The 144179-nt window shown below is 40.6% G+C and overlaps 1 protein-coding gene across 1 annotated transcript; it reads right to left on the bottom strand.

Annotated features, from left to right (window-relative positions):
* Positions 1-31810: 31810 nt before the first annotated feature.
* On the bottom strand, positions 31811-117377 carry SPTLC3 (serine palmitoyltransferase long chain base subunit 3; the record flags this gene model as incomplete). Its single annotated transcript, XM_082307727.1, has 12 exons — positions 31811-31924; positions 34320-34449; positions 35436-35571; positions 50087-50213; positions 52367-52586; positions 60109-60214; positions 70115-70208; positions 72373-72497; positions 83421-83569; positions 84503-84657; positions 86212-86403; positions 117264-117377. The coding sequence occupies 12 exons, from the start codon at positions 117375-117377 to the stop codon at positions 31811-31813; spliced, it is 1662 nt and encodes a 553-aa protein (XP_082163853.1).
* Positions 117378-144179: the final 26802 nt, after the last annotated feature.

Below are 144179 nucleotides of genomic sequence, written 5' to 3'. Positions count from 1 at the left end.
CAGTCTGAGACCAACGTCCTCAGCAGGGTTCCCGCGACGTAAAGGTGAGGCGTGCTTCCAGTGCGCGGTGGCAGCAGGGCCCGAGGCGCATCGTGGGAGCCTCTGCCCGGCTCGGGAAGCTGGCAGATTCGGGGCGCAAAAGAGTCAGAGCTCGTGGGAGGTTTCTTGCAGGTCTTGGTGCATCTGAAGGCTGCGGTCACAAATGAGTTGGAATGATGTCTCGTACCCTTCCAGTCAGATAAGTTTCCCTTCCAGTGATAACCGCTGTAAATGATTAACCATCAGGCAAGGAACATGGTTAAAATAATTGCACTGGAGTATCCTTAAAGATGTGACCAAAAGCCACAAAACCCAAAACCTTCAGATTTAAGGATTTTTAATCTGCAAACGTGTTCCATATTAGCACTGCAGTAGGAACGATTGGCGCAGATGATTGTGCAGGGTAGGGACTTCTGCTGGGCTGCCCTGAGTGCGTTAGAGTGAGGTATAACTCCTCCGTCTCATGAAATCACTCGTTGATAAATACCTGATATCGCACCGATGCTCTTGGTTACGCGGCAGATCGTACAGAGCTATTCAATATTACATAAAGCCATAACAGCCTGTGGGACCGTCACGTGGTTTTTAAAAAATGTGTTGGTTTTTTTTTTTTTTTTAACCCAAACATTCCTTGGGCTAATCAAAATATTGAGAAGATAAAAACACTGATGTACTTCAGCTGTCATCGCTTGGCCTGGGCTCTCCTCCTGATGCCATTGCTGTGATCTTGGCCAGCGGCTGCGCCCCCGAGCCGGCACGCCAGCGGCAGCAAGCACGAACCGGGGCAGTGAAGGAGGCGAGCTCGGGGAGGTGGGCAGCGAAGAGGCAGGAGAACTGTCCTCCAGGTTTGCCAAAGTCTGACCCTACCTAGTGGCTGTCAGTGGATCCCGGCTGTTGAAGAAAAGTGGAAACTTGGCACGTGAGTTCTGTATTTCAGAGCTTAATAGTACAAATCGACAGCCAGAGCGAGACTGAAGGCTCGTAATGCGAAACAGTCCAAGTGACAGCCTGGTGAAAAACACACACATGGATCTGCCGCCGAGCTCTGGGTAATGTAAGTTCTCCCTCGCCTTATGAAAGAGACTGAACCAAAAGACATCTTTAATCCAGATGAGATGGGCCCATACTGGTGCGTGTTTCCTCGTGGGACGTTAAGTTTTATGCATTAAGCTGTTGTGCAAAGTCAGTGAGGGACAGAGCAATGCTACTATTAGCAGCGAGCGGATGGCAGTGAGAAACCAAAGCGTCTTCCCACTTGAAAAAGTCAGCGTAAAAGTGGCGCTGGGGTACGGCGATACTGCCTACGTGGCTGCACTGGGGACAACCGGAGAGGAGAGTGCGCGCACGCGTGCGCCGCGGATGCCAATTTAAATTCACAAACACTGTTAAATCAGCAGATGACTCCATCGATGAATCCAGACGGCTGAATTGCAACCTGTAGGGGAGATGGACTTAAAAGCAAAGGGAAAAGCTCTCTTTTCCTGGCTGGGCGAACACTTGCTCCAGCAGCTACCATCTAGTCCCTGGAAAATGAAGCCAGGGTTCGCTTGGGGAAGGAGGTCCATCGGGAGCCTGAAGGGGATGCTGCTCCTGGGATGTGGTTATGGGCAGCCAGCAGGGAGGTAAATCAGCAAGTGGGTCTGACAGTTGTGCTGGGGCAGGGAGGTGTGGTCCTTTGATAGCTCCTTCCCTGTGAAGGTTCACAGCTTACACCTCGCCCCTCCACCCCCAGCTTTTACCTTCTATTTCTCTTCCCTCTGACGATAAAGGCTCCTGTGCACTCCCAGCCCCTCAGCAGTGCCGGGGGAAACGCGCTGAGCCAAAGCTCTTCAAAAGAGGGTTGAATTCACATAGTTCATGCTGCATTTGTGATAGGACAAGCACAGTACACGGTCAGGTAGTGTAGCTCAGCTGATGTACGAGGAGTCAGCAAGCCATGGCAGCTCATCGTCTGATGTCCTGCCTCTCTCGAGTCCCGCAGATCCCGCTTTCTGCATTGCACAGCTTCAAAGGGCGGTCGCAGCTGTCCATGTCGCAGCCTCCGTCGGGTGGTGAGGACCCTCTCCTGGGGAGGTGTTTCAGGGATCTGTTGGCTCCAGTCGCGGTGCTGCCAGGTGAAAGGCCCATGGTGGTGTTCCTGTCTCCTGCTGTGGCCATCTCGGTTGACCGCATCGCATACCGACCCCACCGCCTTGCCATGCATGCACCTACACTTGGCGTTATGAGTCCTGAAAAACAAAGCATTGCCTAAGACACAGCACTTGGCAGAGTCTGGGTGTTCCTAGTGACTGAAATGAATAGTACGTCAATTGTACCTGCTCAAGTGTGAAAGATCCTCATCTCGGAGGAGTGCTGCCAGGTGACATCCTTCAAGGCCAGCGTGAGAATTGCTGGAGAGGGAGGGGTAGAGAAAAAAACACAGTATGATATAATATAACACCACGTAAGCCACTTTACATGCTTTATCTCAGAAGTGAGGACATAGAGGTGGGAGCAATAGATTAACTGGTGTGAATGCCACTGGGTTTTGTGTCAGAGCACCATGGCTCACTTGGGTCCTGCACCCCAGTTGTCCCAGCAGTTAGAAGCTGTTGGTGCTTACCTGCTTGTCCGCTTTACCCCTTTATTGTCAACCCTGGTATTGCCCCAGGACTGTGGCGGCGTCCTGTCTGTAAGATTGATAGCTTTTCAGAGAAGCATGGCTGGTAGAGCCCCGTCCGCCCTCCTCAGCTCGCTCCTGCCTGCGCCCACTCCCAGGATGCCGTTGTTTTATCTTTAAGCCTGGGGGTTGCTTTAACATTATCTGGGATGAAAACCTGGCTCCACTGAAGTCGTTGGCAAAGCTCCCATTGACTTCAGAGGAGCCAGGATTTCACCCTAAGTCGCTTTGTAGATTATTGGTGAATGGAAAGCATACGTCTGGCTTCTTGAGGGTTATTATTGTTGGTGGTGACCTCTGCTCTGCCGAGCATTGAGCAAGGCTGGGTTAAGACAGATGGCTAAAGCTTTCCCTGCCTCTTCCCCTGCTTCCTCACAGGGGCTTTGCTTTACGGCTCATCATCTTGGATGCTGCTTATCAAGGAATACCTTCCCGTCGCCTGCCGGTGGAATTTAATGCCTGTTTGCCCACATTCCCCTTCCCCCAACGCCAGCAGATCAACAGATAGGAGACAGAATGGCTGATTAGCTTCTAGCTCCAACCTCTTAGCTATAAGCTGCAAATGCACACACAAGGGTCTTCTCTAAAAAAAAAAAAAAAAAAGGAAAGAAAAAAGAAAAAAAGAATAACCTTCCCCTGCAGGAAATCTAAGTCTTTCTGTGATGCATGGTTCCTTTATCTCAATAAATTACAACTTGAATAGTAACCGCCCTCTTTTTAAAAGAACCGATTAGCTTAGACTTCTCCATTTTCCTGCTTCTCCTAGACCAGTGCTTTCCTTCCCGTCTACATATTTTGCCACCAGCTGGGCCTAACGGCTGGGTCAAGATTTCTGAATTCTGCAGCGCCTTGTGTGACAGACTGGAAATTCAGCGGCCACTTTATTAAAAATTGAAGGAAAAGCAGAAATGTATAATGAGTAGTCTGAATTATGGAATATGGAAATGGAGAAAACAGCCCAGCCCAGTTTCCCGCCTGTTATTTATTTTTTTTTAATACCAAGTTCTGTTTATTTTACACTCAGCCACATTTTCACTTTTCAATATGCTGCATATTTTTGTACTGATGATGTGCAACTGCACTGTAGCACTTGCCAAGATGCGGCAGTACGGGACTGTGGGAATCAGCACGCCGGACAACATTTTTCAAAAGTGCCCAAAGAGCCTAAATTCTGCTGACTTTCATAAGAGCTTGCCACAAGGCAATTTTTGCCTCTTTAGAGAAATACAGCAAAACCAGCAAACCCCTTTCCTCTGAACACAGTTCTATCACTGCAGAAGTGCCCGGGTTGGATTAGCTGAGAGGAGTGCTACAAATGGAGTAAAGGCTCAGACACCTGATTGAGTTACCTTGGTTCAGCGAGTCGCGGCACATCAGCTGAGGCGAGCGCTTCCCTGGTGGTTTTTCTGGCTGCGGTGCCAGCCATGCGGCAGAGCTGGTCCCCTGGCCCGGAGCAGGGAGGCAGCCCCGTGTTTTGGCAGCAGTGAGCCATTAAATTAGCTCATCCATTAAACTGGCTCAGCCAAATTTATCATTAAATTTAAATTATTGCAAATAATAATGAATAATGGGGCAGCTCACCCTGTGCGTACTTACGCAGGCCGACTGTGGGTGCGTGGCGGTGGGTACTGCAGAGAAGGAGCTTTACAAACACGCGTCGGGTGGGAGCTAAGAGCAGAGTGAGGAGGTGGCCCTGGCCCAGCTGATGGGTAAAAACGTTGTAAATCACCGTAAGGGGTTGTGTGACTGAGGCTTGAGTTGGCTGATCACTTCTGACAAGTCTTGTTCTATGTTCAACGGTGTAGCAAATGAGCAGCCTTTCTGATAGTTAAAAAAATAAATAAACAGAGCAATTCACACCTTCCACACCTATGGTTTTCAACCCTTCACTTCCCCAGGGAAAATACCACATTACTGGCTTGCAATTGGTTTTTTTTCAAGACTATTTTTGTGACTCTGGAGATCGGGAACTTAATTAAAGAAAAAAAAAGAATCAGAAAGCCAGCTGAGTGGCTGAAGGACAGCTCTGCAGTAGGGAAGGGCAAGGAGGATTTCACAGCAAATGCTGTGATAGTGGGTGAGATGAAGGGCTGTCTCCTAAAAAAAGAGTTTAGCTGTCTCCATTGCAGGGAGGCTTTCATTCCCACAGCAAAGGTAAAGAAAATATAGCTGATTTCTTGATGGCTTCAGGTGGTAAGTGTCACCTGCCTTCACTTAGGTGATTTAACATGGCTGGAGCACAGCCTGTGCAAGGCGACTCAGACTCCTGCTAGCATGTTGCTGCACTGGCACAGGTAAGGATCTCCCTAGTCTAGTTATGCCTCCTGGGTAGGGGCTTCAGGGGTTTTATTTTATTGTCCTTACTAAATCAGTTCCTCTACTCGATAGCCGATGCTCTGGATTTCCTAATATCTTTGTGTAGTGCTTTGTCAAGTCAAAATTATGCCACATCAGTGAAACATTTGGTTTTGAAACCTGCGTATTCTAATGCCTGTAACGCTAGAGTATTGCTTTCACACTGAGGTTTCTCAGCTCAGTTTTGAGCCAGTGCTTTAGGAGCTAAATAGCGTTAGTGATAAATATCCCCCTCTTTTCCATAACGGAGTCTCCAGCGAATGTTTCCAGGTAAATACTCCACACCACGTACCGAAGCAAGTGGAAAAATGCCACAGTCCTGTCGTTCCAGGGAGACTTTGTTCAACAAAGGTGACAGAAACATGGAGAGCAAGGTCAGGCTTTTTCCCTGCCATTCACCTCTTTCTCTGAGGCCCGTCAGGTACCCCAAATCTGAGCCGGATGACAAATGCTGTATTCCCGGCAGAGATGTCTGAATGATCTGCAACAGTCTTTTAAAACATATATGTTTGCCAAGATGCAGGAAAAAAGCTCTTATGGGAAGTAAATCTTCTGTAGGGATTGTGACAACGTGCTCAGTGAAGGCCTATCTGTTACGCAGCCATTTGGCATGCTGTAAGGGAACAGCAGGAATAGGCTCATAGTTATTACTGCAGGTGAAGAAATCATTTAAACTAGCACATGCGTCCCTTAATGGTTTTTATTATGTTGCTGAGGTCTCAAATTCATTTGTGCTGGGCTAAGGATGGGCAGGTGGATTAGATGTTCCTTCCACCAGTGTTCAAGTGCAGGATGGTTTTTGTGTCCTCCCGTAGTGCAGCTTTTAAGATAGCAGTGCCCATGTTTGCGATACCCCAGCACCTACAATGATAATCGTAATAGCAAATAGTGATTGAGTCCCTGGGGAATGTCCCAGGCAGTAGTGGATGGGAATCATTTGACATGTGCCTTTAAAGGAGGATGATATTATATCAAAGAAAGTAATGGAGAAAAAACCCAGAGAACCTGGGGCCTCTCGTCTAAAGTATTTAATTCTAAGAAAAACGTTCTCTGCTACCCAACTTCAAGCATGCTGTCTGGCAAACAAATGTGTGCATCGCTGGTGCTCTCAAGCGCGGTTTGGATAGCAACAGCTTCACCTGCTGTCCACAGTCGGATGGTAAAAGTCGCGGTGGATCTGCGGGAGATGGTCAGAGCACAGGGCGAAGCTGGAGGAAGGTGCTGAGGGAGCCTCTGACGCCTGGTGCGTGCCAGTGAAGAGGGGGGAGAGAGCACCCACCAGTGCCTGGGGAAAAGACATGGATGTCTTTCCTCGGCCTGCCAGAGGCAGAAGTTTTGGAGAAATTGCTCTGGTCGGCTGGAGACACAGGGCTGGGCTGGCTGCAGGCTCCCCTTCACACGGCTACAGTGGATTTACAGCAGTGCTCAGCACTTGCGAGAGAGGGAGGGAGGCAGAAGAGTTTGAACGTGCAACACTGGTACACACGACCGAGGAAATCACTAAAGATCAAAGTACGTGTTTATTCAAGGCAGCTGACCTGGCTGTAGGAGATTTTCGCTTCTCCAGTACCTTGAAGACAACAGCAAGTGTGAAACAAAATGGCATGGAAAAAGCAATACCTGGAGCTCCACCTTGCTGCCCGAGACAGTTATTTGCTGCTAATCAGCAACTGAGATTTTTCTTCTCTGTCTATCAGTAACATCCCAGCGCAGTGAGAGTAGTCTTCGGGAGGTGGTGCGACCCCACGCAAAACCTCATGGGAAGCTTTAGAAAGACCAGTACAAAAAAAGGGCAAGCGCCACCGAGTAACAACTCAGCCCCATCTGATCAAACTCAGACTTTATCTTTCCATTATGCCGGCTATAACCGTTGTTCATTTTATGCAGTTGTATCACGTAACAGTTTATACATTTCCAGTGCATTTTCTTATATGTAATGTCATTCCCTTAAAACGTGGGATGTGTGGGCTTATTGCTGCTATTGAAGCTGCTGGTGGTGTTTTTTTTCTGGATAGTCCATCCGTCTGACCAAATGGCAGGGCATTCGGGCCAGCCTCTTGCAGTTTTAGTTCCAGAGTCGCCTCTTCACACGGTTAAAAACTCTGAGGTTGTTTCTAGCGCTAGATCCACAAAGCAGGTGGTTGATAAGATTATTGGCTCAAGAAAATAGGAAATTTGTGGCTGGGCCCACTATAAAAGGAAATTATTTTCAATGATTTACAAATAAATGAACTTCAGCGCAGGCAGGATCCGACCCTTGTGTATGAAGAGTCTTTTTACTGTATATGGAGACACTAGAGAGATCTTTTTTAAACAAGAAATAACTTGAAACAGAATGAGAAAAGGGGGGGGACACGACCAAATTAACCCTTTTTTGACTTCTGGCACTTAACCTCAAGTAGCTTTTCAGTAGAACCCTGGGGGAGTTCGTCTGTAAAATACTACAATTTACAAGTGGGTTTAACTACAACATGTTCCTTTTCAACCACAGACAGACAGGAAAAGATCCAATTGACACCTGCTTCAGACAACAAACGGGACACAAAAGATGAAACTCATTTCAAAGGGTCTATTTGTTTGTCTCTTGTCATGGATTAAACCAGGGGGCCACTATTTCAGTATGGATTCTGCTCCCATTCTAGTCAATGGGAAAAAAGTCTATTTGTGTGAATAATGCAGGACTGGCCCTTGGCGAGGCAACGAGTTGGTTGTTGCTGAAGTTTTACTGACAATTCTGTAGTAAGCGAGGATACAGTACTTCTGAAATGCTCGATTTGCAAGCCAGATGTTTGAAATATGAATATTCACACTTGCAGAACTTTAAACAGATCGATGAAAGTTTACTGAAAAACAATTGGGAATACAAGAATTTTTTTAAGAATGCAAAGTACCACAGTGCTTCTTAAAAACGGGTTTTCATTTATTTGATTCAAGTCTAACTCAATTTAGAAAATTCTTCCTGTCTAAAGCAATTTCTGTGTGTGAGAGAAGAGAGAAAAATTGCTGAAATTATGCTTTTTAGAAATTCAAACCAAACGAAAAAGATTACTACCTCATTGCCAGTAGTTTCATTAAAGGACATAACGAGATGCTGAAGCAAACACTTCAAATCATCAATCTATTTCAACACCCCCCCTGCACACAAACTGTTACAGGGCTCCCCTAAACACGTGCATGCCTAATAAACTCTTTGCACTTTCTGTGTTGGGCCCAGCAGTCCTGCTCCCTGGGCATGGGTGAGGCCGCGAGCAGCTCAGCCGCAACCCAGCTCTGCCTGCCCAAAGGAGAAAAAAAAAAAAAAAAAAAAAGCCTGACATGAACATTTTGGCAGCTCTTTGTTTCGAAGAGAACAGAACTTTGTCTACTGCTTGCTGTCCTTTGATTTTTCATGGATGCAGTGGTGGATGGGGTTTCCAAATCCCTGTCCCTGCCAAACAGCAAGCCAGATTTTGTCCTCAGATACCTGTCTCTAATCCCCTGGAGTTGCACTGAGTTTGGTCCACACATAAGCTTTAGTTTGTGTATTTAATCACTGGAGGGTTGTGGTAGTTAGAGCCTGGGCTGTTATCCACTGTTCTGCTCTTATGATTAATCTCGCAATCACTTTTTTTTTTTCTTAAAGCCTTCAAACTTCAAGCTACAGAGTATGTTAAATTAGTGGGATATTTTTTAAGCTTGCTTTTCTAACGCTGACATATATAGAGGAAATGATGAAGTCAAAGAGGCTCCAAAGCAGAAGACAAACCCCAGTAGCTGCAGATTTTAGCTCCCAGCTCCTTCGCTCTGAGCACTTGCAGCCAGCAGTGCTGGCGAGCCTGCCTTGAAGAGGCCTAACACCTCCGTTTGAGAGTCTTGCCCACGGTGGTGTTTGCCGCTGCCGAGCACCCATAGCTGGGAGGCCGCGACCATCAGATGGGGCTGCAGAAAGCAGATTGCGCAGACAACCTGTGCGCGGCCAAAACCCGCAATACAAATATACTGCGTGTAACAGGGCACCAGTTCCAACGCACACCCGCGAAGGAGGCGATGGTGCACAGGGGAGTGCTAACTCGGAATTTCCTGCCTGTTGTAACCAGTACCGCACCCCCTCCAAGAATGTTAAAATTCCATTAACAAATAATTTTGTGTTCAATGCTAGTTTTTAGCATGCATTGACCGAAATGCTTTAAATCTGATTTCTGCCCTTTTAACGGTGGTTCCTTGAGGCTAAAGGACGCAGGGTTTTTTTTATCAGTTTAACTCTTCTGATTTGAAACTGGGATACTGAAATACTGTGGTGCAACTGCCCCCTCTCTGCAGGTAGAGACGATGCAAACACAAAGTATGTTCCAATCTGCAGGAATAAACTATACCAATATAAAGCACGTTTTGCTGTTAACCTTACCTTCATTAGGGCTTTCACTAATTTAACAGTTTCAATTAAAAAAAATCATACCCCCTAACTGAAACAGATAGAAAAATCTATGTGTAAAACGGGTATGGGATATAAAAGGGCTGGAAGGTACAGTCATTCCTGGCTAATAATAGAATTTGGTGTATCAGATCTTAAATAGATCAATTGGATGTGTATGGAACTAAAAGCTGCTGATTGTTGGTGCATTAGATGACAAAAATGTTAGCAATGGTTAAGGGCGCTGAACCTGAACCCGCCCCAGGAGTCCCAAACAAACTTATATGATTGCCCGATAAACTAATTTAAACTGGACAGCATTTAGCATCTTGGGGGAAAATGAATGTGTAAATGTTCAAATTGCTCTGTTTTGTCTCCTTCTTGTGATCATCAAAGCTGCAATATCTTTTCAAATGAGTTAAGTATGGCAGCTTTAATTCTGTCTCTAGAAAACACATGGCAATCGTCTTGGAAGCAGTTAGACTACAAACAGTTCTGGTTCATGTAGTGCAGCGGTTATATCTATAATGGCATCTACTTATTGTAGACATCAGTACCAACTAAAATAGTTGATATGACCGTTAAAGAAATAGAGGACTTGTAAGCATAACATGAAAAGAGATATGATACCTCTCCAGTCCACTAGCATTCTTTGACGGTGTCAGCAAAATAACAGACAAAGCCTACTTGGCCTTGCAGAAAGACTCTAACTAGAGATTATTAAATGAACTGAACAATCATGGTTGAAAGGACAAAATTCTATCACGGACTGAAAATTATTTAAACAGTAAAAATTAAAAAAAAAAAAGAATAATACACACAAATGTATGTGCATGTACATTAATATAACATAATAATATAAATATATATTATATATAGATTACTCTTCAGTTTGGAGCAAGGCTCTGGATTGCCACACCTATTAATGATTTGGGGAAGAAAGTGAGAAGTGATGTGCTAAATTTGGCAGATAACGCAAAACTAATAAACCTAAACAAAGCTGAAGGAAAATAGAAACAAACTCAATTTCAAATAGACAATGCAACAATGAAGAAATTCAAAGTCGAAAAATGAAGCAGAAATGATGTTGCAAAAATACTCTCGTGCATTGCTTGATGGTAAGGGAACCCTACTAACCTGGGTGCCGGTGTGGGCGATCCACAGCTGCTTGGGGAGAAGCGCTCAGAAGAAAAAGCTGTGAAGGGTGGGGAGAAAATAATGCTGAAAATATTCTCTTGCTGTCATTTCAGTTAGTGTTTTAAGTGATAACTCTACCTCAAAACCAGAAACCAATAGACAAGAAATTCCATGTGACAATCAGGGTCAGGGGAACTTTCCCATGTGAGAAGGGACCCAGAAGAACCAAAGGGAAGGAAGGGAGCAGACATACCAGCAGACAGAATGCTGTCTAGTTAAAATAGCAACTGGTTTACACAAAGGGAAACGACCTCTTCTGTACTATTGGACAGAGAGAATGCAGCATCATTAAATGACATGACTTCTGAAAGCAAAAAGGAGTATGCTTTTTAATAAATAATGCCTAGCACTGTAGAAATGAGTAGTGGGATTCAGACAGAAAAGTGTTGAAACCAGAAAAACAAAGAATTTCTCCACAAATCTAAGCATTTTTATGAGACAAAAATCTCTTCCACAGATAGCATAACATTAGCAAAATCAGTGGTCTTCCATCTAGTTTTTAATGTGGACTGCTGCATTTTTTTCAGTAGACATATGGATGTGCAGTTCCTGAGCCTACTGTCAATACGTTTGCTTTTCTTAGCTGCCTGTTGCTGCCCCACAGATTCAGAAGCTACAGGCTGAAAATCTCCTTTCTAAAGGATTTCAACCCTTGGAGCTCAGGACACTGTCATCTCAAGACCAATTAGAAAAAACAACTAGTGATGGGAATGGAAAGATTCTCCATTAGACTTAATTATCTAGGGCAAGGAGAAAACATCCCTTTCATCCAGGGATTGTGTAATTGTCTATTATGGGCTACAGTCTTGGCTTTAAAATGAGTGACAAAACTCATATTGAATTAAACGGAAGAAGGATTTGACCCATGAGGGTTCAGACATTTTGAAGCATCTGATCTGCTGATCGCTGACAAAAAGAACCTGGGAAAAATAGTTCAGTACTTAGACAATATACTTGCAATGTCTGATAAGCTTCTCTCAAAAAATAAAAAAAACAACAAAGCAATAAAACCCCCAAACCAAACAAGAAACCTGGTCTGATTCTGCCTGTCTCCACAGCATGGACATGCATTTATGAGAGAAAGGAAGTTTGCTTGTTGCCCAAGTGGAAGTCCAGGCCATACAGAGAAAACAAATTTTGTGTGTAATTTGGGGGTTTCCTTAGGCTCAGGAATGTGTGTGTGTGTGTATATATTATTAAATAGAAGTAGAGTATAGGAAATCCAGAAATAATCAGCACTCAAAAGACTGGTCAAGGCTATTGTTACAAATAAAGAAACCAGGCTAAGAGACCAGTTATAGTCTGTGTTAGGCTGACAAACTGGATTTTAAATTAAGTTTTAGCTGGAATGAGTTTCTAAAGTTATTCTTAGCCTCAACCATGTGAGAAGCACATGGCTCCATAAATACATTCCCCTCAAGAATAAGTTAATGGGGGTGGGGTGTGTGGAAGGAAACAACCTAAACAATTCATTTAAAGTTAATAACTAAATTAAGAATTTTATAGCTTTGTTTTTAAAACATCTGTCATAAAAGTGTGATTCACTTTTGCAATAACATGCATGTATATACCAACAGTGGATGGGGCAGTAGACTGATGGGAGGATTCAAATGGGCCTCTCTTAGCGTCCCCGGGTCCCCCCTGGAGCTAAGTGAGAGGGGGAATTACTCACCAGAGCATTTTGGTGCAGCTGTGGTAGACTCTGGCTCTGAAACGCCCCACAAAGGAACCTGCCTTTTCCTCTGCTCTTTCAGAGAGGGCTTTGGGAGAGTCAGCCTGCACGAAACCCTCCAGGAATCGTTTTGGAAAACTGTGCACAAGAAAAAAAGTAAAGAAAAGAACAGTCATGCAATAATGCTCATACATTTTCACAAAATATAAAGGGAGGGACCCACTGAATGCACTAAACACATTTGGCCTTCCAGTGGAAGAGGGACCTGAGAAAGGACTTGTGCAACAGAAATCTAGTCTGTTTTCCCAGCTACGTCAGCAGATCTTACACAAAGGCGATAGTTCCTCTCCAAACCTCCTCTCTCCTCTGGGTAGAGATAAAGATGACAAAGGGCTTGTGCAATTTAACAGTGTCATTATGTCCTCAGTCTGCAAGCATTTCAGTTAGGAGATGCTCCTTAGCTTTAGGGGGAAAAAAAAAAAAAGGAAAAAAAAAAAGGGGGGTGGGGGTGGGGGGGGAGAGATAAATGGTGCTATGGGGCTTGTTTATTCTGGTTCATTCCCTGACCCAAGAGGTCACAGGCCAGCCGCTTGGGTGCTGCAGCTCCCTAGGTCTGCAGGTTGATGAGCAAATTCAATCCCGGTAGAAGAGCAGACACACAGGGCTTTGCTGCTTCTGCAAGACAGAGGCATTTTGGTCATTCTGTTAAGTTGACATAGGCACCAAATTGCTGTTGCAATGGTGAACTTGGCTCCCAGTCTGGAGGGGACACTCTGAGGGGTCTCCAGGACCATCTGTGGCCAACAGGGCCATGGAGCAAGTGCAGCTGGACCTCCGTGCTGATGAAGGGCCTGGAGGACTTAGCTGGCCCTTCCAGTTTGGGAGCTTTATTATTTATTTTTGTCATGCTGGATGGGAGGTGTAAAGGTTTTTCCCTCATTTTACATGACTGCTTTGTTACATTGGATTTCCTCTAGTAGGTGATCCACATAAAGGTTAAAATAAATGCAGTCACTATGAAATCCAGAAAAGGGCATTCATTAGCTGAAGTGGCAATGAAGTGTATTTTTTGGCATGCTGGAGTCTGGGTTTCACGTCCCTGCTGTATATGTCCATGTGTGTACGTCTGACTACGGACTTGATTTTCTTAAACTCTACAGAGAAGTTTGGTTACTTCTACTGTGGACTACTGGCTTTGCCTCTTTTCAACCTACGGATCAAAGACGTTATGTAAAAACAGTGCAATTATGACTAAAATAAACACTTTAAACTCTGTTACTGTGATTTCATCCAGATTTTTTTTCTAGGTTTGTATTAACACTCATGTGACTCAATCAGCATTGGTAGCAATAAAATACACATGATAATCCCCTGCTGATCCATCATTTGTATGCAGAAGACTTAAGTGGTACAGCTTGTTTTTTATTTCCTTTTTCTAGCTGTCAAAAGTACATGCCCTTATGAAATGTACATGTGATACTTAGAAATCAAAAGAACAGCTAATTAATTACATCCCACCTCCTCATATGGAAAATGGATCTAAACTAGCATCTAAAACACAATGTGTTTGCTTTAAATAGCCAAATGCGGAGGGACCAGAGAGATCTGTGGGGAATTTTTGGCACCATATGAAGATTCTTTCAGCCCTCGAATCCCCCACCCTTGAATTCTGTGGTGGGTTAGTAGGGAAAGGATATAAAATTGCGGAATTTTTTTTAAAAGGCTTTTCTCTTTGTTTTCTATTCTCCTTGGCTGTGCTCTTATATTTTAATACCGTATAATAGTAAGGAACAAGGAGGGTCATTCAAAAATATTTTTTAATCTTTATTAAAAACAGAACTGCCTTTTGCTGCCGCTGGACCACATTTACCTACAAAGTCCTAAAATGGCTGAAAGGACTGCAACCATAGCTTCTACTTAGGGGTTTTGAGGGGTGCCCACACAAGTCTGAACGACTGCTGGCAGTGGAGGATACCAGTCCCTCGCTAAGTTTTTACATGGTGCTGACCACTTCAGTATCAAGGCATTTCCCAGGGGTCCAAAATTAGATACCAGCATTGCTCTTTTGCTTCTGAACATAAAAGATGCTTTGCTTAGGCCTTATTCCACTTAGCCCCCCTTTCATTAAGGCATATTTAACTTTAATTCACCATGATGGGACAGTAGGATGAATGTGAGGGTTTTGGTGAATGAGGAGGGGATTGCTCATGTATTAATAGCTATGAAGTGCCACAACAGCAAGAGATGGAGTGAATACTTGGTCTCAGCTGTGATGTGATTTAGTTCTTTTGCTTCCAGGAGTACATGTACATTTGAGCTTTTTTATATGGCCATATACATACTTGTACTTTCAGACTTTAAATTAACTGTCTGCACCAGAAAAAGGAACTCTAAAAGCCTGAAGGAGGTTCTGGAAGGAATAAGAAGGGTATAGGGAATATGAAGGTTTAGAACAGAAGGTTTAATAGTTCAGAAGTATTAAGGCTGGCCCAGCCTATTCCAATACGGGGGATGAAGTGCCTGTCTATATTTGCTTTTCCTTCCTCCGGCATACCGTACAATCCCAGCATCTATTGCCATTTGCACAAATCAACAATAAAGCCTCAAATCACTGGAATTAATGGATTTCTTCCACTGGCAGGGATTTCTTTTTCTTGCCCAGTTTTTAAAGGATGCTAAAGGGTGTTCCCCCCAGCTTCCATGCCATGGGCAAGATCTCAAACTTCTATATAAAAGAAGTCAAACTTACTGCTAATACTTATAGAGACTGATCAGATAATCCATGTGCTGTGCTTACTCACACAGGCACAGCTACTGGGTATTGAATTGCTGACATGATCTCACATACTATGTAGAATGTAACATGGACCTATTAGGAACACTAGTATCATTAGCAGTCATACTTAAAAACAAGTAAACAAGAATTAAACAAATAAAAATGTCAGAAACAGGTAATTTTAAAAGGAGAATTTAAATTTGTTTCCACACAAAAGGAAGAGCAACATAAAAAGAATGGCAATTTGGCTTGTATAATGCATGAAGATGTCTGGGCTTCTCCACTATTACCTTTGATCTTGAAAAAAAATCAGTCACAGAAGATTAGAGAAAAAAATCATTCAAAAGAGTAAAATGCCATGTTAAAAATCACATGAAACATTCTCATTAGGGCATTCACATCCTACCTCACACTCTTAGATGTAGTTACAATGGAATATTTTTTTTTTTCTCATAAAGAATGGGGGAAAGACAACTTCAGTAAATCTTGTGTACCTACCAAAATAAATGGATCAACAGCATCTCATCTTGAATTATCTTGGTAAAAACACCCAGCAAAAATTACAACAACATCACAGATATGCAGACCAAGTATCTTAGACCAGTCAAAGTATCTATTATTGCTTGTTTTTATCTTTCTCTAAAGGGAAGCTATGTTTGACCTCTAAGGAAGGTCAACAACTTAATTATTGTACTCAAGACAAAGCTACTCTGTGCACAGGAAATGAAAGCTAAAGAGAAGCACTTTGAAAAGAAAGGCGTTTTACTCTCTTAAATAAATGAGACCTGCAAAATTCAATATTGTTTTCATCCTGACCAAGTCTTCTGGCTGGACGCTAAGTGATGTTCATTGGGTAAAGACAGGAAATCCAGGAGCCTTCCTGCCTTTGCAACACAAGAGTTGCAGCAGGGCAAAGCAGCTTGGGAGACAGCAAAAGAAAAAAAAGCTTGTATGGGGAGGGCTCTCACAGCCATACTTTGTTAGAAAGCCAAATCCGCTTGCTTGAGAAAACCAGCACCTTGAGACATTTTGATTAAAAAACCCCAATCGCTTCTTATGCTAGGACACTGATTAGAAGAGGATAGCTCAGATCTTCTAGAAAGTTGCAATTTGAAGAACAAGGAAGAGGCAAGAGCAGTCAGGCTCTGTGACATGCTGCCTTCCGAAAGGACACCTAACATTACAGGTCGTCCAAAAAGTCCAAAACAGAAAAAAGAAAAAAGCTGCTTTGCCAGTTTGTACCTCAGTTTTTGCTTTACTGCCATACGTAGGAGCTAGGAGAGGTTTGATTAATCCTTGAGGTCTTTTCAGTAAAAATGCTGTGCTGTTATTTGGGTTTGAGCTAACTGGTGCTAATCAGGCCGGCAGGAAGGACAGGCTATTGCTCACGGAAAGCAAGGAAGGGTACAGCAGGAATGTGGAGCATTACAGTGACAGAGGGAATCCAGCTTCACCAAAAAGTGCAGAAAAGGGATGCTATTCACTGGCGTTGGAAAGGCATGAAACTTTAACTAGGGTGGTCTGGCAAACCGTGTAAATCACCAGCCACAGGCCTTTTCCAGAGAGGAAAAAATGCCGCTTCCAGTGAATAACGCAAAGGCTGCAGCCCTGCTCTGAGAGAGGGAGTGACCACTTTACCATCAATCAGATGAATGTCCAGGTTACGTGAGCTTGCAGTGTTCCTAGTCAGATGAATACGGGCAAGTGTGTATGTGTGTGCTACCTCTTTCTAGAGCTTAACAATACATTTTTCCAATATTTGTACTAGAGTTTGTGCCCACGGGTCACAAGTTAGCACCATAGAAATGGCCTGGTTGTTACCAGTGCAGAGTGTTGCAGCTTCTCCTATAGTTAACGAGAACGGTCAGCAAAGGGCACTGTAACAGCCAGGCTGCTTCTGCTGAGCCCTCTGCTTATGGACTGAAGACCAAACCTCCCACCACCCATCATTGTAGTGTGGCCTACTCCCACCCTGCAGCACAGCCAAGAAGCTCTGCTCATCATCACCGCTAGTCCTCTCTCTTTCCATTCCATCCTACTCAGGCTTTGAAATACCTCCATGGTGGGTGGGAAATCCAAGAGGGTAAGGAAATCCCTTCTGGCTCCCTACCTGTGGTATATCCCCACCTGTGGGGCTGATGCTCATTTTTGGCAGCTTACCTGCTCAGTGATGACTCAATGGGATGATGTTTTCCAGGAGAACCCCAGTGATTCACAGCTCACATTGCATTTTCAGAAGTCAGATAGAACTCAGGAGCCTGTATTAAAAATAAGATAAATGCCAAATCAATAAGGTAGGGGACCTGTGGAAAAATCAATAGCAGTCATGCAATGAGAAGCTATCTTAATCCCTACTCACAAGGAAAATTACTTTAGTTTGCACAGATAACCTTAATCCTGGCATTTCTTACCATCTGAACATTTGACAAATTCTTTCTTACATAAAAAGAAGAACAATCTGAACTGCTCAATCTTGAAGCGTTTATGAGCTCCAGGAACGCAGAGTGATCTTCCCAATCCAACATCACCATTTATCCAACAGATCTTTAGTGATGTTTTGAACTCTCTGATTTCCACAGGGCCTTGTTTCTTCACTTACAATTGGCAGAGCTGCCCTAAAAGTAGACCCCTTGTCAGGTAATTGGTGTGATAACTGGCAATGTTCACAATTGCAGGATATTCGCTGCAGATGATAAGGCATTTCAGAGGGAGAAGAACCAACTAAGTTTCAAGTTCAAAATCAGGTACTCTCTGCCTTTTTCCAACTACTGGGAATATGGGGAAAAATTGTCCCAAGCAGGCAAGCTTTCACCAAAGTCTGCACAGTGGCCGAGAACTGAATGGTCTGGCTACTGAGAATGATCGATTATATAGATTTAACACAAGCAGATTTTATAATGGTTGGGATTGGATTTAATCTGTCCGCATGTATGTAGTGACAAAGCCCACAGCCTGTATCTGGGCCAAGGCTTTCACAGTCCCTGCTTCCAGGATGTAAACTGTCATCTGTAGTCTTTGTTCTCAAATGTATGACCTTGCGTTTTGCTGTTTTAAAACGTGTTCAGAGGAATCTAGTTTACCAAGTGTTGCAGTTTGCCTCGCAGACTTGACCTGTCTTGTTTATTTACCACTATGGCGTATCTGCAACTTTTCCAGCAGCTAATTTATTTATTTTTTTCTTTCAAATCCTTGATAACAATAATGAATAGCCTGGGGGCAAGAACAAATCATTGCAGAACCTTGATAAAAACACCCTTCTGATACCCTTCAGTTCTGATGTATCAGTACTCATTTAATATGTGCTACGTTTTGGGTCATAACATTTAAAAACTGTTTTGTACAGTCATTTTTATTATCAAAACTATACTGACTAGTGTTATTTATATCACCGTCTCTTTAACTAGATGTTGACTATTTTGCACATCTGATTTTCTTGCAGTTGTCTCAGAACCGACATCAGGTTAACTGGCCTATATTTACTTGGGGAGGCTGGGAGAAGGGGATCACCTCCTTCGTACTTCTAAAACAATGAAACATTTGTTCACTTCTGGCTCTCTGGAATTTCCCTAGTACCTTATGAAGTAAGGAGGTCCACAAGAGATGTTGATATAAAGTACAGACTGCTATAAGCAAGAGAAAAAAGTCTTGACCTTGAGGCTTGGAAACAACTTTGTAACTCTTGGTTTCAACCAGATCAGTATGAAAATGGATAGTATTTGTTTCTGTGGATTAGTAACCTGTCCTGGTTTTGATTCTGATGTATTCAGCTCCCGTAGAACTACGTTCAGTTTCTGCAATTTACGCCCATCTAAAATCTCCAACGTTAAATTACTGACTTGCGCTGACTCCAGCAGCAGCATGATGTGGCATTACCAAGCACTGCCTGGTTTCCACCTCTTACAGTAAATTTCCTGTGTTTGCACTAAACTGCGCCCTAGTTTGCAAATATCAGCACAACTGGCCCGAATTGCAGGATTTTATTAGACCTGCTGAAGTAGGCAGTTTTACCTGGTTTCAAGTTTCATTAGGAAAGCTTTGCTCCAGCTTCAACCATTTTTAAGGGTAACAGGGCGTCACCACACCTGTTAAAAATGGAGACAACTATTCATCCTTCAGGAGAACATCGCTGTGTGGAGACATCACTAAGAGACTGTCTTTGACAGCAGACATGTTTTTGTAATTTTTTTTCTCATCCTAATTTTAAAGGCTCAGAGAGAGTTGGTCTTTGGCTTTTCCCTACCACAGTGAATGAATTGTCTCCACCTTCACACTTCTGTATTTTAAGGCTGTGCATGCACAGAGCCATTTTAATGGGACAGTAGAGTTGCACTGAAGTCACAGAGCGCTCTCTGAAGGCCTGACAGATAAACAGATGGCAAAGAAAGAGAGTTCCTAGACACCAAGGAGCAGTAGTCAGTAGATACAGCTATGAGAAACAGCATGAAATATGTCCTGAAGTACACGTAGCTATGTCCAATTGACATTTCTCCTATATACACTGGAGAGAAATGTATTCTGCTGAAAATTCTGCCTGTCTTTGACACTAAAACCATCTGAAATCGGATCCTTAACTCTGGAGGAAAAAGTGTACTTAAACATTGATATTGAGTTAGGAGAAATCCAGCAAATGGTTTAGTTAATTATTTAAGAGACTCCCCATAGATTTCCAGAAAACATACAGTAGATTCAGCTGCTTTCCCTCATTCTTGTGGAAAAAAAAAAGGGGGGGGATAGCTAGAGTTAGAGATCACTCTTGTCTTTTTTGTTAGGGTACATCATATTTGTTTGCTTAGGACGTTATTTTCCTTTCATCAGGAAGTATGGTTTTCACAGATCCACTGTTTACATGGGCACAGGGTCAATCTCTGCATTTTCTTCCACCCCGTACTCACAACAGAAAGAAAAGAAAATTGCATAATAACAGAATAGCTTTCACCACTACTTTTAGGGCTGATCCAATATCAGCATTTCTCTTTCAAGAATAACTCCCACTCTCAACTACCACAGAGGTAGAACTGGTCTTTATTCTTCATTAAACATCCAGAGGGCCAAATAACATGCTGGAGTGCATTAGGGTAGTGGCCACTGAGCTCAGATAGAAAAAACTCATTCTGCACCATGGTTTCTTTCAGTTCTTGTGGACTCTGAAGGTTGGTTTCCCCCGATGAAGCTTGAAATGCACCTGCAGAAACAGATTCCTAAAGCTTGAGAGGCAGTACCAGCTCCACATCCTTCATTTTCATGCCTGTTTCTTTAAACATTTATTCAGGAGATTAAAGTCTTAAACTATTTGTTGACTTTTTGTAAATCAAGAGCACTCCTGTTCGGTGACTGTTCTATTCCATGGCAATATAAAATTGACCAAAAGGTTTGGTCAAGAAGAGTATGTGAGGAGTCCCAGTGGTTTAGAGAGGGATGGAGAGCTCCAGCTGTAGACTTTGCACCTTAGGTTTGCTATAAATAAATGTATGCCCTGTAAAGTTCCTTCTACTCCTTATATGGCGTTTCAGGAGATGTCTTATATCCACTTAAGCTTTTTCATTGACGTTCCTCAAATTTGTAGTGGAAAGATTGCGCTGAACAGTGAGTGACACAACAGTTCAACCAGACCCCCTCTGGTTCTTCACATTTCTGCAAAGACTTCACCCAACACAAATTTGGGAGCACTAGCTGTTGTACACAGCAAGTGCAGTCCACCAGTGGCCAGGCAGAGACAGCCAGCCTCTCTTTCCAAAATGATAGCAGTGGAGTCCCAACTGTGCTTTCCCTCAGGTGTGTTATTCAGATCAGGAGTAGGAACCACCTGTAATAACTGCCTGGTTCGGCTAATTTTACCGTAATCACATCCCATGTCTTCTCTAACCTAACTGGGTGCAAGCTGTCAGCAAAAATATGCCAGCTCCCTCTCGCACTATTATTTCTGCAAGCCTTACAGATATTACTTCAAAAAAATGCAAACCTGTTAAAAAGAACGTCTTTTGTCTCCGTTAATAACAAGGAGTGGAATTCAATGTTATCTCGATGCATTTGTTGCCAGAAGAGTTTCCTTCTAAAGTATAAAAAGCCACTGAAAATCGATGTGTTTCATTGATACAGCACTGATACTAGAGAACTTTAAAAGCCTTTGCCATGTTGCTTCTCATGTGGAGAAAGTGGCTAACTCTTTCCGTACAGACATAGACAAATGCATCCATTTCTGTCTGTAGCTTGTGACTTGGGCTGCAGCAAACAAGCACTGCAACTTATACCAGACACTGGAGAATATGAATATTTTCTTTACTACTCAGCTCCAGGAAAGGATAATTACTATAAGCGAAACCAGATGAAAATCTGAGAATATTTTATGATCCACTTTCATTAAAAAAAAATCTCTATTAGCCTTAGAACAATGGGGCCAAATTCACACTTGGGGTAACATCACTGACATCAGTAGAATACTACAATTAATTTGGCCCATGGGATCTACTTGAAGATGTAACATACTGTCACAAGGATGACAGCCAAATTCTGTGGAGAAAATCTTTCTATACGGACAAATCTGGCTTTAAAAAGACAGCACAGCTGTACAAGCAGTAATGCAGTGGGCTGGGTCTTCAAGTGCAACTCTGCTTACATCTGTACAGTAAAGCTCAGTTATAAGTACCTGAGAATCTGGCCAAGTGCCTTTTCCAGACCAAATGGGAGATCACAGTATAAATATTATTCAGCGCCAGAATGATGCTTATGTGACGTTCAGAAAAACAAAGATACTGGGAGGTAGAATTTAAGAGCAACCAGGTAGCCAAAGATCTAAATGAAATAGTGATATCCCTTGCTAATCCTTTCTTATCCTGTCTCCTCTCTCTCCCACCAAGCAGCCTCCTGAACCATATTAAGCTGCAGGGAGAATGAACAAGAAAAGCAGAAGGCTCTTTTGCTGTTTCTGTCGTCATTTATTTATTTTTAAACGGAAAATTCTTGTCCGTTTCAGTGATGACGTTTTAATGAATCCATCAATCACTGCAAACTCCAAACTAGAATCCTACATAAAAGAGACCTATTTGTAATACGTGACCTAAGCCCATACCTAATGAAATTAGTTCTCAGGGAGACAATGCAGGTCTTTCATTGCTGTCTCCATGGAATCATAGATGATTAAGCTGGACAGGGCCTCGTGGGTCCTCAAATCCAATCCCCTACACCTAGCATCACTTTATCCCTGCGTTCTTCCCTTGAGTGTGTTATCTAATCCTTTGCTGACTGATTGTGACCCACCTTACAACTTCTCTTCCATGGGGAAGTTTTCATTGTGCGTTGCCTAAGCAAGCTCTTGATCACCCTTATAGGTCTTCAGTTCCCCTGTATCAATGATTTTTAGGGTGTTTGGATCCATGCTATCTCCTCCTCCCTTAATTATTTTAAGTCTTTCCAACATTGCCTTTTGCTTTTCTTGATTCCTTGCTCATTTGCTCTATACATCTCAGTGCTGCAGGTTCTATTTCAAGGGCAGCTCAGCCAATGCTGCATCACACCTCTGCCACCACGCTGGGCTCCTCAGGGCACATTCATAGCCAAATCTTTGACTTTTTTTGCCACTGCCATATGCAGTAAATTCCCCAACTTCACTACATCATGACTCAATTCTTTGCTTCCCTTTTTATGGCTAAGAGACCCATTATGATTTGCTTTCATTACCTTTGCACCATTTCTCTCAGGTTGATATTTCACGGTTCTCACTTTATGCCTCTGCTTTCTTACCACAGCATTGCTTTTCTTTGCCACTTGTCCTGTACCTACAGGATACTTCTACCTTACTTGTTCTACCAGATTTAGAGGATTACTTAACCAGTTGCGTCGAGTGCATTCTCCCTACCAACTCTTCTTCCCAAGGACTCCCTCCAGTGACACCACTGAGATGCAAATCCCTAAGACAATTTTTAAAATCAAATTTGACTTAGAGAAGATCCTGACTCCACATTCAAAACTTCTGAGCTCCTCACTCTTCACTGACTGTTATTTTGGCTGCTGGTGATTGACACTTACGTAGGGGACTTAAATGCATTCAGTGTGCTGCATCCATGGACAAATCCATGGACAAATATCCCTGCTGGCTTCAGAAGTAACAAAGAAAGCAGTTGCTGCTCCCTCGTGGTCATCAGCATCATCCCTGTTCTGAAAGCTACCATTGCCTAAACTTTGCTTTTATTTACAATCTTCTGTCTGTCTACAGAGATGCTTTTATCTATGCTCTTGGTTAAGGCAAAGTGAACCAAGGTAATGAAGACTTACTACTGAAACGGCTTAAATCAAACCATGTCTACAGCCTCATGTGATGACTTGACAAGACTCAGACTGCGAGACTCTTACAAACAGCAGTTTCTAAAGCAACTAGGCAATCCTGAACTCAATGATTTCTCTCCATCCTTTTCCACTTTCTTTTTTACCACTTGGCAAAGTGTTTTCACTGACTACATCTCCTGTCAGTACTGTCTGGCATGACTATGAAGTGGTTTTAAAACTTAGGTGGCCCCTTGATTTTCAAAGAACAGAAAGAGACCAGAACACTTATATTGTATACAATACAGAAATCAAAGCTTAGATGTTATCACACAGCTGACCTCCTTCTGTGCTCACCATGGATGGCATCACACAGTAAATCTGCAATTATAAAGTGAATGGCAATTTCAAAACCTTTAGAAAATAATATCTTCTTATATCGGGACCAGCACAGAATGAATACTTTGCTGTCACTGTGCCTTTATTCTTTTGAGGTCCATTGTCCCTTACTATATTCGCTACCAAGATATTTCTTTTCCCATCTGTTAAAACCCAGCATGAAAATCAGACAGGGCTGTTGTGCCCGTTTCTCCCTGTTTTACACTTGAAAACTGGCTTTACTCACTGTTGCCAATTTTAGTCCTGTAAGGCTAGTATCACAAGTGGCCAAATGGAGACCACCCTCAGAGAAGAATCTACTTTAGCTGTTTGCCGCTCAGTGATCAAACATGCCCAAATTTCCTTCACAGAGCTAGTTCTGAGGAAATATATAACTTTTTATTACCTTATCATTTTCCGTTGGGACTGGAAGAGTTCTGTGGAAAAACTACTGAAGCATCTGTATCTTAAATCATTGTTCTGTCTCCGTTGGGAGTTGTTTTTGACCTGTTTCCACAGTATCACTTGTCCTGAACAGAAGACAATCTTTGTTTCCATCATCTTTCCTTATTTTCTTTGCCACTGGTTCACATCTAACATTCCTAGTTATGGAAGAACAAGGAATCTCTCTGCTTTTTGGCTCCACATTGTTCCTCCCTTGCTCTAAACAATCCAGGCACCTGTCTGCTGTCAGGGACACCCATGTCATACTGGTGTGGTGGGATCTCCTCTTCTCTCCTGCTTGTCTGAAAAATCAGTCTGTCTTTTCTTTGCCTCCTCATTCTCCCCGGTGGAGTCTCAACCCTGTCTGTCTCCACTGTCTTGTCATTTTGTCTTTGGGGGGTAGTTTCCCTTCCTTTCTTCTTTGCCTCTGAATAGTTTTCCTTCTCCAGTTGAACAAATTTGTTGCTTAGCTTCACCTCTCCTGCACTGGCCCATTTCATCTGCTCTCTTGCACTTGGGTAGGGTTCTGCCATGGATATCCCTTCCCACCTTTCTGCTCTCCAGGCCTTCTTCTTCTTCAGGTGTTGTGCTCTAGTGTTGCTTCTGCTGTCTCCTCAGGATATTCCTCAATCACATCTTTGAATTCCTGTCTGAATTTTGAGTTACCTCCACTTGCCTCTTTAGTGCTTGCATTGTTTCCTCCGTGACTGTGATCAAATTACATTTCATACTTATGTACCTTCCATCGTGTGCCACACCGCACTGATGTTCAACTGGGAGCCTCTGCAACCATCCACCATCTTTGTGAACCCTTTCCTCTTTTGTCCATTTCAAGTTATTCTTCAAAAGAGCCTAGCGGAGTTAGGTACCAAAATTCCACTCATACTTACTAGGCGCTAGGTGCATTGGTTTATAATACATGTTAGAGAAACAGGAGACTATCACAAGCTGTTAAGCAATAAAAATCCCTGCAACATGATCTGTTGTGGTTGGGCATTTTATTGAAATCCTGGATAGTCATTTGCAAAAAAGCTGACATGCAGGGTTTGGATTTAATCTTCACATTTCCACTCAAACTGTGGCATTGTTTGAACACAACAGCTTTGGGATCCTGGCAAAAGAGTAAAACTGTCCGAGCTGTTCCACTCTGGTTTGAATTATCTCTCTTTTTATTTATTTATTTTTAGCTTTGAAGTCTGTGTACTTTAAAAATCAATGAACATCATATTAACAAGCAGACACTAATTACATTTTAACAAACTGGAAAGGCTGGCTACAAATCTTTGAAAAGATAAATTCACATTTTAAAAAGCTTCCTAATCCAACTGGCATCATTGTAGTAAAACACTGACAAAGCCTGCACAGAATGGAAATGCTAAAAGAATCTGTTTTCCAGAAATTTTTTCTATGATTTATAATTAGTCTTCATCATTGTACTGTCTCGTACACTAGGTCTGGTAAACAGAGTACTCGTGACTTTTACAGGATTAATGGAGAAGTTCTAAGATGTAGAAATTAAAAGATCACTCAGACAACAACAACACTTAGCTCTTTCGTAGCTCTTCTCATCAGTTCCACCGAGTGTTTTACAAATAAATCAGGATCACTATCATAGTTTTACAGAGGGATAAAAATGAGGCAAGGAACGATAATGTGTCTCATCTGCAATTACTTAGCAGAGCAGAGACAGATCAGAACTGGGTCTCTTGCATCTAATTTAGAGCTCTGGCCCATAGGTTAGAGTGGTTTGCTGAGCAATTTTAAAAATATGAGTATTGGAGTGTGCAGTGGGAGTCAGAGAGTTTGTATCAGGATGTTCTGCACACTGGGAAATGCCAAAGTGTAAATAGATGGTCCAGGAACTATGAAAAATATCATGCCTCTTCTGACCACTCTGGCTGAGAGTAGCTGCATCCTTGGTGTTAGGGTTTTTGGAAAAGCAGCTCCCACATGAAAGTAGGATCCCCAGCAACGCGCAAAACAGTTTCTGTACAGTGCAGAGCGCCAAGTCATCACGAGGTTTGTGTGGTAACAACAAGGGGAGAGGAGGACACACACAGGATACTTGTGTCAGAGCAAGCTCCAGGAAACATACGGGGGAAGCTATGCTTTTGAAATGTCCCCACTGATTTCATCACTTCTGTGCTATTCCAGAAGAGCTGCTGGAGAGGTTAACAGGTGAGGAACCTGCTTGAGACAAGAGGCTTATCTGCAGCACAGCAAAAGCCAGCCTGTGCCAAGAAACATTTACTCACTGCAGTGCCATAGACGATATAGGATCATATTGGACCTGAATAGGCTTAGCTGTCCACTTAATGCTGTGCTCTGAACTGGTAAGATAGACCTGCTGCTTGCTGTGCTGGGAGTGGAAATGGAGCTACTGAAGAAAAGGGCAACAAACATGATGGTACTTCATACTTCATGGCATCAGAGAGCAGTTCTATGCTCCAGGAACTGGAGGATACATATACCTTGTCCCATTCACATGATACTAGAGTCAGCTCACGTTCATAGCAATTGAGACAATTTCAATGGGGGTGATAGAAAAGCAAGCTTCACCCATCACATCTGGCACCATCGCTCCATGTTACACATATCAAAATTTCTTTGTCTGTTACTGCAAGTACTTGACTTACCTGTGAGAATTGATTTTCTAGACTTCCTACAGCGTCCTGCTTTCATGGCTACATCTTCTGGTTGAGCTGATTTGCCAGAAAGAAACTCATCTGCTGGAGTGACCTACAGGCCATGTCCTTCTGTATCTGCAAAGAAGAGGATAGACTGTCATGCCTGTCCTGGAGCCACATCAGTTACACCTGGCAGAGCAGCACGGGCAGTTGTCACCATACCACAGCTACTCCCAGCGCTGGCATCCCGGCAATGGTGCCCAATGAGGGCATCACAATCATCAGCGATGCTGTGCATGGTTGTCACTAGAATGATCTCTGAACAATTTTCAGCCTCAGCACTGTTCTCTGTACGTGGTGGTTCAAGCATTAATGCAAACCTGGTTACCCCTGCAGCACAAGCTGTTGAACTCAGGTATATTGATAACAATTAATACTTGTTGGCCTTGGCACAGCATCTGGCAGAACTGACTCTCCAAAACGGATCTACGAAACGTAATAGAGTAGATCAGGGACATCTGCTACGGCACCCTATCTACCCTGCCTTCTCTGCATAAACAAACTGGAGTAACACATGGGGTGCAGTATCTCTCTTTGCCTGCTTTGCAGTCACTATTTTGATATTAAAGACCAAGTTTTCCACCTAGCTGGTTAAAAAGATTTAACGACTCCTGTAACACTTGCATGGAAAACTTCTTTGCACACAACTGGATCTAGTCTAAGTCTCCAGATCCATCACGTGTCTCCAGATCCTGTGCCTCTACGTTGCCCTTTTCATTTGACTAGCATGTGATATAAATGGATTTATCACTGCTCCCGTATGTCACTTCTCAGTGACATACTACATATGTGCAAAGAAACACACTCATCTCCTAGGTAATTGCTGAGCAACCAGTCTGATTCTGACCCCAGACTCCTGTTCTGATGGTGCTGAGTTATTATTTCATGTGGTCACTTGGGTGGTGGTTTTGGGACCATCCTGACAGGTCTGAAGTTCTGTCTCGCTAATGGATAGAGTGAGATTCTCATTATCTTGTGACTGGTCTGCAGCGAGCACAAGCAATGCTGGATGTGTGAGTAAACGGGGGAAACACCTAGATGCTTTTTTTGAAGGCATCTGGAGGCTCAAATGTTCAGCTGCCAATATTGGAATGATATCTGCCATTTCTCAGCTGGTGGTGTGGTTCCTTTAAAATTTGGTCCTGATCTGTGTTTTAATTTGAAGAACAATTAAACTTTATGCACAAATAAAAAGCAGATCATATATTAGAGAATCTCTGTTGGATTTCTAAGTAGGCTAGAAAGTACATAAACACTTCTAGTGTGGATTGCTTTTCTTACATCATTATTTTGTTCCCTGTCTCAGCAGGACAGGGAAATATGTGATGCACCTTCAACTAAACACACTTTGGGGAAAAAAAAAAAAAAAAAAAAAAAGAAAAAACCCAAGAAAATTGAAATCCTACCTTAAATAAATCCACTCCCATCTCTTGGTCCCCTGTGAAGAGCAGCGGCTGTGAAACAGTCCAAAGATGTCAGCATTCAAACCCCTCTGAAATAAATGCAGGCAGCTCACCTCACACTGACAGGTTGCTCTCACGGTTGCACTAGTTTTAAACCAACAGTATTGACTTCAAAGCAAGATTTAACCTGATCTACACTTGCATGAGTGATAGATCAAGCCCATTCAACAGCTCCGGCAGTTCAGATTCGGTTCAGCTTAGAAACTTAGCACCATCAGTAGGAAGCTTTTATTTGAAAAGGAAAGATTAAAGTCTGCAGGAGCTGATGAGGATACCAGGAAAGGTATCCTTGCAGAGTGAGACAATACCTAAAAAGCCAACTGTTACACTTCAAGTCCTCTGCAGCTGCCAGCGTGCTTTCCCCTAGACCCAGAGGACAGAAGCTAGCAGAACAGAGAGAGCGATATAAAGAGGCAGGAGAAGTGGATGGGGGAACCACCTTGACAAGTTAGATAAGCTCAGGAAATGAAGGCTTTCTAAAAGATGAGGTGGGATAAAGGTACAGGAAAGGGCAAACAATTCAGATACTCTGTCAAACAGACAGCTCTTGAGTCTTCCCATAGCGTGAAGGTCAATCAACATTTTATGTAAGATAACAAGATGCTGGAACTGCAGCTTACCAACAAAAAGTTAGTGTGTTCATACTTACACTTCCACTGGATTAAAATATGACAACTTGAGCAATGTTTATTTATTGAAGGCAGTTCTTCAAAGCCTTCTAAAACAATTACAGAGAACTATATCTCCCAATAACATGCATGCCTGAAGATGGAGTATATTCTAGGAAATATGTGATCCTTATGCTAGATGTGCTAATTCCCTAATAAGTACTCCATCATTTTTTTTCTTAAGCTAGCTAAAATAGAGTCTCCAAGTGCCGATCAACTCTAAATCTATTAAAATTGATGTAAATCTGGAAAAACTCCACTGAAATTATGCTGATAGAAAAGCCAGTGCCAGACCATAACTAAGCCTCATGGGGAAAATCTAAAAGTCTGAAGTTCCGGGGAGTTTTATTATTGCACCAGTGGAGCAGGGATTTCTCCCTAACTGCTCCCCAAGCCCAGGGATAGTCAGCCTGTACTTTCTCTAATGTGTAAGGGATGGAAGAAATCAGAAGAGAGCATATAATAAATCAACTGACAGTCTCTGAAAAATAGCTGTCCCGTCTCCTCAATAGGAGAGAGAGTAATGTTCTGAGAGCGGGAGGAATTCGGCTTTAGACAGAAAACATTCCCCTATAGGGGGAGAAAAAGTGATCATTCTGTAGCTTAATCAATCTCAGGCCTCTCTTTGAGGGAAATAGCGTGTTGCCTGCAACAGCACGTGTAATAATGTTTGCTGAAATATAAACTACGGCTGTATACCCCAAGATGGAAGGTCAGAAGTCAACTGAGGATCTGGCCGCAGATGTTCGGCAATAGAGATCAAAACGCAATATATCAAATTCAGTACTTTTCCTCGAGGAACAGGTTGCAGACATTTCTCAACCCATCTCCTTCACAGAAAGTGCACTCACCCTGCATGTAGCAAAGCTGTACATTGCAAATTGCCAGGTTACGCAAAGACAAAGTTCACGTTTCCTAATTTCTCTGTCCTGTGCTTGAGTATTTTAATATTTATACAGTGAGTTTGCTCTTATCCACCAACACAGCTCCCTTGAACTTTTGCAATGTTTTTCAAGTCTGTCTACCAAAGTGACGAATCATATGACACCATTTAGTCCTCCCCCAGCCCTTGATATATGTTTCCTAAAGCCGACATTTGATATTATGGAATGTGTTGTAATCAATTCTTAAAGTTATAGCACCACTGGATTTTTATTAACTTGCACAACAACAACAACAAAAATCCAACAAAAAATGGGCCCTCATAACCAATCAGCCTTGTTATATCCTGAAAGCTGCTTTAACAAGCAGGGAGTAATATAGTGTAATTGGTATTCCGCAATTTAATTGTTCTGTTCTTAAATCTAATATTGCAGCTGTGGGTTAAGTTTACACCACAGCTTTCAAGAGAACATGAAAGTGTGGTACATCTGTGCAACAGAAAGCTAAACATCTCTCATCTGATGTGTTTACAATGACATTTGATAGCGTGGAATGGTTTGGAGTTCATTCTTAAAGCTGCAGAACCGCTTTTCAACCCTGCAAAAAAGGGAAAAAGCCTCCAATCTCCTTCAAACAACTCAGCCCACATAAGCCTGATGACAATGCTGCTGCAGGCGTTGCAGGGAAACTGCCGGCTCTAACAATTCCTTCAAGTATCTTTGAGCATTTGTCACTCGGGCAGTGGAAAAGGGGACAAGGACATCTTCCCCCTCAGATGACATAATCAGTTATTTGAAAAACGAACCGCTCAAAAAAGTCTGCAACTAGACAACTAAAACAACCCTTGACATGCATAAAACAGACAAGAATATTTCAAGAAATGTTATGAAGTGGATGACTTTAGCACATTTAGAAATGGCGGAGTTTTCAATTTAACAGGTGGCAGAACTGCTTATGGTGTCTTGAACTTCACATTCTGTATAACTAACAGCTTCAGCATTATGTACTTGTTAGTGAATTTATTAAGCCCATAAGTAGTTCAAGAAACTTAGGAATGGGCCTATAAATGTCATCTGCAGTTTGTGAACTGGAAGTATCTGACTGTTTTGATCAAGGTTTTTACGGGAAAGTTAAATGGTTATTAAAATTATTTACTACTGCTACACAAAAAGGGAGCAAGCCTGCTGAAGAACTTACGTTGTGATAAGATGTGAAAGGCTGTAGGTCAAACGTGTTAGCAGAAAAGCATTTCTGTTTATGTCTAAGCCCAAATTTTTGTACATTACGAAGGTTATAGTGTATCTAAGTGGCTGAGAAAGGGTCTGTGGAGGGGAGGAGGCATTTTCCCTTTCCCATAATCTGCTGTCAGAAATGTATGATCTGATCAGGCTACTTCCCTTGTTCTCAGCATTAGCCACCTTCTAACATTTTCTGTCCTTGGAGAAATGCATGATAGGGCAACTTAGTTAAAGGGATTACTTTCTGCTCTATAGCAGTCCACAGCAATGTCTTGATTTATGCTCTTTAACAGATAAAAGTCAATCTCACTGATGAAGCTCGGCTATGTTACCATACTACACTGGAATACATTCAGTTTTTGAACTTTATTATTGCAGTCACAATTAAGACTATCTGAAGCCTCTTCATAAAAAGGGGCCGTAACAAAAGCTGTACGTTAGCAACTCAATCAATGGATGCATTCATTCTGCATCAAAAATACCGTAAGAAGGACAGATCTCCTGGGGAGGCAAATCTGTATCAATATTTCAGTCTCTTGAATACAGAAATTCGATACAATAAAATGCAACACCCAAGCTTCCCCTCCTTTCAATTAACTGAGAAACAAAAATTGTCCTTCGAAGGGAAGAAATGCATTCTTATTTTTTAGTTTTCGGGTTTTCCCCCTTTCATAGCATCATAATGTTCTCTTCATGGGTGGAAAACTTAATCTTCAAGTTCAAGCCTAGATTCTTCATACAATTCGGGATGAGATGACTTGGAATATCGGGAATATTTCAGATGTAGAAAATCACCCAATTCATCCAGAGCATTCAAAACCTGTAAGACCATTATACTGTGTCAATTCTCTTGGAAAAGAAATGAAGTTCTAGTAACCTCTACTTTACAGCAGAACAAGAAGATCATAAAAGCATCAATTAAAGAAAGTTTAAAGGGCAAATGGGCAAATTTTGCTTTCATTCTCCTGTAGTGAACGTCAATGCAGTCGTAGATGTACAATAGGGTCTATGAGACCAGAAGTTACTCCTTCGGTAGGTTATGGTTTCTTAGTAAGTACATTAATTGAGCACAGATGGAAAAAATCACCTTTCTCTAAAAACACAGGGAGATAATAATCCAGATAAAAAGTTATCTCTGTTTGTGCGAAAGGGACGTGTAAGGAAATACTTTCAGTATTTCTCGATAGATCCCAAAGACTGGACTTGCCACTGCATTTTCTTAGATGGGACTCACTCAGCCCACTGTGCTGATCAAAGTCATCATAAATAGTGTGAAAAGTTTAAGATATTTTTAGTGCATTCCGTTATCTTCTTGCATTAATATCACAGGCATGATTAATAATGCATTAATATTGTAATGCAATTTGCTGAGCTGTGTCCCCAGCTCTCAGTAGATCCAGAAAGTAGCCAGGGAACTCTATATCATAGAGAAGCAGCTCAGTGTTTTGCAGCATCTGATCCACATTCAAGAGCAGCCAACCTTGTGGCATCAAAGAAGAAAGCAGCAATTTTGATTTTGAGCCTGTTTCTGTTAAGCCACTAAAATGAGCTCAAGGACAGAAAGGAGTAATTTAGTAATGGTTTATGCAGTGAGATAGCTTCAAGGTCATTAAGGAAGTTGTTCTTGGGAGCTTGCCCTTTCATGGATCTTTCCTCTTTTTAGTTCCAGGCTGAGATTCAAACCAAATTTTGCCAAAGGGAAAAGTTTTCATTGTGCTTGTTACCTGTTGTTACCCTGGTTTTTGGCGTATTCGCAAAGTGTTTGTCCTAAAAACTTTCCATCTGCAAGTAATTAAACTCAGGGCATTTCCACTCCCCCAAACTGTAAGGACATTTAAAGAATGCCACAAGTACTATGGCAATGATCCCACTTTCAAAGGCAAAAATACAGCATGTTCAAGAATGATGGCTGGGGAGTGTACCTTCACTGGTACTGGGAAGCAGCAGTGTGCAGGTAGCAGGGAGTTAACTTGCAACGATGGCCCCAAAATGTAATCGGCTTGACATTTGGGGGTGGGAGGAGAGGAAGAAAGTCAAAGCAGCAACCTCAAGATCTTCAGATCAGCTTCATCGCCTATTATTAGTTACATAAGCCAAAATCTACACAGTCAAACAGCAAAAGCTGACAATGACCAACACAAGTATGTAGCTATGCCCTGTTCTATGCAATGTTATCTTCATGGTATTATACCTTGTTGACAACCACTGCACCTTTAAGAGCAGCAGGAATTTTACACTGCACACATGCAAGGCAGATTTTTCCATGTTGTTTGAAAGGGATCTACACTGGTGTGGGAGCTGGTCAGCCGGGCAGGGTCCTGGCCTCAAGCTCCACGTGAATCTCAGGATGCAAATGGAGAACCAGGGGCTCTCTGCAGGCACAGGTGCTCGTGTGCATGAAGGAGCGGCACCTTTAACTCAAATGCCTTCCGCGTTCACGGATTTTTTGATTTGACCGTTATACTTGTGCAAAGAGAGGAGAAAGCAAGCCTGAAATTCACTGTTAAGGCCTCTGTGTTTCATGCCTCTAAGTTGGCTTATTCTGAGCATGAAAGAACGTATATTAAGCCAGGCCAAAAACACCTTCGGCAAGAAAGGGAGATGGAAAATTTCAAAGAGTTTATTTTAAACACATTTCTGACTGCGTTGGAACACAGGTTTGTGATGGAAGTCTCAACGTACTCTTAACAGTATTTCTGATATCAGAGAAAGATAGAGAACTGAGACAGGCCAGACAGCACCAATTAAACTTCATTAGGTTCAAACAGTTCCAAATACTGTTTGCAATTTCCACCTGTGCCCCCAAGGCTGTCCCATATACTTCTGCAATTCAAGAAACACGTGGAAATATGGAATGAAAATAAGGGTATGGAAAACTTGATTTTCAATTATTTCCATATCGTTTCAGGTTTCCTACTCTGATAGTTTTGACCTAGCATTTAACTTTTGTCTTGCTGTGCTCTTCATGTAGGTCTTTATTAGCGATGACAGATTTGGTCACTATTAGAAATAGAAGAACATAACAAGTTAACTGTCCCGTAATTTATTTTGAAAAATAAAATATATAAGGCTAAAATGCCTTTAAAGATCAAGTGACAAGGCCAGAAAAACAAATGTAAAAATGAATTATTGAGATTCAAAGTAACAGACACACAGCTTCTCCCAACCTCCTTTGCATCTGAAGTTAATTTCAGCAGGACATCTGCTGTGCTTACCGTGTCTAACATCTCCCGTGTATGTGCGGCTGACACACAAAACCGAGCCCTGGATTCTGTGATAGGAGTAGCTGGAAACCCAACAACAACCACCCCGATATTTTTTTCTAACATGCGTCTTGCAAAAGCCCTAAGGAGAGAAGAACAAGGAAAAAAACAAGAGTAAATTATCTCCAATAAACTGACCACAGAGAGAAAACATTCAAGTATAATAAAACAATGGGTAAAATCCTGTCTTCAATTGAAGTGGATGGTAATATTCCCATTGAATTCAATAAGAGCCAGAATTTTACCAGTAGGACTGAGATTCTTTGCTGCTTAACAGCTCATGAAGCCAAGTGGGTGTCAAATACTAGAAGTGTGATGGCAGAGAGAGCACTGTAGAACAGACATGATTCATTTATGTCAATGAAAGGCTTGGAGTGCAAATCAGAATGTGTGGGCATTCACAGTCCCTAAACACGGAAGAAGTTGGGCTTCTGGAAGGTGTGAGAGCTGGGTTCCTGCACATGAACAGGAATAAAACAAATCTGATGTTTTCTTTGCTCTCACAATTACTCCGCCAGTTTAGGAACATTTTGTGTGGTATGTACTAGACCTAGAGCACATAGCCACCCTATGCTACTTGCAAATACTCCCTATAGCTGAACCCTTACATTTTGCTACTACTGCCTTCTGGTCTGCATGTCCAAGTCAGTGCACAAGTGCTGCCTGATAGGTACTGAATGGTAAAACATGCAAAGACTGTTCAAAGATCAGATGGGGAAAAAGAGCATCCATCCAAAACAATTCATACATCAAAGGCAATGTATCTCTTTTAATGATTACAAATTAAAAAAAAAATCCAAATTCAAAATGCTATGAAAAGTATTATTCCAGAGCAAGGTAAAAAAGGATAAGAGAAACTTTAAAAACTCTGAATACTGAATACAGCTCAAAATTAAGTCTAGGGCCAAATTTAAAATAGAGCAGAACTAAATGGTGAATTCACCTAACAGCGTATGTTTCTCTTGTGAAGCATCTACCACGTATAACGACAGTTTTCACAGTGTATACCAAATAACGTATGAACATGAATAGCGTTTGTTCTGCCAACAGTGTTTTTTCAGTACTTACCCTATCTTACCAGGCATATAAAGGAGTAAGGGGACAACAGGAGAATCATCATTGCCATAAATGATGAAGCCCATTTCATGCAGCCTTCGTCTGAAGTATCTTGTGTTTTTCCCCAGCTGGCGCACTCTTTGGAGCCCTGAAATGAGTCAGTCAGGAGAACAGTCAGTACAAAGATCATAACTGGAGTCTAGTAACAGGGAAGAAACAGGGCTGTGGGTTAACAGTTCAAAAAATTTGGCTGAAATGTGTGTGTTGCTATTTGATTCCGAAGAAAAACATGGAATGAGCTAAATGCAACTACATTGATTATTATGTCATTGTAGGACAGATGACTTACATTCCTGGACTTGTGAGGTGCTTTTCCACTGGCAGGAGCAGTATGCCTTCTAGGGATAGATAGGTGAACAATTCCCTTTACTGTACTGTGCCGAATAAAGCCTACTGAATGACACACACCTATAGACAAGTAGTTGTATGTCTCTGTGGATACAGGACATGTAAATAGAGTACGTTGTTTTTCAACATAATTCACTATAAAGGGAAACAACCAATGTCTACAGATGTTGATACAGCTGTCAGTATATGCATATCTTTTTGCATTAACAATATTCCACAGAGGTCCTCTTATATCTTAGCTAGTTCTGTGCATACATGTTTGTTTTTCTTTTTTTTTAATTCTGTGACTGTAATAAAGCTTAAAGTAGAAAATACTGCATTTTGGGTCAGCTCAAACTGATGCTTTTTTTGCAATTTTTTAGACCGAGGAAAAGCACACGATAAACTTTGTTATTACACAAGGTCTGATCTTGAGCAGTTTGTTACCAACATTCAGCATAACTCCAGTTACTCTACTATGCATCTACATATGTAATCCCTTGCAGAGTTCTGCTCAATTTCTCTGTCCTCTTATCTTGCTATTATTACCTCAATATCATCAGCTGAAAACAGACTTTAGTCATTCAAGACTTTCAGACACAAGTTTTGTTCTCTGCATTGTCCCTGGCCTCATTCAGTCACAAATCCACTGATGTGTCCCCCAGCAAAACAGACAGGAGAGCTGAAAACAATTACTTTTAACAAAGGCAAAAGACAAAAAACAGCAGAGAAAAAATGTGCTTGAAAAGTCAACTCAGCCTTTTCTTTTGCAGTGTCACTAAGGAGGTGGTTTCTGACAAGTGCAGTTGCTTCCTCACCCATTGCATACAAAAGGGAAGAGCCACACTCAACATTATTGTATAGTGTACAGTAGTTTACATACATATAGTATGTCCTTTCCCTACTCGGCCTGCATTATATTTCATCAGCGAGCTGATACATGCGCTGCTCTTCCAATGCTGTAAGGTGCTGACATGGATGGTGCCACCTACTCCATGCCCACATGCTGCGCTTTCCCACCGCCTCCCCAGGACTGGTCCTAGGTTCACACAGCCACACAATGAATCAAGCCAGGTCCATCATCTGCCTGACTTTGCCAGAAAGAAAACTGCCAAACCAATGTCAAACAGATGGATTCTCTAAACCTAATTGCTGTGCAGCTGCCTGTGCCTACCCAGCAGAGGTGGTGGGAATCATAGAACTGTTTAGGTTGGAAAAGACCTTTAAGATCATCAAGTCCAACTGTTAACCCAGCACTGCCAAGTCCACCACTAAACCATGTCCCTAAGCACCACACCTACACAGCTTTTAAATACCTCCAGGATAGGAACGCCACCACTTCCCTGGGCAGCCTGTTCCAGTGCCTGACAACCCTTTCAGTGAAGACATTTTTTCCTAATATCCAATCTAAACCTCCCCTGGTGCAACTTGAGGCCATTTCTTCTTGTCCTATCGCTTGTTACTTGGAAGAAGAGACTGATCCCCACCTTGCTACAACCTCCTTTCAGGTCTCCCCTCAGCCTCCTTTTCTCCAGGCTAAACAGCCCCAGCTCCCCCAGCCGCTCCTCATAAGACTTGTGCTCCAGACCCTTCACCAGCTTCCCTGCTCTTCTCTGGACACGCTCCAGCACCTCAATGTCCTTCTTGTAGTGAAAGGCCCAAAACTGAACACAGTACTCGAGGTGAGGCCTCACCAGTGCCGAGTACAGGGGGACGATCACTTCCCTGGTCCTGCTGGCCCCACTATTCCTGATACAAGCCAGGATGATATTGGCCTTCTTGCCACCTGAGCACGCTGCTGGCTCATATTCAGCTGGCTGTCGACCAACACCCCCAGGTCCTTTTCCATCAGGCAGCTCTCCAGCCACTTTTCCCCAAGCCTGTAGCGTTGCATGGGGTTGTTGTGACCCAAGTGCAGGACCTAGCATGGAGCTTTGTTGAACCTCATACAATTGCCCTTGGCCCATTGATCCAGCCTGTCCAGATCCCTCTGTAGAGCCTTCCTACCCTCAAGCAGGTCAACACACCCACCCAACTTGCTGTCATCTGCAAACTTACTGAGGGTGCACTCGATCCCCTTATCCAGGCCACAGATAGAGATATTAAACAGTACTGGTCCCAATACTGAGCCCTGGGGGCTCAGTATAATTGTGACCAGCCGCTAACTGCATTTAACTCCATTCACCACAACTCTTTGGGCCCAGCCATCCAGCCAGTTTTTTACTCAGCGAAGAGTGCGTGTGAAGGAACATGCGGTAAGACTGGGATTTAGTGGGACACATCTCAGCTACACTCTTAACTTTCGTTTTCCTGCTGTTCATCAGCCCATGCTTTCAATATCACTTACATTATGTCACCAGACATGAACACTGAAGCCTCCAGTACAACTCATTTCCTCTTTTTCCCTTTGCTTTTGAGGTGCCTTTGGATGGATGTATTACGTTTTCTCTCTCCATTTGCTTTTTCATTTTACTTTACTTTTTGTTCACTTCATTCTTCATTTACTACTTTTTGCTGTCACCCTTCTCTGACTAGATGCTTGTTTCCTAATTTCCCATCTTCCTCCTTATACCCACAGCGGCCTGTTAGGCATTTGTAGCTGCTACATACCACCTTCCGCAGATTTGTCTTCAGACCACGTTCTGCCCCACCACCTGCTGTGGCTTTTCTTCCTATTCCCTCTTGTCTAAGGTGGGGATCACTACACCTACATAAACCTCTTTTCCATTAATCATTTCTGAGCGCGCATAAGTTTGAACAAGATCTACTGCTTCATCTGTTCTGTATCTTCTGAGTCAAGGTTCTGTCAATGTTCTGGCTGGGAAATTTATAAGGAAACTGGGACTTGCTTCACAGTGATCGGTGTTTTGCTGAACAAATTAAAAGATCTCATAAAACCAGTGCATTTGTAACTTTATGCACAAAACTGCCCACGCAGACAACCTGTTAGTTACAGTTGCAGTCATTCAGTTTAAAGCATTCAGTGGAAGAGATCTGCTGTGTTAGAAAAGGCCACAAATAGTTTAACCATCTCTCTAATGCTGCTAAAACAAAAACAGCTGTGCCAGAGCAAGGAAAACAAATGAAACACAAAAGCATCCTACTACAAAGCTTTCCAGTCACTAATAAAAACAATAGTCTGTGGTATTTCCAAAAATATTTTTGGTGTAGTAGATCTCAAACAACCAGGAGGAAATATTGAGGAGGAGGAGAAATGGGGGCAGGGGAGATGGCAAGGAAAGGGAGTTAGAGAAGAACCGCAGAATAATGCGTCTGAAGTCTAAAGAGAGACTTTTTCCCTTGTTCGAATTTGTAAAGATGTTATTAGCACCTCCTGAATGCCTAAATTACAAGGAGGAGGGTGGGGGAGTAACCTGAACTCGGGGCTCAAAACCACTGCTGCTTCTTGCTATCTTAGCAGCCCCTGAGCTAGTTTCCAAACTCTCAGTCTACAGCATTTGAAACTACTAGATTTTCAATTAGGGAAAGTTTTCATAAATGCAGATGTTCTTGGCGACTGCAGTTTAAGGCTTGCTGCCTTCTCCTTTCTATTCAGCTGTTTACCACAAAGCTGGAAACAGAGTGTCAGCCATGCAAGATTCCAGGCCATTCAGTATTTATCAAACCATATGCGCATGGCCCAGAGTTGATCAGTTTGTCTCTCCTTATTTTAGGTACCGGAAATTTAGACTCCAAAGCAAGAGGGGGAATCCAGCAAGGGAAACATTAGAGCTGAAAGAGGAGTTTCAGGCAACCCCTCAAAAGTCAAATGCCTCTTTCTTTTCCAGTCTTCCCTTGCTAAATCTATATCCTCGCCAGTTTGTGATGGCATGGATTCCCTTTCGAAACTCCCTATGGAACTCATTTCAAGCCAGCCAGTGCTGATGCAAAAGAACCACTTTAATGTTTTAGCAACATCCCAGAATAGTAATTTCATTTGCAGGGATGCATTAAAGAGCCAAATAAAAGATCAGAGCACTCACATATATCTGGAGGGAAAAAAAGCACATTAGGAGACGATTGCTACACACACTGTATTTGTGGGTGGGTGGCTGGGAGGAACCTATTTCTTTACCAAGTGTCAACACTTTCCTTTCTCATGTTAAGTTTTGTGGTCAAAGACCACATACACACATCATACACACAGCCATCTTATATGCTGTCCTGATAAGAGCAATAAAAACCTTAATGTTTGTAACTGTATTTCAACACTCTCTTTCGTTCCTTTATGGGACCCTCCAATGTCAGATAAGGAGGCAGATCTGAGCAAAATATTTATTTTGGTCTCATTGGCCCAATTTTTCCCCCACAGTGCAGATTAAAACTGATGAATTCAGTTTAGAATCAGATCTTAGTCCAAATTCACTGTAGGATGTTTAACCAAAGACATTGCATTTAAAAACTATTTTCTTTGATTCTTGAGGCTGTGATCTTGCATCCTTTATTATTTATTGAGTGAAAATCTGCAGAGTCAGACCCTTGAGCTAAAACGATATAGCGGCATCTATTTGAGAGTAAGAATTTACCTGTACAGCACTAATTAGAGGATCAGGTCCTCAGACAGTAAATATATTTGTTCAGGAATTCTTAGTTTGAAAAATTCTTGAGGATTTACAGTCCATGCAAATCGCTTATAGCACAGCATGCAGGACATCCAGATATTTATATTCCATAAAACATGTGAACCACAACACAGCTTATGTTCGGAGACAGCAGCCTGGACAGGGAAAACTGACCCTTAGCTAATTAAAACTAAGCCCACTAATGCTCCACAGTTTTCAGCTGAGGTTGAGGATGACCTTATTAAGAGCTCTGCTTCTTTTCATGAGCTGAATTAAGAAGGGCGAAAAAGAGAGAAAACTGAATGATAAAGGATTCTTAAATTTCACAAGTTATCTTCATGCTGCTTGGAACACAGAGTGATACAGAGCCAGCTTACTGGGATTTTGTTGAAATACAGTATTAATTACCTGGATGGTACAACAAAAACAGATTTACTGCATCTGCAATCCACCTACTGCTGGCAAATTTAGAATTTACATTTCTTGCACCGCTTTAAAAATATTTGTTTTACTGCAAAGTTCTAAGATGTTGGCAATTCTGGGAAAAATGCTGATTATATTTTTATTTGACACACATTATTGCATATTGCCAGTTTTAGCTCATTAATCTCTAGGCTTTTAGGAGGCTTTATAGCTCAAAATGAATATGGTTTAGTTTAAGGAAAAATACAAAGAGAAGGCAAGAGAAAGAGAAATTATAAAAGATAGTGGCTTGCTCATAATTTCTTTGAAGCAACAACCTTTTTAAGAGAGCCACTTGGAGTAACAGACTTGGTAGATGCTTTGTCATGTGCCAGGCTATGGCTTCAGACCTGCTTTCAGTGAGGAGCTGCTCTGCAGTTTGACAGCAGGAGGGCATCCTGACTACATGTCTGAGGGCCTGGGCTCAGGCGGGTGTTACCTGGCACAGCTCCACGCACTTCAGTAGAGCTTTCCTATTTATGCCAGCTGAGGACCTTACCCTGGCAGCAAAAGAGGTAGTAAAACTATCAGCTCTCTGAAACAAAAGTTTGTTTTCCTCTTCCAGGGTTGTCTGCTTTTCACTCCTGCAAGATTTTAATAAGCAGGGAAGCTGGCTGCGTTCAATTCCTGCACAAACATTCTACCTTTGAACTCCTCCTGTAGGCTTCTACCCTTGGAAATTCTGACTCAGTATATTGAAAACAGGAATAAGCAACCTGTAGCCTTTCATATCAAGATCTCAGGTGTATTTTAATTGAAGGAGAGCTATTTTTCCTGAACCCATTCCAGGAAAGATAATCCCATGCCGTACTTTTTTTTTGGCATGCGGTGGACCCTTCAAGACACAAATCCACCTGCTTTAATCTTCTCCAGCTGTTGTTTCATAGGGTCTTTCTAGATAATTAGTTACACAATCAAACTTTTACATACCGGTGTCAGTGTGTCTCTTCAATCTCTGTTCCTTGGATGGAGAACTCTACTCCCTGCTCTCCTCTACTAACAACTAGATAGTAAAAAGCAAACTTTCATAGGCTGAAAAAAAATTTGGAAAACAATAGCTCTTCCCCACTAAACTGTTGCAGATGGACAGATTTTCTTTTTTTCCTCTGATTCCATTATAAGAGTAACACACATGTACCTCCATGTGCATTAAATCACAAATAGAATGCTACAAAACTGGGGTGCCTAAAGGAAATATGTTCTCAGATAAAAAATCTTTATCAAAAAATAACTTTGCTATGAATTGGGGAGAAGTGAAGACATTTTCTTCTACAACCTAATGCCAACGAGAAACCTAATAATTTCAACTTAATTCAGCTGCTAAATAAGCCCTTAAGGACTTATTTAGTCAGTCCAATTTTAACTGTGAACTGCTGCAAAACACTTTCCAGAGCAGATTAAGGGAAGAAAAAGTGGCAATTTCAGCTGAAGCAGAAAGGAGAGAAATTGTACAAGTTCTGACATTTTTACCTTATTTCTCGAATGAGTCAGCTATGCCTACCCAGCACCTTATCTATATTCAGATATATAATGTAAGCGTTCAGTGTCCCACACAAAAGCCAGGACAGAGCAGCCAGCCTTGGCTGAGCCTTATTTACTCCCAGCACAGGTGATTAATCACAAGGCACATCAGTCCCCCTGCTGAAAGCCAGCCAGTGCACAACGCGCTCCATCTGTATCACATTAGGTGTTTCTGAAATGCCAGTGATCTAAACGCCGTTAGAAAAAGCACTTCTCTCCTTTGTGCTCCTCAGGCTGATAACAGCGCTGGATTCCTTGGGCAGCAGCAAGCAGCATCTGGAACGGAGGAGGGATCCTCACGCTCTATCCCGGCAGCAAAGACACCCTTTAAAGGTGACTGTGTCATGGAGCTGCGTGTTGCTATCCCTGGGGAAAGCGTAGCTTGCTTTGCTGGGGGACAGGCTAGGAGTCACATCCAAGTCTGATCACATCCCTCCTCTGCCTGCAGTTAATACTTATTTGTGAATACAGGGGACACCTATCCACGGGTAGGGTCTGCTAGAGGATTACAGCACTGGTTTAACTTTGAATATGGAAAAAGTGACTTCATATGAGGTAGAATTTGGTCAATCCTCAGAGCTCTTGCAAATCACTGCAAGCACTATTACTCCAAAGCCCCTGCTTGTTCAGATCAACTGACCCTCCATGGATATGTTTGGCTTCCTTCAGGAGGTGGACCGCATGGCAGGTGGCTCCACTGGAACAGCGCGTCTCACGCATTTTGAGTAAAAATGGCAGAATTTAGCTCTGTTTCATCATCCACTGCTGGGAGAACATCTGTGGTGTTCAGCTCAGACAAATAATAATTGTGACAGCATGTTATCATCATTAGCATCTTCACCGTCATAGTGACTGGGGGCTCTAGTCATGGAGCCAATGCTGTGCAAACAGGGAATAAATTCGCTTAAGCCCTTTAAATGTAAGCACATACTTACTGGGACTAGTAACTTAAAATTAAGCCAGGGTTCAAGCATTCTGCTTGATGAGGACCCGAGAGAAGCAATCATCTCAGAGCAAAGCAGCAAAATGAGAATTTGAGAGGGAACATTACAAAGCCGTACTTCAGTATGACTAATTCTGTAAGCTGTTTCGAGCAGGTTCAAGGGGCCTGTCACTAAGTAGCTTGCAGTATTAAAGCTTAACAGCTATAGTTTCATGATCAGTTCAGTCTGGCACAGATTTATTTTGCTGCAAAAAGGATCGTTCCTCTCGGCTCCAGCTGCTCAAGTCCTGGCACTGGGATTCATGTAGCCACATGGTAGATTGGCTCACGGAACCGGTTTGGCTGTAGGCTAACCATTTGTGGGAGGGTCGGTTATTTTTCAGCTAGATCAGTTCTCTGATTCAGTTCATTGCATGGCTGCACGAACACTAATGCTGGCGTGAGGATAAGGGGCACGAATAAGGGGGTAGGCAGGGGGTGGAAGGCAAAAAGGAGGGCAAGGCTGCCCTTCCTGGCACCAGTGCTGGTTTATGCCAGGTTGTAGTGATGTGAAACTAAGGTTTTTGAATTTACAGAGGACCCTGACAGGCAAAGCTAATGTTTTCAAAAGATTGCTGAGCACAGATAGCAGTGGAAAATGTTGGAAACTGAGCATTTTAAGAAGTTGGTCCTCCAGTTATACAAAAATCTAAGGCAGACGGAAATGTTTTAAAAAGGAACCTTTTAAAAACAGATCTTTTTAATGCCAAGCCAAAACAGAAAGCAGCGTTCTGCAGCTTCTCGCAATCTGAATGAGCTCAAATGCAAGAACTCAAAGTCTGCTAAAAACAAAAATGAAAACTAGCAGTTGCAAAAGATAGACCAATCAGCACAAATGGCAAAGTAAATTAACATTTTTTAGACTAATTCAAACACTTTCTGTCTAAACAACCTCAGGAATTATTTCTTAACATAACAAGGACAGTAGATTCCTGAGGATAGGGTTTTAAATTTTTCAGCATCCCATAAAAACATATGAAAAATATCTGTTGCTGTTGGTGAATTATTGTTTGCCATGCATTAAACAGAGAAATGATGCCTTTGCAAATGCTGCAATTTGCTTTTTACACCACTATAATTTATTATTAGTCATCAAGAAAATTGCTTTAGGTTTTCTAGCAGTCTTAACTCTGTCTGCCTAGTGGTTCTATTTTTTACCTATCACATTTAAGGGTAAAAATATGCTTTTGGTATTCTCAGGCAGAAAGGAAAAAAAAAAGGTCCGAGGTCACAGCTGCAGGGGCTGTGTTGCATGCAAGTAAGTGTACTTGAAAATTTGCTCAGGGTCCAAACATTCTGAGTCAACTACAGTCTCATCATGGGGATAAAACCACTAAGGCAGCTGCTGAGTTTCCTGAGGTATCTCCAGTGGTGGAATGAGAAGCCACGAGGAGAACATATAAAGAATATATTATGAATTATAAAGAGTAAGTGCCATGGGAACTTCTGCTTCCCATATCTCCTAATAAATGAGGAGAGACACATTTGAGATGAAAAGGCCACAAAGGCTTAAGAGGGATAAAATGATTTTTTTTAATAGACTATATGAACTGAACTGTGGAACTTGCTGCCTTACGACGTTACTAAAGGAAATACAGCTGCCAGAAGTTCAGACGTTCTTGAACAACTCTATTATAGGAACTATGATAGTATCTATGACATTATGTTACCAAGAATAAATGTGTCTTGTTCTACAAGCTGTCAATTTTCAGAGTCCTGTAAAACATGGCATTGAAAAACACCAGGACTTGTACTCCACTGAAGATATAATTTTACATGAAAATGGAAATACATTTGCAATTTTTGTTGCCATTCTCTGACTCTTCTGATACAAGTCACTCAAGAAACAACGGACTTGGTCATAGCAACCCCAACCTACCCCTCTCCTCCATGCAGGAACAACAATGCATATCGGTTTTGAGGGAACTACTGTCTTCTCCTAACTGAGCATTTCTTGTTCTTCATTTTCTCAAGTCACAGCAGAAAACATGGCAAAACAAGGAAACTGTAATAGCTGGCTGTGGGCTCTGCAGTATCCTCCCAGTCACATTATCATGACATTAATGTCTCACAACTACTACAAATATTGATATGGGACATACCCACACATTTATAGATGGTTTCTGTGGGAGATACTGTGTCTTTCCTATATCTTTTTACTTATATCAGTGCAAGGCTTTTAAAATGAGAACTTCCCAATCCAAATTGGAGTCTCCTGCTGCAAAGAAAGGTAAGCACACATCTTGCTAGCACACTTCCACAGCAGTTTGCTGACCAGAGAAGAACAAGGAGTGTCTGAGGTACCGGCATTGGTTTGGAGGGTTGTGTGTTTACTGCAGTTTCTTGCAGACACATTTGTCCCTCTTCCTCTTCTTCCCCACATCAGGCCCTTCTTGTTCACAGCCTTTCCAGCCCGTGTTCTCAGCATTTCATTTTGGTCCTAGTTTCCATCCTTATCACCCACTTGTTATCTGTTCACTGTTGTGTCTCCTTTTCTTGTCAGAGTCTCTTCTCCCTTTAATCTTCCTGGCTCACCTCCCTAAGTGCCTGACAGTGCCAGATGGACATAGGTGCTTGGGGCCCCCGTCCTCTGCCCAGGCTCCAGGTGGGGGATGCTCTGTTCAGGCCCCCCAGCTGGAAGATGCTCCTTCACTCAGTGGATCTTAAGATTTGTCAACGTTCATTTCAAGTAGAGAGTTTTTACAGATTTGTAACATCACAAGACTCAGCTGGTATTTCATAGACATGGCAAAAAATTATAAACTTGGCTATCACAAGCCAAGTCTTCATCCCAAAGCCTGGAGAAACTGAAGATCTTCAGAGGAAAAAGGATTTTTTAAAAATCCCCCTGTTTTTTTTTTTTTCCTAGATCATCAAACACCCATATATGTATCTAGCCTTCTTCCGAGGAAGGACAGATTCTTTTTTGTTGATATGAAAAAACTGTAGCCTGAAAGAGACACCTGCTGTCGATAATTTCCAGCTAAGCGGTTTAGGTTTCATAGAATTATTTTTAAAGTGCTAACCTGTTACTTCCTTGTAATTAGGCTGTACCCCCTGTGTCCATACACATCTAGTCATATCCTGCAGTCATGCATCCAGTGTACTGATCCTGTCCTGGAAATGCACACCCTGATTCCTTTTCCAAACAGCCATATTCTTACTAATTGATAATAAAGGAAGAAAATATGGGAGATCAATCATTTGGATACACACCAGGATAAACACAAGCAGCATCGCTGCATTTCTGGCCTCTGGCATTACCCACTATATAATTCCACCTATGCTACTCTTTTCTACATCAGCTGCTTAACAAATCGGTGGAAAATAACTAGGAAGGAATTGAAGGGAATGTAAAAGCACACTATCTGGGAAAATATAAAAGACGACTGTGTGAAGTACTAAAAAATATAGAATAAAGAGTTTTCAGAGCAGCAATTTAAATGATAAAAATCAGTCTTCCTTCTCTTAGTTTTCTATTAATCTATTGAGCAGTCAGTCATGAAGTTTGGGTGTAAGAACAAGCTGGGTTAACACATTTGTCATCCCATTATTTCATACTCTTTTCAAGAAGCACCCTTTAGTTAATGTGGAACTTTTTAGCAAACTCTAATTTCATTCTTTTCCAAAACATTCCCAGTATTTTTTGCAAGGCTCTCTCCCCTACAGAAATGCCCTCCGGAGGACAAGCCATCAGTGTGTATCTCCTTAGAAAGGATTCCTCAAATCATCCTGTGGGAAGGGAATGCCATTTCAAACAAATGGCAAAATAAACTCCTTTTATCGATTCAACAGGCTTCCAGAGACCAAAGGGTGCCTACCACCCCGTGGCAACTCTGGTTCACTTGCAACTTCTCTGCCAGGTGCCTCGGCTCACGCTCTCACAAGGATGGCTCACACGCAGATTCACCATTTTCTATGACAGCAGACCAAAAGAACTCAGCCAAGGCCACTGTCGTCCTTGGAAACAACAATATCTAAGAAAAGACAGTACTTTCTCCCTTCTGTTCTTGTCTCCATTCTAAGCCACCACCTTTCTGTCTCTGATGCCAAAGCAGCATTGTAGTGTGGTCCAGCATAACATTTTTTCCTGTGTTTTGGGCTATGTTTTTGTTTTTTTTTTTTTTTTTTTTTTTTTGTAGTCACAAGACAGCCTAATGAAGGGAGGCCCACATGAAAGAAAAACCAATAGAATAAAATAATGAGTCTGGCTCAGAAGGACGAGAAACATTTTTACACATCATAGCCACTTTGCTAGCTTTTGTGCAATACTCTAAGTCGTGATATATGATTTATTAATTTGTTTTTCTATTCATTTGCATTTCATATTACAAGACAAATCAAATTTAAAAAAAACTGATGGAACGCTAATTTATTTCATAAAGGATTTGCAGAAGACTTAATAAGCACTTACTTTGTGCAGAAATACAAATATTGTGTCATTAAACAGCACTGCTTCGGGAAGAGAAAACGCTGCAAACTCTTAGCCCTAAGACAGTCAGACAGGCACATCTTAAAAGAGTCTCTTGAACCAAGTTCCCCTGCTAGCCTGCACTGAACTGCATGCAGGATCACGCTAGCTGAAGATCATTTTTAAGAAGCTTTGAAGGTTCGGAAATGCTCTGCATGTTTAATATTTTACACGCGGCATCTGCGAGAGCCTTCAGCGTGTAACTCCTGGGTAGGCTCGGTGTAAGACCGCCCTCTGACGGCAAGCGTTTCCTACCGCTGGCGCCGGGAGCAGCGCGGCAGGACCGGCTGCAGGCACAGTCCCCGCGCCCGACGAAACTACCCTGGTTTCAGCTGGGGTAGCGCTGGTTTTTCTTCCTAGTAGCTGGTGTAGTGCTGTGTTTTGCATTTAGTATGAGAATAATGTTGATAACACGCTGATGGTTTAGTTGTTGCTAAGTAGTGCTTACACCAGTCAAGGACTTTGCAGCTTCCCATGCTCGGCCCAGTGCCCAAGAAGCTGGGGGGGGGCACAGCCGGGACAGCTGACCCCGACTGGCCCAAGGGCTATGCCATACCGTATGGCGTCATGCTCAGTATATAAACTGGGGGGAGTTGGCTCGGGTGGGAGCGATTGCTGCTCGGGGACAGGCTGGGCATCGGTCAGCGGGTGGTGAGCCAATTGTATAGTTCATCACTTGCTTTGTATATTATAATATTATTATTATTATTATTATTATTACTACTACTACTACTACTATTACTATTATTACTATTACTACTATTCTATTTCATTTTACTTCAATTATTACACTGTTCTTATCTCAACCCATGAGTTTTCTGACTTTCACCCTTCCAATTCTCTCCCCCATCCCGTTGGGGTGGGGGGACTGAGCGAGCGGCTGTCTGGTGCTTAGTTGCTGGCTGGGGTTAAACCACGACAAAGACACACGTCAGAGCCGGTCTCTTACATGGAGCAGGATGTAGGCCTCAGCATACGCAATCTTGACCTTTCAAATTTCAAGTTGGAAACAGTTGTTACGCTCTGACTTCTCTGCCAAAATGACAAAAGCACCATTTCCTCGTTGTCTACACCTTGCATTGGAGTTGTGCTGCGCTTTGTTATTGCACTCAGCAGAATTTGGCACTGGGAGTGGATTCTCTATCCCTCCTTTTGTACACAGCCCTCATTGAAGGGCTGCGATAAATGTCTTAATAGCCTCGTGTCTGTCATGGTTTGAAACCGCCCTCTAGGGCACTGCAACAGAATAGTGCAGAGCGGTATCCTACCTGCTCTCATATACCCTTTTTCCTTTCCATTCCCACCTTACCCCAGTCATATCTCTCAGGGAGGACTAATACAGAATTACTCTGTTAGTCCTACACAAGGTAAGAGAAAATAGCACAGCACGGTGCTGCTGGACCAGCATAAGAGAGATCGCAATTCAGAGTAGAATCTGTATCTTCAACTGCACGTTACACAACAACACGATTCTCAGGCATTCGTGACAAAAATTATACAAATTCAAAACCCACCAGCTTTTCTCTGAGTTGGCATTTAAGTCCTAGAACACTGAACACATATCAACATCGCTTTGAAACAGTAGCAGATGGATATGTCACACAGTTGTTTTGTTGCTTGCTGCATAGAAAGCATGTTACACAGAGGATTGAACGGTAGCTGCATCTGCAACTTCAGGAGAGGAACATAAACAAACCTAATTTTTCATAAAGACATCAAGTGGTCAATTCTTTTGGGACAGAATGTGCTTCAAAACTAGCTTCAGGACACCATAATTAATGCCTGAGTAAGGTAGGATTATTATAATCATCTTCTCATACTATGATTTAACATACAATACCTGGTTTGAAATTCTGCACCATGCTTGAGGTGCTTGCCATTTTGAAGGTTCACACATACAAAGAAGCTAAGCTGACGGCATCTAGCCCATAAATGAAGGCATGTCCTTATGAACCCCTCCTACAAAGTCAGACGATCTACTCAAAGGGCAATTCACGTACTCCTATTTGTTGCTGCAAAGCAGAGTGAGCTGGCAACTATAGAGCCGGAATTCCAGAATATTTCCATCCCTGCTGCATGTGGATGAGTGTGGAAAAAGAAATAGAGTTGATAGTACTTAGAAATATGATTATTTGGATATTAATTTTACAGTAAAAATTATTTCCTTGTCATTGCACTACCATACTACTTTGCTGCTGGATGACATTTTGCGTGTGCCTGTACACAGTAGATGCTCTGGTAGTAACTGTAATAAGTGAAGTTAAAGACAGTGGCTTACCTTGTGTTGTCCCGTCTAGTCCCATGAGACATTTCATTGCCCTGATGATTTGCTCTGCAACGGGTGGACACATAGATGTGGCGTACACAGCACTGTGAGAATGAGTTCGTAAAAAGTCCACAAGGTCCTTACACAAGCAAAACAAAGCATGAATGAGCTTTGAGCTGGCCAAACAGCAGATCTCCCTCTTAACTACTGCAGGAGCAAGAACATGCAAAAGTAAGAGGATGTTTCACCAGTTATTGGTTTGCTTTCTTGGCTGTGACTGTTAATACATGGCCCGAAGAAACATCAGGCAGGTGCAAGTACTTTACCACATAAGTGGGGCAATTACAGCTGAAAAAAATCTGGAATGGAATAATGTTTACTTCTGTGCTAAGACTTATTATAAAGGAGCCAAAATCATTTAAAGACCAATGAACAGCTGCACTTAAAATACTGCTCAGTTCCTCTCTGGGAATGAAGCAAAGCCTACATGACATCAGTATAGTTCCTCTGCCACAAGACCTAACCCAGGAAAAGCAACCTTAGTGGGATCTATCTTTGGCTATTAGCATATAATTCTCTTTCAACTGAAACTTTCCATCAGTGTGGCCAGGACAGTCATGTTAGAGTTGGTATAATTGCTTTAACATTTCCTTGTATAACTACGAGCACAACCTGTGCCCCTAGAAAAAACATTGGTGTACTGTAGGCATGTCTAAAGCACCCGTAACGCTCCTGAATCCAGGGACACTGTAGGAATTCAGCACTTGATTAAGACCATCATTGTTATGACAGCTTATATTTCCTAGTGCAAAATATCACAGTAACAGTTACCACACTAAAAGCAGAATGCATGTAAGTGAGGAAGGGATGAGGCCTGCTTGAAAACTGCCTTTGATAAAAAATACTACCAAAAAAAACCCCAAAGAGAGTAACACAAATTATTGCCAAAAAAAGCTGTGTGAGTCTATGTGGTAACTCCAATGCTAAGGATAAAGATTTACCTAACCTTATACAGGTTATGCATTGCTATATTGCAATTGTAACCCTGAGGGTTTGGTCAAATAGCTGAGCAGGCTTCTCTGCTCTAGCTGATGCAGAATAAACGGTGCCACCGTGAATTTTTGGCTGCAGAAATGAATGTAAGTGTGCGAAGTGTGTTGGGTGAGCAGCTGCCACCAAGGCTCAGAAGCTTGAGGCAAAGCTTAGTGATACATACAGGCGTGAAAAGAGCGACCCACTTTAATTTAAGAAAACTTCCAAGGATTAGATGATGAATTACTTTACACTGCTTTTCACAGGTCTAGGCTTCCTATAATTTCTACCTATATTAGCCACATTGTCTTTGGTAAGAGTTAAACTTTCAGATGCAAATTCAGGAAGCAAAGGAAACAAAGAAAATTGATTCTTGATGTATTATGGTAGCCTGTTTTAAGATCTCCAGGGGTGAAACCAAAAAAGACAGTAAGAAATATACACTTTATACTTTCTTATAGCCCTTTTATTCTCCTCAAGTGCTACCCTTATTAATGTTATCCTGACAACAACCATATGGGCTGTCTAAACATGCTTCCTACTCATTCAGCAAACTACTTAAGAAATACATTCAGCAGGGTACGAAAAGGGTAAATAATCAGCAACCACTTGATATCTCTGTCAAGCAACAAAACCGATGACATTTCACAATGGTGCTGATTATGCTTTCTCTTCTTCTACACCCCCAATTAAAGCAAGCTCAGCTCTACTTTTTGTTGACATCTGTTGTTGGAAAGAGGTTGTTTTGTTAACATATGCAGAGCAACTGAGGACACCGATGTCACTATTGCAAAAGGCCCTCAGTAACCCTCTTTCTACATCCTCCTAAAAAATGTAGCTATGACAATCCACAACTGTTTAGGAATTTTATTATCAGTGGATGAAACTGTGGCTTTAATCTCTCAATATTGCTCCACACACTGTTTACAAATGTGAAACAAAGTAATGAGCAATCTGCATGCAAATTAACGTAGTGAAGTATATTTAGCCAACCACAGCATGTCTAAATGTTTCCAAGACAAACAACCATCATCAGGGTGGCACAGAAATACCCAATCCTAGCAAATTACATAATATGAACACGAGACAAAAATAAGAAAGTCTGACCGTTTGATGTGCATTTGGGATCCAGACAAAAATGGTATTGACTTTATAATAGTGTTCCTGCAAAGCAGCTATGCGAAAAGATAATGAAATATATCATACCTAATAAGAAGGTACTCCCCCCCCAATGTTAAAATGTTTGTGTTTTCTTTTTACCTTTTTGCCAGCTATGTATCCTCCAGCTGCGCCAAAGCTCTTTGTGAACGTTCCCATTAATACATCGACATCATCAGGACTCATACCGAAGTATTCCACAACTCCTCGGCCTGTTGCACCCACAGCACCGATGCTGTGAGCTTCATCCAAGTAGAGGTAGGCTTTGTATTTCTTCTTTAAGGAGACTATCTCTGGCAGGCGCACGATGGACCCTTCCATGCTGCAGGTGGAGAGAATCATGGATGAACAACAAATCCTGTACTCTCTTTCTCTGTAAGATACTGCCAGCAATTACAGGCATTAATTGCCTTATTCCATGAAAGATCTTCTGGAAGCTTAATTTGTATTTACAGTTCAAAGAAAAATTGCAACCATTTCCCATCTGCAGGTGAGTACAAAACAGTCAAACAGTTTTAGAGTTCAATCAAAACCAATCAAGAAGTCTTGGAACACTTGCAAATTTTCAATAAGCCAGAAAAGAGAAGGAAAGGTATAAAGTGAGGGGGAGATACTCACCCAAAGCAGCACATAACAATTCGCTATGAAACAAATGTTGTAATGAATTATAAGGAACCACTGTAATTGAGTCTGGTCCTTCCTTAGTTACAATCGTCAGCTACTGCGGTAATATTTGGGGGTAACAGCTCCCGAGCAAATTACCCTGGTGCAAAGTAGTTGGGTCTAAGATACACAGGAGATGAGCCACCTGAAATGCACAGATGGTGCCATAACTCAAAACAGCCCCAGTCTTCAGAGTGGACAGAATCGGGGATTAGAAAAGGGAGCTCAAATCCTCTCTTGCCAATTGTTTCTCCCAATACGTACTTTTTAGGAAATGCAGCCTGATACCTAGTACTTAAAAAGAAAAAAAGTTTCCATTCTTTTTCTTTTTACTTTCTTACAGCCATGCAGAAAAAGGAAATATTCTGAACTTGCACTATGGGTGTATTGAGATTTGGAGAAATAAGAAGAGGTGATAATTCTTTTGTATTGTTGGTAATCACATCAGTAAGTTAGAATCACAGAATCAGAGAATCAGAGAATTGTTAAGGTTGGAAAAGACCCTTAAGATCATCGAGTCCAACCGTTAACCTAGCACTGCCAAGTCCACCACTAAACCATGTTCTCAAGCACCACATCTACCCATCTTTTAAATACCTCCAGGGATGGAGACTCAACCACTTCCCTGGGCAGCCCGTTCCAATGCCTAGAGAAGGCACAGAGGAGCTGTACAGCAAAATGAAAACTCAGGGAGACAAATAAAAAATGCACTCTAATTCCATAAAGATGAAGTATTGATAGTGTGAAGACTGCTGTGAAGATTATTATGTCTTGAAAACCTTTGTGAGATGATTACAGCTATGCTTGGATATGCTTTGATGCACTCGGTATTAATTTTGTAATGAGTTAAACGTGTTCTGTTATGCCAGCTCTAGTGAGCAGGTCTTTAAATGCTAAATACTTCCTATCAAAAACAAGGTGAGTGTGCTGTGTGCCCAGAAAACCAGTGCTCCATGGCTACGGTGTATCTGACTGCAAAAGCTACAAGAATTTCAGGTAAGCAGAAACGTCGATTTTTTTCCCAAATAGCGTTTACAAAAGAGCAGTGCAATCAACACAGCTTCTTGGCAATTTTTAGATCCTGGAGCAGCAGCTTTCACAGGTTGTTTTATTGCCACTCTAGCTGCACTATGCAGCTGGAAGTTTGGTACCACAAAAGGGCAGGATGTGCTTTTAGCACTTGGGAGATTTTTGACAATTTCATCCTTTGGTCTCCTGAGTAAGCCTGGAAACAGCTTGGTCTCTGGTTTTGAAGGAGACCTGTCCATAGGCAACTCTCCATTAGTTTGAAAGACCAGCATGGGGGAGCAGCCATGGACAAGGGTTGCCTGTGCTGTTCATACTGGGAGGTTTGGAGAGCCTGGCTGTGTGCGCCTGGAGGCATATTTTTGGCTGTCAGGTGACTGCTGGCAAACCTTGCCCTTCTGTCTTGCCCAGCGATAGAAGAGGCAGCTGTGGGGCTGTATATCAGCACCACTCTCTTGCAGCAAAGAAGGGTGGGCTTGTACTGCAAGCTCCTGAAGGCTGGGCTTTCTCACTTTTCCCCAATGGCACTTGGCAGCTGGGGGAGAAGCAACTTGAACAACCTCAGCTCTTTTCCTAATGAATACAAGGGCTGAGCCCACAGTCCTCACGTAGCCCAGAGTCAGAGCATTAGTCAGCTAAAAATTAGACTGAGCCACTGGGTGTGCTTGGGCATGCAGCATCGTACGTGTTGGGGATGGCAGCTTTCGGCTGCATCTCGTCGGCCTGCTGGCTGGCTGTATGGTCAGAGAGTGAGAGTGGTGCCAAGGAGCACCTCTGCAGAGGGAAGCGAATAGGCATCCCACCCTCCGCCTTCCAGCAATACTTGGGCAGACCAGCTAGGCAGAGAAGGACAATAGTATTTTTTCCACATTTACATGGGCATCATTAGGCTTAGTGGCTCATGGAGGTTCAGATGGGAGAGACAGCATTTATCTTCAAAAAGACAAGAGTGAAAACGGTAAATTAAAAATACAGAGCTTGATTTACTACATATTTGTGGAATGGAAGCAAAGTTGATGCTGAATCCCAGAATACATAGAGCTGGTATAGGGCTGTTGCAAGATTTAACCATTAAGAGGATTTAATGAAAACTTTTCTTACTAGTATGAGTAGGAGATTTCTCTTTGAACGCTAAGCTGCTTAGCAAAACAAAGCACTTGTATTCAATTTCAGTGTTGATTTACTGCTCTTGAAAGATGCTGGTTGACATAAATGTTACAATAGTTGACAGAGATCCTAACGTGGCCTTGAAATGCCCGTGGAGTAGATAAAGCACTGCTGGTTTCGTGTACGTTTTCTGTGCTGCCATTCAAACAGGGCTCAGCCCTCCTGATGGCAGAGGTGAGAGCTGTTTTGCTGCCTACTCTGTTCTTGGTCTGTCTTTTGACCCTGAGAGATGGTTTGTGATATGAACACCACTCTGTTTAGAATTGCTCGAAGATAAAGCTCACTTCACATAACCCCTTGGGTAGCCCAAATGGAAAGTTTACTGAATCCTTCAGTAAATATTATGTCGACTGAGTTTAAACCAGGGAGCCAGAAGTGAACTGTAATCATTCTGTCTCAGTCTGATTGCGTCCCTTTTACAAAGCTATTGATCTGTTTCCAGATCTGCTCAAGCACAGAGGGCACATTGAAAAAGCTGGATGCAGATGAACATAAGCTGGCTCTGCCCAGGCCAGACGTTCTCATTACGTAGTATTACATCCTGTCTTGTAGCAAAAATTATTAGCTTCGTGGCAGGGGGGTAAAGCTTCTAGATTGCAGCTGACCCTCATCTCCCTTGTTCGGCGGACGGGCACAAAAAGCTTACTTCAGCACACGCTCAGTTTGAATCTACTTCCAGATGTGAGGAGATAATCCAAAGTTTTGGGATCTCTGAGTTTTGACGCTTGATTCAATCGCTACCAAACCACTGAATTCTTCCTGATGCAGCTGATGAATTGTGGAGCCAGGTGCTTTGAGAGACAGGAGGTGTGCGCTTGTGCTGGTCACTTCACTTGGAACACAGGCTTGCTCTTGACTGGATATTGGAAGTTTTTGTCCAGTTTATTTTGGAACTTCTCAGGAAAAGAGTTTTCTACATCCTACTATAGTACCACAGTTTCAAATTTTTTTTGTTAGTAAAATTAATTTACTGATATTCAACCTATTATCTTCTTTATAATTGCATCCCTCAACGTCTCTAGTAGTACCACTATCCTTTCAACATTTGAAAATTTTATCTGCTCCCCAATTCAGGCTAGTTTGTAATTGGGAAAATCCCTCCTTTCCTGACCTGTTACTCCAAGACATATGCATTCCATTTGAATGTTTACTTTAGGTATTGTTTTCTTACATAAACCTTGCACATTCATACAACAATCTCTGTTTTGTAGTTCAGAGCAATAGTTTTAAGGAAACATTCCAACCCTGGCCTCAAATATAACCCCATACACTGAAACGATAGAAATGTTAACCTTTAGTGCTGGTCCCTGGCCAAAGACGTTAAATGTTACCCCATTCTTTTCTGGAAGTCCAGTCACTTAATTTCAGGAAATAAAAAATAACCCTGATAAATTTCCTACGGTACTGGCATAGAATCCCAAGGAACTTCGAATGCACACAAAAAGGCACTGGACAACATCTAACTGATCAGAGAGCAACTTTCTGAGCTGGAAGGGAAAATACCCAAATTAAATTAAAAGCAGGGAAAAAACAAATGAAAAACAACCTGTTCTGATCAGTTTCTGGTGCCCCATAACTCCTGCCCTGGGCCTTGGCCTATCTGACTCCTAGGTAAATATGTGTGCAAGAGAGCAGAAGCCTACCACAAACCATCTAAGAACACAGTAACTGTGTAATCCTGAACTGGAAATGGTAGAAGCCAAGGAAAACATTAGCTGGAATTTAAATAATAGAAATATGATTTAGCAAGTCAGTTTAACTTGTGCCCTGGACACTGCCAAAACTTGTTCATGCTTTTTGTACTGAAGATTGATGGCTAGATGGTCTCTTTCAGTTTGGAATGCAAATGGAACATATTTGCTCCTAGGCTAGTCCAAATTAAGAACCAGCTTTCACTAGTAGTTACATTTACTTCTGATGATTTTTTTTTTTTCTTTTTAAAATAATAGAGACATTAAAAAGCAAACAAACATATACTCATTGCTATTTATTTGACATGTAGCTTGAGTGCTTCCCAAGTCACGGGGCCAATTCTGCCTTCAGTTGTAACCAAGCAAAATCTGCGGCTTATGGTTTCAAACACAAGTCTGATTTCCAGAAATGCTCATGTTGGCTAACAATGACCCTTTTCAGATTTTGCCAGCTGGTAAGTCCAGGCTTATGCACAGTGTAAACACTTTAACATACTCCTAAGGGAAACAGAAGGCAATGTTTTTTCCATACCATCAACTTCATACTAAGACTATGGTGTCCCATATAACAATATTTTTTTAAAGAAGGAAAGCTTAGTGTTTCTTTTGCATCTCTGGAAAAAGGATTTCTGTACAAATTTGCCAAGCCAAACTTGCAAGTCAAGATATTTTAACTTGGAGAATGGCTCTAACCAAGTTATTTAAATTCTGTATTGGTCGTCCCTCAAGCATAACTTAATTCCTTTAAGGAAAAAAAAAAGCAGTATTAACTATTATAAGAAGAATACATTAACAACACTCTACCTCCTCTTAAACCCTCTAGATGAATGTTAATTTGGCATCTGGCAAATCTTCAAGAAAACTAACATTAGGCAATATGGGGTTGGAAAATTTTAGTCTCTTTCAAAAATCATGGGCCAAGAAAGGAAAGAACATGCACACAAGAAAAGTAAGAGTATTTCTAATATGTCTTTCTCCAGCTTTTCTTTTGCATATGAAATGTTATTAGCTACTTACTGGATTAGACTACATGGCCTGTGACTCTGTTCCCAGCAGTGCTGTAAGGACAGATCAGCTGCGTGCGTCTCGAGTTGGCAGTGATGGCAAGGATACAACACCGTGGGGTGTGGTGGTATTCTCCCTCAAGTCAGAGCAGACTTGCTTTGCAACCAAACCACAATCTTCAATTTCTGATCTGCTTAAGACTATGAAAACAACTAACCAACCAACCTAGCTACTGCTAAGGCTAGTTTCCAATGAGAGACTATTAAGAGAGCTGAGCTTTGTTTTTCTTTTACTTTATGCCTTTCACAAGCATAGAAACTCAGGGCATGAGTGGTCTTAACATTATTTAGCCCACTGTTTAGGCTAAAGGAATGTTATGGTTCCTTTGTAGTGAGGTTCTCTGAGGTTTAACATGGGTTTTTTTGTTTTGGTTTTTTTTTTTTTTTTTTCATTCCAACAGAAGGTTATTCGAACTTTTGAGAACAAAATCTCCTTTGAAAATGACCTGCAAAACTAGATGAAAAGAAAACTCTATATCATGTATACATCTGGAAATATAGTTGTTATAGTTGCAAATATCTGACAGTGGGTTTGTCCCACTGCTCGGACTGATCTACACTTCTGTGTCACCAGTCTACCTTCTTGCTCCCTAGTTGCCAATATCAAGGGTAAAGGATTTAAAAGTGAACAAAACTCAGCAGCTGTAGCATTTTCTGCAGGCCATGTGACCAATGGGAATATTTGTCAGTAAAATGTTGGTGGTCCACTTAATTTCTGCATGATCAAAGTCCTTAAATCTGAGCTTTCTTTTAGTAGTGCCAAGCTATGTTTATTTCCAGTTATGCTCTGTTTATTCTGGTTGAAAGGAGACGTTCAGCCTGCTTTGGATCAGCTGATCTGCTGCCGACCTGTTTCAGCTCTGAGTGACAGGTGTTTAGATAAGGACTGATTTGTTCTCTTTGCAGATGGAAAATGTTAGGTAAAAAGAAAGCACTGACAACTATGAAGTTGTGATGACATGAGATCGTAAAAGATTCCTTATGAAAAAAGCTAATCAGCTCAACTGTGTTAGCAGTTTTCAATAAAATGGCATAAACGACTGCCCATCCAGACTGGCTGCATGTCAGCAACACATGATACGATCCCTACGTACAAAGTTTAATGTTGCTTTCATAAACCATGTCACATCCTGTGAACAAGTGGTTCTGGTTCCCTTCTCTCTGGTGCAAATGTCACTACTCCCAAACCTATCCTTCTCCTACTCCCCGCTTCTCCCATCATTGCCACAGTAGCCTTGCCTAGATCCCCACAAACCCTCTTACTGTCCAGATCCCTGCTTCTTCAGCCCTTCCCTCCTCTTCATGATCTCTACCTCTCCTTGCTCCAGCTCCTTGCCCACCAGTGGCTCCCCCTCCATGCCATCCACCAGCCCCATGGCTGCCTCCCCAGTAACCTTCTCCTGACTTGAGCGGTTGCCAGGATGAAGCCCAGGATGGTGAACCTGGCTGGTGCCTCTGCTCTGCTGCTCAACTCTAGTGATTGTTTGTCCTTCTGGTTGCGTGTAAGGTGCACCACACTAGTGAACCGGAGCTATCTGACTAGGATGCTCTATAATTACATGGTATTATTGATGCTGATATTATCTGATGGATTCTCAAAGGCACTTCTCTCATTCAGACTCCTCCAGGGACTGGGGCTACATGAAATACCACTATATAATTCTTTGAAAGCCAGTCTTTTAATTGTTTTTCCTGTTAAAGCATGAGTCCGTTACATCCAGCACTAATTACTAGAAAGGTGCTGATATCACTTGGCCTATGTTTAGCTTGAGTTTTTAGATTCCAACAGCTGGCTAAGAACTGGGCATGCAGAACCTAATTAGTTCTGCATAGTTGTCTTTTGATCTGCCTGTGCATAACAAACAACTCTAGAAAACACAGCTGACTTAGCAAAACTCCTCACCTACTATAGCTCCACGAATTTTATCACATCTGTGACAGCATACACCAGCTGATGATCTGTCTTGCTCCCACAGTACATCTCCTACTCCATTGTGATTTGCTAAATCAACATTCAGAAGAACGCACAGGATCTAACTGGAGCAAGTTGCACCAGGGCTCAGGCTGATGTAATGGAAATCAACATATTTATAAGAGCACAGAATGTTATTGTAACCTCCACTCTCATTAAGATTTCTTTCAGATACCTAGAGTCAATGTTCGCTTCACTCAATACATCATTCTGTCCTCAGAAATGATAAAGAGTACTCACGTTTCTAAAACACAAACATACCTGTAAATGCCCTCCACGAGGATGATAATTTTTCTCCATGCTCTGTGGCTTCGAGGCTGCCCATATATTACTGCATCCCTCAGCAACTTCTCAAGGCTCTGCATGTCTTTATTTAAAAATAAGAAAAAGGAGGAAAGAAAAACATTAACAAAGCTTTTTCTAAAGAACTTCCAATTTTCTATTGGGCACTATTTTTTCCTATACAGAAAAAGACAACATTAAAAAAAAGTGTCCTGAAGATAAACTTCCTTTATTAGTAGGCAAGACCTAACGATTGATTTAATTTGCCTGAATGCAATGTAGTGACAAGGAGAGTTATAAAAAGCTTCCAGTTATGCACCTTATCTGGGAAACTTCTAGAAATTCTTGGCATACGTTTTTATTTAAAGGCAAAAGGGAACCACTTTGCTTAAGAACTGAGGCTAATTGCCAGCAGTTCTGTATGGGTTGCTGATACTCATGCCTCAAGGCTTCGGAATAGCGAGTTTTTAGTTGCTTTCCAACATTACCACGGGCTCATGAATAACATGCACTGCTTCAGCAAAAGTTTGTATCAGGCTGTGTGAAGCACATCAGGATGGCAGCAAGAGAAATCTTTTGTCCTTCTCTAGAAGGAAAGTGAATGAAAGATTGCTGATGAGAGAGAGAGAGACAAGTGGATACAAGCACATAGCATGGATACACTAATTTGGTGCCAAAATGCTTGGCACTGGTAGGACTACGATATAAGGAGGCCTAGAACGACGTTAGAAACTTAGCTGCTTTCTCAAGGGCCGAGCGTGGATAATCTAATAAAATTCTTGAAGAAAAGCCACTGAAGTTTTGAAAAACATGGAAGAAGCAAGAAAAAACATCATAGGAATAAGGGTCAGAACAAATGTGACTCTCAATGCAGAGCTGAAATCTAACCAGCATTCTGGTATCTGCACATGAATGAATGCTCACCAAAATGAATTATTCTGGTACTTCTCAGGAATCTGGATTGACATTTCAAAATGTTTTCAAAGAACATCTTACAGAGACTCGTAATACCCCCAGGAACACTACAAATGAGCTCAAATTGTGAGTTGAGAAAATCAATGGCATTTTTTTCACGATATAACCCCACTTTTTCAGCAACACATCTTAATGCAGTTATTACAACCTTCTAAAATAGTACAAGGCTAATCTTTAAAATACAATTGTCCCAACTGAAGAAAATGCACCTTAGCTATATTAACACTGACCTATAGCTTGTTTTCCACCTGACTGGAATTGGGCCATTGGCACAGTAACCGTCCATCATGAAAAACCTGTGACCAGAGAGATGGCCAGGTTGTGACGTGAACCCTTCCACTCTGGTACCTCACCTCTTGCTAGTACCATTTACTGATCTCAGTGGAAGATAAATTTCCCAGAAACACCTGTGCCACTCTGCACTTTACCGTGTAATGTTTTGACCTAGCAAGACCTTGCTATAACTTACAAAGCACAACACATGCACAATAAATTGCCCCTTATTTCAGTGGTGCAATCACCTGCACAGCTCACTGAGCTCCGAGATGGAAATGCTGTTGTGAATAATGCAATGCAAACAGTTTCCACTAGATGGCAATCAAGGAAATAAAAGTTCCTTGGTGCTTTAAAAGGGGAATTTATAACCCAGCTGAGCATTTGCAAGAAGTGCATATTTCATAGAAGAGAGCTGCTTTTGTTTTGAGTAGATAATATTCAGAAATCCTTTTGAGTTCTGAGCATTAAAGGACTCCCCAGGATGACAGAAAGCTCACTCAGTCACTCAAAGTAAAATTTGAGTGCCCCCTTTTCTCCACTGAATTATTTCTCTACTGATGTCAATTGTCATCTAAATCTGTTTGGGACCTTTGAAACTCTCCTCTGAATCACACAAGGTCTTTCAGTTCAGTATTCTCTCTGTGTGTCAGTCCAGATTGGTTCTAGACTTCAGGAAAGTCAGTTTGCCCAGCCCTCCGAGCTAAATGCATGGCTTGAAGATTCAGCTGTTTTAACATACATCTACATGAGAAGAGAGAAAGGAAAGAGGAGAGGATAGAGAGAAGTGAAATGTGTATAACTTTTTAATAGACCTGTTTAAAAACTACATGGATGTGAATAGCTCCTCTGTGCAAACTAGTGTGGAACATGAGACTGCAGAGAGGGAAGAATCTCTCTGAGGGATGAGCTTGCCTGACTTTACACATGACAGTCCTGATGGAGTACAGGATAGGGACATATCTGCCTGCAGGATCCAGGCTATCTCACTTTGTGTTTGATGTCTCATTCTGCAAAACATGTATATGTGGCCCTTTCTTAGGCCTGTAACTTTCAATACATAATTTGTTTAGGTGCAAATGAATTTTACTGACCTTTTTACTCTGTGCTTGTAGTGCCTCATTTGAAAAGGGGAAACTGGGAGGACTAGAAAATATTTTACCTTTAATCTTCCCCCAGAACACTGCTTCTGTTATTCAAAGTGAAATGCAATGGTCTCTATGCCCTTATGCTTAGATTCCCAGAAAGTGGGATATACTGAACGCCAGGAGAAACAACAGTGCAACCCCAGGTGGCTTTTAGATATCAAATTATTTGCCCATTAAATATAGTCAGACTGTGAAACACTGGGACATTGAGATGATGAGTTGCATGAGTCCATCTTGAATAACCAGTTATGGGGAAAATAACTGTCCTTCTTCATTTGACCATCACCAGCCCAGGCTTTTCAGCGGTAGTGGCTAGCAACCATTCACCAGCCCAGGAGGTGGTGTTAAGAATTTCACTTGATTAATTAGTCAAAGCACAACCAAATCTATCCTTGTCTCAGTTTCCACCTTCTCCCTATGGCATATTGTCTAGATATGGAGGATAAAGTTTCCTAAGCGGGGACAGTGGATCTCTTAGGTTTTATAGAATTTAATACAGACTTGCATAATCCTTGTTTGGGATCCTTCAGTTACTTCAATAGAAATACCAATCACACAAGTGCCAGTGGGTCGAAGCAAGCCTGGACCTGGGCGGGCAGCCGTGTGTCATGCTGCCTCCAGTGCAGGTGGGACTGCAGGCTCCTGGAGGGGCCCCTGCCCTCTCCCAGGCACGCTCAGCGCCTCCTCGCAGGGAGACACGGCGTCTCCACCCCTCATCCTTACATTGCAATGCTGGGGATGTCATCACCATTCCTCTGCGAGGGCTGGAAATCTCCTGCGTGGTGTGAGCTGAATCATTTTTAATTAAAATAAACAGGCTACTACTACCCTTATCACATTCTTCTTTCCTTCGCCTTGTGTTTGCCACTCTCGTTTTCAGTTTCTGCCATTTTGCATTCTCATGCAAGTTCACACAGCCTCTGTGGCTACCTGTCCCTTCTCAGTCTCCCATGCAACCACCTCTCCCCCGCTGCAGTGCATCTGCTGCGGCATCCCCCTCCTCCTCTCTTGCTCTCCCCCCGCTGGTACCTTTCCTGGTCACCATCCTTTAGTGGGTGACTCAGGTGGCTAGCTCCAATGCTGTCCCTCCTTGCAGATCCCTAAAGCAACAGAAGGGAACCGCCGCAAGGGTTTTGTTGATCTAAACAGTAACTGTAGGACTGTAGAAGGTGCTTTTCATCCTAGTGAAAACTAGTCTTTGAAAAGTCTTTGACTGCTGGCACAGTTCTGAACAGCAAAAGCATCTTTAGAGTAATTTCCCTGAAATCACAGCTTTGAATATCTTCGTTTGGAACAGGGTGGTGGGAGTGGCGATTACTGCAGCCACAGCAACAGCCTGAGACTCCCCTCCCTGCCCCTCGATAAATATATATCTCTGTGAAAGTGAAGAGCACTCGCTCAGGAAAGCTTCCTGTTCACACTTGGCAAGTCAGACGTGGCTTTCTCAAATCAGAGAGGGCAAATGCAGACACAGCATGCTAGGAGCAGGATATACCAGTCTTCTCTCTGTGGCAGCGTCTGTATGTGTCACAGGAAAATACATGCCAAACCGGATTAGGCTGCGGTCCACCTATCTGGTGCAATGATCTTGTCTCTGATAGTGGCCAGAGGCTTCAAGGAGGACAAAACCTTAGTGGGTAATGTGCCTTTCATCCTGCTCTGTAAAAGCTATAACACTGCCCTCCCTTCTTAAATTCCAGGGCCACTTACACCTTTGGAGAAAAATAAATAAATTAAGGAACCATCTTGTACTCAGCCACTGCAAACTCTTTGGTTTTTGCAACGAAAGAGTTTTTTTGCTCATTTTTACCTGTTCATTTATCTCTTTCCTTTCCCCCCTATTTTATTTGCTTGCTTGCTTGCTTGAAGGCATGCACTTACAGTTTTCCACTTCTTTTTTCTCTTCATTCCTTCTTTTTTGCTAGAGAATATATTTGCACTGAAAGGTGAGGGCCTTCTGCTGCCTAGAAGTTCTTTCAGTGTTAACTACAACTCCTCCAGGTAGCTGTGTTTTCTCTTTAAGGTGTCCTCATGGTACACATATCTGAACTACAAAGCATTAATTTGACTGAGCAGACTGAGAAAGCTCTGACTGACAAAATGGATTAACATATTCACAACTGTTGTCCAAGCAGGAAACTATATTTTGTATGGAAACCTGAACAGCTCACACCTGCATGACACACTTCTGTCATCAACCACCTCATTTGTGAGAACCCAAAAAACCCCTTACTACTTTCACAACACTCCGAAAAGGTGCAGAAGGAGGAGCTAGGAACATACTACTGTGATTCCCATTTCAGATGTGGATTCAAGCACCAGATTAGAGGCCAGATTTTCATCTAACCAAGGTGCTTCGTTGTGCCTTGCAATTGCCTGCCCTCCTCGTAGTGTCACTTGTTCTGATTGCATGTTGAAGTGCCCTTGCAATGAAGAGAACTGGAATTTTTTTTTCCGTATCGCCTGATTTCTGTGCGTAGTCACGATATTCCCACAGACTGCTCATGCAATTGCAAATCTAAACCTGAAAATGTGACTGCAATTGAGTTGCTTGATGCTATATGGGGAAAATGTAGTCGAATTAGAAAGAATAAACAAATCCTAAGCCTTGTACAGCACCTTCTTATACAGGCTGATATGAACAGAATTCACTTGGATGTAGTTAGTCAGTAACACGCTCATCTGTCCACCAAATGAACAAAGATAGACTCTCACCTGATACCAGTACAAGACCCCAAACTGCTGCACCTAATAGCAATAAGACTGAGAAGTGCTGTGACAGAAAACCCTTGATAAAAATCACAAGCTGATTAATGGTTAGCTATTTGGTTTTGCTTTTCAAGTTTTATTGGAAGGGTCAAGGGATTTTGGCTAATATTTAACAAAGATAAAGGTCAGAGGTTCTGAAAAACTGTTTTAAAATATATGATATTAAGAAAAGATTGACTTAGAAATAAAAAAGAGCAGGTGATAAGTCAATCTCTCCCTGGGCCAGGAAATAAAAACATCCAAGCGTGTAGCCCCCATATAGCTGAAGGGCCCCCGTGCAGGTCGCTTGGGCAGGGTTGGAGAGGCTCCCTGGAGCCCAGGCCTGGTAAGGGTAACATTAGACACCTTCTGGCACAAAATTAACCAAGGCCAGTCCACTACTGCCACAGAGGCGAGGAGATGTTTTAGCGTGAACCTTCCTCCCACTGCGTACTCCTTAGATCATGCTGCTGGCTGCACTTCAAGTGTAGAAATGCAGCCCTTTTCTAGCTTCCTAAACAAATCACCGCCTGGGAAATGATAACTTGAATGGTGCCCACACCACAGCAGAGGAGACAAAAGGCAGATGCTTTATGGGCAGGTCAGAATGATTGTAGCCCACTAAAAACACTACTGCATAAATTTAGGACTGCTCAGCTCCTAAAATAAATAAATAAAAAAAATATTTAAAAATCCCCCTGCACCCATTCCTCAGAGCAGAGGCTCCAGGGAGCTGAGCTTTGCTGCTAGCATCCACAAAAACTCACAAGTCCCTGGAACAGAAAAAGTCCCTTAAAGGCCAGATACCCCGTAGCATACCGGTGTCACCCTGGCAGGGTGAAGACTAGAAATACTGCTAATGAGAGCCCATGGGAAGGGAATGCCCTGCTCACTAGTTTTTAGTTATAGGAGTGAAATGGAGTGTTCTCCTAAATTTCTCTCACATAGATGATCTGTAAGTGTGAGCCTGTGCATTTCTCTCAGCCCAGGCCCGTAAATTCCTGTCTGTTTACAAGGAAGGGATTGTTCACTGGCAGGCAGGATGCAGGGCACATTCCTATGTCCAAATAAAAATGGACTTATAGGTCCACAGCACATTTTTGTTCTGTTATTCACTTCAAGGCTTGAAAACCTTCTCATACACCTGTGCAATGTTTTTGTCAAAAGGGAGAAACATCCAGATGCCTTTTATTTTACTTAGGAGAAGAATAGAGATCTAATAATTTAGTCTGTTCTAGAAAAACTATTAAGATTTTTTGTGAAAATAACACAATTTTACAGACATAGCTACAGCACAGCCTTTGAAAGATGAATGTGCTTCGGTAGCAAGTTTAAAATGGCAGGTTTTACTCTCTTTTCTGTGAAATATTTTTATCATAGAACAAAGTTTCCCATAAATTTTCTTTTAAAAACAGTTTTTCCATGACAGGGGGAAAAAAGGAGGGGAGAGAGATTTACAATGCCAAGCTTGTTAGAAAGGGAGGTTACTAGCACACACCTGTGCATGTTTTTTGTATAATATTCAGGAAGTAGCTGGTTCAGAAAATATAACATTGCTTCACTAAATTGTTACATAATTATTCCTCCTCGTTTTGATAACCATTTATAATCACTGCAACAAACGTTCACACCTCACCCTTCTCCCAGTGTCTCTTCTACACATGTGCAACCAAGGAAGTCGGAGCCAGAGTAAATATGTTCCAGGCAGTTTTATCGAGGGTATTACGCAGCATTTCAAAAGAGGCTGATGTAAGCAACAACGAGCATGGAAGAGAGTTTGCTTTCTCAAGCTGTATTCTAATAGCAAAAAGGTAACTTCAAAATCTGCTGCCTGATTTGAATTTATTTCTGATTCTCCCCCACAGAAAGCATGTCTCAGGCACTAGTGGTGGTACTGCTTGGTATTTCTTTTATTGTCTTTAGTGTAGGGCAATAACTGGGTCAAATAGTATGTGTGTGTAACTTGGCACAGCTCCAGAGGAAATGAGCCAACTCATGGCTTCGTACGTACAAGAAAGAATGAAATGCACATTAAGCCCTAATCCTCTTTGAGATAGGACTCGGATTTATTCTTTGTTTCTGCACCTTGCTGGCGAATTGTGCCAGCTGCTCATCAAAGGGCCCTAGCCAAGCCTTTGACACAGTAACATCCTCCAGTTGATGCCCAGGGCCAAGCTCTCTAATGGGTCATTGATTTCCTCATATAAAATGATGCACATCAATCCCCTGTCCTTGGAAAGAAGAGGCAGAGGGTATTGCCGTTTTCTACTAGAATACAAAGAAGGATTTTAAAAAGTAAGACAAAACAGATTACTACCTGATGCTGAAATTAATGCTTATTGAAGATCTTAAAGTGCTAACTCAAGTGGCCACTCAAGGTGCAAAGTTTTCTATTCATCCACAGGGCCAATACAGCTTGAGGAACCTTTCTTTTGCATCAAGCAGTATGACACAGATAATGGCTTAATTCCCCTGTTCATAAGCATGACAATAACAGCACTAACACACCCTGACAATTTGGGCATGCGTGTGCATGCCTGTATATATGCTATATATCCACACATTAGCAAGAAGGATAATCTGGGAGCATAAGCAGCACAGCTCTGATCTAACAAAACAAACAAGCACCAGCCTAACTGAAAAGAACCCTCCCAACACAAGCTGGAAGTCTTGGTTATGTGTGTCCTTAATTAAATTGCTGTACTGACTCGTATTACACTACTCCCTGACAGATCCACAGAGAACAAGGCTGTCTGCTTCATTTTGGGTGAAACTGCACCCTACAAAGGCAGTCCTGCTGGATTACTCTTTCCACTGCTATCCTTCCCCAATACGCATCCTATATTCTCCAAAGCAAAAGGCACATACGTACATTTCTGCACATGTGATTTTAAAAGCTGTTGGTGATGTGTAACTCATAGGTATGATTAAGGAAATATTCAAAAGAAAAGAACTTTCTAACCATGGAACTAACATACTGAGACACTCACAGTGGGCCGAGAGAGAGAGCATGAATGTGTGAAGCTGCTTCATGTGAAGTGCTCTCTAAATGCAACTCAGGTTAAGATTCAAGGCCTACAGAATTGCCATGACCAAAGCTGACACTCAAATTCCAAACAGTATTTGCATAAGTTTTCACAGTTTCATTTTGAAAATAAGTTAAGGTGATGTCTCAGAAATGGCATACAAGAGTGACTTTGGCAAATCGGATCTCTAATCTAGAAAGCAATGAGTTTTTCCAAAGCAACCTGGATGGGCTTCCACTGATGTTTGCCAAAACCCTTAAAGAGACTGTCTACATTTTCCAGTGCTGGATTAGTGCTTTTCGGGACAAGTCACTATTATTTTTATGTTCATACATTATTCACAAAAGAACATCAGCTTTAATTTATCACAGGCGCAAGCAGAGGCTTGGTTAGGTATCAGCTTCTCGGGAGCAGAATGAAATATGGGAGGATGGTTAGAGACTGAATTCCTTAAAGCAAGAATGACAGCTCAAAGTGATGTCTTCACGGCTTCCCCAGCAGTTGGGAGTAATACACTCCTCAAACTGGAATGTTCTTTGAAATGCTGTGGCAAGCGACACAAGCCAGCTGGGCTGCACGTAGCATAGATGGGTGGAGAGGCTGAGAACATTTGGATTTGGGTAGTGAGGGGTCACCCCACAAGATGTGATGCAAAACCGTTTGAATGGGATAAGGCACTGAACAAACTAAGGAAGAGTTGAGAAAAGACTGGTATAGCAACCATGCCTAGCACATCCAGATTTATGGAAGTGAACCAAGTTGGGGTATGCTACAGGCTATCTATGAATAATTACTTTTGTAAAAACATTCGGGTTCAGATGATCTTTAATTCCTGAATGATCTTCAGAAATTGCTTCTTGCCCAAATTATGAATAGACATTAATTATAACAACACCTTATATTATAATTATAGTGTGCTTTTCATTCCAACAGATCCTTAGGCCTTTTACAGCATATGCATAATTCATTTTTGTTCACCTCAGGGCTGAACACAACACTCAATATATTAAGAGAAGGGACTGTATTAGCTGTTAACAAAGGTGATCAAACCTCTTTTCTCATTCCTCACCACTTCTCTAGCTTCTTAGCCTCTGTTGCAATCACTGCCTGGTGGCAGCAATGGGGATCAAAAGGAGAATTGCAATGGGGAATAAGGGAAAAGAACAAGCTGTTGTCATCAAAGCAATCACAATGTCTCTGACAGTGACCACAGCAGCATTAACTAAATAAAAGTTAAAAAGCATGAGTATTTTAGAAGATAATTACATGATTGCAAAGTTAATGTGTGATTTCTATACTAAAATTATACTTCAAAGAATATTTGGGATGATGCTTTCGATATAACCATCTGTATCTTTGGTATAGCCCCCTGGGAATTCAGGGTAACCATTTCAAAGTAATGCCACGTTAATGTAACTCTGGTTGCACTGAACCTGCTAGAAACAGAGGCAGGAAATATGGAGTATGTTTTTGTAATTGTGTTTGTACTATTTTGGCTATAGTGACAATAACAATAAAACCTTTACGACAGCACACAGTCATTCAGCATGTCAAAAAGACAGCAACGAGATTGAGACTCTGGATTTTGAAATTAAGGTCCAACCTGGTGACCCAAATCATGCACAATAGCAATTATAATATTATACTATTAATTTTTCCCGATCAGAAATCACTCATAATATTGAACAGTTAATCCTTCTGCCTGGACAAAAGTATTACTGGGAACTGACAGCAAAGCAGGCATTGAAAGGAAGCATTCTTGCCTTTGAGGTGTGAACAGCTCTGTCTCTAAATATTTCCAACTTCAATACTCACTATTATGCTTGAAGATTCTAATAGTAGCACCCGAAAGCCTCGCACCAAGAACGAGAGAAGTGTGGTTCAACTCATCACTTAAAATGAGGCAGCCCTGTGGAGAAGGAGTACAATAAGCATCTGCATGAATTGGGAGGCTGTTGACATGCGTGCATGTGAGTGTCAGCATACATGTGTGTATGATATAGCATTGCACCAATTAAGCTGTAAGTGTTAAACATAAACCGAATTTTCTGCCACTTTTCTGAAGGTGCCAGGACCCACTGCAAAGGCAGGCAGAAACCGTGGGGTCAGATTCTCAGGCATTCCCAGGGGGTGCAAAGGGGCCAAATATTTCCTGTAACTGGAAAGTAGTGAATCACCCTAGTAGAGATTACCTGCTTTAGAGTAAAATCAAGTGATATTGCTTCTTCTATCACCTGTCTCCAGTTTATCTTGTGTTGCAAGGAAAATGCAGTCACCACCCCATACATAAAGACTGCACGACAGTAATGGAAGGAGGAGTAATACTGAGGCTGGGCTGACATCAGCATTTTGGGCTGCAGAAATGAGATCAGGACAGGTCGATGCCTCGTAAATCCCACTTCCATTAAGATGTGAGTGGAGCTTAGGCACCAGGCAGTTTTGCTCTGGTAAATGCATATACAGTTCACCTGTAGTATATTTTTCATTAATTAACTCAGTTGAAAACTCATTTTCTTTTTAGAAACCAAAATAGAAATGCAGGAGAAATAACTTTGTATATTGTATTAACAGGAGCCAGGATTCACAGTTGAAATTCAAGCTGGAACCATAATTTAGTTCTGCTTTCTATTAGTGGTTTCATTACCCAAAGGGCAATACAACATTAATAAAATACTTTGGAAACACAGATTATGCCTAGGTTGAGATACACTCACAAATCTGCCTAAAGACTGGTATGCAGAACTAACAGTAAGAGTATGTGTGTCTTGAGAAGAAAATGTAGCTGCTAGGCTTAATTATAGAGGAAAATTAAGGAATAAATCTCCCCAATATAGGGCAATTCCATAATATCTGTAATATATAATATATTATAATACTATATAATAATATACACTAAATTGTTATAGTTATATTCTATATAATACATACAGTAATATCTTTATTCGTGCCACTTATATCTAAATATCCCACCTCTGACAGAGGCCTGAGTATGGCCTGACATGAGGCCAGCTAAGTGAGGGGAAATTATTTTATAGCTAAGCAAGGGTCAGGTATCTTATGCTGTTATGTATGTCTTCAACTTCATAAATTTACCTTTATTAATTCTCTGTACCTGTTCCCTTTGAAATTGCTGGACAGCTTCTCCAGCACCGCTGAAGACTGAAGTTCGTGTTCTGGGCAGCTGAAGCAATTCTGTCTGCCCAAACCTTGTGTATAAGTATTTTAGAAATCTCTTGCAAAACCTGGATTCATCTTCAATAGTGAGTGAAGAAGTGACCTCTAGCACCTCTAGGCTGGTGCTTCAGAAGAAATCTTGATCATTCACCACACAATGAGTTCATTCCATCTCCACCAAGAGGGAAATACTGTTTCACACTTGCATGACACATTTCATACTGTTTCACACTTGCATGAACTGAAGAGGAGCTACCCACTTTCCCAGCTATGCAGCACAGTATATCTCCTTGTTATGTCAGGAGTTGTGATTGACAGGACGATAGATTTTCATGCCTTTGTGTTAGGTGCCCCAAATTGGAGATGAAGTCCCTTCAACACCAAAAAAGAACCCAACTTTTGTCATATGGTCACAACGTTAGACTTGCATTTGCTGCCAGCTTTCTTTGCAGGGCTGGCTGGAGATCTGTTCATCAGGAATGCTAAACACTGTGCTTTCTCTTTTCTGAAAGTGTAAAAAATATCCTAATCGTCATCTTTCACCACAGGCAGCTGGGCAATATCCTGCAAGTAGCCCAAATACAATGCCTGAGACACAGAATGCAACACTTGCTTACTTTTTAGGGAGAAGCAACTTCGTTAAAAGAAGCTAAACAACGATATCACTCATCCTTAAACAGATGTTAGGTATGTGTGATAGCAACACCCAGAGCTAGAAAAAATGATGAAGGAGCATATTTAAGGTCACGAGGTCATCAGCCTTATGACCCATGCATTCCTGATAACAAGCTTTGTTCCTCAATCAAGTCCTTCCACCTAATGTGTGCCCAGAATACTGCAACAGTTGTTAAAACAATTAATAAATGATTGTTCTATGTGTTCCTTAAGGAGGCACTCACCTTCCCAACAAGGGCTGGAATATTCATCGAGTTAGTTGCAAAGCCCATGCCAAACACCATAGCATCTTCCACACCAAGGAAGCTGGCCACAAGTTTCTCTAGTTCTACGTGTTTGTCTAGGGTGCCTGCAGAAATAAGCACAGGGAATCTTAAATCTCATTAAACTGTGAAAGATATTAGTTCTAAAGACATAAAACATACAAAAGAACAGGCTAGAAGTGTGTCATTAAGCTATATGACATTAAGTTCTAATGAAGGTTTTCCATTTGTATCTTGTGCATGTGGGATAATGGAAGAAAAAGCAAGAATGCAAACCAGCTATAACTACTGCTAACGAATACTGTTGCTGTCAAGTAGCAAAGCAGTTGCTTTGGGAAAAAGTTTCCTTTTTCCATACAAAAACTTTTGACGTAGTTTATTCTGAAGAGTAACTTTTTGCCTTTTCTCCCCCTGCAATGAGGACAAAACCACCTCCTTTTTATAGGAAATGTGGGACAAACATCTTAGGCATTCTTGAGTTCTCTCTGGATGTGAAAGCAAAAACCGTTGACAATAAAATTTTCCATTTTTTCTTGGGTGCCTATGTATGTGATTTTATATGGATAGACAAACAAAAGCGTTCTCCATCTTTTTCTACTTTGGAAGGTAAAACCTATGCCACTCTCCATAATTGATGATAACTTTCCTCTTTCCTCCCTCTCAACAGTCAAACATAAATGATAAGGCAACACTAAAGAGCCTTCTTTATCGCACATTACTTATCTAATATTAGTGCCTGTAGTCTCCAAACAAATAAGGTGCTCCAAGTATCCAACGAAAGCAATATCTTTCCCGCCCAACTCACAATGGAGGATGACAAAATACAAAAGGCAACAAATGAAAGAGTGGTGTTAAGAGACTGAGATAACAAATAACTTTGAACAGTAATGAATCATCTCAACTTGCCAGCTTTCTAGTCTTTGGTTGCCTGGCTGTGCATTGCAGGTACCAAGGCAGAAGGAACTCTTACAGGATGATCTGTGGGGAAGAAAAGAGAGTGGCCTGTGGATTCTGACAGAGCATTTCCCCTATGAATAAGGCTGTAAGCAGAGAACAGAAGAAAAAAATTAGGGAAGGGAACATCTCACCTCACTTGTGCTGTACAAATTGCTGTTACAATAATATAGGCAAAGTGAATTGCAATTGATGGGAACAAGAAATCTGTGTTCACTGTGATGGACAAAGGGCAGATGAACAGAGGAAAGCAGAAGCTTGGCTAGAGTGTCTCGACAAGAATGATGAGTCAGGAAGATGATCTTACCTTCATCATGGAGGAAAGCTCATTAAAAAAAATCAAATAAAAATGTCAGCAGTACAGTTTCAGCAACAGCACTAACTCAGCTGGTTACAATGAGGTAGTGTTTTCATTGTTTTTTCTCATTAAATATCCAAAGTAAGAATGGCATTCACTTGGAAACATAACGTGAAAATTATTACGCAGGCAGGTAACTCTCCAATAGCCAGGGATATAAGGAGAAAGGATCATGTGGCTTCTGCAAAAACCTGGATTGCATGGACAGTAAAGAACAGTGGTGCCATGATTTTGCACAGAGCCTGCCTGGGTTCCGCCAACTCTGGCAGAGCTTCAAGAGTGTCTCTGCACTCATTGTATCATATTGGATGTACACTGAGCTGCGGTGTCCCTGGCTCTGTACTCTGATAAGTTAGGTAACATGATGCAGAAAATTTGACTCTGCAGAACCTCCAGTAGATGTGAGCTGACTCTGCAGGAAGGTCTTTGAGCATGGCTACTTTTTGCATTTGTAGATCCCGAGATACACAAGGATATGTACTGGCTCTGCACACAGCCACCACTTAGTAGCCAAGTTCCATGAACTACAAAACCACATAGTGTTTCAGAGTTGAGACGCTCACTGGAGATGTGTTTGAGAATATATGTCTTAACTTGTAAGCCCAGTGGGTCTCAGGGTGTATTTCTATGGTTAGTTCTATATTTTTTGCATTTTGGGCCCGGTTAGTCTTCAACCTGGTTACAGCATTCTTTGACAACTGAGGGTTCCAGCATGGTCAGCTGCCCTAGTGTTCCCTGCAGATGTTATTTTGTCGCTCGAGGGCTATCGGCACGCAAAGAGAAGATGAAGTCTGAAATGGAAGCTTGAAGCCAACCACACAGCTTGAATTAGAAGGAGGTCTGTGAAAGAATGAGAAACAAGCAGTGTGAACAGATTATTCTGTTCAAGCGTCTACTAGATGAACCACAAAGGAACAGCACATTTTTGACCTATTTTTATTGATTTTGTGATGGTGAAGAATGAGACATTCTGAAAGCAACAGATTCCTACTTACTATTTACTAATCCTAACAGTGAATGCATATGATATTGTATATTGCTATTGCCTACAAATCCTGGAACACAGATTGGAATCAATGGGGGTTCCGTTTGCAAAACCAAAACCTGAATGACAAAGATTTGCAAAATGAGCCCTAGTTTTGAATTAATTATAATGGCAATATTTTAGGTGATAGGTGAGGTGTTGCAGAAGCAATACAATACACAGCAGTACTGACAGTGGGAGGTTTGTGACAGTGATATACATTGAGTAGAGCTGATAAAGCATATCAGCTTGCATTTTCCCAGGTTTAAAGTAAAAGGGCTATTTATTTAATAAATTATGTAATTATTTTATCGTATCAGCAGATTTCTCCAGTATCGGCCAATCCTTGGACACCATATAAACTGCACCAATTATATCACTTCTCTCCACTGGAGGAAACAAAGGGTCAGATATGCTCTGGTGGAATGAGGCTTGTCCACTAGCTTTCCCAGCTGGTCACAGCAATCACCCCAACAAGCATAAACAACAGTACCATACAGATGCAAATTTGATCCAAAGGAACTTCCACTGGCACAAGATGCTACATCTCAAGCTACATAAGAAAGGCAGTAATTGCACTGGTCTTCATTAAGTACAACCTTAGCAGTGTCAAGTCAGGTTATCATGGCCCTTAAAATGTCTTGTATTGTGCTGGATTCAGACAAGAATCATGATCTGGTGAATGGAAAGTGATATACTAGATATATTTTTAGTGATATACTAGATATATTTTTATCAATACACTGTATACACAGATTCCTTCTATACTTGTCCTATACATAGACATGAGAACTTTTGCCCATACTCTACCTGCTCTGACTTTTACGCTGACTACAGCTTGGTTTAATCTAAGAAATGAGGATACAACTAAATAATGTATGCCATTTTACCGGGAAAGATTTAAGACAAAAAGTAAAAGAGAAAGCTACCTGCATCTTTAAGAGACAAAATGGAATACTTTCTTTTGAGTTATTCCTCCCTGCTGGACAGTTGTATGCAATAGAGTACAGCAGGTGTTACTGTGTTTCAAGATTATGTAGGTGTTATGGAAAGTAAAATCGAAGACCTTATCAAAGGTGGACTTTCACAATGCTAGCCACCTCCACAGATTTCCACACTATTCAAAGCAAATCCCCTCCTTTTCAAAATCTGATGACCCAGTTCCCTCCATTAACTTGCCACTACACTCTGGGGACAGGGAACGTGAAGTACACCGTGCTTTGGCAGGCTTTTATAGGCTCACCCATGCTCTTGAGTTGAAACTCATTGTCAGCCTACTAGATAGATAAAGCTTGAAAATGCACTTCCCATGATCCACACAATTCATTATTCAGCTTTGGTACTTTCAGCTTGGACAAGGTGGTTTATGCCACTGGTTCGTCTGCCCAATACAGTCTTTTAGATTATTATGTGCTAACGACATGTACCGGCTAAACTGCCAACACTGGCAACGGTATCCTTCAATAGAATTTTTCGTTTGGAATTCTGAGACCCAAAGAAGACAGGAAAATATCTGCTTGCTTCAAGTTAAACAAAAGCTGGAGGAGTAAACCGATATAAGCAACAAGTCATTGAAAGAACAAGAACAGATTCCCATAAAAGCCACTTCCACCTATGAACAACAACTGGGAATCCTATGGATTACTGATGTGACTCATCAAGGTGAGTAAGAACCATTACTCTATGAAAATGACGATTTGTCAGAGGTATCCTTTGGAGGGCAGGGAACAGAACAAAACACCTAAACTTCCCTGCCACATTTGAAACTTAAGGTCACAACCTCACTCTGGTAAGGTATTTGTCAGAGATGGAAAAATATTACTGAAACACATACACACTTTTACAAAAGCAAGATTGGATGAGTTATTACTGGAAGGATGAAGAAACAGAAGACATAGAAAGCGTATTATTTATTTACACCATTCTACAAGAGCAGATGATACAGATGGCATCACTGTCCTACAGAGCCCACTACAAGAGCAAAGCCTAAACTTGTAGAACAATACATACTGGCAAGAGAGCGGGAGAGAAGCACACAATAATGTTATGTAGTTGCCTCATTTAACACTGCACGTGCATAAAAGAGCCCCAAAAGAAGTGTTTTTTGAGGAAACGTGAAAGAAAGGAAATGCTCAAGCTTTCTTAGTGTTGCTACCAGCTGACAGGGCTTTCATACCACAAAGATGCTGCAGGTGTCACAGATATAATAACGTACCTGTGTAATTTACTGATTCTCAGAAAAGAGGAGATTCATTTTAACAAAACTTCCAGTTTAATTTAGATCTTCCAGTTTTGTTTGCCTTTTTCCTTTATAAAAACACAAGGCTAAAATTTACAGTTGAAGTCCAGCCTTTTCATGCCAAAGCCTGGATGGCAGTGTCTTAGGTGCCTAAATAATTGCATATACATAGATAACATTATATATTGGAGATATTTTAGGTTTTAAACAGGTCACACAACCCTTAGTTACTCCTGACGCCTTCAGTTCCACCTGCCAGAAGACGAACTGTCCAGAGCTCAATGATGCTTTGCAAAGCATACTTTTGCAATGGTGAAATACCAGGAACAAACTTGATACTTTGATCGTAAGTTGGATCAGTTATTTATTAGAGGGTAGGCATAAAAAGGAAAATAATGTCAGTAGGAGATGACAAAGAAGGAAAATTTCTCTCGTGAACTGTTTCCTAATTTGTACTGTACCTTATCAGAAAGTAGCCAAGATTATGAAAAAAATATATATGTGTACACACTAATTCTCATTTATGTGGCTCTATTTCTTCTTAAGCTCCTACTTGGAAACTGTAAATTATGGGAACTTTAGTTCTTTATCTCTTTCTCCTAACTGACAAATGGACCATTTATTTCTGTGTTTGTATAGTACTGAGTTTAAAATGAACCCTGGCCCTAATCAAAGCTTTGAAGTGGTATAAAAGACAGAGCGTCCAAATAACAATTTTTACCTTGAAATGCTGCTACAAATTCATACTAGGCCTTGAAACTTAATAGAAGGAAGTGAAAGGGATGGGCCTACTTTTGTAGTTTAAATGTTGGCACAGGTTTTCAGATCTGCTTTTTAGAAATCAGATCACAATCAAATATAAAAAAAAATCCTCAAACAAACAAAAAGCCCTACAACTGAGCGCAAGCTAGGCATTAAAAGGTAATCTCCTAACCATGCCCTCCAGGATGAATCACCCTGCAAGTGTTCTGTGCAGGCTCCATCTTGTCTTTTGGTCCAAGACATAATCACAGGAGAAGGATTTCAAAAGGCAGGAATCCTGCTTGGCTGCTTAAAGAGCACTAATGATACATTTGCTCCTCTTACTCATGTATATCATCTCCATAAGGAATAATGGTGAGTTAGAATAGAGCATTGGAACTACGAGCTGCTCATGCGACAGCCCCGTCACCGCCCTGGCGCTAAACCCAGGAGCATTCAGGGCATAATAAACGGCTTTATTTTTAAAAAAGTGTAACATTACTGAATTTATTATCATCTGCAATCAGCAAGCAGGCAACAGTGGTAAATAATCATTTGCATATTTCTCCCTTAATAATTTTATGTGGCTTAGAAAAGGCTGACTATGAACATGACAGGACGGGCTCAGACAAAAGGCTTGTAAGCCTGCCTCCAATAGTGGCCAGCTCCCACTCTAGCCATTAAAATACATTGATTTGCATGGGGAGAAAAGGACTTCACATTCAAGTTGTCATTCTCTTCACTATATAGAGAGAATACATGCTATTTCAAATTTATTTAGATTCCTATTTGTTAGCATTTTTATTAAGCTAAAAAATAACACTTTTGAGAGGAAGATTAAAATAAGTAAAACATAAATAAAACATAGTATAGAGATTTTTTGGGGGTAGTCTACCCTAATGTTCAGAATACTCCAGTTACTTGAATAGCTGGTTTCCAGTTACTTAAATCCTTCAACTTTTAAGAATTATTGTCTCAGATCCAACATTTATTCCTGGAAAACAAAACTTCCTGCTTTTTCATATCCTGATCGCTTTCTTGACTTATAATGGACTAGCCAAAGAAATTTAAAAAACTGACTTTTTCTGCACCTGCAGGAGAGATTGTTGCTGACAAAAGCTGTTTTAATTTAAATTACACCCATGGTCACTTTTGTCAGATACGACAGGTGCAGATCTCTCTGCATCCTCCCTTGACACCTCACACAGTTAATGCAGCATCTTTTCCTCTGGCTTCAGTAAGTTTAACCTTGCCATTCTCAGATGTGCTCTTACCATTCTAGGTGAACGGTCCTATCGTTCCTCCCAGCCTGTCCCTCTGACCAAGAAGGTCCTCATTCTACATCTCCAGCTGCTCCAAAATTTTCTGAAGTATCTTATGCTTAAATATTCACTACCCAGATCCTTCAGGGACTACTTCCATCCCATATACCACACAGAACCGAAAAGTCTTTCACCTCTAAGCAGACCATATCATCAGTGGTTTTTGCCTTCTGCCTACCATCTGCGAGCAACCACTTTCACACCTTCACCCAAGCTGCTGCTCTTAGAAGGCATGCCCCAAGCATATGTGCAACTCTTTCTTGTTGATCTCTTTTAAGTATCTTCCCTTAATGTCTTAATCTTAACATCCTCAGAAACACCGAAAACAGCCAGGTTACTGCTTCATTCGTTCCTTATATGCTACCTCTATTGTAAATACTGCCCAACTTCATACAAATATGAGTATGTGCATGTTCCTGATTCAAGCCAAATTTGTATGATGATTTGCTAGTCCACCAGTCCAGTATTAATGATTGTACAGCAATGGCCATAGGCATGTAAGTAATAATACAAATTAATACTAAACAACTAATTACATAAAATAATGCTAAACAACTAGTATTAGATGCACCACGCCACACAGGAGGTCCCTTTTGCCCATAATCCTTCATCTGACAGTGGTCTTGTATCGATGTCTGGGGAAGAATGAAAGCAGGACAAACATATATATAGTAGTATCCCAGCTTCTAAGTAATTTCAGCACAAGGACATCCTGAATCAGATAACAGCTTTGGTATTTCTAGTAACTACCAATGATCTCTCCTCTGTATATGGCCAGTGTCCCCTAGAGTGCAAGGGAGTGTAAAGTTTTAGCATCTGCAGCCTTCTTTGCAATGAGTTACTCAGGTCTGCCAGCCTCCAGTGTGAAGAGCTGCCTGCTGTATTTAGATGGAAACCTTCTACCAACTTCATACAGTGTCCTGTAGATCTTGTAGTGGAAGAGACAATGAACAGCCAACTCTGACCACTCTTCCATGCCACACAAAATTTTGAAGATTTCTATGATTTCCTCCTTTGGGCTCTTTTCGAGCCAGATGACAGACATTTCTGACAGCTGAAGACAGCTAGCTCAATAGTTCTTCATCCAGAAGCTGTTTGGGGCCTTTAATGATCCTTGTTGCCCTTCTCTGACACTTTCCAGTGCTGCTGAATGTTTTTGACCAGAACTGCACAGATACTCAAGATGACAGTAAACCAGAGCTTTATGCAGTGGCATACTGAGGTTCTATGGTTGCTTTTCTGTTCACTTCCTAATAATTTCTAGTACTTGATTTGCTTTCTGACCCCTGGACAATAAGGTAATGCTTTCACAGGACTACCACTTGTAACCCCAAGATCTTGCTCCTAAGGGATAATAGTTAGTTTGGTCTTAAAAAAAGGAAAATACTTTTCTTTCAGATTGAAAGGCCCATAAAAGGCTCAGGAACGTGCCTTAAATCACACTGTTATGCTAAGAAAGTTATTTATTATTATTATAATTTAAAAAGAGCATGGAATTAAAAATGGAGTGAAAAGCCTTGAATCTTTTTATGGAGGACAAATCTAAGATGACTAGCCACTGTTTTTATCAGTTTCCTATGATTTTGTGCTTAAACAGGAATGGCTGTTCAAGTGGCATGTGCATTACTGTTTTGGAGAAAGCATGAGCAGGGCTTCACAGTTCTCAGTGATGTTAATTTCTGAACTATGTTTACACACACTCTTAAGTTACTTTTCTGAGAATGTGGAATAACTGTTTTACATTTAGCAAGGTTTAGCTTCACTAAGTTTCCTTAATAAAACACAGTTTTGTAAAGATAGAAACTACCATGTTAAAACATCCATATTAACTTATTCTGAGAGCAAACTACCTGCAACAACATTCTGATATGACAGCATTTTATACCCACACCACAGTCTGCACAGTTATACGAGGAGAAGTTTAGGCAGAAGACCACAGAAGACACTTTTACCATCACGCATTCTTTCAAACATCACTCACGTTAATTTTATTTGTTTCTTCTTTGTTTTGCCCTCTCTCCGAAATCTTCTCAAAGTAGTGGAATGATCCTTCTCAAAAAGAGATCTATCACTGCTTTAAGAAAGATCTTGGTAAAACTCCGAACATGAGAGAGACTTAAACGCACATAAGCAGAACAGTATTTTCAAAGTCAATTAGCTTGAAATCATAAATATGTTCAAGTGCTCTCTTGGATTAGGACCCCACAGGCAATTTATAGCCTTGGCTCCTACAGCTCGCTGCATTTTTACTTTAAACTACTTTAGCTCAACCACATAATAGCAACAAAAGTTTTGAAATGTTATCTGCCCAGGAACGAAACCATTCTGTTCTATTTTTCTAAGATGAAGATGGCAAATGATAATTAAAAAAGGTAAGACCTTTCATACAGGCCCTTACTTGCCTCTCTCTTGAAAGTATATGTGTATATATACTTAAGTCAGATAGAATTTTTCAAATCTGCTCAACTGTGAACCAGAATAGAGCTGAAACAGCACAAGAGGGCAAAGGAAAAAGAAAAGAGGGTACCCACACTACCGATAAGAAGCTATTTTCCTTAGGTTGTTTATACAGTTCTTGGTGGTAGACAGGCTCCAACAGAGCCAGGGCCAGCGAAGTAACCGCTGCTCAGAATTGCTCTGTGGAGCAACTTCTCTCTCTACTGACTACACAAGCGCAGGCCCTCTGTTAGCTGCCTGGGACAAAATGCTATGACTGCTCATCTACACCATCTAAGCCAGGTCTTAACACCCTGCTTTCCTATTTTAATAAGTCTTGATGTCCAAGCTGCTCTCTGAAATTCACTCCCTAAAAGACTGATATTGACAACACTTGTACAATGTTCTTTATTTGTAGCCCGTACCTGCATTGTGCATAGTCTGAATGAAGTTCATGGGACTATTTGTTGTGAAAGCAACTAGAATGAATCTAAAACTTTGCTCAATCTGTTAAGATAACTTTGAGTACTGCACAGGAGTTCAGATGAAGAGAAAGTCCTAGAGATCTGTATACATTGGCTCTCAAAACAGACTAGATGAAGTTAACTAATAAGATTTTTAATATTTGAAGACAGAATCAATCTTTTCATAAGGGGTTGTAGTGAGAATAAGTCAAAGTTATGCAAGTCTTCCATATAAAAAATTTCACAAAAGATAAAGAATGAAGAACACCAGGCTTATTCTTTGACGTACTGAAAACAACTTGAAATGTTCTCAGACAAAATAGAACCCAAGAGAAAACGACACAGAGTAATGTTCCTTCAATACCTTAGATGACTATTAATGGTGACCGCTTTTAAGCATGCAATTCAGGTTAAACAATATATTGCAGTCACCAGATGGGTCACCTACAAAAGGAAAGTAGGGTCAATCTGTAAACCCTTTCTGAGCAGCGTCACTGACATTTATTACTGGCAAATCAAACCATGATGACAAGATAAGAAGCAGGTGACAAGGTTTGCATTATTTTGTCTGTCTGGAAATGAGACTTTAAATGAAAAACCAAATGAAATACAATATTTTTTCCATAAGATTTCTGGAGGAAAGGAGTTTGCTTTGAAAGACATAAAATGAAAATTTTTCAGGTTGCTGGACTTGGGGGGGGGGGGGGGAAGTCTATAAAAGACTTCTCCATGCTGAGAAGCCTACCTTTTTTCTCTTTTGATAGCTCTCAAGAAAGATAAAGCCTGAAGAGAAACCTCCTCTTGCTTTTCTATGTCTTGAAATTGTTTTCTCTGAAATGCAGGCTGATTGCACCATTAGGAATGCAAGGCTTTGTGTAAAAATATACAATTGAAGATAACACTACATGCAGCCTACAAACCAAAAAAGCAGGCAAATCATAAAGGACGTATAAACCAAAAAAGTCGGATGGGGCCTTCCTGAATTTATTCCTTAGAGGCACACTAGAAATTTCTATGTTGTGCCCATTAATGTCTCATAAAACATTACAATATATTCTTAGAATATGGGATTAAAAAAAAACCAATTATGTAAAGCTCATTTTACTAATCAGAACACTCTATATGTGGTAACTGATATAAATCAGTGATGCAATTAAGTTTGCCCTAGAACAATTCTTGAAGTCTCAATGTTTATTTTACTTCTTTTAAAAATAAGCCTGTTACTTCCATCATTAAAAATCGTAGGCCACTATATGACATATTTGGTTTTGCTTTTCCAAAACTCAATAACACTTTTCCTTTTAAAAAAATCCTTATGCGATAACGCATAAAACACAGCATCACTTTTAATAGTGAAACAAGTAATTGTTGATGTGACTAAAATTCTCCAAGTATCTAATTCCTTCAAGATATCTGTAAGAAAAAGCGTATAGTTACAGAAAATTTGGTGGCCATCTAGCTGTTTACTCACCCATTTCCTGTCTGGTACTGCAGACTCCTGTCCCATATTTTTGTAACTCTATGGTCACAGTTTTCAAAGCATTAACATCCGTTTCTGCAAAGCCGAGGTAGTTATAAGAACCCATATTGATTACATTCTTGATAGTCCTTCCTGTAAACCTATAATTAAAGCAAATTTTAAAGAATAGTGCAACTTTCCCTCCAATCCCAAACAAAAAGAAAAGAAAAAACCCAAAAATTTTCCCACCAAATTTTGTTCCACTGTCAAATTCCTATTTGGGAATTTACAGTCCTCATACTGTAGTGTCCCAAAAGGTTTTCCAGCCTTTCTCTTTTCCTGACTAAATACTGCTTCTTGCTTAAAATGTTTTCCAGATTCCAAGCCGTATATGGCAATATACTGGTATTAGGTGAAAGGGTGCTTTTATGGATTTAAATAAACAAACCCACCTAGGACTTTATTTAAGAAACAACTTATAGAAACTATTTTTTCAAGCAAATTGTCAACAGCTTCCACAAAGTCACCAGTGTTCACACACACGCAGAAATTAAACACAAGAAAAATATTGTGGGAAACACTATGATACATTCTCAATAAGCTGCAATATACTCAACCTACACGTTGTCTATGCGGTGAATTTCCATATCTATTTAATTCAGTAACAGTTGCGATACACTGAAATCTTCAAGCTGTAAACTGCTTAAAACTCACTGCCAAAGACTCACTATGTAAGTAAGAAGCCACATTTATGCAATGCAAGAAATTATGATTTAAATCCTAACCAAGGGATACAACAAATTTCGTTGTAATATTCTGACTAAAGGTCTGTTGTTATAAATGAAGCGTAAGCAGTCTCACTTGTGCTGACACAGCCAAACAAAACCCATTTATGATAGACTTCAGTCCCTTCCATACTGTATTTCCAAACAACATTCAGAAGAAAGGGGACAGATTGTCAGCATGGTACTGATTTCAGAAAAAAATATGCTGATGTATATTAGTCAAGGGTCTAGATGCAACTTTCTGTGCTTTGCAGGTCTATCAGGAGTATTCTTATGAAGCTGACAGCTGCAGAGTGTAAGCTGACTCACCTAAATGTCCAGTTGTAATCATCTGTAACGCGTTCCATGAGGTCAAACTGTGGCCCTGGGACACTGCAAATTGGACGATTCCAGTTATCCCGTATTCTCATATAGAGGTTTCTGGTGTAAAAGTTCTCAAAATCTTGATAAAGTGGCACAAAATCCTGGTTTGAAAACACGCAGAGTGTTATGTTGCTAGGAAAATGCCTGCACCCAAGTCATTCCCATTAAAAAGGAAAAACTGATTCATTAGTAAACACAGAGCTATAACAGCCACATGTTCCTATATCACAAACAACTCCAATCAGCAAATATCTTACTTTAATTCCCTTAAAGTACAGTGTCGGCTTTTTTAGGGGGTGGGAGGTGTTTGTTTTTTTTTTTTTTTTTTTTTTTTAAATAGTCAACAAGTTGGCCTAATTCTCCAGTCCAATATTTGGAAAGTTGGAAACGGAATTCATGATTCTTTCACTTGGAGAAAACAAATGCTTCAAATTGAGCATTTTGCTATGTGTAGAGTAGATTGCAAAACCAGGATAAGCAACTTATTACATTTCCTGAAATGCTGGATACATTAGATTAAAACTGGTCCAATATAATTGATCTGGGCATTATTGGCCTAGACTGGACATGCAAACAGCCAGTTAAGACAATTAGTTTGGTTGACAATTAATTTCTATCTATGGATTTTACTTGGAAATTAAATTAAAAGAAAGGTATGGAACTTAAAGTTTTATATGAAACAGCAATATAGCCATGTTAGATACAATAAACTGATAAAATAACATGGCATGTAGTTACATATATGGGAGACTGGAGAATTAAATGAACCCGTAATCCATGGTGGATGGCAAAAAGATTTAACTGGCACATCTGGAATCAAAATAGCTCAACAAATGGCCAAATCATGAAGTGAATTGAAAAAGATATTCTGTGAGAATGCTGATAAAAAGACTGCACCATGATATTTCATTAAGTAGTGTGTGCATCTTTGGAAAGCCAAAACAGGAAGCAATTTTGGGAATTTTATTGAACAGTAACACTATTCACATTTTTCCTCCATTATCCCAGGTGTTATTGTAAATGATGGCTCAAACTGCACAGAGAAGGAGGAGCAACAAAAAGATCTAAACAAAGTTAGAAGGTAATTGAGCTTGCTAAGGTGCAAGTTTCACTTAGAATTATGCAGGATGAAAACATTTCTAAGTCAGGACTTGCAAGAATTCAGGCTACATTCACTTTGTGCTGGGACAATGATTCCTGACTGCTCTGTAACCTAACCAGCAGTTCAGCAAACGTAAGTCAGCAATTACAAAGATGTTAGCACTGCCTATCGCTATGAAGGACAAAGCCAGATGGGACAAAGAAAAATTGGGGTTTAAGAGATTTGGAGAGATGATATATTCAACAATAAGGCATTTCTGACTTTTCTTTTTCTGTGGATTTACTAATACACTGAGATTCTATTTTGCTGAGAGTATTCTGACACTCTTAGAACGACACGAACATCTCTCTGGGTGAAAATTATGGTTTTACATATATATAGGTACATATTCATACACATGTGTTTAACTACGCTGCAGTGCGTGTCATTCCTCTCATCCCTATGCAATGTTTGCTAAGATGAAAGTTGTCTGCCTTGTTACTTTGGTAGGTTATTGTACATGGAAGCAGGGGAAAACTCAGCTGTGGATACGTAATGTCTTTTTCATACATACTTTTTGTTGTTCTCTCTCTGCAGCAATGTTACGTTTTTCTAGTCCCCAGGCTCTCATAAAATCTCGCAGGTAGCCAAATATTGTTCCCACTCCAAAACCCAGGAAAGTAAGAACAGCAACATACATTGGTGCCTGTTCAAAGTGCTCAATAAATGTTTTTTTGTAGACAGTTCCATTTGATATGCCATTCTTCTGAAAATATAGAACAGAAACTTGTGATTAATACATTTCATCTCATCAAAGCTTAGACCTTAGACCTCGAGGCAAATATTTTTCTTTAATGTGCCACAAATTAGGAGAGACATTTAGACCTCACACTGTATCAGCTGATGCAGCCTATACCTGAAGAGGAGGACCCTTAACACTGCGGTTGTTACTGACCAGTACAAGTATCTTCCATTTTCTCTCCTCTCCACCATGTCCTCAATTGCAGGTGTCTTCAACACCACTCCCTTGTCTATTTTGAAACATGTGAAACTTAATGAAAGATTGGCAATATATTATTGTGTAATCAGACAATTATTTCAAAGGTGATTAAATGGAAACCACGGTACTCTGTTCTTGCAAGACAGAGCTATAAAAAGGGAAGGGCGGCTTTAAAAACTCACCTACACTGCGCCTGACTGCTTCTAGAAGTCTTGTGTAACCCATTGCAGCAACTAACCTATATACAACAAATCCTGTCTAAAATAGGGCACCTTTACCACGATGTTCTTCAGATCTGAGGAAGTATCCAAAACAGCTATGATCCCAGCCTTCTACTTCTGTTCTGATTTCACAAATGCTGTTAATCATATTTTCAGTGACCTCTTCCATACTTCTAAGGGTACTTAAACAGAAAAGGGGGGGGGGAGGGAGAAAAAAAAAAAGAGGAGAGACACACAGACACCCTGCTTGTTGGAATTAGTGACCCTATTGCGATCAACGTCTAGAAATTTACAGCCATGTGTGGACAAAATATTTTGTCTTGAAACTATTCTAAAATTTCCATTTTCAAATTAAAGAGTTAAGTTTTTCAATTGCAATCTTCTCAAACCAACTTATATTCAGTAGGCTTATCAGATTATTCTTCGGAAGACAGGTAACTCCCTTATTTCTGCAAAATATGATGGCATTTACAGTTACTGTCTAGTAACAGCCAACCTGCCACTTCAAAAATAATAAAACGTGATCCAGAAAATATAGTGCCCCCTGTTTAAAAAAAAAAAAAAAAAAAGAGACATTTTTGAGCATATTATAAAGCAAGACTACCAACATATGAAGAAATACCACTAACACATTGCTGCCTGTGGGATGGATGAATTAAAAAAAGTAGATTATGTATTTATGTAATACAGCAAGCTGAAACAGAATAATCATATTAAGAACAACTGCAAATTCACTGTACTTGTCAGACCTGGAGTATTATTGATCTTCATATTGCATTAAAATGCCTTTATCCTCAAAAGATTTTGATTTCAGTAGTAACTTGCTGTCCAATCCTGGATTCACAAAGTTTTCTTGGGAAAGGAAAAAAAAAAAAAAAAAAAAAAAAAAGGTGCTGGGCATAAGATAGAACATAAAGATTTTGAAGGAAACCCAAAAAGGAAAAAATTGCTGGTAGGGCTGAGCAGAAACACATTTAGACTTTGGAAAGACTTATTGCCCTGCAGGGCTGGCTGTCACCATGTGAGGGTAGACCTTTGAAGCAATGCTACACATGCACTCCTACCTCAAGCTAATTGCTCTTTTAGGGCAACCTATTTACCATGAAAAACATTTTATGAGGATGAGTTGAATACATGGTCAAGTCATATTTCACATGAGACACAACAGCTGTGTGCACACAGTGACAAGGTACAGTATTTAATCAAGGATTAAGCTCAGCTATATTACCTTACATTTGCCATGGGCTAAGAGCATACTTACGGTCATCCATGGCAATTCATTCGACACTGTAGCTTGTCAAGCTGCGATGATGTGATAAAGCATGCGAGCCCGGAGGAGAGAATTCACACGATGATTCTCTTTATCAATTTTATTAAGAAACGCTTTGTTGTTATACATCTTATTGGTAAAGGAATAGGGAAGCTCATATCAGACTCCTGCATTGCAAAACTCTTCTTCCACAATAAAACTCTTCTGTTGTGGAACTCATGTCAGCTGCTGCTGTTTTATGCAGTCAGTATGACATATGTATTTAAACATGCAACCACTGTCACTTACTACCCTTAATACAAACAGCTGGTAGTAAATGGCATCAATAGTAGTAAAGTACTAAGAATGTGGAGTCAGACTGTGACCCATATTCTCCAGTCTATGAGTGATGAAAACAAAGAATCTTCAAATAGCCCAAGGTTAGTACAAGGCTGGGAGAACAAATTCAAAAAAAATACAGCTATGTCTTGTCTAAAAACTGAACTGAGAAAGACAAAGAGCTTTTCATCCATCCCTAAAGTCCTACAAAAAAGTAGAGAAAGAGCCTCACGTTTGGGATAACCAAAACAAGTGGATTTGCTGCTTCTGGAGAGCAGTAATGTGGACGCTTTTGTGCAGCACTTCAAATCCAGGCATTGGGGTATGGGTGACTGACTGACTGTCACGAGGAAGTTCAACAACTTCAGCCAACCTAAACAGTCAGTGAATGAATTGCCATCTTGCATTACATTACTGTTGACTTTTTACATGTTATCATAAAGTTTTATTTGAGAAGAAAAAGGCGGAACTGGAGACTGTGCATTTAAAGCACCTAGACAGTGAAGATAGATGTAATTAAGCTGATGCTGGCACCAAAATCAAGTACAGCAGATCTCCTACAAATGTCTGAAATGATTCAGAGATCACTGGTTACACTAGTTACACACTGGGTGCTCTGCTGAATTGTACACTCACAAGTATACTATTATCTGTAATAACACCTGTAGTAGACAATACATTTTCTAGCTCCATACCTCAACTGTAGCAATCCTAAGTAGCAGATGATTAGGCAAAGATTCTAAAAACAAAAATATAGAATGATACTTTCCTCAGTATATTCGCCCAACTTCCAGCAATTGGTGGCTTTGAGATTTCATGAGCCTGAGATTGTGTTACCACATTTAATAGTCATCAGGGGATAACTATGAATTTGATCATCATTTTTGAACCTACAAATACTGTGGAAATGAATTGTGAATTTTCATAATTGATTTAATCTGTAAAAAAAGTATTTCCTTTTTTTATTATAAAATTGCCTGAAGATTTCATTTGACAATTTACTTTTACCATTGTTGTCTGTTCAGCTTTCCTACTCAACCAATTACACGACTCATAATTTTCTGTACTTAAATGACTTCTGCCTCTCCACTTGTCTCTTCCCAAGCTGAAGAATCTTAATCTATTTAATTCTACTCTAGTCTAGTGTCCTTGTCCTTACACAGATTAAAAAAAAAAAAAAAAAAAAAATCAAAAATCTATATTTTAACGCTCAACTTCCCCTTCACTCTGCAAAGTTCAATAATACCTTTTTGAGAGGCAGGGGAAGGGAATTAAAATTGCATACAACACTTGAGGGCACAGTATGGATTTATACATCTGCAAATGATGCTTTGTCTTGTTTTCTGTTGCTTTTTTAAAGACTGTTAACATTCTATTTGCCTTCTTGCCACAGTTCACAGTTTCAGAAATATCTCTTATGATGACAATATATCCTTCCTCAGTTGCAATAAATACCTATTCTAGAGCACACTGCTATTTGTGCATTCTTAGGATCATTTCTCCCTCCAATTCATTCATTGTTTTTTATTTAGTGACCTGCAATTTTGTTTACTGTTTCATTAACATTACACAATACCAATGAGAACTTTCTGCAATGTTTGTTGTCCAGAGCTAATTTTTCACTACCCTGAAGAATTTGGTATTGCCAACACATATTGCCACCTATTTCTCTTTGCTCCTTTTTCCAGATCATTGCTGAAAATGTGAGCGCGCACAGGTCCGATAAGGGATCCCTAGGGGACTCCATTCCCTGCGTCTCCCTGGTCACCTTTTCAAAAATGGTATCTTATCTGTAATCCCCCATATCTCTGGCAAAAAGGCCAACTTAAGCAGCAGCCCAGAGTTACTCAGTAATTTAATGTTTGGCTTCCTTTAAAAATCTTTGTGATAGGCTAATCCACATTTTATATTGGCTTGTTTTAAAAATTCTGCATCTGGCATTCCAAATCAAAATAGTTTCTCAGTAGTCTGCCACAGAGTGGGAATACTTTCTAGGCACAAATGCAAGGAATCTACTTATGCAATGTAAAGACACCCAATGCAGAAAGGCCATGGATGAAATGAAAAATGAATGGATCTTTTGCCATGGAGTTTGACAAATGTAGGATTTCATTGACTTCTCGGAAACCAAAAGCACAATCAGGATATGCAACTTGTGTGTGCTGAGTCTCTGCTTACCTTATTAGATCATGCTGTCTTATACTCTCTTGATACCAAAGGCCACGCTGGCAGCTCAGCCTTACAACTCTGTAGCACATAGTTATAGACAATCTATGTCAACAGATTTGGCAATGGCCTTAAACCACAGCTGCAAATTCATTTCCAGTAAGACACTCACAGCAAGAGAATTACTGGGCAAGATTTTGATGCCAAGGAAGTCAACAGGAGTGATGCCAATGCAGTAAAGTTAGCTTTAAGTGCAATGCTTCTTAGATCCCCATATTCTGTTGTTATTCAAAGTATTTTGAAACTCTCTCCTATGGAAGAATCCCCTCCTAAATGCCTTCAGTTTTTAAAATGGAGAAATTATCACTAACACTAACAACAAATCTAACAGTGCTATTAGAATGGGCATCAGTATAAAACACTGAATATAATGGACACATAACCTTAATCAAAATAGCTTGCTCTAATAATAATGTAAACTAACCTTGAAGTCTATTGAGCACACTCCTGGCAACACCTTTGTAAGGAACAGTTAAAAACCATGATATTTGGATTAGCAAAGAAAAATAAAAGATAGCTATGCAATAGCATGAATAATTCTTAAATATTTGTTCATACTACCCTTAAAGTGAGGAGAGAAATTTTCCTTGCATTTAGGTCCTGCAGCCTCTGGAATAGTGGTAGCTGGCATGAGCCAGATTTGTATCAAGGGAAGAGCTAAGAATTGAACAGCATGGACATAACGTCACAGTACTAAACCTGTGTGCTGGCCCCGATTAATTTACTAGCAAAGAGGTAACCGCTTATGCTGGCGTAAGTTAGGAGTAAACCTGTGTGAGTGAAGTTGCGTCAAGGAAACTGAGACCCGAGAATTCACGCTTTCACGCAAGTCTGTTCTGTAGAGATAACATAAATTCGAAAGAAACCCAGAAATCCTAATCTGCTTTTTGAAACCTCTCCTTAATTAAATATTTTTTGAGCTATTATGGCCAGTTCCAATACAGCAGCAGTAGGTGCAGACAGCTATATCCTTGAAATAAAACTACAGGGAGAATAATAAAGTCTTTGTCTTTAGATATAAGTTCCCCGCTAGGAATAAAATCTGATCCAGAAGCGGATGAAACTTTATTTTACTCTCAGTTTAAGAAGAAAGTTTCATCTGTTTCTGGATCAGATTTTATCATATTGTTGCATACAACCTATTAAAAAAGCAATGCAAGCTGACTGATCTACATAATGCTTCCAAGATAGATATGTATATGAAGAGATAGGTGTTGAAAACTGTGAACCAAGTGATAGCCATATTTGCTCAATATCTGCCAGATTTCAAGACAACATTGAAATCTTGAGCAAATTAGGACAGTGCATTGCTACAGCTGAAAACTGACAGGAGAACAGACCGACAAACACCGATGCAACATCTGATTGCTTGCAGATGGTTTGGTTCTACACAGATGTTCCCTCCCTAACATTAGAAGAAAGGCATCTGGGACAAGACCCTAAATGTAGGTGATTTTAGATGTCCTAGGATGTGTGAGACAGCCACGTGGGGATGACAGGACCTATAGAGGTCTGTGCCCTTCTGGAGCAGAAGCTGAAGATGGGGTACTACAGGGTCCCATTTTAGCCATGAGAAGGGTATGGTCCAGCTGAATCCCACTCAGAGCTTGCCACTGGATAGTCACAGTTTGAAGTGTCTGGCGTGCAATTCTGTCCCCTATGGATCATTGTCACCAGAAGGCTGGGTCTCAGAGAATAAAACTGTCAGGTTCTATGCAAACCCACCAGATTGACTGCCAAAATTATTACGTTTTCCCAAAACCAACATACCTAGGCATCCATTACACAGTGGGGAATTCTTAATGATTGTATGCAGTCCCCAGGAAAAGAAAAATGGAAACTGAAATTATGAAAATCAGAAGTTTCCTATAGTGAATATACTATTGATGCAAATTGAGATTACTTCACAAATCTCTTCAGTTACTGGCAACGATATCCTTTACTTTAAGCATGTGGTTTCTGTTACAACACATTTCAGATCTTACAGGCTCAAGTTTCTAAAACGTAAACCAAAAATGGCTACATGGGGAATTCGTAGCTTACTGAGCTATACAGACAAGACTTAAATTAAAAATAGTTGTGAAACTTATGTGTCTAGAAGGTGCTAAAATGAAGGTCGCAGCCTCTTGCAATGTGACAAAGCCATAAGAAAGTATAATCTTCACACAATACAAACTATAAATAGCAACCAAGCCAAAAAAACTTCAGTTCTTATCACTGCGTGTCTGCAGAATCCTTGTTTAGACTGATTATTGATTTCTGCTGAAGTTTCAAGAAAAAAAATACATACCTATATACCTGGGAGTAAGGCAATCGATAAGGACTAAGAGTAAAATTTCCAAGACTGTCCAGAAGGTTTAGAAAATATAAGACACCTTCAGAATCACTTAAGAATCCATGTGCTATTGAGCTTGCCAGAGATTTAGAATTCAACAGCTTAGGAACTCTGAAAAGTTTGCTCCCTGTAAACAGTATTAACTTCTGCTTGTTCTGTTCTGCTACTTGAAGTTTGTATGAAGATTGGGTCCTTTCATCATACTTTTCACAAGCACCAGGAAATGGCTTTTGATTTGTTAATCAGCTGTCATCTAATTACTGACTAATAACTTGCATCCTCTCTGTACAAATTCATGACAGCATACTACAGGCAAATACCAAGAAAGGTATGAAAAGACAGGATCTTCACCTTCCGGACTTGCATCATTTTTTCAGTTGAGCACAAGTGAAACTCCACCATATTCACCTTATAATAAATTCTTTCAGCACCAAATAATCAAGTCCTGCAGTGCCGACTATGACACTAATGCTATGAAAATACAGATGTGAATGACAGACACATTAGAAACATACCGTTAAATAGAAACTTTGTTATATAATTAGGAAAACAATACTCTTACTATATAATTTTCAGACTAACACTTTACTCTCATGCTACAATGATACTTTTAAGGGCAACATAAGAGGTTGGAGGGATGCAGAAGACTTACTCATAAATGACGTTTAGGAAGGAAAAAAGTTGGTAAAAGTCTAGTGACAGCAGTGGCAAGAGGTCCAAACTAGAACAAAGATGAACTTGGAAGGTGCACATTTCACGGTCTTAGTTTGGTAAGTTTTTATGCAGATATTTATGTTCATTCAAGAAGGCTCTCAGCCCGATATGTCAGGATATGAATTTCTAGCCCTGCACACACTACAAGCAATGTGCATTCTGGCATCAATGCATGTTTATTTGCAACTATTAAGTAAACTATCTACTGTAGGCAATTTTCGCAGTACCTATAGATCAGCATATGTTTTCATCCGGTATGAATTTAGTCCAGCAAGTAGAACTGCACGTTGCAGAATGGTCATACTACAGGGTCTGTCCAAAGAAAAGCCACATACATCTCTTTACAGCACAGAAGCTTAGAGTCGTGCACACAGGCTCAGGACAAATGCCAGTAGCAAACCATGAAAATGCAACGTTGACGATGGGGACAAAAATCTAAGAAAACACTACGTTGAACTGTAGGTTTCAGAATTTGCAATATAAATCATAACAGATACTATCCAATACCAACTAACTAAGGCACTTACATCAAACAGTACACGGTAGATAAAAAAAATTGCATAGTAAAGCCATTGGGAGAAGAGTTTACATCTGAACATTGCAAGCAATAGCAAGAAACACTAGAAAGAAAAAGGAATATGTATGCCTGATACAGCTATTACTCTGTTTGCCATTACTCCAAGAAAATTCAAAGAGGACTCAACTCAAAATAACTAGGAAGGCATGAGGGCAAAGATAGAGCTTAATAATTTCAAATTTTTAGAGACAAAACAATGAAGTTCACTACCCAGAGAGATACTTACAAACACCAGAAGGTATTTCCTAACCTTACAGCAATTACAGAGTAAAAAGCCAGGCACGTTGAATCAGCCAAAAGAACTGGATGAAACGCCTAGGTTACAGCAATCCTGACATAGTTCGTGGCGTCAAGTTGCAGCAAGTGTTTGCTATTATTTCCAAAGCTTATAGTAAGCTACAAGATTCGCACTGCCTGGCCACATCAGAATACCTCCTGATCATTCAAATCCTATGGCTTTGGCTTTAAGAATAAACAAACAAACAAAAAAGATGATGATGAAGTGGCATCACTTCAAAGGCTGTCAGTTTCTGCACATCACGGGCGATGATCTACCAATACAGGAAATTTCTTCCAGACGTGTTTTAGCATTTAGAAATTCATTCTATGCATCTCATATACATTTTTGATAAGAAACCAATATTTTTTGGGATCAAGACTGTAACTGAATGGAAAGACACTTGAGATGATGTTAGTGATTTTGCCCAGTGTGGATTCTCAGCTAAAATCCACATGAAGCAATCCACCAACTCAATTTCCCACACAGTGACTTTGCAAAGAACACCAGAAAATGTTTTAACTAGCATCAAATTGCTCTCCCTGCAAAATTCCCATGTGAAGAAAGTGCTATAGATGAACAGACAGATCTTAAGTGCTGACTTGCATAACTGAATCATCACTGGATCCCAGAGCTTTTCTCTTTATATAGTACAACAGCTTCAAACAGGGCCAGGATTTTGCACAGGTGACAAATGGAAACAGTTCAATAATGAGACACATGTCCCTTCTCAGAATGGCTGTCTTCCTGGACTTTCCTGGATCACGCCAAATACATCACAAGCTTCAGCCTTAATGTGTTAAAACTTCAGAAACAGTCTCAGGCCATCATCAGTTCCCAAGATGACAGCACCAGTTTTGACGAAGACTTCTGGAAGGCATAATACATCAGGTCCCTTGTTAAAGGATCACAAACGTAATTTACAGCATTCACACTTCCTACCTGAAAGCTGCATATCATTAGAATAATTTGCACATTATTCTAATTATTCTGAGAGTTATGCACGGGTTAAGTTGAAACAGTGTGCCCTCCAAGACATTCCTATTATTGCAAGGAGTAACGTATCCTATTTCAGAAAGGTGACAACAGAGAAAATCTGATTGTTCATGCAATCAGAATCTTAGTTGGATTTATGCCACCTCTTCAAAGGTAATTAACTGCTTTTAAATGATATTTAAACACAGATCTCTTAGCATACCACGGATGGAGAGGAAAAAGAGAGAGATGAAATACCATAATAAAAAAGTTACCAATTTAATGACGGGGAAAGCAGAATTTCTCAAGAACGGTTGGGGAAGAGGCAATCAGGATTCGTGTTGCTAGTTTTACAGGTAGGGGAATTAAAAACTCAGTAGGAAGATGACCATCTGGGTAGACAAGGTCCTTCTCTGAGCTAGGATAGGACTTAGGCATCAAAAAAGACCCCTAGGGAAAAAAAAGCATTCAGAATAAACTCACTTCTTGTATAGCACATAGGTTTTTACGACAGAAGAATTCAAGGAAGATGAGGGAGATAGCCATCCTATAAACATGCCAATAGTCTTATTGCACATCAGAGTGGGAACAAAGTTCAGAAAATGAATAGCTTAAAACCTTCAAACACAAGAGAAGCTGTCTTAAGCAAGAAGACAGGAATTCATTTAAACAGTAGTTAGACAACTTGGCAGCAGTGCCCATGGCATAATTGAAGTCAGATGGACTATACCAAAGCCAGCATCAGAACTGGCACATGTGATCAAATCAGTGCACTATTTAATTTAACGTAACATAACTAATTTAACATCCCACCTATCCTCAATGCCAGAAAGTTTACAGAGTAACCTGGATTCACCAACTTGTGCCCTAATGCAGAACAGCTATATATTTTAACAGATGACAACTAATTACTTTAGATTTTTTTTTCCACCTAAAACTCTACAGAAACAGTAACATCCTTCTCTAGCTTTTTCTGTTTGGAAAATATCAAGAAAAGGTGGTTTCTACCTGTTATGCTTAAGTAATGCTCACCTCTATACCTACGAGGAACTCACAGGTAGACTCCTCCAGGATCCCAGAGGTGGTACAACAGTTCTGCAAGAGGCTGTCTCTTCCCACAGATTTCAATTTCTGCCTTGTACAATTGGAAAAGATGATCTGGGCCTTGATGACTTCTTAGTGTCTATTTAATTGTAATGATATTCATTAACCATTATTAAATTGGCTAATTCAGTCTCAAAAACAAAATAATTGTATTCTACTTCAATTGCTTGAAGATTAATGAAAAAGAATCCAGAAACAAATTGTTACTTTTTTTTTTTTTTAGTACAACATACATTAAAATATTCTTTATAAGTTGCTCCAGCAATTATGTAAGTCAAAACACTGAAGATGAAAATGGCTGGCTTTCTCTCATCTGAACTTTCTGTAACCATCAGGTTTGCAGAAATCACCCTTAAATAAATGCTCTCCTCAGGTTTTATAGCAGTCTAGATATAGACAAAAAGGAAAGTCCTCACCCCACCATGTACTAATTTTCATCAGTAGATCCGCATCTCCCTAGAGGCAAACACCTAGAGGCTGTGGTTCTTGGCTGAAAAGACAAGGATTAGGAAAAAGAAGCACACCAGAAGTTTGAGAAACAGAAATCAGGTGCAAGAACACTGAGGGAAAGGGGTGACTGAAGCATGTTTTGTTGGTTCAAAGGAAGACACCTTTTCAAATGCATAGCAAGAAGCAAAATGTCAGTTGAATTAGCCTTCGGATTTGAACAATTTAAACCTGTTTTCTAAGAAAGCAATGGCTTATGCCCTCACGTTACCCCTCTGTCTACAAGTACCCCTCTAGTAGCTTTTGAGCTCATAGACCAATTTCAATCAAATCTGACGGAAGAATAGAGGTCCTCAAGATATGAACTTTCCTGAAAGCTTCAGGAAAATCTGACCTTGATAGTGCAAAGAGATCCAAATCCATGTGCTGAAGAAAAGACAGCAATAACTTCTCTCTTTAGTCATTCTTGGAGTGAATTACACAAGCACAAGTGCAATGACCCACGACCCAGCATCGTCATAGCTCTGAACAAGGTTCAGCACATTCTGTCTCTTGCCCATCTGGAAAGCAAGGACGTGGTAGGCAAGCTGGGATGTTCTGGGGTGGTAGAAGATGCTGGACACAAAACAAGATGAAACCAGGCTTCATTAGACCCATTGCTCGTGGAAGAAACAGTTGTGGACATTTTGCAAGCCTTTGTCTTACCTCCAATATTATTTCTTCCCATATTGCTGTGGGGCAAATTAAAAAGCAATGCTCAAAACATTGCTGCACCTTGGAGGTAGTTTAAGTAGGCATTAGGGTATCTTAACTCAAAGTTTTCATTTATGCTGATCATAAAATGGTAGAAATCAAGGGACTTAGGAAAAGCAGGAAATGGAACAGAAGAATAAGAGATTTCAGGAGAGCACAACTTTACTCAGAAATAGCAGGCAACTCTACAGGAAGCAACATTAAAGCTAAAAGGAGTTAGAAAAAAACCCAGCCATCTCTCAAGAAAATAATGGTAAGGGCAAAAGGACAAACCACTCTAGTGCTACTAAGCAGCATGCAGGTCTCGGCTGAAGTACTCCATCCAGCTTTGGGCAATGCTTTTTGAGAAAGAACAGGTGCACCAAATGAGAGAGCTGGGAAGAGAAGCATAAAGTCTGGTCAAGTGAGTTATGAGGAAAGAATGAAAGAATTTGAATTGCCTAGTCTAAATAGAAGAGAAAACCCTAATGACTAGCAGCCTAAGAGTCTTCAAACATGTAAAAGGTAACTGCAAGAGGAAGAGAATAATCTATACTCTGGAAAGTATCAACATGCTTAAATCACAGCCAAGGTGATCTAAATCAGACGTTAGAAAGAACTTTCTGTTGATAAAAGCAGTTAAACATGAAGCTAGAGAAATGGAGGTGTTTAAGATGGGTATAAACAAACCTCTGTCAGGAACATCTTATCTATAGTCAAAGCTGATATTGTCTAGCAAAAGATATCAGAAAGCAGTGCTGTCAGTCTCTTAAGAAAAGCCCAAAACAGAGTGGCACAGCTTATGGGCTAAGAGGCTCCAGAATAACCTTCAAGATATCGTAGCATAAAACTAGCCCTGGATAAAACTGAGTCTGCCTTGTTGTATAGAAATGGACTAGATGACGTCTCAAAATACTTCCAAGCCTTATTACCTATTTTCCCTACATTCAGAAACCTCACCATGACATGAAACGTGGAACAGAAAAGACGGAGCACTCCGAAAACAGCTGATACACATTTTGCACAGAGTGAAATGCAAGCAGATAGAGAGAACCTCTAAACCATGGATGCTGGAAGAACAAGTAGATATATAGAGTTTCTGTTTAAAATAAAATTAACATGACTCTGGCTTTTGGTAACTGTCCGTATTTGGAGAACTTAAATCTGTTCAGCACACTTTACAAATCAGTGCACAAAGTTCTGGCTAACAGAGACTGTATAGACTTCCCCCCCCGCTCCACTTTATAGCCAAACAAAACCCCGTTATCTATCTCATTAACATCTTTACATAGCACCATTCTAGTATACCAATCCTCTGAGAGATATGATAACATTTCTCTGACTTTTCTGACTTTTCCATTAGGATAATACTTCCATTCACACATCTGTGCCTGTGCTCCTAAATTTGGGAAGTACCGAGATAGACCAACAGTAGTTGGCAAAGCAAAGACTAGGCAGGACCAGCTAGAAGGGATGTGCAGAAGCTCTGTTCCACCATACATCCTTCCTGAGCTACCTGACACATTTCAGGAGTGACAGAAGATGCCTATACACCAATCTTATTTCTCAAATACGACCATTGTCAACAAAACCGAAAAGGAAGGCTCCCACTCTCTCTCAGAAAGGAACACAGTTTTAAAGCCCATTAAAATGTAAAGATTTTAAAGCACTAGTAAAACAAATAGTTTCATATTTCTGAAAAAAATAGTTGTTTAAAATTATACATGATAAGCAAGTCACAGTAAAACTTCGCATAGAAGATAAACTTTTTTCAGAAGACCTCGTGTTTCACCTCTACCCTTCCACATCCGAAAAAAAAAGAAAAAACTATAAACCTGAACATAAGATTAACGTTGTGCCCTTCTATAACGGATGCTACAAATATATTTGTGCAATGAGGCAAATAACAAGCAATAACAAAAGCTGCAGGTGTCTCAGCTGCAGTAAAGAGAGAGGTCTCAAATTTATTCTGACAACTTTAGTTCATCCAGTAACTACTCTGAGAGGCTGAACTACATTTACATCCTACCATCTAGCGAAAAACATCTTTTACTTCTGAGGAATGTCCACACGTGCAAAGTAATATGATCTCACTACCATGTCCGATGGTACAAATCAGTTGATAAAGAATTAATAAAGCTCAGTTACGGGGGTAGGGGGGTGGGGAATAAACTACCTGAGGTTTCATGCCCATAAACTGCTCACAAAATCTGTCTAAGGAGACACTCCTGAAGGTAAATATTTAGATGTTTCAGACATAATGCTTCGCAGTGAATTCTGAAACAATACCAGAATACTCTGATAATGCCTTGTTTTACATTCTTTCCCATTCCGCAGGGAAGGAAGCTCTGCATTCCCCTCATTCTCATATAGGAAATTAATCATCCTAAACTGACTTAAGAAATTTTATGTGCCCATCCTGACAGCTCCCTTACGGACTAATGGAATGGAGTAACTTTAGCCTGTGTAAAAAAACCGGCTGATACAAAGTCAACAATGACAAAAGGGACATGCAGAATAACCATCATAATTCAAGAACATCCCCCTTTGGGGACTAAATCCATACCAGATAGTACTGTTGTCTCTCCCCCCTTTTTATCTTCATTTTCATGGATCAAAGCTAATCTCTTAGAGCATAGCAGCTGCTGGAAGATAAAAAGTATAGTAAAACACTGTATGTAGTTCCTACATCTTAACTTTTTTTCTGCAGTCTGCTCAGAAGGAAGAAAATAGAAGCTCTTAGAGCTGCCCAACAGCAGGGAGTCATGAGGCAGAATCCAGGGTCTATCAGTGGGGGAATATGGCTAAGGCACTGTGAGCTCCACAGAAAGCACAACTCGGTACTCAGGAAACGCAGCTATGGGCACCAGCACAAGGCCCTAGAGAAACTTCTGAAAAAGATGAATCTTGCTTCCAGAAAAACAGAACTGTCAGCTGCAAAGCTGTAATTAGCTTGAGTTACCTGCTTAAATAGTCACTTGAATTATGGGAGGACCTGATGTTTCCAACGATGTCTCTTACTCTTCTCTTTAACCAGCAGTGCTTCCACTCTAGGCTGGCAGATCACATATAATGCCCTCTGCTGCGAAGCTACATTCCTTATTTTGCAGTCAGTCAGTCCATGTGGCAGGTGATTTCCGCAATGCCTGAAGGCAAGGTCTTGCCCCAGTGACATGCAGGAGCTCCTGGCTCACAGCTTGTACAGGAGCTGGCAGGCTTGCCAACTGCTTCCTGACGCCGAGTTTTACAAAAGCAAGATACCTTGTCAGTACCTTCCCTCTGCAAGAGGTAGTGGCTCTGGAATTGGACTCAGCTCAATCAGAGCGGTGGTTTGGCTTGAATCTTGCCTACATCCGCACAGAAAAAGATGGCAGTTCATATCCCCATGCAGTTCTGGAGTCTAATCCCTGAAGTGTACAATGCGCTCTAGCTTTAAGTCAACTTAAAAGAGAAATAAATGAGAGGTTTCTTCTTTTGGATGAAAGGAGGGTTAAGGCAGTTCAGACTAAGCTAAGTGCTCAGTATAGCCATATCCATTGGAGCTGTTGTGTAGAAATGATATAGAAATGTACAGTGAAATGCACTGGCTTCCCTGAGGGACCTTGAAAGGTACCAACAGAAAGTTATGCCCATTTCGGAAGAGTCCGAGAAAAGTGCACAGAGAGTTTCTATCATTTCATGTCAATACTCAAAACCATAAATTCTGTGTTCAGGTAGTTTACTTACAGGTTTAGCCTTACCAAACGCATTGCTGCTTCGTTCCCACAGAATCACTATAAGCCAAAGCATGGGGGTAAAATCCAGTGTCCTCTGTTATTTGTTAATGAACAAAATAGATCAGAAGGTTTTTTGGAAAGAAAAACCCCTGAACAATGGAAGAGTATGCAAACTGGGATTCTACCATAGACACATTGCCCAAAAAAGTAAGCTCAGCTAGATTTATCCCCTGTATGCCAAAATTGCTTGAGGACAGTCAGGTAGTAAGATTCGGTCCTACACCATGCCTAGAGAACTCAAAATGCAACTGTCGGGCAGTGCAGTGGTAAGTGAAGATATACAGGAAGGCACAGAAAATAAAAATATAATTGTGCTTAAGTTCAGATTATCACTTATGTCTTGACTGGAATGGAATGTGAAATCTTTAAAGTACCCTCACTCAGGTGCATCACGCCATGTAGATTATTTGCATTAAACAGAACACAACCTCTGGGGGAGTAAATTCACGCCAAGAATGGAAAATATTTGACACAGACATTCCTGCGCTGCCAGGAGAAAGGATCACAGACCACAGAATTTTGAAAGATTTTTATTTTCTGCAGGAGCCATTCCAAAAATCTGACCGCTTAGTTTGCAAAGCAGAGCTGAATTATTTTGAAATTCCATATATGTCTCTGTGACTCTGTAGTGAACGAAAGCTAAGTGTTACCAACTTTTTCCTTGTTACAAACCTCAGTAGAATAATGTGGAGGGCTTGCATTCCTACATGAAAAACTGCAATTCTATCCTCATTTTCTAAGATCCATCTCAGTCCCACACAGCCCTCAAATCTGCTTCTGGCATCTGCAGAGAGACATACTGCAGAGGAGACTGCATTTCCCCAGAAATACTACAGCCCAATTTTGGATTTGGAAAGAAAATTGTAAAATTTGAGGATATTCTTGAAGAATGTATGAGAAAACAGATTAAAGCACTCTTACTAGCTCAGACAAACAGAACAAGGGTGTTGCAAACAGTTACAAAAAAGGTTATGCTAGAATTCTCGTAATTGGGAGTATGGTAAAAAGCTGGCAGTGGCAGCCACGGCAAGCACTGCTGCTTTTGTTTTAACTAAACGTTCAGTCAACGCTAAAGTATTTCATTTCAGAGTACTATGTGTTAGTCAATACACATGCTAGCTGTGAAATAATTCATGGTTCTGTGGCCATCCGCTTGCCAGTCCTATTTTTTCGCTATTTGCAAAAAAAGGAAGGAAAAAAAAAAAGTCAACTCCCTGCCTTTGAGACTGCAGCTGCTTACAGATCTACATCTTCCCCTCCTTGCGCCATTCCTTCCCCTCGGTTCCTTGCCTTCATCCTGGCTGAGATCACCTGCCACAGACTCAACCCATCCACCTTTCACCTCCTCCTGGCTTTCTCTCTCTAGCCCACGGCTACACCAGCAACCCCAGCGAGCTCAGCACTCCCCTGACATAGTTCTCACAGTGCATTTTGCTCCCTCAGGCAGCTCCACCTCACTCCACCCAAGCACTACCACACTGCTGAACGCAGCTCGCTCCTCCGGACAGCCAAGCAAGCCAGACTCTCCAGTTTAACCACTGCTTTATCTCATTGCCCCATTTCCACCCTGACTGGCAAATTGTCACTTGTGAGAGAGCTCCTTGTCCCTTCCATTGACTAATACAGATTTTACTGACCTTGACTTGAAAGAGAGACAGAGTTACAGAAGTTCAACTATGATTCCTTTTCCCTGATATTGTCACTTGAATAATTAGAAATTGTGCCAGACAGGTATGTCTTATTCACAAGTATGCTTTTCTCAGAACAGGTGTGAAAGTGCCACCTAAACCAAACTGTTTATTTATAATTGCAACCTGCTTGGCTTATGACATACATGGCTTTGTATCTAGCTGATGAGTAATCTGAGTACGTGAAACTAATATTACATAAATTAGATATTATGCAGCTCGAGAATTAATTTTCCTATTCCAAAAGTAACCAGCATCCATACATAAAGACCTATTTCTGGCAGCTTTAGGGATATCCTTCACTTCCAATGTCTTGCATTGCATGTGTGTGCAGTTTTGATTTTTTTTTTCCCCAGTTTAATTCTCTTTTCAAAACACAGAATGTTTCAAAGTCATGGCTATGTTCTTACCTACTCAATTGTCAAAATGGTGTTGTTTATGAGCTCTGCTAAATCTTACATGTTGAACAATATGGGCTGAAAAAACTTCCCAAAGTCACAAACTCCTGCTCAGTTTTACAATGTGAATAGATAAAGTGCAGGTGTGTCTGCTTGTTTTAATCATGGCTAAATGAGGCTAATAAAGAAACAAGACTCCAGCGTTGTTTCAAGTGAAGAAAAAAGTTCTTTGTCCAATAGCATAGTCCTGTGGAAAACGACTGGGTTTTTTGGCCACACAGCTAAGTGGGCATGTAGCACAGCCAAGAATGCAACACACTGTGCAATAGTGACTAAATGGAGCCTTGATATGTTAGCCATAAGCCAGGAAGATGTACGGGGCTGGAAAAAAGGAAGATAGGAATAAGCTGCAAACAGTGAAGTCTGCAAATAAATTATTGTCACTCAACCATGGTGGTTACTTACTGAGAAGTGGCAGGGTGCGGAGATATTTTGATTTGCTTCCCCAGCAAAACAGCACTCAAAAGAACAAGAAAGCTAAAGAACCCCAAACCGTCCTCTGCCAGTCTTTTAGACTACATCTTTAAGGCAGAAGCCTTTCTTGGATATCGGGTTAAAAGCTCTTTAACACGCTTTCCACACTATTCAAGCTATTCTGTGGGTAGTCCTGAAAAACAAAATATTCTAATTATGATCGCCTAAATCTCAAGGGAGAAGAAGTCAAAGCTGTCTAAGATGCCTAACCTTCAGCCCAAGCTTAAAGAAACTACCTGTCACAGAGTGAGAGGTTTGCATCCATTCCACTTCTGTCTTTATGCTGATGTCCCAATATACAGCTCCTACCAGAATGCCGTTGCTGAATAGGTGAGATACTTGATCAACAGGAGGTGAACTGAAATCATGAAGCCTTTGTGAAATGGGTAAACACCAGCCAGATGACAATGAGGAGTTTGAATCTGCTCAGCTTTGGACCAGTCTCCTCTAAAGATAAAAAACTGATGCATGACTGAATTAGAATTGAATTACTGCAAAACAATAAGTATACCATTCAACTTGAACTCTAGTTTCATCTGTAGATAAACTGGTAGAGGAGAAATGTCCTATGAGAAATGAGACCAAGATACATTTGGTCTATCCTGACTTACTAGCAGCAACTAGAACAGGAGACAGGTCAATTGCTTTATACAATACTGATAACAAATCACTGATATTTGAAAAAGTGGGAAGACTGATGAAAACCCCTGTGAATGAAAGTACGCTTAATACATACTGCTCCTATGTGTACCAAGCATTTTACAAGAAGAGGACAGAAAAAGTCTTTATCTCAGAAAGTTTATAGACTAAATAAATTCCAGAGAAATGCAATGATAAGATATGCACCACGCAGAAATGAATTAAAGCAGAAGTAAACAGAGCACTGTGAATTCTGGGAATAATAAATTCTGGGTTTCTACATGTGTCTCATGTTGACTGACTTTAGTGTCAAATAAAGCAACACACTGACAGAAACTTCCTTCTTATTTGGGACATAGATCAAATCTCCTTTGTGCTGCAGATTCTCCAGGGTACCGGAGGAATGAGTTCACACTGCCGCTTCTTTTTCAACAGGGAATATGCAGGGCCTTTCTCCTGTGCCCAGCTGCCTACTTTAAGGAAAGAGTGAATAAGATGCCTTTGTCAAATCTGACTGAAAATGGCTAACTAGTTCACAAGTTGTTAAGGAGTTGACAGACAGAAGTATCACTAAATAAGTCTTGTTTCTATAGGAAACGACGTCGAAACCAACAGAGATTGTATAATGGTACCATCCTGAAAGAACAAACTATGTATGTTTTTTTTTTCCCCTCATACAACACTCCCCTTCCTCAACTACATACATTTTTGACACCTATAAAGGGTTCAGCAGGGAATAAAAATAAGCATGCCTACCTGATATTTTAAGAATCTGCCTAGCTTGTCATTGAACGAAATTTTGTTTCCTGTAAATGTTAACATCTTTGTAACAAAATCACAGGATCACAACGCTTTGTTTTTTATTGAGTACATACTGAAAGAGTCAAAAAAGCCAATATATGGCTTTTTTGATAATAATACTGACAATAATAAATAATAAATAAATAATAATAAATAATAATAAATAAATACTGATAATAATACTGACATAATCAAATAAAAACATGCTTCACTTCACTTACAAAAACCCATGAATTCTCACCCATATGCGAGAAGTTTTCAAAAGGTCTCCAGTTATAGTGAATCACAGATATAAAAAACTACTAATAGTACCTTATCTCTGCAGATTTAAAAAAAAAAAAAAATTCCACTATTGATGGGTAAAGCTGATTTTTTCCTTCTGATTTGCTTGATTTAATTATGCTGTGCTGAAAGCATAAAGAAGTTCATGCCAACACTTTCAAAAGCATCAATTAATTGATACTTTGGGTTGGGGGTGAGATGGAAGCCGGCAAAGCTCCATTTTTGATCTGTCATGCTTGGTAACACCGTCTTGTTCATTACTAGCAGAGTCTGTTGACTTTCTCTCTTGCGTAACCCCCAGAGATGTATCTCTAATGCAAAAGGCACAGTGATTTCTTTACCAAATCAAAGAGGTGATGACAGGACTCCCTTTCTATAGCAAGACAATAAAGAGAAGAGATTTCTCTCATCACAACAGAAGTTTAGGAAGACCCAAGAAGTTAATGAAGTGCAGAGAAAAGCTTGTTGGAAATGGACAGGTGAACCTGTATGCTTGGGAAGACATTGTGCATGGAAGGAGATGGAAGGATGTTGTAGACGTTACTTTACACTGAAAACTGCTGCTGTAACAACAAGTCCTCTGCTAGGTTTCTACGCTGAGCACCAATGCCCAATGGCCAGGGCTTTGGGGCCAGCCTGCTCACTTATCCATCCTTACAACAGGCATATGAAAAAAGGACAGCCTCCTTACAACCCTTCTTGATCCTGTATATCTCTGATTAAAGACAGTCATCTTTTGCAGAATTTTATTTCTTTAGCTTTCAGTGACGAGCAAGAGATGTGAGGAGGCCAATTAATTCCTTTTCAGGGATGCAATAAGTTACACCTCTCCTGGGACAAAAGGTTTAACCCAAGGTGAAACTGAATTTTATTAAAGCTACTCCTCAGTTCCCAAAGCACATGTCTCCTGTCTCAGGACACAAACTTACTCATAGCTATTTTGCCAAGTCTTACTAATGCACACAGCATATCCAACATCTCACACTACTGCACATCAATATACCAGCTCCATTAATATACATCTGAAAATAAAGACAGATTACAGAATAATAAGCTTTCTATCCCTTGAAAACGTGTAGATTCTATCCCTTGAAAACGTGTAGATTTTAAGAACAAGCACTTAGACTTCGCATATATCAACAGCATACTTGTCACAGAATGAAAGACAAAAATTTTAACTTCTTTCTTTAAAAGGTGTAGATTTTGGCAAGCACACATTTTTGTTTTGGAACCTGTACTTGTTCCTGTTTTGTTATTGGTAAGAATTAGATTTTAGAAACAAAGGTTCTGAATTCAACTTGAAGAGACACTGTCAGGAAATGTATTGAAAGCCAAAAATTACTAATAGACAAGTTCCACCCATGTGGGACTCTTCCTAGATTATTTGATGAAGCAGTTTTGTGTTTCTTTAACGTGGGTTGAAACTGGACTGTACATATACAGAAAGCAGAATCTGCTTTGTAACACCCCTTACATATTCATCCGCAGGCGCACCAATCCAATAGTTAAAGACTTATAAAAACCTCACTATTGGTTCTTTTATAACCTAAAGCAAGTGAAAAGAAACCGAGGATGATAGCCCATAGGTGAAGGATGATTGTGATTAGAAGAGAGGAAAAGGGGTGGAGATTGCATCAAAAGAGTTTGAACAGGGTTTGTTTCCTGTGATCAAAACAAAACAACAAAAAGATTTCCCCCTTTGGGATTAACACACCCTGGTAGCTGCTAGAACCTCCCAAACTATCTTACCACCCACATATGCAAACAAAAAAGATCTTTATATAACAATGATGCAAGGAAAGAAATTGCAAGGCCTTATATAAAGAAGATACAACATCAAGAGCCGTGCGGACACACATTTTTGTACCAGAGACAAGGTAAAATGTTCCCTTTGAGCATGCCTGACGTCAAGAGATTGCTGGAAGTTCAAAAGCTCAAACTCATGAACTTACATGAATATGATCTTAAAAAGTTGGGAAAATATATTGATCTTTCAAATGCTTTCTTGGACCATGAAATGCCTTCAACAAAAGCTCGTTCGCTTTGAATTATTTCATCTTTTGGTGTTGGTATCTGTGTAGCACCTGAAACTTTGATGCCGATCAGCAGGTGGCCTGAGTAGGGGATATATTTGATCAGATCACAGGGCTGGGATTCTTTCAGGGAACAGCTGACAATGAGGTACAATGTGACAAGCACAGGTGGTCTTAAATTTATTTCTCAAGTTATATTGCCTGGATTCCAAGTTTCCCATCTAAATCACTACAGTCACTGACACATGGCTGCTAGGACTGGATGGAAATATCTGTATCCTGCCCTCCCCAGGCAGTGGCTTCAGTGATCTTTACAGATCTCCCCCACTACAGCGTGCACAAACACCTGATCGCAGCTACCTTTACCTTCAGGAAATGCAACCTGGGGACCAGAGAGGGAGAAATGTTCCTTTCAGAAGACAAACACAAAGTTTTGTAGAGACACAAGGAATGGACAGGAAAAGGAAATACAGGGACAGACTGAGACACTGTCTTGCAGAACAGACCCAAGAAGCTCAAGAACATACAAATGGCCGCTGTGTAGGCTGACAGCTTTGCGACTGTGAGAAGATTAGCCAGGTTGAAGTCTCGGATAGCTGTATGTGAGTCACAGAGAGGGATGTGTGGCAGCTCTTCAGCCCACATGAATCATCAGCAGCGACAGGGAAGCGAAAACTCAAATGGAAGTTCCTGGAGGAAGCAGAGTGTGGCATGATGTCAGCTGAAATGGCTACGAGTCTCAGCTCCTCACCGTGAATTTGTCTTTCCATGTTCCTGTTGCTAAGTGAATAAATCCTTACTTCTTGGTAGGCTGAGGGGGAAAAACAGATTTTTTTGGAAGAGGGGGAAATGACAGGGCACATGCCAAAGCCTGTGCTTGACCAAATGAACAAAGGAAAGGATACAGCTGAATAATTTCCAAAAAGACTGAGAAGATCAGAAGAACAGACAAGGCTTTGCTGTGTTATATCTACACTGGATGTTCTCCCAGAAATTCAAAATACTTCAGGAGGGAGAAAGTCACGTGGCCAGAACAGGTTAAACATTACTTTGTGCTGAAGACATGGGTGCACATAGATGGTATCTGCCCTGGAAATTCAGCCCTTCACCTCATAGTTTTATACTAAAACTATCTCGCTGAATTCTTGTGGTTTAACCCCAGCCAGCAACTAAGCACCACACAGCCGCTAGCTCACCTCCCCCTGCCCAGTGGGATGGGGGAGAGAATTGGAAGAGTAAAAGTGAGAACACTTATGGGTTGAGATAAGAACAGTTTAATAATTGAAATATAATAATAATAATAATAATAATAATTATTATTATTATTATTATTATTATTATTAATTGGAATGAAAATGAAAATAACAAAAAGAGAGAGAAATAAAACTCAGGAAAAACAAGTGATGCAACTGCTCACCACCCATCAACCGGCACCCAGCCGGTCCCCAAGCAGCGATCACTGCCCCCCAGCTGATGTACTGAGCATGAGGTCATACGGTATGGAACAGCCCTTTGGCCAGTTTGGGTCAGCTGTCCTGGCTGTGCTCCCTCCCAGCTCCTTGTGCACCTCCTTGCTGGTAGGGTATGGGAAACTGAAAAGTCCTTGACTTTGTATAAACGCTGCTTAGCAACAGCTAAAACATCAGTGTGTTATCACATTATTCTCATGCTAAATCCAAAACACAGCACTATACCAGCTACTATGAAGAAAATTAACTCCACCCCAGCTGAAACCAGGACAATGCTTTAGCTATCTAGATGAATTAATATATCCTAAAGTGCGAAACACTCCAGCTCCTCTTCAGTCTGGCACACAATATTGCTTGTTCCTACTGCCTGCTCTTCTCCTTAAATGACATTTTTCTTCCCAGTTCAACATCCATCCCACAATGACAACTCTCTCAGACAATAGCCTCACAAAACTTCTGGCTTGTTTGCTTTCTAAAAGTGTTTTCTGTGGAAAAATTAGCTGCCAGCGATGGCAGGAATTCTCTGGCTGAGCCACTGGTCATTGTAGGGAAATTTAATTTCCTGTTTTGCTGGTTAATGCCACAGTCCTAGCCACAACAAAAGTTAATTTTCTTTAAAAAGAAATTAAAAAATAATAATCCATGAGAGAGTTCATACGTCTGTTGGCAGCAGAAACGGACCTGCATATCATGATAAATTAAGGGCTCTTTATGGTTGTCCAGTACCCTATAAAACAGGATTTGAATCATCACTGCACACTTGCAAACAGCAAGCTGTGAGAGGCAGCATGATGTTAACCATTATTCTGGTGAAAAGTCAGGTTTTATAGAGACTGTGGGGAAAATAACGGAAGGTTGGCGAGGATTATAAACACGCTCAAGTGACCTGCAGCTGAAGTGTAGAAAAACACATATATCATACTAATTGTTATTTAGCCTTGAGTGTTGGTCAAGTAGAACATCTGTGTTTCTATAACATAGGCCTGTGATAGACTTAGAGGAATCCGTTGAACATGCTTGAGATTCCTGTCCTGCTGTGGGCAAGATCAAAGCACAGTGGTAAACTACACCTGAGCAAATCCCTGAAATAGAGGGGAAAACAGCAGGTTTGGTGATCCTCTAGCACGGACTGAGCTCCACGGTGCCTGCGTCCCTGCTTGTGTGCCTCTGCCTGGGTGCTGCTTCGGGGATCCCGTGGTTGGTGAGGTAACAAAAATTAAAATTACTCTTTGCATTTCATCTGTGGTTTTGTGGTTGTTCCTGTGTCCTGCCTGTGCCAGCTCACACACAGAGACCCAGACAGTCCCTAGGCAGTCATTATCTTATCATTCTGCCTATTATATTAATGAACTTGCTTCTGCAATGGAACACAGCCAGCTACGTCCCTCGCTGACATAGCAGGTAGAAAATGCGTATTACCTTACTTATTTCTGAAAGCTAGATTGCCACTTACAGCTTGCAAAGGTAATTAATTCTCCTGCTGAAGGGACATAAGTAGACAGGCAATGGGACTAGCCACTTCATGGCTTTCTTTTACTAATTACCTCTACTGAACAAGAATAAGCTCCTTGCCAGGTAATTACCCACAGAAGCCCCACTGGGGTTCTGCATCAGTTCTGTCCATTTTTAGATCACCAGAGAAATGCTGCCTCCTTACACCAAAGGGTCACAGACTCACTTAGACTGGATGGGCCCTCAGCTGGTCTCTGGTTCATCCTCGTGTTCAAATGCAGGTCAACACCAAATTCCCAGCAGGGTGCTTGGGGTTTTGCCCATCTGGGTCCTGAAAGCCTCCATGATGGAGGCTCCAGAGCAACATGTCCCAGTGCTGTTATCTGCAACTTGATTCCGCCCCCCTCAATATATGAAACCTCTCCAGCCTCCAGGCAAAGTATAAACCATTAACCACTACCCTTTGAGCCTAATGATCTAGCCAGTTATTAACCCATACAGTAGTCTGCCCATTGAGACCATAATGTTCCAAGTAGCACATGAGGACAGTATTGCTAACGTCAAGGTAGATGACATCCATCACTATCCCCTGTTGTGGTTCAATGCTAATTGGCAACTAAGCACCACACAGCCGCTTGCTCACCCTCCCCCCCTGCTCCATGGGATGGGGGAGAGAATCGGAAAAAAAAAGAGTAAAACCCGTGGGTTGAGATAAAGACAGTTTTATAGGACAGTAAAGGAAGATAAAATAATAATAATGACGACAACAATAATGACAAAAGAACATACAAAACAAGTGATGAACAATGCAATTACTCACCACCCGCTGACCAATGCCCAGCCCGTCCCTGAGCAGCAATCGCTGCCCCCGGCCAACTCCCTCCAGCTGATGTACTGAGGATGACGCCATATGGTATGGAAGAGCCCTTTGGCCAGTCGGGGTCAGCTGTCCCGGCTGTGCCCCCTCCCAGCTTCTTGGGCACCAGGCAGAGCCTGGGAAGCTGCAAAGTCCTTGACTGGTGTAAGCACTACTTAGCAACAACCAAAACATCAGTGTGTTATCAACATTATTCTCATACTAAATCCAAAACACAGCACTACACCAGCTACTAGGAAGAAAATTAATTCTATCCCAGCCGAAACCAGGACACCCCTCATTCACAGATCTAGTCACTTTGTCATAGAAGACAATCAGTCAGTCAAACATCATTTATCTTTGGTATATTCATGCTTGCTATTCTCAATCACCTTCTTCTCTATGCACCCAGAAACAACCTTTGCTAGAAACAATCTGTCTTTTGAAGATAGGTGGAACATTTGCCTTTCTTAAGTTATCAGGGATCTTCTTTGATATCCATGACCTTTCAAAGCTGATAGTGTGTGATATCACTATGACATCAGCCAGCACACTCAGATGCTTCTCTTCTGGCGCCATGCACTTGTACAGGTTGAGATTTCTCAAGAGATTTGTGACTCAGTCTTCTTCCACTACTGGTAGTTTGCTGACACAGAGGCTTAGAAGACATTGTTGGTGAAAACTGAGGCAAAGGAAGCATGGAGCACCTCAGCCTTACCTGCGTCTGCAGTCATTAAGTCACCCACCCCATTCAGCAATGGGCCACATTTTCCATGTTTATTCATTTACTACTAATGTAGCAGTTAAAGCTCTTCTTGCTTCCCTTGATGTCCCTTGCAAATGCCAACTCCAGGTGAGCTTTCGCTTTCCTAACACCATCCCTACAAGCCCCTGCAATGTTTCAAAATTCCTCTTTCGTAGCTCATTCCTGCTTCTACTTCTTGTATACTGCTTTCTTGCACTGGAGCTCAGTCATGGGCTATCTGGTCAGCTAAGCCAGTGTCCTGGTACATTTACTTGTTTTCACAAGTACAAGGATGAGCTGTTCTTGTGCTAAGAGGAGGTTGTCCTTAAAGACCTGATATTCAAGCCAAAGCAAATCAACACATGCTATTTTTGTCAGGGCTTAAACTTCCAAAATTTAATTACCTGAACTTAGAGATTTCCAGGTTTAATGGTTTAACCCCAGCCAGCAACTAACCACCACACACGCTCGCTCCCCCCTGGTGGGATGGGGGAGAGGTAAAGCAAAAGCCACGTACGCAAGCAAAGCAAAACAAGGAATTCGTTTGTTACTTCCCATCAGCAGGCAGGTGTTCAGCCATCTCCAGGAAAGCAGGGCTCCATCACGCCTACCGGTTATTTGGGAAGACAAATGCCATCACTCCGAACATCCCCCGCCTTCCTCCTTCTTCCCCCAGCTTTATATGCCGAGCATGGCGTCATATGGTATGGCGTAGCCGTTTGGTCAACTGGGGTCAGCCATCATGGTTGTGTCCCCTCCCAGCTTCTTGTGCACCCCTAGCCTACTTGCTGATAGGGTGGGGTGAGAAGCAGAAAAGGCCTTGACTCTGCGTAAGCACTGCTCAGCAGTAACTAAAACATCCCTGTGTTATCAACACTGTTTCCAGCACAAATCCAAAACATAGCCTCATACTAGCTACTCTGAAGAAAATTAACTCTACCCCAGCCCAAACCAGCACACCAGGTGTTAACAGGGTAGTGACTCCAGCCCTACTGGAAACTTACTTACTGTGCCATGTGAAAAATCTCAAGCCTTGCATGAAAAGTCTCGTGCAACACACTTAAAGCATTGCTACATGAGCCGTTGGCTGTTACATGTGCCTACACACTGGTCACATCTCAGTTTGCAGAAAGACATCTTCAACATTTCCTGCTTCCAATGCATTGAGCTCATCACATAGCAAGGTAGATGACAGAAACAAGGGTGTGGATCTGAGACCTGTGATTATTAGCTGAGAGTGCTGGTGCAAAGCGATGAATTTCTGGGGCTCGAAACCAAGGAGAAGAGAAGGCCGGAACTGAGGATGAGGATGTGATGTTTGTGGTGCAGCTGAAGCAACAGGTGTAGTAATTGGAAACTAGTTCTCAATATCTTCCTGTTGTCACTACAGCTATGAAACCCAGAGGGCTTACGGGGATTGCACTTTCCACTAATACATGCACAATGGAACAGGTCCAAAAGGCTTAGGTGCTGCAGGTGAAACAGGCTGGCAATATACCAGCAAAAGAAACCATCGCTAGGAAAATACCTTCTCCTGGCTACCTACTACAGTTACATAAACAAATAGGTTAGCTATTGAATTGTGCTTTGGATAAAGGCAAGTCCAGGCTACAGGTTCTGGAAGAACACAAAGCATCTGCCTGTGTTATAAGCACTAATGAAGTGGAAGATGTGGCCCACGATCCACCTCTCAAAGCTTAGGTCTTACTGTGGCCCAACTTCCCATGAATGCAAGGATGCAGCATGGTTGTGGGGATGTGGATAGGCCTAGTGTCCATTCCTACATGGGAGTCTGTGCTATCGGCTAGAATTGAGTGAGTCAGACCTAAAGCAATCACAGAAGCTATTCAAACAAGCAGTCCCACCCCAGAGTGGTATATCTCTTCCCCAAAAGCAACAGCTTCTCTTCTGGTAGGGTGCTTCACTGCTTCTTTGTCACTCAGCTACCTCCTTTCCTGTCCTTGGTGTGCCACAGATTGCTAGAAGCAAAGAGAGTCTCCCTACTCCCCCACATTTCACCATCCCCAATTACTTTTCCCAATCCATTAAACAAAACCCTTTCTTTGGAAAACTGGGGGTTTTGCTGTACCAGAATTGCTTCTCTGTTTCTGTCATGCACACACAGACACACAAAATGGTCTTACATCATTAAGATGCAAAAAACAGTTCCTGAGCCAGTGTTTTCAAAAGCAGTGTTTCCAAAGCCAGCATTTCCTGAAGCCAGTGCTTCCTGTGGGCTCCCTAGAAAAAAAGGGTTTACGGAGCTGATTTCTGCAAAGCCTGATGTTCCAGTCAGTCAATTGCGTGCAACTATTGCTACATATTCCTGGCTTAGAAGCCTTCACTGTGCCATGCCCTTGCTGCAGCCTCTGCACCACCAGTTGCCTCTCACAAACCAGAACTTGTCTCCCTCTTCCCCTCCTTGCAAAAGTAACACAGCTGCAACTAACACCCGGAGTTTCAGAACTGCCACAAGTCTGAAATGCTAGAACCAGCATCATCAGCCATGTCTCCTGAATATCCTAGCACTGTATTTCCCCTCCTATGTAAGGTGTTCAATGGTGAATTAATTTACAGTGAAGCACATATACATGTGTGTATGTGTCAGAGTGTTAGGGGGAATGGGGGCAAGGTGGAGAAAGAGCAAAAGAGGAGGAAGGGAGGAGGATGACTGGAATCATGACAAACGTGGGTCTGGTTCCTGCACAGGCTTCCTTGTGCACCCAGCTGCCATATTCCCTGCTCCTCAGATCCCAGCTGTAAAGTGGGAAGAACACCTCAGCGAGGTTTTGCAAATATAAACACGCTGGAAGACTGTGTGAAGTTGCACACCTATAGCAGTGAACTATGTAAACAGATCAGATAGGAAGGAACAGTATCTGTTCCTGTAAAATAGGATAAAGCATAAGTACCGAACAGGGTGAGGCAGCTGGGGCGGGGAAACAGACCAGACAGGAATGGGGAGATTCCTACCAGGAATGAGATTCCTGGTTCATACAGGACTCTTGTCTGTTACTGTTTCCTTCTTTCCCAATCTGTGTTTGAAGCAGGAAGAGAGGGGAAATGGTATGTAATTCGGAACACGGTGCTAGACGCGGACTTACCAAATCTGCCTTTGATAAGCCTCCTGAACTTTCTAAGGCTTCACTTCCTCACCACTTCCTCAGCCAGGGATGGCATTTACCAGCTGTTCAGCGCTTCTTTCACATGTCGCACGGCAGGGTAAAACCCCTTCTCCTCCAGCCGTACAGTGTTTGTAAGACTTTGCTAATCTAGCAGGTACATCTACTAACATTTCCTTCATTTCTTTGCCACACCTTTCAGGCCAATCTATTTCCTTTTTGCTCACCCTCAGTAATATTCTACTTTACTTCTCTAGCCATGTCTTTTCTGTTAAGGAGGAAATCCTAATTAATCCCCTCCTGGGAGTCTACTGTTTTCAAAACTGCTCATTTACAGCAGGTTAATGATAACTGAATGGTAAGACTTAGTCCTTGAAATTTGCCATTCAAACTGAAAGCAAAGGTTTCAGACATCATTTTGGCAAATAGCTAATATATAAAATGATGAGGAGATATATGTGATATATAAAAGGATGCTATATTAGGTTTCTGGAAGCAAATCCCAAGAAAGGCCTTTTCAATCATTGCACAAGCTTTTTTGCTTTCCTCATCCTACACAAGCCAATGATTGGGAAACACCCATACCAAGGGAGACACCTAAAGCAGACAATCATTAAGCACGACACTGGGCGTGCCTTCATTAGAGTGCTAGGTGCGTGAGAGCCCCACAGAGTGCTAAGTGCATGAGAGAAAGATATAAGATAGCATTTTATCTATAAAACAGCAGAGCCCTTGCTGCAGTCGCTTAAGGCTTTCAACAAGGATGGTCAGGTAGGTGCTTAGGCTCCAAAAACAACCTTCTCCACCACCCTCTCACCATCACAATATGCCATAAAGCCAGCTTTTTTCTAGTCACTACAAGACTTTCTGCTAATGATCACATCAAGATCCAGAATTAGGACACTTCAAGACAGTATGATCCCAGTCAGAACAGGTATAGCAGCCAGACAACATTTACGATTTGGGCTCTTCTGGCAAAAGCATACCTTTGGTTTTGTGGTTCTATGTGCCAACTGTTCTACAAAATGCTCACATAAATGAGAGGCGCTGGTTTCAAAGAGAACAGCTTGAGAAAATAGTAAATAAACTGACTTGGATTTTAAGCAGTACAAGGCTGGAGAGCCGGCACCAGTGAAGTGCAGGCATCAGTGAAACCAACCTTGCAGTAATGTAAACATCAAGAAAAGACAGCTTCCCCTGCCTACATTTTTTTTGTTTATATTTGTACAGCAATAAATCACACCTTAAAAGCCACTCCACAGACACTTTGATAAAACAGCTTCTCCACTAGTGATTGATACATCATGAAGTCAACTCCACCATCAGTTAAGCTTTAGAAGGAAACTACTACATTTCAGCATGCATCTATTTGTTGTGTTTGATATGAACTAGAGGCTAGTTAGTCCACGAGACCAACAGTATATTGCATGAGCATTCACAACTCTCACTGCACTTTAGGATGATAGAGAAAAAGCAGCTTCAGGTCCCAAGATTATAAAAATTAACGCACAAGCCTAGTCCATACAACCTGTTCAATGGAGGTTAAGACCGCCAGAAAACTAGCTTAATAAGTAATGTTGCAACTACCTATTTGTTTTCAATATGAGGCAATTAGGGTAAACAATTAAACCTTACCTTCATTCCATTAGTAATTCCATTTTTCTTATAGATTCCACTTTTTAAGAGGTTATTCTGTTTCTGATGATGATGATGTAGATGTCCATTACAGACAGCACTGGGGTTAGCCATCTGTTTAAATTAGTCAGATTCTCAGTTCTTAAGGGTGTCCCAGGTCTTTCTACTGTAAAAAAGACAGTGGGACGAGCAGATAAAGTTCTTGGTTAAGGCCTGAAAGGTATCCAACTGGTCTGTCAGGATTTTCCGGGATGAGAGGAGGAACTGTCTTTTGCAATATCTTAGAAACTTAAAACTGTTTCTTTCATACACCTTCAGCCCCAGCAAGCTAGAACGCGAAATACATAGCAGGAGGTGTACTCTTAAAATCTCTGAAAAATACTGCTCGTTGCTGGCTATTGTATGAACACAGCTTCTATGAGTCAACAAGACTGCTGCAGCTATCAAGAAGTGGGTGGATTCAGAGGCGGAGACACTTAAAGATATATTACCTCTTAAATATCTCACAGCGAGGAACATTACATTTTTTTCTCCTGATCACACTCAAAGTAGAGCTACGTTACTCTGTTTAGAGCAATAAAATGTTTTGAAAATTTAAACAGAGTAATCTTTAAAATTACATGGTTCATCTTGCTAAGAGTATATTGGCTGAAAAAAGTAGTATTTCACTGAGTAGGAGAGAGCAACTTTTTTTTTTTTTCTTTTTTTTTAATCTCTTCATATATAGGGAGCATGACAGACACAACATTAACCCCGCAAGGAAATGGAAAACATTTTAGTATTAAAATGAAATTTTATCTACAGCTAGAAACAATATATTTGGCCCTATCCTACAGATGTGTGCACATGTGTTTACTAGAGTGAACTCGCCCTTTAAACTCAGTTTGGCCAGTAATGGGATAAATGGCATGTTGTTATAATTAATGAGAAATGGACTTTTATAAAGTTGATTAATTTAGTTTTAAAACAAGTCAGGCTTTAATCACATGTGAAACTACTAAGCAGAACTAACATACATCCTTGCTTTTAAGACAAGGGTTTATTGATTGTGGAAATACTCACATATATTGTCTTTGCTGAACCACATTCTCATGTTTCAGATTTTAGTGGCAAAACATAAAAGTATAAGCATCTCTGGCAGCATTTGATAGAATCCCTTCCTCCCAAAATAATTAAAATTAGTATGGAGACAGATTAAAGGAAAGCTGTATTATAATATCCATTTTGGAAAACAGTAAGGATGAAAGGCTGGGAGAATAAAAATACTTGGAGTGTTTTAATTAGAAAAAATTAGTATGTCACCTTGGCAATGAAATGTAAGCGATATACAGAAAAAGCAGCCTACAACTTGAGTATGTGGAATGCAGGAGATTAAATGTTAAATGAACCACTGTGGAAGTAGGCAGGGAAACACATTGCATTGGTTTTGAAAACTTGCCTTAGACATGAATTGAATTGCTAAAATGTGTTTTCTCCTTTGAAGTGATTTGCAAAGTGGGATGCCTTCAATGTGTTGGAAAACTTTTTGTCCTGACCTAAGAGAGACCTGAACTGAACTGTGTTTAAAAGAAATATCTGTGCATCTTTCCTTCTGCACTTCACCTCATTTCATACCACCCAGTGGTCTGCAGAGGCTTCCGTTAAGTTGTATAGAAAACCTCCATGATACACTGTAGAGTAGCACAATGGAAAAAGCAGTCCATCTCTAACTAGGTTTGATTTTTATATCCTTGGAAAGAAGCCTTTTATTCCAATATATTCCAATATATTTATTATTTATATTCCAATTAATAAGACAGTAGTAGTTTTGGTCAAGAAAATATCCCCTTAACTGACTAAAATGACACAGAAACAGTAAAACACCAAAATGTTTTGCTTCACGATTACACCAGATTCACCATCAGAACTCGGATTTCCTAGGTTTTGTCTTTTTGGTGTTTTTCCTAGGCAAGAATGCCTCATTTCTGTATGAATCAGTCTTTTTTAGGCTTCATTAAGGCATCTGTATGGATAACTCAATTACAGATTAATTGTGAATATGTAGGAATAAGATAAATTGCTGGTCATGACAAGTGGCTAGGAGTTCATATTTGCAGGGAAAAGACTGAGATGAGAACAAACCAGAAGTAGGCGGAAAGAATGGTCAGTAATACTTCCCTGCATATCTATCACCTATGGTACCGTGATAAATGGAACAAGAGAATGGAGAGCATGCTCTCTGCACCTGGCAACCCCCTCCCACCAAGAAGCATTCTTCATTTGGGAATTGTTTCTTTGATTATTGCAGCAAATCAAACATCTGTAAAACATGCCATCTGCTCAGTCAGTTACTGATCATCTTGACCTTGTTGTGATAAAGGTAAGACAAAAAAAACCCAACTTACTAGAGTAGCGTTCTTCCCCTTAACAGCTTCCAGTGTCTCAGCTAGCACCTCTGCCAGGTATGCTTCCCAACAGACTCAGCATCTTCCAGGGCACAAAGTGATATAATTAACATTTCATGTGTGTCTTATTCTTTTTTTGCCAATTAGGTTTATGGGGGAGTGGAATCTCTGATTAGATAACAGTTCAGATGATGCAAATGCTGTCTCTAGTCCCAGGCTGTAAGTCTACACTTGTTATCTATTTCAAGGCCCATGAAATACCAGTGCCCTTATATGAATAAGATAGTGAATTAAATATGCTATATTAATTTTAGGTTTCACTGTCTCTAACATTTAAGATCACAAACAAACAGCACTTAAAAAAAGACTACATTTAAATATGAATTTAAATGAGCAATTTTAAAAACCTCAGAAGCAGCTGTCCTTTCAGACTTCTTTTAACCATGCTCTAAAAGCCAGAGCTCACAAAACAAATACCACTAGGGGCTGAGTAAAATTCCTGCCCTGATTCCGTTCAGAGCAAATGATTTATAGAAGAGATGAGTCTGGCCAATACACACAGATGATCTGTAAACAGGATGTGGTATTTCTCCTGCAGAAAAAAAAATGTTGAATTGTGCCCTTCAGAACTCCATCTTACTCAAAGCCATCTGTTACTCAGGCTTCTATATCCATATCTACCATGCTACCAATTAGCTGCATCTAAATCTATTACTCAAAAATATGAAAGTCTATGCTGCCTGGACACTGGAGGAAGGACCCAATAACTGTGTACTTTGCAACACCAAAACCACCACCAGCAACACCCTGTCTCCTTTTACCATTCTAGGAAGCGGGAGGAAAAAATTTACTCTGCTGACTGTACAAGAACTGTGTGTATTTAACTGCAGGGGACCCCAATCCTACTAAGATTATATGCGCACTTCATGTTAGTGGCTTGGGTACTGGTCAGAAGTAACAAATTTTCTGTTTGTACATTGGCAAGAAGACGATGAATTTCTAAGGTTACTAGCAGACCACACACCATGTTCTACATAGATGCCTGTAAAGTTTGTAAGACGTGGCTACACTTACTATAAACCTGTAGGAAAACCACCAATGAATTCCCAGGATCTAGGTTTTACTCCTTGCTTTGTCATTATCATGTTAATGCCGTTGGGTCTTTGCTGACTCACCTCTTGAAATCAGGATAAAACTGTTTAAAGCCTTTGTAAATGCTCTGAGACAAACTGCTGAGGAGTGTGGTGCAAAAGTAAAGTAAAATATATACAGTTAATTAGCTGAAGTTTAACAATAGATCAGAGAGAAAAGGGAGGGCTAGAGCTCTGTCTAAGCAGTCTCTCAGTATTTGAAGAAAATCACTTTTCTGCTATGCACTACCATTGTTACACAGGATAGGTTAAAAGGTTGACCTCTGCTGATGCTTTCAAGAAATGCGGACAAAAACATCTAACCTGTCATTAGACTTTTGGCCCGGTCAGACCATTTAGTGTCATTAGAGTGGCCACAGGGTCCCCAGTTATAGTAGCACTACTGCCAGTTACCTACCAATAAAAAAAAGTACAAATTGCAAGAAAGTGTGAGAGCTGATCCCCAGAAAACTGTAATGCCGTAAGCCAGAAGGATTTCCACAGGATTCCTGCTTATCCCAGAGGACAGTTAGTTATGGCATGCTTGTGAAATGGTCTTGCAACTAGTTTGCAAGACCTTGATAATTTCAGTTCATGATAAATGCAAATTTACATGTCATATGAAACAATAAGGATCTACACAAAGACGTCTACTAGCTTTGTGCTTATTTTCACTGGACAGAGACTAATGTCAAATAGGAGCTGAAAAAACTGGGAGCCTAACTCTATTTCTTTCTTAAAAGTCACGGTTCTAATAACATTTAAATTAGCTGCAGAGCGTGCCCCAGAAGTGGAGTACACAGTTACAAAGCCTTCTTGCTCTTGCAATCACTTTTCTTACAACAGAACTCCACCTTATAAATTCTGTGTACCACTGATGACTTATTCTCTGATTAGGATCCCAGTATGTTTGATACCTGTGGACACACAGATATTGGAGACAATTCCTCCCTTGGATATGTAAATGACTTACGATATAGCAACACCAGGGAGGCTGAAATAAATGAACAAACTAGGAGACACCATAACAACAAAGCAACATAAGCAACAGCGAGTACCAGGTATCAGCTGGCCAGTCATCTCCCTAGGTGTCTTTCCAGATTCATCCAGACTTCACCAGCACTGGCTGTAGGCTAAATTTCCTACACGTTCACATGGAAGAACCCTAATCCACATTTGCTGCTTTAAGCTCTATCTAGCCAATACATATGTGGGAATGAGTAGGGAGATCACCCTACCCACCTGTGTGTAAAACTGCACACCAATGCTGATGGATCCCCTCAAGTGCCCTTGCACAACTGCCCCTTGAAGGATATACAAAATACTTTGAAACTGGTCAGGAAATAATCCTAGAGCATCTCAGAACCAAGACCCATGGCATAGGCGGATGTTCGCAACCAGCATTGCAACAGAGAGGACGTGGTACAACAGGCAGGGCTCCTCCAACTCTGGCAGGTCCATGCATCATCTGCAGAGCCCTGGGGCTGGCACGGCTGCCTTTTTTTCACCTGTGCAGTCTGGGAGCTGGAGGGGGGAGAAGGGCACAAACAGGCTCCCCTGGGGTGAGGTAGAGGGGGCTATATACTCTGCTTTGAGTTACATCAGATATTAGCAGCTGGGAAGATCAACCACGGGGAAAATTTGCACATTTTACAGCTTTGCTGGGTTGTATGAGATTCTAGAAGAGAGGCTGTGAGATCTCCAGAACAGGAAAGTCCTGCCAACAAGGTAGTCTTTCACCACTTAAAAAGTAAATTTCCTTGAATTCACTGCAAAATGCTCACACGCTGGTGGGAAAAGCACAGCCAGAGGTGTGGGCACAGGTGAAAGAAGCCATGTCCAGCTGTGAAAGCTGAGCAAGCCCTGGGAACCAAGAGCCAGGGGAGCACACGAGGCCTCAGAGGGTGCTGTCTGACGTGCTTACAAGCTGCTGCACTGCAGCCTGTTGTTGGACCCAATTGTTGAACAGACAGATTAGACTTATACAGTCATTTGACTGCTCATTATAAAAACCTTTCTGGGTGAAGCAAGAGTACCAGTTTAGCAATTTTATCCTGTCAGCATGTACAAATGTCTACTATGTGCTAGGAAGCCACTTTTTTTTTTTTCCTACTTACGTAAACTTCTTTAACTTTTGTTCCACAAGCGCGTATCAAGTCTTGATGAGTTTTCCTCAACATTGCTCCTGTTCTAAGGGACATAGAGGTTGCCATTCTGCTGGCAGAGGTCCCTCCTCCACATCAGACTACAACTAAAAGGGATGGAGGCCTCTTTAAGTGCTAGTGGATGGAGAAGTGTTGCTTCATAGCTTGAAATGTGACTCCAGGCTTCCGAACTGCACTGGTTTTCCCTAACAGACATTTTTAGAAAATCCACTCTGGCTTGCCAACTACCAAGGTGCAAAAACTTCTTCGGGATCACAGATATAGGTACCTAAGGAAAGAAAGCCTATTGTGCAAACTTAGTCTTGACACACGGATTCACACCTTTGAGGGGTATACAAAAGATCGAAAATTTCGTTTGGTACACTATGAAGCTATGCCACACCATGCAACTGTTTTGCATTAAAAAAAAAAAAACCCCAAACTTTAATTGATTTTGTTTTCCCCCCAAACTGGCCTTGAAAACTTGTTGTTATTTAGTATAGCAACAGCCCAGATGGATTTGTTGATGTTTAATCACAGAGGTGGGACATTACTAACCTACTTTCAGGCTCATACCTCAAGGAGTAGCACAATAACATGATTCTGTGGGAAGTCACACGCACGCAGGGGCATGAAGAGAGCACTTCCACAAAGAAAATACAAAATTCCACATTTTTTTCAAGCAGCTGACATTTTCTCCCCCTCCCCCTCATCTGAACCCCTGTCTCTAAAAGGCAAAAAAAGTCTATAAAGCTCCCCAAAATCCAGCTCTGGGCAGTCCAGAACAGGTGTCACCTTTGAAACTTGACACACCTCATGAATCCTCTCCGGTTCTTTCTTTGATGGATGGCCCAAGGGAAGCTCTTGGGAAACAGCATGAAGCAGGCAGAGACTTGATCTTTTACATTTTCCATCTGAATTTCATCTGTATTGCTTTATCATCGCAATCTTTGTTTCTCTCTTCCCTTCCTTTCAACAGATTTTTGTGGACAGGCTCCCAGTAATGCACAAAGAGCTTTTTGGCCTTCATCCATCCTGCTTGCCCACAGAGTCATCAGTGGGCTCAGGAAACAAACACAAACAAACGCAGAGTAGCCACTGAAAATTTTGGGAATTCATGGTGGAAAGCACTAATAAAAAATGCTTACATGGGTATAAGGAAGGAAAGAGATTTCCAGTTATGATCATAGGTTAGCAGCAAAGCAGTGATATATATATATGAGTGTTTATTGGGAATCAAAGGTGTACTTTGATGTGAGTAAAGTCACTGAACTAGTCAGAGCGTGAAAACTACCGTACACAGGCATAAATCAATACAGCCATTGAAAAGATGTGGAGAACTAGGCGCCTTGTATGAACACTTGTTAGACCACCCAGGCTGGCAGTTCCATAAGCTTTCAATAATTTTCCTTCAGGCTTGTAACTCCTATGAAGAGAGGGGTGAATTCAGTTTAACAACTTGATTACACTAACTACGTTCATGAAGGGATCAGAAAATGTTTTAAAAACAAATGACCCTTCTTATCTCGGAAACTGTAGGCGTAAGGGACTGAAGGGAAGTGCCAGTGAAGGAAAAGAATTTTTGACAAAACTGCTGCCGAGAGAGGGATACAGTGCTAGTAATTTAAACGAAGATATGTTTCTACTAATTGTTCGCTTTGAGGAGAAAGGAGAGAAAGTTTCCTCACACCTACATGAAAGTATGCATTTTCAAAGGGAAGCTCAAACATTGCTGACTAGTGCAGATGCTCTATTTATGCTGCTTGCACACTCCTGGCTCAGAACATGTTCTGAATTTGGCTTCCCACCAGCTCTATGTCTTTTGTTTCAAATTTTTGTAGGCTCTTTAGAATAATGCTCTCATTTTACGTAATGAATGTAATGAAGCTCCAATCACACCTCCAAGTGCTTATATAACACTGGAAATCAATTATCTTTTCTTGAAAAGCAGAATAAACTACAGCAGAGAATTTTGCTGTTTGATATCAGTGCAACCAGGACTAGTTGTGTGCACCAGTGAAGTTAATTCAAAGCAGGCAGCACCGCATGAATTGCCAGACCATCACTGATAACCCAAGTACCACTCAATCACAGTGAACACATCTAAAAACCCCAAACTAAACATGATATGCATAACATTTCTCATTTTTATGTTGCATTCGATTAAACACTCCCTGGATGCACTTAGTGTTAATGTTCCAGTGCTACAGGGAGAGGTATTGAGACCTTAATATACATTTCTCTGAGCAAAAACAGTGGCTTAAAGAAGATGCATGAACGAAGTGCAGCTGTTTTACTAATTTGAGTTATGCAGGACACTATTGTATGTCTGAACACCAGATCATCTGATTGTTGGATAGCAAGATCTTTGCTTAGGTGTCTTGTTTCTGTCATTTTTGCTTTTACCACTTTACTACATAGCTGTTAAAAAGACAAATACAACATATTTCTTGCTACCCACAGATGTCATTCCCTCCTCGATTAGGGTTGAAGTCTCATTCTACTCTTTCACTATAATAATACATTATTTAAGTCAATATAAGTCAATATACCAGCAGTGTGAATAAGTTACCAGTTGTGGCAGACATCTTCAATTTCTAACGACTTTTTAATCCTAACTTTTGTCAACTTTGTGTCAGCAACTAGCATAAGTTTTGGTGGACTTTTAAAAAACACTTTAGATTATTAAATCCATAGATCATTTATTATAGACTAGTAAAAAGATGACAGACTGGCATATTATAACCAGACCTAAGCTTCATGTATCAGCATGCGCACAGCACTTTGGATGTTATTCTTGAACTATATAAGGAAACCACACATTTCAAATCTTCAGTTTATATTCCAGACTCATTAATGATGAAATCTACTATTCAGGCCATGGTTCAGATAAAATTAATAAACTATTCTCTGCTTTTTTTTCCTGTTTATAATCAGAAGTACACAACTTAAATATCCCAAGTCTGCATTATCTCAGTTATGTAAATAACGAAGGCTGTAAGTTTTGAGCAGAAAAAAACCCACCACTAGGCTTCCAGGTAGCCAGGTTTCTACTAGTTAATCAGATGCATTATGTTACGAAGGAAAAGCACCGTGGTTCAGGATAACTTGGTTACCGTGATTAGTAGTTTGGGGTGTCTTCTTGGCATAGATATTTTTGGAGGTCAATTAATATCGTAGGGCTGTACTTGTCTGAACCATTTAGATGTATTAAAACTTAGGGAAAAGTCCTCTTGTTTTGCTGTCACTACCATTATTTTCATAGTCCCTTTTGGTTTTTTTTAGTGTCCATAAGCTGAAAATTAATATATCCTTTGTATAGTCTAAAAAGTTTGCATGTACCCACTGATTTTGGATATTTCTCTTGAGAAATGAGGCTTCTAAATGCTTATTTCTTTCCCTTTTGTTTATTTTACTATAGAACTTAAATCCTCAAACCACCTGTACTCTGTATTCACAGTCTGCCATTATCATAACCTGATCTACTGGAAATTCAGTCACGGTTGTGCTTTCCTCTGAAAATACCTACTTACTCATTTTTGGTCATTATGTAGATTACAAAATTATTTTATAATTGTTTTCAGGATTTACTGGATACAGCCAATATCAGCTATTGAAATATCATAAACCAAGTTTAAAATAATAACTATTTGACACCTTTTTCCTTTCCAAAACTTTTGGATGCATTTGAGTCATATTTTCAAGTACTAATGCAAAATCTTTTGTTGTTATTGAAAGCTGGGAATCTCTGCTGACAGAAAGTTAAGTTCTAACAGCCCCCAATCACCACAGTTAGAAACGCAGGCTTTGCTGCAATATTCTCAAAGCGTTACTGTAGGGTTTGCAGGGGAGAGGGCATTTTTCCAACTTTTTCATTTCAAAGAATTCTGCTAACTCTTAAGTGCAGAGAGAAACTGGTGCAAACATTTTTCTAATATTTTTTCAGATGGACATACAGGACTCAGGTCAGGTAATAAAAGGAAACACAGAACAAGCTACTCTGCCTGTAGGGACAAAGTATCAGAAATTACCTTGGGTTCCAATCCCCAAACTTTCATGTTTCGGTACCTGTTCACACCCTTAGCACAAGAGTAACAAGTTTACCTTTTTCCACTCACTATACAAAACAGTCTTCTGGCAGATAACCTCAACACTGCTAGAGCAGTCAAGAGTAAAGCAGGTAAACAGTTTATCACTTGTAAAGGGGGAGATTTGAGCATATCCACATGTCACTTTCCAATCGGGATAAAACAGTTAATTTTATTCACTTTTTATTTACCAAGTAAGTAATTTTACTCATTTTTAGTGTCTGGGGGTTTTTTTTTGTTTGTTTTGTTTGTTTGTTTTTAAGTACACCATTGGGAATACTCCTATTCTTTCCAAACTATAAGTATGTCCCTGACAAAAACAATGTATTCATCAAGGCACAGAAGAAACTTCATAAAGACTCATGCCAATAAATATCTTATACCAAAACCTTGTATTTGGTGTTCTGTAACAACCTGTACTGCAGGCCCGAGTAGAAAAAGCCCAACAAGTGTCTTTTTTTTTTTGTGGAACAACAAAATTTGCTTTTCTTTAGTTACAAATCCTGCATCTCCTTGTTCTTTCATGATGTGCAACAAGACAGGAAACTGGTTGCAAGCCATAAACATATAAATATACTGCCCCCCTGGTTTCTTAAGCAATATTACCAGAACTGGTTTTCTGAGTATATCCAGATGTCAATCAGCTGTGAGCAGTCATAACATTAGGAATTTGTTGGGATTTTTGATATATGGTACACATATCTGGTTAGGAATCTGTACTCAGCCTCAGGACATTTGTGGTACCTGACACTTTAATCTCCTTGCAAGGATTAAGACTTCATAAATTGCACAGCTGATCAGGTTCTGTCCCTATCTTATAATACAAAAATAAAAAATACCTGACTAAAATCTCACGGTCAGGCAAAGCCAACAGTAATACAGAAAATCAGACCTAGATAAAAAGAATAACAGTACAGTAACTAAGAGCCTGCTGCAAAAATACATCAGTAAGCACAAGTAAGCCTAGTATACCCTTTTGCTCTAGCTTCTAAGTACCATGCCACTACGACATCCTTACCTAGATCGTAAAGGTGAACCTGCAATTCTTACACCTTACATGAAAAACTTCTTCATGTAGCTAGACCCAGTGAAGTCAATAAAACTACTCACCCAAGTCAAAGGCTGAAAGAACTTTACAAGCACCAAGTAGAGGCAAAACCTCTGTCTTGCGACACTTTTATACTGACCTCTTTCACCAGCGATGTGATCCATAGCCATGTAACCTCTAGCTGTCCAAGGCAGATTTCAGTCTACTTTTGCGAGACCTCCTGCCAGTCAGGCTAATTTGTTTGCTGGGCTCCATAATTTGGAACGAGCCAGTGTGGTATTGTCATTTTTTCCAGTCGTTGACGTGATGAATGGAGCAGGGACAGCTCTGTGCCATCTGTTCCTTCACTGTGTCATCACCACATCAATTCAGACAAGCCATTCTTAGCTACAAACATCTGGAACATTAAGACAATTGATACTTAACTGGGAAGACAAATCTCCTTGGTATTACTAATAAAACTGAACCAAAAGACATAGCTTTAAACTATGTTTAATGATGAAATTTCAGCCTCTGAACAGAAAATTAAGAAGTGATTTCACACAAAGCTTAAAGGTTATTGCTCATTGTTCTTGTAATGTAATTGTTCGGTACTTGCAGAAGCATGAGATTTATACAGGCCCAGAGGAGACCTAGTAATGCTACCCAAAACACATTTTTTAACCTAACAACAAGTGGCTCCATTTTACAATTCTTACGCATTCAATGAAGCACTTCATGGGATTAGACCCAGTGAGGTCAATAGCCCTACTCATCCAAGTAGCAGTTATGCTTCAACACCTTTTTATTAGCATTACTAAACTTAGTGACATGATACAGTAGATTATTTGCCTTCCCCATTGCCAGTGCACAAATCATTCCAAGACACACCACAGAATTAGATTATTGTGTTAAATGCAACTCCATACATTGACTATCTATAGTCTCATTTCCTGTTGTCATTGCCTACAGTTTTGTTATTCATCATTTCAGTTCTGCCCATCCTATCTCTTAGGGAAATACAGGTTGAGAGAGAACAAAAAAAATCTGTGTTTATTAACAGTTATTACGGTAAAAAGCTGGTAGCTAGGTCGCCTTATAAAAACTAAAAATTTTTCATTCAGTTGCCTCATGATACTTTACTATGGTTGACATTAGATATTTTTACCCTACACTGTCAGATGGAAGAAACCGAATTATTGTTCACTTTACCTACTTACCGTAAATTTTCAAAAGGTTTTCCAGATCCATTTTTTTCTATTTTCACTTGTGCAGAGTTTCTTTTGACTTTTGAGAGTTTTGCTCCATCTACGGCTTTGCAGACTTAGCTGCAATTCTTTCTCAATTTCATGCCTCGCTGAAGTCAATGGAGCTCTGAAAAGGTACCAATAGTCAGATGGGAGGATGAAAGTGAGTGAGAATTTAAAAATTCATCCTAGAAATTGGTCCCAAATGCAGGAAGGACAACATTACAAAATTATCCCAAGAATTTTTAAAATCCACAAAGTTCTGTGAAAGGTATTTTTTGAAGTTGGTTTAAGCCTTATATTTAATCGTACTATATAATTTTGTCAACACAATAAAATGTTGTTCTGTACTTGGGGTTATTTGTATGTAAGGTGTAGCATACAAGTCTGAAACACTCTGCATTTATTACAGAAGCTTTAGGAACACACTCTGGTACTCCAAAAAACACTGCCATGTTTCAGGAGCTAGGACTCCAAGAGTTCAGCTCAAAGCTGGTACATATACCAGAGAATAAAATCATCTGAAGGTTTCCCAGAACAGCAGGTTCTACTTTAATACATTAGTTTCAATCACAAGATTTTCATTAAACACACTCATATTCTTACAGGAAGCTAGTTTATGATTGGAGTCTTTTAGCTGTCATGCCAAGACACTGGAAAACTAAAGCTTCTTTCCTATGGTGTTCATTTGTTTTTATATTCCATGTAATCTCTAATTTTAATATTATGCAAGGTAAGTTTGACAGACCTCAGTAAAGAACTGGAATCAAGGGCTGCTTTTCCCCAGTCTCTATAGCTCTCTTTTGAAACAAATACCTATGTCAAACAAAGCAGCATATTTTATATCACTGGAGAAAGGCTAGGCAAGTCAGGCCTTAGAGTACTTTTAGGCAGGCCTCATTCCACTCTCCAGCTACGTGCATTCATCCCTTAGTCTGGGAGGTGACTATTCCAGCTATATGTAGCAGCCTACTGCTTGCAGTGGATTTCAAAGCAACCTTTCCTATCCCTGAGACTGTAACCCAGGATAGAGGTCTTGTGCTGTTTTTTCAATGCTGCTAAAATTTCAAGCTATTAAGTGATCAGCTACAACTTGCTCTGAGACTAGTGCATATCCTTCAGTTCCAACACTTTCACTGTAGCTCACAGACATCTAAAACAGTCTTTTTACCTTAAGTAGTTCTTTTCCTCACCTGCTATTCACTATGCTGGCAAACAGCAGCTGATGTCATAGATCTACTGCAGCATTAATGCAGTTCCTTTGCATAAGGTTTCCTTCTCTTCCTTTTCTTTGCTGGAGGAAAGCACGCTAAAAACAAAACAGAGGTGACTGAAGACTTCTGACTGGGATAGAAAAACCCTGAATACTCAGCAGCAAAGGAGAGAACTGAGCGGGGCGGGGGGGAGCTTAGTAGACTCTGTTTTCATTGAAAGCAGGTGTATAGAAGAAAGGGGTGGAGCAGGGACTGACAACCATTGGGAGAAATTCTGGAGGTTGAGGTTTACTATCATACTTCTCTGAATGAAATATGAGGAAAAAGGCCTTCCTCCTTCTTTCCTTCCCACAGCAACTGCCACGCTTCAAACTCCAACCTTTCCCTTGTCAGCTCTAGCAGCCAGTTTAGCTCCTAAGATTTCTAGTCCTGGTAATGGAGACAGCTGAGCCATGGCCATTTTACTGCCCTAGCTGCCAGCTGTCCTAGATGACGGTCTCTTTTACATTATACTTAAGGCAGTCATTAAACAGATCTGGCAGAAGCATTTGGTTTTGGAGGCCATTTTCTGTAGCCCTATGAACTAACTGACCTACATCAATGGCATTAGTAAAGTATGTGCTACTCCTTGTAATGTAAGAATTTCAGAATTCTAATACTGTTTTTAACCCTTTTACAACAGGGTGAAGATTGCATCTTTATCACTAGATTTCTGAGGCCAGGAGACACCACTAATCTTGAACCATTAGGTCATTAGATTCAAGATTAGTACAATTTTACTCAGACAGTTTGGTGCTCTCCTAGCCCATAGCCTGGTGCTCTATTAGTCATCTGGGTTTGACTAAAGGATCTCTCAAGAAAATTCTCTGATTTAACCAGAACTCCTCAACAATTGCAAATGTAATACTTTAGCAATATGTTCAGGATTACCCAGGTCCAGATTTTGGTGTTTGAGACAAAGGCACAAGTACACAGATTAAATCAGTAGTTCCATGTAAAAACAAAATCTGGGGTGGGAGTTGGGGGCGAAAATCCTGTGATAACTGCAGTGAGTCATGGCCCGCTCCCTAAGAAGATACATGTGCCTCTACAGAGCTCTGTTGACTCTAGGCACTCTGTCCAGATTCAGATTTACACCCAGATAGACTCAGAAGAGAGTCTATCTAGGCCTCGTTTAAGATTGCTTGTATTCTTACTAGCTTAATTCACTGTGTCTTACTGAAACTTGACAAGAAAATCAGATATCCCCACTAACATCAAGCATGAAAAGTTTCAGACCAAATCCACCTTCCACATGACACTTAGGACAATACAATAACTTCAGGAAGCAGTACAATTAAAGATAAATCCCAGATTTCATATATAGTATAGAACAGCAAGCAAATCATCCACATATTTCCTCTTTTCCATATATGCTTAATTAGAATTGTCAGTGGCCTTTACAAGAACTCAAACCACTGTTCACTATCACGACCTTTTGATAACACAGAACACCTTTGAATTAATTCTTTTTATCTAACTAGTCACTCCCAGAATATCAGACACAGCTTTTCTTGCAAACATCCCTGCCTTCCTACAGTTACATACATACTTTGAATATTTCCAATCAAATCAATACAGTTGCTCACAGTGTAAAGGTAAGGCTGAGAACAATTGTTTATAAGATACAGCAAAATTCCTGACCATTCTTATAATGTTTCTCAAATCATGATTATTAAATGTGGTTACAGTTTGGATTCTAGTGAATTTTCTTTCCAGGGTTGTCATGGCCTTCCTAAGACCTTACAGCATACCTCTGTCCTTCAGCATCACCTTCAATAAAATCCAAGTTGATTTGCTATCTTGTAATGGTATGAGATAGCTAATTATTACTGAGTTAACACCAGTAAAAAGTAAAGACTTTTGGGTGAACGCTAGCTGGTGTGGCAACAGAAGTCAGGATGCTGCCTTGTTTAGTCTTTGTTCCGACCTCAGGCTGTATGTGATGATGTTTGATCCTGGTGGAGGGTGTGTTTTATCAGATACTGGGATTTCCTGAATCATTCGCCAGGACTATGAAGGCTTTCTAGCTTTCTAGTCAGTTCAAAGTTGGTACTCCTAATACGTATTTACTGGACTCACGTTTCAGCTAGATACTGTGAGAGAATTCTCTTCCAACACTCAGCCTTGCCAACTGCCACAGTTTTATCAACAGTCTAATGGCATTTAATGTTTTGTATTTATTTTTTTGTATTTAATGAAGCCCTAGCTCCTGGAGCAATGGGACTTTGTGAGATTAGCTTTATACTTTTTTTTTTTTTTTTTTTTTTTTTTATGACAGCAGAGGAACACTTCAGTTCGTGCTTTTTGTATTTTCATGTGTTCCTTTACAGGCACAAAGGCAACAACATTGTGTCTTAATGAAAGCTAAGATTTTCAGATGATAAATGGCTGTGGGAACTAGGCTTCAAGATAAACAACAAATATAGTGAGATCCATATTGAACCTGAAGCCTTGGCAATTCTGATTATGCAGCATTTTGTAATATTTATTATCCTCTGAGACTGAGTTTCAGTGTTTCTTCCAATAAACCCAAGTTAATAAATTGCATTTTTAATTTTCAACTGACCTCCTACACTTGAATTTTATTTTCATAGCTTAGTTCACATTACTGTTTCTGCTGTCCAGGGAACTAAAATCATATTTCATAGAATTTTTCTATGTTTCAATATTTCTTTTGGGTCAAAACCAAAATTGTTTAGAAAGTTTTTTCCTAAACAAACAGTTAAACCCATGCTAGTTACCATTTTTTTGTTTACCTTTTGAATGTGTCTCTAGAGGGAGAAGATCCCATAACTGATAGACCATTTTTATAGTGGAAGACAGAAGTTCAAATTCATTCTCTGCCAGATTCATAACAGAGATTCTCAGTCCTTTTGTGCAGCAGGGACTTAAACCACTAGATTCACTGTCTGTCTTTCACTCTCCCACACTATAGCCAAATAAAATTCTATTCACGTTCCTCTAAGGACAATTTTTCAGTGAAATAGATGCAGAAGGATACAGAAGTAAGATACTGGTCTGGGAAAATAAGTTCAGAACTTCCTGAACCTTCTGTTCTTCAGAATTTTGTTATACTTTCCATTTTTAGCAGTTTCTACCATGTTTTTTTGAAACAAATATAACATATTGTAAAATTAGTTATAAAGCCACAGAATGTAGCCTTCAAAGCTTCATTCTCTTTAACTGAAGACTAGATTTTTTTTTTTTTAGAGGGCACTTCACTGTGGCGTATTAATATTGGGCTCAAAAGAGCCACTGGAATAGTACATTGCAAGGTGTAGGCTCTTTACTGTAGCTGTCCTGGTGCTCACTCTTAGCAGCTTAAGCTTCATAACCAGTAGGATTAATGTCAAACAGAGCTCAACGAGGCACAAGCATTAACCAAAATCTGGAAGAGCACTTGGTATAGCTATTCCACTCATTCCAGTCCTTTGGCAACTGCTGAGCAATGCTCCCAAAACTAGAACAAATACGAAGTGGAACTTTTTCCGGCATGCTATATGGCATCAAGATATTGGCACAAGCATATATTTTGTGTTCATTAGCTTTTTACAGTTCCCAAGAATCTTCTTATCTAGTAAGATGTCACGGACATGAAGGCTCATTTTCATCTTTATCAAAAAACTGTTATGTAAAACTGGAGGAATAAAGGGCTTTAAAACTGCTCAGATGAATGAGCTTGTGCTGACCTCTGATGGCTGTGAACGTGTATCATACACAGTCCTGCAATGATTTGTGCTTCCTTAGGAGCTTCAGTGCTCTATTTAAAAAAATGTTGACGTGACAAAAAAAAGCTCTTTTGAGAGGGAACACAAATGATTTATAAGGGAGTCCTGGGATTATTTTTGCTTTGCACCATCATTTTCTTCTGAAAGCATGGTGAAAGCGTATACAAGCCAAGTGCTCGCAAAAACAGTTATTTCTGATGGAAAGCCTGTTTTTCTATCTTTCAGCTGTTCGGAAATTTCAAGAAAAGGTTTCATTAAATCACCTGTCCACCTTATTCTTTCTTTATAAATGAGATTATCTTTCTAATCAGAGGGCAGAAAACACATGAAACATGAAAAAAACTACTGCCAAAATTTTCATGGCTGCTGAGTACAAAATACACCACATAAAAAGATCGAGCACTTCTAAACTGGGAGGGGCACATGAACTTAAATCACCATCAGTATGGTAGAAAATGTCTTCTGATCTTCGGAATGGGCCCACCTGGGCAACCAAAAAAGTTGGCAGGGAGGGGGAGAGAAGCCACCTTCATTCTGGCAAGATTTTCTCCCAAGGGTTTGTCCCTGACACAAATTCTGAGAATTTCTAGAGCTTTATCCAGGAGTCTTATTAGCAGCAACTTTCAGCCTCTCAAGTGGAAATATCACTCTTTATTTAAAACAAGCAAACAAACAAACCAAAACCAAACCCAACACACGGGTCTTGCGAAGATAGCCCCAAAAGAGCCCCTAAAGCCTCATAAAAAATCTTTAGGAATGAAAGAAACAAGTGTTTAGGTTCCCTATCTGCAGAAAGAAGCTGCAAACCAAACAACTGCTTGACTATCTACCAAAGATTGTAGAAAAGAAACCCCCTACATTTTAAATAAGCCCAAAAGAATCACATCTCACAGAAGTGCAATGGCATTAGTGGAACACAGTGTATATCATCACCATTTCTTGTGCCTTTTTCAACAATGTACCACTAAGTTTTCAAGAAAATCAGCTCGTCACCAGCATACGCTTCCTTTCAAAAAAACTGCTCTGTAAAAGTGCCATCTGCTCCTTCTATATGTCCAGAGTCACATTTGCTGACTTGGGTGACACGAGATATAAATTAGGAAGTGAGGCTTGATGCTCTGTGCTTAGGTTGAATGGCTGAGGAGTGAGAGGCTTTATTTCCAGTTGGTTCACCGTGTTGCATAGAGCAAGGCAGAGCTGAGGAAACACCAGGCCCCCCCGTTACAGCACAGGTTGGGGCACAAGGATGGTCATGAGAGAAGCACTTCGTATATGGTAATTTCTTACAACTTCTACCTGTGTTACCTTGAATAGACAGAGAAGTTCATGCAGGTGTAATAGAGGAGGTGATCTGGCCTCTTGTCCTGAAGTACTTCTGGTGGCATCAAGAGCTTGTTAGAGTGCTCGGAACCAACAGTGAACCAGTTGAAGCAGCATACTTGAATAGTGACATGTGACCAGTGTCACTTCTGTGCTCCATCTCCACTGCATATTCAATACCCCAATACATAGTGGCTGTCCCAAGAAATCTGTTCAATTCCTAAAAAAAAGAAAAGAAGCGATCTATATCAACATCTTCAATATTTATAAAACATCGTTCCTGAACATTCAACATCATGGTGTTAGCAGAGATCCAGTAATATGGCCTTGGAGCCAAGTAATGGTTCATAGCTGGTTCCACTAAAGTAACCCTCTGGCACAGTTGGGATTCAGTGTAGAACCTAGGAGCCCTCTCACTTTCTCCTGTTGAGTTAAACGTGGATGCTCAGTGCTCATTTCCTCCTGCCAGTTGGTTTCCATAGAAGATAGCACCAGGAATATTTAAAATTAAAAGAGAAAGAAAATAAACCTCTTGGACTCCATAATCAGTTTGAAAATTCTTTGGTCTTAAAGTTGAGTCCAAAGTCATTCAATTCAAGAGAAAGATTTCTATTTGGTTTGGTGGGCACTGAATCAGGTCCTTGGAGGTCAAAAACACAGATGGGAGCATGAAACCAGCTACAGAATTTCCATCTTGTTGGATAGTCTGACTTTTCAAAATTTTATTTTGTCCTAACTTTGGAGAAAAATTAGTAATCTTTAAATGCTAAACAGACTGGCAATTCTGAAATGCCTTTAATAATTTGATATTAAACCTGAAAATACAGCATAATATTCTGCCAAAAGACAAGGCAATGAGAAAGTCAAAAGCAAAACAGAAAATGCAAAAAAAATCAATTCAAATCAATTGATTTTTTTGGAAACATTTACAAACATATCTGTCAACGGTACAGTTGGGATGGAAATAGTCCTGCAAAAAATTATTATTTTGATGAGCAGTCTTGGCACAGCAATCCTGATACCCTAGACATTGCCTAAAGCCTTTCCTGAATTACAGAGGTTCAGTTCCTCAGCAGGGAAGGAGCAAGGAGGGTTTTATGCCAACTTCTTGTTGATAAAGCAAGGCCATTAAGAGACAACAGTCTCTTAATGTCAGTGTTTCGTTTAAATTAGAGGAGCCTCATTACTGCACAATCTGCCTGCATATGAAGACAGGGACTTTAAAGGTTGAATTTGCAAGACAGGACCTGAATCCTTCTGAAAAGCTCTTGCCAATCACAGCTAGCTGGAACCTGATACTGAATAAAGCGGTTTTAACTCAACAGCACCTTAAGCCTACAGTGATCATTGAGAAAAAAAAAAAAAAAAAAGACAAGCTTTGGAGGGAAACCCCCCAGCAAAGTCACAGCATGCTCTCTGCACCTATTTCCACCTTCTTCAAGGCTTTTTACGCTGCCAGAGAAGTGGGCTTTGGCAAAATCAAGAACCTTGCTTGTCTGATGTATCAGAGACTTTTGTAGCATGCTGAAATGGCAGTACTTGTGAGCTTTAAATAGAAGCAGGTGTGATTCTATGTAAGAAAGGACAGAGTAAAGTGGTCATGAAAGAACACGCTCTCGGCTTACACTACTTAGATTTTTGAGAGGCCGGTCAATATTTTGTGCTATAAACTGAGTGAGAAAACACAGCTGGCTTAGTACAGCACTTGGGTGAAGTCTAAAATCAACAGGAAAAGTACTCATTTGCATGTGAAGAAAGAGAATATCCTGAGTGACTCCAGGCACAATTCCTTCTGGCAGAGAACTATTGAAAAGTGGCGCCTGGGTGGCACCTGCAGACCTGCTGCTGCACAGACAGCAAACATTGGTGGCTATCAAGCCTTTGAACTACAGCCTGCTCTCAGGTAGATACATTTCAACATCCAAAAATATACCCATTTCCTTTCTTTCTTTAATAATAATGGCACGGTAGAGTGTTCTGAGAATACAGTGGGTAATATATATATATCTCTCTACATACTTTAAAATTAAAAGACAGCATATATACACACGCATACATATACATCATCTGTGTTGGTTTTAATTTCTGCCTTGCTTGGATTGTGCCAGTTGGATGGTGGCTTAATGTGGAGCATCGTGATTTAAGACTAGAAATGCAAACGTATGTCTTCAATTACTGGAGTGTCCTTAATACTGAAAATGATTTGTACAATCTAAAAAATTAATAAACATCTTGGGTCAAGTAATTGCCTGTTCAAATGACTTCTACAGCAAAGTGTCACAAATGTATTACAGAATCTACAAGTCACAGTTCATTTTCTGGGATAATCAGACAATTAGCAGGAAAATTGGCCAACTTATAAAAAAATTGATTATGTTTGTGAGCATTATGCTAAATCCAGCTTCTGCTTACTTGAATTTTGGTTTCTGAACTGCCACTGTTAGCACAGATGAATGCCATTGCAATAGTGGCTCTGGTCAAATCTATACCTAAAACTTTTTGAAAGATGATGATAAACTTTGTTTTACCATTAAGTGGAGAAAATAAAACTGAATTCACACTTAATAGAAGATTTTTCAGATTGGTGAGGCAGTAGGCTTTTCTAATCCATATTGTAAAGGATTGGACACTCATCAACTTCTTCACCCTCTGTAGCAGACAGAAAAATCTTGCTAGCAGTATATTTTCTAGAGTATTTGAGCTGGAACACCTCAGGCGCTTCGTTGACCTCAAAATTACGGTCAACCTTTGTGCTATTATAAAGTGAGACTATGTGCTAAAAAGTTCTTTATAATACTATGGCTCTCTTCAGGGCACTTAATGCAACTTAACTGGAATGTGGGTTGTTGGGAGATATTTCAAGAGAGGAATGGGTAGAGAGATGAACTTTTAGGAAAACAGGTGAGAGATGTTTCCAAGTTAGGGAAGCACAATACACTACTAAATATCAATCAGTGTTAGCACCTAAAATAACCCCGTATAACTTCTTCAACAGTATAGTCAGGAAATTCTGGGTGCAATGGGAATGGAAGAAAAAAATTTTTTTTATTCACAATGTTATACAGACTTTTTTGCTATTACACAGTGAAATGAAGAAGTCGAGTGGCACAGGAATAGGGTCAGGATCCTGACCTATTAATTCACATTTGACAGGGAATAGAAACAATTAAATAAGAATAATAGGAAATCGAGTTTGTCTATTTAAGTGCAGAAAAGTCAGAAAATCTCAGGCTGCCACTCTGGGGTGGAAGGACAAATTGTGCAGAGATATCAAATACTGTTCCTATGTTAATTACACCTGCTTCAGTGGAGAGCAGATGACAGCGGCACAGGAAGCCCACAGCTGGATAAGCACTTTAGAAGTAGCTAAATCTGAGCAGGTATGTCTGGTAAGGAGAACAGCAGAGCACCACACACCAGTGAATCAAATTGAAATATACAATTGAGTAATGAACCAGGAGAAGGAGGAAGATTGCTTGCCTATGGGAAGAGATAAATTACTTCCAAGATAAGTATTGTACCATCAGCATTGTGATCTCCATACTAGCATAACCTAGGAATGTTGCAGTTAAAACCATTCATTGCTCAAGATGCGCTGTGTTTTAGCTGGGGTAATTAGCACATGCAAGGTTGTGTGAGGTTTAAAAATAATAATAAAAAAAAAAAGACAAAAAAAGACAGCAATGTCAGAGGACTTCAGTTTTACTGTGAGATAAATCTAGCTCAGTCAACCTAAGGCAGATGTATAGCACTGATCTTGTAAACTGAAGTGTCTCGCCTTCGCTATGTTTTACCTCAGGAAAGCTAAGGTGTATTAGTTACCCTGCGGTTAAAAGGAAAAAAAAAAAAAAAAAGCTGCTTCAGCCATAGTGAAGACTAGCAGTCAGTTTAATTTATTGTAAGGTAAGCAGAAAGGTTGTGCCTAGATAAGAATATAGCATTGCCCTTACATACTTAGCCCGAGGCAACTACCTGAAGTGTCACCTTCCCCTTCAGTATTTGTAGTGACATAATCCGCATTTGTTACCTTGCTCAAACAAACTCATCTGTCTTGAGCAACGAAGGCAAAACCTTCTTCTATTTTGGTTTTGAGGTCAAAGGCAAAGCTTGGAGAAGGTTATTAACAGAATCAAACATATTTGGAATTGCTGGGAAACTGTTTTGTTCCATTAAAAAAATTGGGGTTTATTTCCTCCCAAATTTCCAAGGGTTTTTCTTTTGCTTTCAGTAAACATAATGTAGCTATTATCTTCTTCTTTTCAAGCTGTTTTACCTTTCCCTTGCCTTCAACACAAACTGATACATCAATTCCCATTTACATCTCCCACTCCAGATTGCTTCTGAGAATGACGTTAGTTATGCAGGATACAACTTGTACCTTCCTCTGAGGTTAGGGATCAGTCCCTCTTTCTCAGGAGCTTCTGGAAGTGTATCTCCCCAAACAGCAGCAGTCAGCAATTTCAAAACCGGGCCATTTAAATTAAAGGGAAAAAATCTAGGCTTTATAGATTAAAATGGAGGCAAAGTCATGAAATTCATATTAAATATAACATAAAATCAGAATCAGACTAGACCTTGTCTGTTACAATTTGCTGACTAAGCAAGAATAAAACCTTACATAGCAGAAAGGAAAGCTTCTCTGAAAAACAGCATACAATCTGTCAGGCATCTCCCCTGAAACTGTATAACCTTTTTCTTCTACCTTTTTAGGGGCCTTGTGTTCAGCTAAAAAGACTCTTTATTAGCAAGTGCGACATGAGGATTACTCCTGTTCTTATAGTTGCATATCCTGAGACCGGAATGCCTTTCCAACTGAATCATTCATTGAGTTTGGACAGAGACCACAAGATTTATCTCCTATACATACTGCGAACATTTTTGCTTATCAAGGGTACATGGTCATATCAAAGAGTAATTCTGATCCTCTGCTAGGGGCTATAGAATTTATAATTAATAAATTCTGCCTGTGTAATTTTAAAACTCTCAGAAAGTTACAAGCTGAGTGGCAGGCATCCAGATCACAGTAAGATCTATAGGGATGTTAACAAGCTGGCCTACCCCAGCTGGTACCCTTGTCCTTCCAGCTGTATCAACTGAACCTTATTTAGAACATAATATTAATCTGCTGATGGTAACATATGGGATAAACACATCACAATCAGAAGCTGTCACAATCTAAACCAAATTACTGAGAAAAAACCCACAGCATAGGAATTCAGAATATGAGACTTATGATTATCACATGGAATGCAGTGGTCAAATCCTCGGTGTTTACAAACAATTTGAATATCTCCACCAAAGCAATCACATGTGTCAAATATTCACAATGGATGTCTGCCACAAAATGAGGCAAGCGAATCATTACTGCAGATCAACCAATATAGCCTTCTGCTCCATTATTTAGCATAACCAGTTATTTGGAAAATTTTCTTATGGTTCAGACACCCTTGCCCCTCTCCCCTTTGCCTTTTACAACCACTGGCTGTTACCCAGTCTTGAGATTTTACTGACCTACAAAAGAACATGTGACAGAACTTAAAGACAGAGAAAGAAACAAAATTAATTTACACCCATTTTAAATTACATTAGAATTAACAAGTAACCTTTTACTTTGCTCTAATTTTTAATTGAAATTCATTCTATTTGTACTCAGAGGAACACGTAGCGTGTGATTTTCAACACCGGCTCAATTTTTTCTAGCTTTAAGTGTAATTGGCCTCATCGGGGACAAAAAAACAGGCAAGCCAGGGAGCTCGAAAATTGCACAGTTTGTGCCAGACAAAACCACTGATAATATTTCCATTGAATTCACCGTGGGTTGGAGCTTAGTCCCGAGTACCAGCATGCAGCTGTAATGGCTAGTGACAGCAGCAATTTGCGAGAGGCTTACAAAATCCCTGCCCAAACACCCAGCACCATGGTACCATATCAAGAGTTCTCCTTTGTGCTATTGTCACCTGGAAGAGAGTTAACATGTGCTCAAGCATTACAGTGAAGACTGCGGTAAGAGGGGGAGCCAGTATATCCACTATTGTGTCTCTATCTGCTAAAAAGATCTGAAGAGAAACAGCAGAGTGAAGTTACCTCCTTCGTAGTGGGAACTAAGCCTATCTAAATGGTCCCAGAACTAAGAAAACCAGTTCAAAACAGAGGTCTGCCAGAGTCTCTCAAATGGGAAAGAAAATATACTGGCTCAGACCCTCAGCATGCATGGCAATGACATGCAACTAGGCTAAAATCGTAATCAAATCGCAAATCGTAAATCTGGATCAGTAGATCTGGGACAACCAAAGACCCAATTATTAACTGTATCACTTAATGACCAATATGATGGAAAATATTTTTAATTAAAAGCAAGTAATATACAAAATACAAAGATCCAAGATACCTAATCCAAACCTTGCACTAAACCCAACTTTTTAAAGATAAATGATTGCAATCTTCCCTAGCATGTTCTTTACAATATATACCTGAAGGTGTCATACAAGTCCAGGGACAAGCTAGTCTTCTGTTCCACACTGACATGCATGTTGAGATCAGCTGCGCATTTGCTCTCCCCAAGCAGTGGATTAGTGCTGAATCCATCATTTTTGACGGCAGCTGGCCACATAGTCCTGCAGTATAGAATTGTTACTTGTGAAAAGATGCAGAAAACCTCTGTACAACCAGTAACATGCTGATGACAAAGCCTTGCCTGCATCCCAGATGTCTGCAGCACTCCTAGGACCCGTTTTCACATGCATGAATTTCCTTTTTAGTGGACTTATGCTCAGCCTGAATTTAGACTGTCCACAAACACCATCTGCCCCTGCAATGAGTGCTGTACTTGTTCCTTTCTGGGCTACCGGCAGCCCACACTGGGACCTGGAAACCAAACATGTTGCTGTGCAATCCAACAGATGGCTGTCTTGCATTTCTTTCCATTAACAATCACATTTGCTATAGAGAAACAACTGTCACTGTTCTCTGGAACCTATTTCCCATCATGATTCTATGCGATTTTGCAAAAAGAAGGAATAAGAAATTCCCTAAACCCTTCCACCTTGTATATGGAAATTTTAATTATGACATGACTGCTGCACTGTTTAAATATGAGACTGCTATACTAAACATTCTTTTTTTCCTCATCAGGCCTCATCAATTACTATAGTAGATTTTTTTCTACTTTTATTTAAACCTTTTCAGTCTATCTACACTCAGCAGAATTAAAACAATAAATGCACACAGATACAATCATCATCCAGCATAACTAGCTAAGAGTACCTGGTCTACACTACCTAGGAAATCAGAAAAATGATCCAACAGTTCTACCTGGCCTTCAGAATCTGTAAGTCAGCAGTTATTTATAGATCCTAAGCAGACTTGGCTAAATACCACAAAAAATAGTGAATAATTGTCATGAGCACTGTCGGCTCATTCAGTTATTGTTTGTGGCTTATTATCATTAACTGCATATGCATATCGGCATGACAAATGTTTTTAGCCCTGAAGATGTTTATGAATCCTAAACACTCCACAAATAGTCAGTGAATAATCATCCAAGCTGAAAAGTAATATTGCAAGTCATTATGGGTTAGATGTTTTTGGTTATTTTCTCATTTTAACAGACTAAATTCTCTAACCATAGTGTAGAAACAGAAGACTTGCCTAAGCAGACAAATCAAATGCCTGAAAAAATATCAGATTCTTAAAGAAATAGTAGCAGGGGATAGTTCATAAAAACCCTTTGTAATATTATATTTTTTTTTTTTAATTGGCAAGAGTTAGAAGAATTTTTGAGCCATTAACACATTCACAGCAAACCTGATCAGTTCAGGAACAGGACAAAAGCAAAAAAAGATTAATCAGTTCAATAGTTCATCAGGAATAATTTTGAACACTTCTAGTCCATAATGGACTTACAGATTTACAATTAATCACCATTGTCAGAGTAAAATCCCCCCTATTCTTTAGGATTTAAAATGAATTAGACTGCATTCTGAACAACTCCATTGTTCAATAGACATAATAAACACAACTTGAAAGAGTATTTAGTTCAGATTAGTGGACAGAAGAGCTAAAGACAAGCTGAAACATACTGCTTACAGATATTTGCATGGATACTAGTTTTAATTCAATGTTGCCTGTATTCACATTTGCAGTTGGCATTCCACAGAAAACATGCATATCAGACATATACCAGCAAATATTTCTGTAGTGGTCACTTGAAAACATATCAACGTTTTTTCTTCATCGCCCTCTGCCCACAGAAAACTTTGTGGAAGAATCCTCCCTGCCCCATTCTAAATGCTTTAGCCAAAAGCAATAATATTTTGTATTCGAAGCACATTCTTGGTGCTTCATGGAATCTGCACTCCTTTACATGCTGGGGTCAAAAAATAGCATGCTTTCGCCTCTGCGGAAATACATGTAAAGTAATATGAAACGTAGACTTCAGGAAGAGAACCCATGGATAAAAATAAGGACATAGGTAGGACAATATGATAGCATTTTGTCATTAAAATGCTTATAGTTTTGGCCAGATTACTCGACCAAAGCTGAAAACCAGTTAGGGTTTGTAATTCCATTTTCAATTATTTATGATTTTTTACA

This window comes from Platalea leucorodia (genome assembly GCF_965183815.1).
Source record: "Platalea leucorodia genome assembly, chromosome: 3".
Taxonomy (NCBI): Eukaryota; Metazoa; Chordata; class Aves; order Pelecaniformes; family Threskiornithidae; genus Platalea; species Platalea leucorodia.
The sequence above is the reverse complement of the archived record's forward strand: the minus strand, read 5'-3'. Positions and strand labels throughout refer to the sequence as shown.